This window comes from Pinus tabuliformis, chromosome 7 (assembly GCF_031772625.1).
Source record: "Pinus tabuliformis cultivar Carrire ecotype Pingquan chromosome 7, CPIR1, whole genome shotgun sequence".
NCBI classification, from domain to species: Eukaryota; Viridiplantae; Streptophyta; class Pinopsida; order Pinales; family Pinaceae; genus Pinus; species Pinus tabuliformis.
Genome location: NC_142293.1, coordinates 2,010,153,819 through 2,010,297,997, shown reverse-complemented (window position 1 = coordinate 2,010,297,997; position 144,179 = coordinate 2,010,153,819). Strand labels below are relative to the sequence as shown.

At 39.0% G+C, this 144,179-nt stretch overlaps 1 protein-coding gene and 1 long non-coding RNA gene across 7 annotated transcripts; one reads left to right on the top strand and one right to left on the bottom strand.

Moving 5' to 3' along the window:
- The first annotated feature begins 49,032 nt into the window (after positions 1 to 49,032).
- Positions 49,033 to 57,265, top strand: LOC149256549 (uncharacterized). Of its 4 annotated transcripts, none has more exons than XR_016267280.1 (4): positions 49,033 to 49,365; positions 50,588 to 50,765; positions 50,860 to 50,973; positions 57,158 to 57,265. It is a non-coding gene; the product is annotated as an uncharacterized LOC149256549 (long non-coding RNA). The 4 variants fall into 4 exon arrangements; XR_016267278.1 differs by having other exon boundaries at positions 50,843 to 50,973; XR_016267279.1 differs by adding an exon at positions 51,703 to 51,768 and having other exon boundaries at positions 50,588 to 50,973.
- A 3,201-nt stretch (positions 57,266 to 60,466) lies between these two features.
- On the bottom strand, positions 60,467 to 137,605 carry LOC149256548 (uncharacterized). Of its 3 annotated transcripts, none has more exons than XM_089460774.1 (9): positions 137,136 to 137,605; positions 127,498 to 127,661; positions 126,483 to 126,669; positions 88,992 to 89,050; positions 80,102 to 81,316; positions 62,237 to 62,368; positions 61,763 to 62,053; positions 61,574 to 61,630; positions 60,467 to 61,091 (listed from the first exon to the last, which is right to left on the bottom strand). In XM_089460774.1, exons 2-9 carry the CDS (start codon positions 127,618 to 127,620, stop codon positions 60,933 to 60,935), a joined length of 2,223 nt encoding a protein of 740 aa, XP_089316900.1. In that variant the 5' UTR covers positions 127,621 to 127,661; positions 137,136 to 137,605; the 3' UTR covers positions 60,467 to 60,932. The 3 variants fall into 3 exon arrangements, with proteins under 3 accessions (XP_089316900.1, XP_089316901.1, XP_089316902.1); XM_089460775.1 differs by having other exon boundaries at positions 127,498 to 127,658; XM_089460776.1 differs by lacking the exons at positions 127,498 to 127,661; positions 137,136 to 137,605 and having other exon boundaries at positions 126,449 to 126,561.
- Positions 137,606 to 144,179: the final 6,574 nt, after the last annotated feature.

Sequence of the window (144,179 nt, the reverse complement as noted above, 5' to 3'; positions counted from 1 at the left end):
GACCATCCATCTCATCTACGCGAATTTTTTCTCCGCTGTCGACACTACCGTATTCGACTCAATCCGCATAAGTGTGTCTTCTGCGTAGAATCTGGCCGACTACTCGGGTTCATCGTCTCCCGGGAAGGCATCCGTCTGGATCCCCTCAAAGTCGAGGCCATTTTGAATCTTCCTCCCCCTGCCTCTTTGCAGCAATTGCAGAGCTTGCAGGGTAAAGCTAATTTTCTCAGACGATTCATTCCGAATTATGCCGAGGTGGCTAAGGGTTTCACACGGTTATTAAAACGAGACACACCCTTTCGTTGGGATGCTATCGCCCAGGAATCTTTCGAGCGCCTTAAAGACCTTCTTGTCTCAGCTCCGCTCTTAAGACCTCCGAACTACCACCGTGATTACACTCTCTATCTAGCTGCCGCTGACACCACCATCGGCATGGTTCTAGTGCAAGATGATGATGCCGGCACCGAGCACGTTATCTATTATCTTAGTCGCAACCTTCTGGATACGGAAACTCGCTACGCATATGTCGAGAAGTTGGCATTGGCAGCTGTCTGCGCCGTCCAACGATTCCGGCATTATATCCTGTTGCGCACAACGACCGTGATCTCTGACTGCAACCCCATGACCTACATTTTGTCGCGTCAACTGCTGGGGGGAAAATACTCGAAGTGGATTGTAATCCTCCAAGAGTTCGACTTGGAATTCACTGCGGCCAAGTCTAAGAAATCTCTGGTCTTTGCTGAACTGCTCTGTTCCTTACCATCTCACTCTGCACCATCTCGTTCGGAGGAGCATATCCCGGATGAAACATTGTTTCTCATCAGCACCCTCGACCCGTGGTACGGGGACATTATCGTATATTTGCAGACGTCTTCCTTCCGTCCAAATGTATCGAAAGATGCTCGACGGCGAATTCGTCACCAAGCTCAACCCTATCGCATTTTGGGCGATACCCTGTACCGCCTCGGCGTTGATTCTGTTCTCCGCCGATGTTTGACTCTCGAGGAAGCTGAGCGGGTGTTAAATGACTGCCACTCTGGTGCTTGTGGCGGTCACATGTCTGGATATGCTACCGCCCAGAAAATTCTCCGTGCTGGTTACTTTTGGCCTTCTATCTTCAAAGATTGCATTCTTGCCGTTCGCGCATGCCATGAATGCCAAGTATACCACCGGAAAATGCGTGCTCCTCCTGCACCACTGCACCCTGTTGTCACCGTAGGTCCATTTGCCAAATGGGGCATCGATTATACGTCCTGTAACCCTCGTTCGGCCGGGGGGCATGGGTACATCATCGTTGCCGTGGATTATTTCACCAAGTGGGCCGAAGCGATGCCTACATTGAACGAAGACGGTTACACAGCGGCGCAGTTTTTATTTAATCATGTCATTACTCGTTTCGGAGTCCCTCAGGCTATTGTCACGGATCACGGAAAGCATTTCCGTAATCACATGATGACGGAACTAACGACCCAACTAGGCTTGCGTCAAGATAGTTCGACACCGTACTATCCACAATCTAACGGTCAAGTCGAGGCCGTGAACAAAGTTTTGATCACTATGCTTCAACGTACCGTCAATACGCACAAGTCTAATTGGCATCTGATGTTGTTCCCAGCCTTGTGGGCCTATCGGACTTCTGTGAAGGACGCCACCGGTTTCACTCCGTTTCAGTTGGTTTACGGACTGGAGGCCACCCTTCCCGTCGAGTGTGAGATTCCTTCGTTGAAATTAGCTGTCGAGTTGCTTCCCAACACCACTCCGGTGGAGGAACGGCTTCTTTACCTAGAACGGTTAGACGAGACTCGTTGTTTAGCTTCTCTGGCTATCGAAGCGCAAAAGAAGAGAGTCAAGGCTCACTTTGACCAGAACATTCATCCTCGTTCCTTCGTTGAGGGAGATCTAGTACTGCTCTATGATCAAGCTAAAGATAAGCTGGGGGCAGGAAAACTCGAGTCCATGTGGCTAGGTCCCTATATCGTGAAGAGAGTTTTACAAAAGGGCACATATGAGTTGATTGATTACGAAGGAAATCCTCTTGACAAGCCCCGCAACGGGCTGTATTTGAAGAAATATTATGCATGACTTCGTGCACTCAATTTGTACATACGCGTGTTTAGTGTGTTTTGTGTGCATGATTTCATGTTTTGCTTTGGTGTGAAGGCGTGTTTGCCTCTTATTGTGTTTTCTCCTTCTTGTGCAGATGTCTAGTGCACCTTATGTTGGTTTCGCTGATGGCGCCTGCCGTAGTACTTGCAATTTGTCCTCTGCGGCGTGGGCAATCTATGATCCTCACGGAGAGTTGCTGGATCTTCAAGGAGTCTGCCTCGGTCGTACCACTAATAATGTTGTCGAATACAGTGCCGTAATTGAGCTACTAGCCGAAGCAGTTGATCTCACCATTCATGCAATGATGGTAAACCTGGACTCCTAGCTTGTCGTTCATCAACTCAACGGGCGATATTCCGTCAGAGACCAACGTATCCTAAGGTTGTATCTACGTGTCAGATTGTTAGAAAGGAATTTTGACTATATCACGTATCAACATATTCCGAGACGATTAAACACGTTGACTGATGCATTGGCAAATCATGTGTTAGACAGACATTTGCGAAATAGATAAACATCATACAAGAAAACATAGAAAGCATAATAGAGTAAAGCATATGTAAATAGGATATTTCCCAAGCATAGTTCGCATGCGTGTTGTGTGTGCTTTTAAGCTTGCATTTAAAACATTAAAATACATGGGTCGTGTGTTGTGCAATTCATACATAAGATTACATTTGTACTGAACATTTGCGCAAAACATCATCACATGTAACAAGATCCATCCAAAAATCGGTATGTATATATATATATCATGTGGCGCACTAAGGCACTCAAAAATAAGTGTATATGTCAAAAATGGAATCACTGTCCTCAGTACATCCGAGACATATGTCTCTCAAAACATCAGTGGAAGTAAACCTAGGCGACTATTGTGCTGGGTTATGCTCTCTGTAGCATACAGCTGCTCGTGCCACCCGCCTCAAGAGGCGGTGCATCCTGGGTTCCACCCCCACTGTGTGGATCTGATGAGCTATGGCGACCTCCTCGACCCCCTGGTAATCTGGCACCCCCTCCAGTAAACCCTCAAGGTTGCGAGCTACGGTATCCGACGTGTCAACTCCTGGAGGAACTAGGGCCAGGGCTCCAGCTCCTTGCCCCTCTCTCCGAGCCTCTAGGGCTAGGTCGATGGGTCTAACAGGTCCCACATCTGCACACCGTGACGTCTATCAAGACATGTACATGAAAAATCAAAAACATTACAAAATTAAAAAGAGATCAAGTGTCATACCTCCATCATCCCAATGCTCTCCCGCGGGCAGTGGCATGTCAGGATCGTTGCGGAAGTCCATATCGGCATATGGCCAGTCCTCTACGAAAATGACCTGCTGGTCCAACCACTCTCGAAAGTACACTCCCCAAGCCACTGGGCGGCCACCACCCCCGCGCGGCATGATACGGGCCCATCGAGTGGCCCTCGTCTCCCAGGGACCCCTAGGTGGATCCACGGCCATGGTCTGTAGCCGTATGGCTGGCACCCGCTCCAGAATGAGTGGGAGTAAGAGCGACCCGTAGCCAAACTGTTTCGTCTCCCCGCGACGACAGTTGCTAAGTTGCCTCTTCATGCTATTTGTCACCGCCGTTGCCCAGTTGAACACAGTAGGCTATAAGCACTCGAGAGCTAGCAATAGATGGGTCTTCGAGGCCTCATGGTTGGCCAAGCTCCCCGCTGCCCGGGTTACCATAAAGAGTATGGTACGAAGGACCATATCAGTCACCGTGGGAATTGACACCTTTCCACTTCGCGATTTTATCGCCTCTGGACACACTCGAGCCATGAGCTGGTCAAGTGTCTCGCCGCTGGGCCGTTGCCCCTCTATGATAGGCATCATGCCCCGGCGCGACAATCTAGTCAAAAAATAAATGTCCATATGGTCAAACTCAATGTCACGGCCTCGGATGGTAAATTTGCCATCTACTGGGTTCCATGCCCTGATCAGGAATTCAAGCAGGTCAGGCTGAGCCCTCAGACATGGAGTGAGAAATAATTTCATGAATCTGCACGCCCGCATGGCATTTCGGCAATTCGCATCTGCAAAAGCAGCTATATCCTCGACATCATGGGCCCTCTCTTGCCACTGAAAGGCCATTGCGTCCTGCATGAGCATTAAAAAATATTAGAGTGCTGACTAATGAGTTTTTTACGTTCAAATCTTAAAAAACAAAATTTTACAGCGTCAGCGCGACTGTTTTTAAAACAGTCGCGCTGACCATGGCAGCCCGTTGTTTTTTCCCCAGGTCAGCGCGGAAGAACACTGGTTTTCCGCGCTGACCGGGAAGGTGGTACGTGTAATTTTAATTCGATCAGCGCGGACCCGCGCGGGAAATCCGCGCTGACCGAGAGCGCACCAACGCTCAAAGAATTTGGCCAAACGGCCAATTCCCACCGTTGAAATGCTCAAAAAGGGACTCAAAATAGAGCGCATGGCAAGGGGAACCTACCTGGAGCAAGCCGTTCGATGAATGGTGTCCGCACGGGGGAGAATTCGCTCCGTCAACTTCGCAGCTTCACAACGTTCTCAAAGGCTCAATATGGTAACAATGGTAAAAATGACTATTTACCCTTCTATTTATAGTAAAAATGGCTTAATTAACTATAGATTTTACAAATGCGGGTTTTTGTCATGCTTTTACCATGGATTTAGCGCTTCTGTCAATGTCTTATGCCTTTATACATGTTTTATTATGTTTTTAAACATATCGAACGGGTTTATGCGGGTATTTTTACTGTGCAGGTCCTCGGAAACGGTGAAGTCATAATGGTCCTAAATACACTTGGTCCCAAAAAATGTCGTCTTTGAGCTCTTTTCCGACATGAAACAAGAAAAGATGGCTGAGCTTCCTTTCAGCTCGTAAAAGGGAACGAGAGGCGGTCATTTTAAGCTCTTTTTCCGATCGTGTAACTTAAAAAGATCGCCGGGTGTTTGTCGTTTCGCACTCGTTATTGGCTATAAAACGACGTGTTTTCGACCGCTTTTTTACTTTTTCGGGTCAAAGGCACTATTTACGAAAATTACTCCTCGATCGTAATGGTCGGGCGGTTCTTTCGAGCATTGTTTTATACTTTTTCGGGCTCGAGAGACACAACTTTACGAAAAAGGACCCCCCTGGATTTTCCTTTTCCGCTGTCTTTTCAGACTCTCTAAACAAGAAAAGACGTCGAGTTTTTCCTTTGTCAGGCTCGTTAAACACTTGATGACATCGGGCATTGTCGAAATGACACTATTCAAGCATATGCTATCCCCGTCAAGCTTGTCATCCAAAAATAACCGGGGTACCTGCCAGAAATGGTGGGGAAAATGAAACTGCAATTGTCGCGTCGGCAGTATGTCGCTCTTGAACATGGCACTGGTCTGCATTCATGTCGGGTGGGAATTTCTCATTTTATTTCACAACTGACCTCCGTGGGTACGGGTTATCCTATTTGACCTCTCATTTGCTCATTGCCATCGTCATCATACCCTTTGCTCATTTGATGTCAAATACTGCCAAATCCACTGTCGTGCCGCCGATATGTTCAAGAGAAGTTGACCTCTGCAATGATACAACCTCATCTGCTATCTCACACAAATCATTTTACCTCTATCTCGTGACGATGATGTGGGAAACATTATGGCCCACCTTCGATCAAGGTCACTTCCTGTCGACTTCAGCTCATTATCCGGGAAGGTGACTTAGAGACTCCCTTCAGGTGCCTTGGAGCCTGCATGCCTTAATGGCAGGTTCTTCGTGTTCGACGCGAGGTTTACATCATTGGCCTCCGATCGAATGATTCCGTGGGTGTTCGACACCAGCTCATTGATTCACACGCCGCAGATTGTACCTATAGTACCTTGAGGACCATTGTCATTATTGGTGGTACCTCTCGCGTCTGTTAACAGTTTTCATCATTGACTGGTAATCAGACGATGTTCATGCATGTTCGACTTCAGCTCATGTATTCACATGCTTGAATTTGTACTTTGTTCGGGTCGGGACGGAGCGCAAGACCCTGGATCTCTCTCTGTTATGGTCCAGGCTGCGATTTTGTGGATGATCATTACATGACTCATTGATGGATGGCTGCGACCATACCTTATCATTATTCTGGTCTCTTTAGCTGGGTGGCTGCGTCCATTCCACAGACCTTTTCGCATGTCTTTCGGATGGCTGCGCCCATGCCTAGACTACATGTACTTGATTATCAGAGATATTCGGTCCTTCCTGGTGGTGTCCCAGTTCGGCGAGTTTTGTAAAGCATTTCACCCCTCCCACTCTCTCGGTCTTCATGCTTTAGGGGGCATCTATTACACAGTAATTTGTCACTGTCTCCCTGTCAGTCACCCTACGGTGTCAGGAATTCACAATAATCAAGTTCATGCCTTCTGAACTGGCCAAAAAACCCACTTTTCCAAAGTTTTCCTCATCAGCGCGTCTGTTTCCAAAATATCTGCGATGACTGGCGCTTCATAACAGACTGCGTGCGCTGCCAGTGCGGAAGCACACGACTTTTCCACGCTGATCGAATTTCATGACCAACGCAGCCTCTGTTTGTATTTACCCGCGCTGACATGGCCCTTTCCATTGTGTCTTTGCGACGTCAGCGCGCCAGACCAGTTATGCACCCGCGCTGATCCAGTTTAGGCAAATTTGTTCCAACAGCCAGCCTTCCAGATAACTCCAGACTTGGTTGTTGGCTTTGTGAGTATCGCCTCCCTTCTATGGCATGTCTGTTCGACCCTTTGCAACTACTTCCCTTGAAGATAAGCTCATCCTTCCACTATTCAAGGAGACTCCTTCTCCTATATAACCCTCTACCATTGCCATGAGCAGCTAGTTTGGAATAGCTTGGATTGTGTGGAGCTTATAGTGCTCAGATTGCTGCTACTATAGGTAGTTGGTGTGATAGGTGTGGAAGTGCTTGATAGCTTAGGGAAGGTTGTGTTGTGTTGCTTGTGTGAGAGAGAGAGTTTCTTGTCTTGGGAGAATCATTTCCAAAGGTGAATGCTTGAGACACTTGCTGATTGGCCCCTCCTGAGAAGGATACCGACGTCAGAGCATTTGGTTGTACTCTTCTCTGCTTGATTAATAATAGATGACTACTATTATTGTTCCATTCTCATTTGTCTATGCAATGGTTAATGTGAATTACATCCTTTCTGACTGATGTATAGTTGCTTTTATTAGATTTCACGCTTGTGTTTGTTTCCTCTTCGTGTGTGCAGGTATCTATTCGTGGAGATCGCAGAGGATTGTGATCGGCCAGGGCGAAGGAGCAAAGGTGGCATCTCTTCATCAAACAACAGCGCTGGAATCCAAGTAGGTGCTCTTTGCCTATCTTTTAATTGCAATTAGGAACTTGCATAGTAGCATTGACTGATTGTTGCTAGACCCACTCTGGGCTAGTAGGGATCACCTCTATCCGTAGAGGGGATTTGCCTCTCCAACAGTACATGATCAGGATAATCTCTATGAATATGTGTCATATTATTCAAAATTTCTACATGGTATCAGAGCTATTGATCATCAGATATATTGTTCAGGAAGTGTTTACATTCTATTTCTTCAGGCAGAGTCTGTAATCGGGCCAGGTAGCCTCTGGATTCATCCTTCCTTTGGAAGGTGAGATATCTGGTGAATGCCCATACAGTAAATCTCTGTACGAGAAATATTGTGTTCTCGCGAATCTTAGATCCGAGGCGGTTGAGTTGGTTGCTGGTGGAATTCGAATTTGCAGCAGTGTTTTCTTGGTGACAACGCAGCAATGTCTTTCAACGGATTGCGATTGGAGTATGCTCTTGAGGGCAGCTCAAACTATATTGCATGGAAGGACAAGATGGAGGCAGTATTGGATGATAACGGGCTGAAGGAGTTCATAGATACGAATATCCCAAAGCCTACTGATGCTGCTGAGGCGGAAGTTTGGCAAAATAAGACCGCAAAATGTCGAAGGATTCTGTTGGAGGGCGTGAAGGATCACATTGTGTCCAGCCTCCATGGAAAGGCTACTCCATATTTGATGTGGAAATCATTAACAGAATTATTCCAAAGCAAGAGCAATCAGAGGAAGCTGGCACTCAAAGATAACAACTCAGAAACATCAAATGCGAGAAGGGTGACAGTATTCCCAAGTATCTCACGAAGTTCACTCAGTGTCGAGATGAGCTGGGAAGTGTGGGGGTTACTGTCGATGATGAGGACTTGGTGAGCTTGGCTCTCCTTGGTCTTCCGAAGAGTTGGCATTCTTATCAGGACTCTGTCAATGGTCGGGAGAAATTGCCAGGATGGGAAAGACTATGGTCAGATCTTGTGCAAGAGGAGATCAGGCAGAGTACCAGGGACGGATCTACGTCAAAGGGAGCTGATGAAGAGAATTGTGCTTTGGTTGCTAAAGCAAAGAAAGGGAAGAGCAAGAAAGCTTCTCAGTCTGGTGCGAAAGGCAAGAAGTAGGATATGTCCAAGGTGAAGTGTTTTCACTGTCACCAGCACGGACACTATGCCACTAATTGTCCGCAGAAGAAGAAGAACAAGCAGGCTGTTGGATCTTCAGCAGGAGAGGCTCTAGCCTCACAGTTTGAGCTTGATTTTTCATTGATCGCATGCTTGGTTTCAAGTGTGATGGGATCAGTGTGGTTCTTGGACAGTGGTGCGTCTTTTCACATGACGGGAGATAGAGATTTGTTCTCTGATCTGGAGGACAAAGATCTTGGAGTGAACATCGAGATGGGCGATGATGGTAGATACAGTGCGACCGGTATCGGTACCATTTCCTTTGAGAGGGAGTCTGGTAAACCCTTCGTATTGAAGGAAGTCATGCATGTTCCAGGATTGACAAAGAATCTCATCTCAGTGGTGATCTTAGAAGACAAGGGGTATGATGTTGTTTTCAGCGAGGGGAAGGCTTTCCTGCGCAGCAAGACAACTGGTGAGACCCAGAAGATAGGGGTTCGAGTGAGGAACCTTTATCAGTTGCATGTAGATGGATGTGCAGCAATGGCGGGCAAGGCAGAAGGATTGGTGAGTCGGGATGATGGCAAGTTGTGGCACAGGAGATTGGGTCACCTTCACCATGGAACCTTGAAGATACTGGAGTTCCAAAAATTGAACATAAGGGTAAAAAATATTCCAGAGGAGCATAGGATTGATGTGTTCATAGGGACTTTAAAGGATAATATCCAACATGATGTTCGCCTTTGGGAACCTGATTCATTAGAGAAGGCATTTAGGTTAGCAAGAAAAATGGAAAACAAAATTATGGCAACCAGGAGGCATACCACTCACAACTATAAAGATGGAAGTGTTGTTGGCCCTAGTCTTCCACAACCTATAAGGTTGACATCACAACAATTGGAAGAAAAAAGAGAAAAAGGGCTTTGTTACAGTTGTGATAGCAAATACACTAAAGGTCATAAGTGTGGTGAGAAAAAATTATTCTACATAGATTGTGAAGAGGAAGAAGAAAAGGAGCAAGAAAGGTCAAAAGAAGAGGATATATTCCAGGAACAAAGCCTAGATAAAGAAGAAATGAATCTGACCATATCTTGTAATGCATTGGCTCGAATTACCACTCCTCAAACCATCAAGAGAGAAGGACAAATCAAGAAAAAAAAGGTAATAGTGTTGATTGATTCAGTAAGTACCCACAATTTTATTCATTGTAAGATAGTAAAAGAATTGAATTGCTTCCTATATCCAACACCAGAGTGTCAAGTGATGGTTGCAAATGGAGGAATGATAAATTGCTCTGGAAAATGCCATAATATCAAGCTATCCATGGGAGAATATGTATTGACTATCCCAATGCTTTCCATTCCAATGGGAGGTGCTGATGTTGTACTAGGAGTCCAATGGCTACAATCCTTGGGTACAATAGCTTTTAATTTTAAAGAATTTTTCATGAAATTTTCTGCGAAAGGAAATAAGTTGAATTAAGGGGTATTGCAGGGAAACCGAGAAAGATAATCAGCTCTAACGGTATGACAAAGCTTCTAAAAAAGGAACAAAGAGGTTTAATTCCACAATTATGTTCGCTAGATGTTTCCACATCAGAATCATCTATTTCTCCAATTCTCCAAAAAGTCTTGGACAATCACTCCAAGGCATTTGAGACTCCCAAACATCTCCCACCTATTCGTGATCATGATCATGCTATTCATCTGATTCCAAGAAGTGTTCCTCCAAACATCACGCTGTACAGATATCCCTATGCCCAAAAGATTGAAATTGAATGTATGGTTGCAGAAATGCTAGAGGTTGGTATAATTCAACCTAGTCAAAATTCTTTCTCTGCTCCAGTAGTATTGGTGCACAAGAAGGATGGATCATGGCGCATGTGTTTGAATTATAGGGAGCTCAACAAGCTCACTATTAAAGATAAGTTTCCCATTCCGGTCATTGATGAATTACTGGATGAATTGCATGGATCAATTTACTTCACCAAGTTGGATCTTCGTTCAAGATATCGTCAAATCAGAATGAAGACTGAAGACATTCCGAAAATAACATTTAGAAATCATGAGGGTCATTATGAATTTTTGGTCATGCCTTTTGGTCTTACCAATGCACCTTCTACATTTCAAGGTTTGAGGAATTCCATTTTCAAACCCTTCCTTCGAAGATTTATGTTAGTATTTTTTGATGATATACTAATCTACAGCAAGTCTTGGAAGGATCATGTTGAACATGTTGACAGGGTGTTACAACTATTGGAGGAGAAATAATTATATACAAAAAGATAAAAATGTTTCTTTGGAGTACAACAGGTAGAATATCTGGATCATATTGTATCTCATGAAGGAGTTAAGGTAGACCCTAGCAAAATTAAATCCATTAAGGAATGGAAAATCCCCTCATCCATAAAGCATCTGCGAGGATTTATTGGGTTGACAGGGTATTATCACAAGTTTGTTAAGAATTATGGGACAATAGGAGTACTTCTAAAAACATTATTGAAGAAAGATGCAATTTCATGGACTCCAGAAGCAACAAAGGCCTTCGAACATCTTAAAGAGGCAATGTGCCAAGCACCGGTCTTAGCTACACCAGACTTCACAAAAACCTTTATTGTGGAATGTGATGCTTCAGGAAATGGAATTGGTGCTTTTTTAATGTAAGATGAAAGACCCATTGCTTTTAAAAGTCGTCCAATCAAGGGAAAGTTTTTACACAAAGCTATTTATGAGAAGGAAATGTTGGCAATACTGCATGCACTTAAGAAATGGCGACCCTACCTAATGGGAAAACACTTTAAGGTAAAAACGGATCATGATAGCCTTAAATACTTTTTAGAACAAATATTATCCTCTGAAGAGCAACAAATGTGGGTCACAAAGATGTTGGGTTATGACTTTGAAATCATCTACAAAAAGGGAAGCAAAATGTGCTAGCAGATGCACTCTCAAGAAAGGATGAGGATGTGGAAGCATTTTCATGCGCCATTTCTATTATCCAACCAGATTGGATAAACGAAGCAAGGGAGGAATGGAAGAATGATGAAGGAGTGTGGGCACTTATTCAAAAGTTACAACAATATTCTAGTACATCTGATACATTTAGCTAGCAAAATGATTCATTATGGTACAAAGATCGCTTATACCTCTGTAAGAATTCCCAACTCAAACAAAAGATTCTTATGGAATTGCACACTTCTCCCTTAGGAGGGCACTCAGGATTTTTAAAAACTTACCACAGGGTTAAGAAGGAATTTTTTTGGGATGGCCTTAAATAGGATATTCAAAAGTTTGTGGCAGAATGTTTGGTTTGCCAACAAAATAAAGTTGAAACAAGAGACAGAGGAAAAAATTTAGAATTTCATTGTGAAAGATAATTGGATGTTCACCAAAGTAATAACGGGATGAAAGGGAAGAATGATGGAGAATGAGGGTTAGGGTTTGAAGTTGAGCCGCCGTGAGCAGACCGGAATCGAAGACCAGGTGCAGGGGAGGCCTGCTCCTCTAGCGCTTGATCAAAATCCCAGATTGCAGATACGGGCGAAGGACAGGAGGTAGAAAACTGAGGGATCTGACAGTGAAATGGTAGCCGAAGCAGGGAGGGGAGAGATCCCCTCCTACAAAAACATAACAGTAGGAGAGTCAAGCAGAAATGGAGCGCAAAGCGGAATGGGGAAAAACACCAGAGATACTCCGGTCATGGGAGCCCGATGGCAAGCGGGATTAAGCGGCAGGTGTCTCCCAAGAGCATCGAAAAAACCCAGGTTTGTAATCCCGAACAATAAACTTGAAGAATACAAAAGTTATATGAGAGATCATGCTTTAATCTGTAAGTTCATAGGTTTTTGGCCGTCTGAGAAGGATTTGTCCAAATGGATACAACAGAGATGGAAACCTAAGGGGCATATAGATTTAAAATTGGGGGCAAAGGGTTTTTTCACAGTTATATTCTCCAGTCTGGAAGATAAGGAAAGAATTTTTGAGGGAGGACCCTACTTTATGAATAATGTTGGTTTATTCATGCGGCACTGGGAGGACTGCTATAACCCAGACAAGGAGAAAATGTTAGCAGCACCTATCTGGATCAGACTATTCGGACTACCAATGGAGTTTTGGGACCCGGAGATCCTAGAAGGAATAGGTAATACAATAGGGACATTTGTTAAAGTAGCCGAGACCACCAAAAGAGGGAGATACACATCTTATGCCAGGATATGTGTATACATGAATATAACAGAACCGCTTCCGGAGTTTATCGAGTTAGAATATCATGATGAGGTTTGGCAGCAACCAGTGGATTATGAACACATCCCATTTCGCTGTAGAAGATGCCATGAATACGACCACCTCTTCAAACAATGCCCTTTAAATACTGCAGAGGGATCAACCGAAAAGAAAGAAGAAGAGAAGGAGGCAACAGAGGTAAACAGAGAGACTGAAGAGGGATTTAAAGAAGTGCCCATCAAAAGGAAATCTCTAAAAGGATCGCTCCCTCTGCAACCACCTGTTAAAATAACTCCATTGGAAAATCAAAACAAGTTTAAGGCCCTTCAGGAAGAGGAAATGGAGATGGAAAAGGAAGATAGTGATGAAGAACCTATGGAACTATCAAAAGAAACAAAAGAACAGGATACAATTCAAATAAATATGGAACAAGGAGGGGTAGAAGTGAACATGGACTTGCTAAAAGATCAAACTCAAATGGAGGTAGATCCACAAAAAGACAGAGGAAGCGAAGAGGAACGAGTAATGAGGAGACTGTTACAGGAATGGAGGTATCTAGATGAGAGATTTATACCTGAAGAACAAAAGCAATTATATAAAGAGATGTTCCAAAAATACAAGGAAAAGGTAGGAGTAATTATGCCAAGTCAACCAGAACAACTAGGAACGCAAGGGACACAGAGTATTGGAATGGGCAGTACTGGCAAAGGAGGAAGGAAACATGGTAGACGTCCAATGAGTGAGACTATCCAAGTGGTAGGGGAGATGCTGGTGAATTCAGGAAGAGTTATACCTCTCTCAGAGGTATTTCAACAACCACCCAAATTATTAAAATGATAATCACAAGCTGGAATATCAGAGGTCTCAATAGTAGGGGAAAACAGAGATATTTGAGAGACAGGTTGAAAAAAGATAAACCTAGTATAATGATAATTCAAGAAACCAAGATTAGTACTCAGAAAATGGAAGAAATAATGAGAAGATTTAATACTCACTATGAGATAATGGGGCAGGATGCGGCAGGCAGTGTAGGAGGTCTAGCAGTTCTGTGGAACCCAGAGGAAGTCCAATTTGGAAACTGGGTCAGCTTCCCTCGAATTCTTTCAGGAACCTTTAGAATGATAGGTTCGTTGGAATGGATAATCCTCACAGGGGTATATGGCCCACACTTATCAGGCGAGTGCAGAAGCTTTCTTCAAAATATGAGAACAATCCGAAGGTTGTTCCCAGATATGCCATGGATTGCAGGAGGGGACTTTAACATGATTACAACCCTAACGGAAAAACGAGGAGGATTGAGAAGAACAGACCAAGACATGGAAGCTTTTGGTGACATGATAACGGAGCAAAGATTGGTTGATGTTCCCACAATAAACGGGATCCACACATGGAACAACAGAAGAGGGGGAAAAAATCAAATTGCATCGAGATTGGACAGATTTTTAATATCTGAACAAATCATAAATAGAGATATATTCATAGAATCAATGATCCTTCCAGCAATGGGCTCAGACCACTGGCCAATCAAGCTAGAAATTGACATTAAAACGAGCCCAAAGAAATGCCCTTTTAGGTTTAAAGCTTTCTGGCTTAGGAATCAGCAGTTCATGCCAAAGGTGGAGGAGTGGTGGACCCAGAGCCAACAAAGAGGACGAAGTAAGATGCAAACTTTCCAACTAAAACTAAAAGAACTCAGAGAAAAAATTAAAAAATGGAACAAAGATGAATTTGGGAATATATTCAAGGAGCAGCAACGATTAGAACAAAAAATGAGAACACTGCAACAAGAAATTATAACAGAGGGCAGAAACGAGGAAAGAACCAGAGAAGAGGGCATAGTGATAAGCCAAATTGAAGAATGAAGAAAACAGGAAGAGATATTATGGAAGCAAAAGTCTCGAATAAACTGGCTCCATGAAGGAGAAAGGAATACGAAGTTCTTCCACCAAGCCATGATCCAGCACCGACAAAGGAATAGAATATTTTCTATCAAAAACGAGGAAGGGAAACGCATAACCCAGCATGAAGAAATGGAACAGGCTTTAGTCGGGCACTTTAAGGACATCCTTACAGAACCTCAAGTGAATAGAGAAGAGGCTATAGGAAGGATAAGCAATGAAATCCCAAGAATGATCACTAGGGACCAAAATTTAGCTCTTATGAGGGCAGCAACCCTGGAGGAAGTGGAGGAAATAGTGAAAGGGATGAAAAGAAATAAAGCCCCAGGACCAGACGGATTTACAGTGGAATTTTACCAAGCAGGCTGGCACTTCCTAGGGCAAGACATCCTGGAGGTGGTAGAGGAATCGCGCAGACACCAGAAGGTATGGCCTGGCCTAAACTCAACCCTTTTATCTCTTATTCCTAAATCTGCTCATTCGGAAACTGCTCAAGGTTTTCGACCCATTGCTCTTTGTAATGTAATATATAAGATTATTGCCACTCTGATGGCGAAGAGATTGAAACCAATCCTATCTAGTATTATCTCCCCGAAACAGACTGGGTTTGTGGAAGGGAGACAAATTCTAGATGGCTTGGTGGTATCTCAGGAAGTGGTACATTCTTTGAAACAAAAAAAGGAAATGGGAATGATGATAAAATTAGATCTTTCAAAGGCGTATGACCGTCTAAATTGGGATTACCTTAAAACAATTTTGATGGCATTTGGCTTTTGCAATAGATGGGTAAACTGGATCTATGATATGATTTCCACTCCCAATTTCTCCATTCTCTTGAATGGATCACCAACCTCGACTTTCAATGCCACAAGAGGATTGTGACAGGGGGATCCCTTATCCCCATTCTTGTTCATCATAGCAGCGGAAGGACTGGGACGATACCTCAAAAAAGAACTGAGGGAGAGAAAAATCAAAGGATTGAGGCCATGGGGAAGCAACTTACCAATTACTCATCAACAGTTCGTTGATGACATTATGCTTTTTTGTGTTGTCTCACTAAGAGAAGTAAAAAGGGTTAAAAGGATTCTTGATCTCTTTATGGAAGCATCAGGCACAAAAATTAACAAGGATAAATCGTGCACATTCCTCTTCAATACGCCGGATGCAGTCAAAGCCCACCTGACCAGAATTCTAGGTTTCCGCTCTGGAGAATTACCTACAAAATACTTGGGAAATCAATTAGCTTTAAATCCTTTGAAGATAGAAAACTGGCAGCAAATCATTGAGAAACTCAAGAACAGACTGGCTAATTGGTCTTTCCGATCTTTGAATATAGTGGGAAGATTAGTGCTTCTTAAATCGATTCTTCAAGCAATTCCTATCTACCCTCTCTCGGCAATGGCGGTCCCTAAAGGAGTATGCACAAGAATGACAGATATATTCAGAAAATTCATTTGGGGAGGACCAAAGCAACAAAATAAATGGGCTTTAATATCATGGAAGGGTCTAATAAAAAATAAAGAAGAAGGAGGACTGGGTCTTAGAGACCCGTATACTTTGAACCAAGTTCTAGGAGCGAAGCTATGGTGGAGATGGATGAGGGGTGGAGAGGATCTATGGAAAAAGATATGGACCCAAAAATACAATATGCCCACAACTACTGAAGGTATTCTTAGACTGGAGGAAGTTCCAAGAGGATCCACTATATGGGACCTGGCGAGTCAAAACAGAGATATTATATGCAAACATGCATTCTGGGAAATAAGGAATGGAAATGCAGCTAAATTTTGGGAGGAAGCCTGGCAGCAAAGAGAAAGAATGATAGAGGTGCAAGGCCTGCAAAATACATATCAGAAGGCTATAGCTGAGGGGCTTAATTATGTTAGTGAATATTGGAAGGAAGAAAGGCAAGATGAGACCTGGAGAACCTGGAAGAAACCGGAAGAATGGGATAGTCACATTAACCCTGAACAGAAAGATCTATTTGTAAAGGAAATGGAATCTAGAAGAATTAAAATTAGAACAGGTCCAGATATACTACGATGGGGTAGATCCACAAAGGGAACTTTTACGATCAGAGAAGCCTATCATCTAACCACCCAACAGGAGCAAGAGGAAAATACACTCATGTGGAAACAAATATGGCAGAATAATTGGTGGCCGAAGGTAACCTTGTTCATATGGTTAGTAGGAAAAGGATGAATTTTGACTTGGGATCAGATACAGAAACGAGGTTTCTATGGACCCCCTAGATGTAGCCTCTGCAAACAAGATAAAGAAATGCAAGAACACCTTTTGAACTCATGTCCTGTTGCCCAGCAGCAATGGGAGGAAATCAGGAAACTCTTTGGGAGGACAAACAGGGATCCTCATGACATTAAACAAACCATTTACCAATGGGGGAGAGGTCAATTCTCAAGTCCGGTGGTCAAGAGAGCCTGGAGTCTAGCGATGGGGTTTAACATATGGCTAATATGGAAAGAAAGAAACCAAAGAATATTTCAGGACAAAGCCAACCCTCCAGAGATGATTTGGAAGCGAACCCAAAAACTTATAAGGGAAACTATCCTAGCGGAAGCCTGGGCGCAAGAAGATTGGAAAACAACTCCAGAAGAAGGACGGATCCTAACAAGTCTAAACCTGGAACAAGGCATGGTTTATCCTCAAAAGAAAAAAAACCAGAGCACTCATAATCAGAGCTCAACCAAATTCAAATGTCCTCGTGATGGCTTCATCAAACTAAATTTTGATGGGGCCTCCAAAGGAAACCCAGGGCAAGCAGGGTTCGGAGGCATCTTTAGAGATAATCAAGGGCGGACTAGATGGGTATATGTCGATCGGGGAGGTATAATGAGCAATAACGAAGCTGAATTAATGGCAGTCTATCAAGGCATCAGAATAGCAATCCGAAATGGGTATACTAAGTTGGAAATTGAAGGAGACTCGAACCTAGCAATAGAGATGCTCAGGAAATTGAATAATGGTAAGGATTGGGAAAAAGTAGCGAAGAGTTGGAGGACGGCCGGACTAATTCAGGACCTGGCAGAAATAATGAAACGCATTGATTACAAGATCATCAACCATGTTAGAAGGGATGGCAATAAGGCCGCAGATTTCCTAGCTAACTGGGGTTGCAATGAACAAGATGGAAAGGTAGACAGTATATGGCCAATTCCCGGGGAAAAACCACGATGGGAGACCCTCAATTTAATCATTACCCAGGATAATAATGAGACTACAGATTCAAGATAAAGGTTACAGATGGCCCCCGATTGGGGAGGAAGAGTTGGCGACGTGTGAAAACATGATGAAGGTAGGAAGGTGGCAAAGCAGGCCACCATTCAACATAATAATTCCACAGGACGTCGGGGCGGCCTGCAGGCAAGGTAGAATCCCGAGGTGTGGAGGCGACAGGGAAGTGGAGGAAGAAGCAGGAAGGAATGACGGCGAAAGGATGATGGGACATCGGGTAGGTGGCAGAAAAATAATAAGGGGGGTGAAGGACAGAACCAAAGTTAGCATGCTGCAAAGGAAGGAGATGAAGGGAGCTCGATGCGACCTGGTGTTCTCTGCAACTCATCATAGGACGGGGTATGTTTTCGTAAAACCATTCTTTGCTTTCCTTTCAATCTCCAGCAATATTAGGGAAGCGGGAAGAGAGTTAGACGTTGCAGAGGGAAAGAGAAGGGAGAGAGGCGTGGAATCCTTCCCTGTAACTATTAGTCAGAAGACAGAGGGCGGGAGAATGAGAAAGGCTGGGGTAGAATCTAGCAAGGTAGGGAGCTGGGCAGGCCAAGATAAATGCATGCAGGGATTAAGGGTAGATAATGATCAGGGGCAGCTGGAGGTGGTGAAACAGGCGGTTTGGGAGGCAGAGAAGACCCCTGAGAACATTTGCAAACTTCATCCCAGGGGAGGAGGGCCGGAGAAGTTCCAAACTACTGGAAAAGAGCAACAAGGGGAGGGCAAGAATTTGGAAAAGGAAGCTAAGGAGTCTGGAAGCGATGAACTCACAGCGAACGTAACTTTCGCTGTCGGTCAGGGGAGTCAGGCGGCAGCCAAGAACAAATCAGCTCGCCCAGGTCGAGGAAGAGGGCGTAGGGGCAGAGGAAAACCTCGCCAACCAGGCAGACAGGAATTAAGGCCCCCCACTCCAGTATGTCGGAGACGAGGTCGAAAAACCATGAGACATACGGTGCAAGAGGCTGAAGAAGCCTACAAAGAAGGAACTGACGAAGACATTCGCAGGCTGATTCAAGAATTAGAAGCAAATGTAATGCAGGAAGACTCGGAACCTGAAATGGAAGACTGGGGTAACCTCATTCCTAACCCGGGCAACACTAGGGGACGCATGACCTTATACAAACAGGCTTTACATGTATATTGGGTGCTGAAGCAATTACTTGCAAAGGCAATGGAGAAGGTTGCAGAGGAAATGGCAGAGCTGGTGTTATACAGTAATTTGTCACCGTTGGTCACCGTCCCTATCGCCCCGTCTCCATACATTGGAGGACGCATTCCGGGACCTGTGAGCAGTGACATAACCCAAAAACACTTGCATTATGTTCCCCTGAGTATGTACTTCATGTTCTCTGAAGACACCTTCTGCAAATTATCCCTGGAAAGTGCTCTTTTTCCATTGGCGCAGGTCCACAGTATCTTACCCACGCCAATCACTGAGATCCTCAAAAGAGGGCGCGACCACTGGCGCTCTGTCACAGAACAACACCCGTGCCAGCCCAGTTTAGTAATGATTTTTGCCAAAAGCACGCCCATATGATTTTTCCCTTCAGATCATGAAGCCTTTTGAGGGAAAAATCCACTGGATAGAGGTCGAGAGTCATCATCTATCCTTGACAACTATCCACAGTAGCTTTTCCGAGATAATGCCAATCCACAATGGGTATCTTGGTTCATCGAATCTTTCTACCTTCTCCATCTATAAATATTTGTCCTCATGCATTAGACAAGCTAGTGCTAGTTGTTGAGTTCTTGAGTTCTTGGAGGAATGCTAGTTGTGATTATCATGAGTGATAGTGAAGCATAGAGAGGTTATGTTGCCGGAGAGGAGGTACATTGCAAGACACATATAGTTGCTCGCCCAGCCAGAGGAGAGGTTCAACGTCAGAACCTTGGTTGTAACTTTTCCTGTCTATTATTCATTAATGAACGACTGTTATTATAGTTCCAATCTCATTGTCTATTATAGTGATGTGTGATTTATTTCCTTTCTGACTGAAATATAGTTGTGCCTTGGTGGATTTTATGCTGGTATCTGTTTCTTCCTTTGCATGTGCAGGTGTCCGTTTATGATCTGCTGGAGCGAGGGAGTGGGAATATCAACTCTGCTTCGACTACAGCGTTGGATTCCAAGTTGGTCTTTTTAATTCACCTTTAATGTACAACTAGGAACTTGCGTGGTAGCGTGGTTTGATTGTGGCTAGTTCTGTTTTAGACTAGTGGGATCGCCTCTGTCCGCAGAGGGGATTTACCTATCCAACAATTTGGCGACTCCGCTGGGGACAAGCTATTTGGAGTTTGTCTTGCATGTTAATTTTCTCTTGCTTGCTTGAGTGAATGAGCTTCCTGGGTCAGTTTTGAGTTTATTCTTTACTGTTTGATCCATCTGAGCACTGTCAGCCCGACCTGGGGTCGTGCTATTTATTTTTTAGCTGGCAAGCTTAGTTGGCGTGCTTTTTACTCTGACAGTCGCGCCAGTTGGCGCATGTTGCTCAAAAGCAACTCGCGCCAATCCTTTGGTAGCGCGAGTTGCAAGCTGACAGTCGCGTCAGCCCTGTAAATTTTGCCTGTGTGTGGGTGGAAAGCTCTTTCAGCCTCTTTTTATATCTCTTACAGCCTCTGGAAGTGTGTTGAACCTCTGTTTGACTGGTTTTAGCCTTTATCCTTCAGTTGTTTGCTTATTTCTATTGATTTTCATCTCAGCCCTAGAACATCTAGTGACTTTGCATGTCTAGCCTTCTGTGGGAGGTTTCGGTCTCTTGATTATCCAGTCAACTTGTTGGTTGTGTTCCGCACCTATCCAGTGATTTGTTAAAGCTTGATCTTCTATGCTCTGAGTGATTCACTTCTAGCCTCTTTGGATTTTTACTCGACTTCATTTGAACTTAGATTACATGGTTCATTGAAAGTCTTTGTGTTTTTCCTTGCTTGCATAGTTCATTTTGGTGTTTCAGAATTGGTTCTATTTCATTGAGTAAACTTGGATTGTGTATACTTGTGCATATCTCTTAAGATTTGTTTAAATGCATCATGCCATCTTAAAGGAAAGAAAAACAAAATATCTTTTGCATCATATTAGTTAGCGTTTATTGTTATTTGTTGCTATTAAAAAGAAAAAGAAAAAATTTCATTTCTTGTTATTAGCTGCATTAGGATCTTTGTTGTTTGCTGAGTGATCGTTTCGTTTGTGTAAAGATCTCAACCCTCCTGTAGATAGAATTCATCGAATGAAATGGTATAGTTTTGGCATATAGTTTGCATTTAAGAAGTTTTTGAGATATCACATACGGTAGGACCAAAAAACTGAAACATAATTGAAGATAAACTTTAAAATATACTCAATGAACATAACAACACATTGGAACATAACGCAAATACTCTAGAGGTCTAGGTTAGAGACGTGTTCCGGCGTCTTTAAACCTGGTAGTTTATCGTCGAGTGGTTGGGTGATTCCTCCACGGTGAAACGATAGGTGCCAATACGGACTGAGCTCCCACGTACCGTCGCGTATATACGGGAGACCCCACTAGGCTATTATCCTTTATCCATAGGAAGCCGAGTCTGCCGCCTTACAAGCCGTAATGCACTGAACACAGCATTCGGGAAGATTGACTGCAGTACGGGAAGTCCTTGGTTTTCATCTGATTGCCGAGGTGTATAAGCAGTTTTACGGATTGTTTGGTAAACCTTTTACCTAGAGTCTCCAGAGTAGTCACTTTTGATCCTTTTCGGACTCCCTAAAAAAAAAGGTGCCTGTGAGCGTCTTGTCACTTTGTGCTCATTAAACATTTGAAGGAGACTAGAGTCATCTTTCATCCTTTTCTCGACTCTTAAAATATGAAAAGGTCAAGTTCAGTGTCTTAAAATTTATTGGCCACGATAACATCTACCCAATTATCTTTTGTTTGTGTTAGCTTGAGTAGGATTATTTCTCGTTCAATGGCAGCCTTCCCGGCGCCCACCGGACAAGGTGTTCCTCCTGATGGAAACCCTCGTCCATTTCCTTCTGTTGGAAATGTCGGTGTTCAGTATATCGCAACATTGTCTTTGCCTGGGTTGACCATTGGTTTGCCCGTATGGTTGTTTTCAAACTCGCTGGTCTCGAGTGTGATAACTCTTGTTCCGCCACCACCTCCTCCACCCGAACTACACCATGTTGATTCTAAGGTGGACCCCTCCCCTTCTTCGCCTATTGCTGCGTCCTCATCTTCTACTTCGCCTGGTGAAACTCTGGATTCCAGTAACCAGGTGGCTAAGAAGAAGAAGAAGAAGACCAAAAAGAAGAAGTCTCCTAAGGGAAAGGTCGCATCTACCCCGAAAATACCTGACGTAGAACCACCTTCTGCTCCTCCGCGGAAGGCTAAGTCTCCTTGTCGATTATGCAAGGAGGACCATTTTCTTTCTGATTGTCCTGGTATTCCCAGGATCCTAGATATATGGTCCCGTGACCCGACTCGCCCCTTGTCGTCACAGCTTGACGATACCTTATCAGTTGGTAAGAGAAAAGGGAAGGTTCGTTTCCCTTGTCGACTTTGTGAAGGTAATCATCTCCTTCGCCTTTGTCCACTTATGGATGAAGCCTCCCGTCTTTTGGAAAGTCTGTCAGCTCCCTTGCCCCAACTACCCACTGGATATCAGCATCTTTTTGCAACTGCATATCATCTCTCCGCTAACCAAGTGATCAAGCATGATTCCTCTTTGGTCCAGCCTTCTCTTCCCGAACCTAGCTGTGCTCAGCCTATTCCAGACCAGTCCCTGGTCGGAACGAGTGTTGATTTACATTCATCATCTATGCACCACTTTATCATCAAGGATGAACCATCCGAATCCAAACCAGACAAAAGTCCAACGGTCCAGATTACAGTTGACCCGGTCTTTCAAAAGGTCCAGATTACAAGTGACCCGGTTTTCCCTTCGGAAGTTCCATCCTTAGATGATATTACATCTGAATCCAAACCAGACGAAAGTCCAAAGGTCCAGATGACAGTTGACCCGGTCTTTCAAAAGGTCCAGATTACAAGTGACCTGGTTTTGCCTTCAGAAGTTCCATTCTCAGATGATATTATCACTGCAAAGAATGAAGACCCCACCGTCCAAATTCTATTCATCAACATAGACTCTAATGATCAAGTGAGCATCCCTCTCATTCCTTCGCAACAGGAAGAAAGTCCACCAGAATCATATCCGGCCGTCTATCCGGTCCCACCTCCAAGCAACCTAGTTGTTTCCTTCAATTGGGATCAACTAGGCAATCCTCGGTTACCAGCCTCCATACCATTTCGAATTATAGTCCAAGTCTACCGAATGGTTATGGCCGGTACAATTATTGATGAGGGATCTCCTGTGAGTATCTTTTCTTCAACAGCTTGGGAAGCACTTGGTTCGCCACTGCTTTTGCCTGAGATGAGAAACCTTACAGGTTTCCATCGAGAAACCACTCGACCTTTAGGAATTCTTCCCAATGTACCTATCACATTAGAAGGGAAGACCGTTCAAATGGGCGTCATGGTAGTCCAAGGTCCGTTATATTACAATTTACTCCTTGGACGAGACTATATTTATCGCATACGTGCAATTGTGTCCTCACTCTTCAGAGTGATGTGTTTTCTGCACGAAGGAAGGACGATCAGGATCGTAGACCAACTTTCGTTCCCCGGTTCACACTTCACATATAGTCATCTACCATTCCTCAATGGTCTTATTTCCACAGGAAATGCCTCAACGCCCACTCCGTTATTCTGATGACGGCAGCTGACCCAGGCGCGTGACTAAAGCCCGGGGGGCATGCATCCTCCTTCAAAATCAAGTCTTTCCAAGTGAACCTTCATTCGATCCACTCCGTGAATGCCATGAAGCTTGGGGGGCATGTACCTCGATTTGCATTATCATGCTGGGGGCATGCAAATTTATAGCAAGCATAGTTTTTCGTTTCAAGCTTGTGTAAACATGAAACCGAATCCAATTAGAGTTCTCCATGGTTCAAGCTTGTGTAAAAATGAACCCATACCTGATTTACATCCCGTGATTGCCTTTTATCTGCTAAATTCTGCTAGATGAGCCTTGGTCGTTTCATTCCATCGCCACCATCTCTTTGGCCGATCATATGCTTTCACTTGGTTGTTTATCCTTTCCTGAGGAACCGCAGCGATGAGTGGTTTTATTAGCCAGCCTCTTGACCATTACATGTTTTGAGCAGTTCCACCATTACCGGAACCAGTTGCTACCCTTTATACCACTCGTTCCTTCAGGACGAGTCGCCTTTACGCTCTTTTCTAACTCGTAAAATATGAAAAGACTGTCGAGTATTTTTCCTTTTTGACTCGTTAAAGAGAATAAAAATGGAGGTCTGCTTTCAGCTCTTTTCTGACCATTTAAAGATGAAAAGATTGCCGAGTTTTCCCTCTTGACTCGTTAAACGTGAATAAGGGGCGGTTGTTTTAAGTTCTTTTGTCGACCGTTAAAACATAAAAATATTACCGGGTTTTTGTCGTTTCAAACTCGTTAATGGTTACGAAACGACGTGGTTTTGACCGCTTTTTTACTTTTTCAGGTCGAAATCACTAATTATGAAAAGTACTCCTCGATCGTAATGATCGGGCGGTTCTTTCGGGCATTATTTTATACTTTTTCGGGCCCGAGAGACACAACTTTACGAAAAAGGATATCCCTGGAGTTTTCTTTTCTGCTGTCTTTTCAAACTCTCTAAACATGAAAAGACGCCGAGTTCTTCCTTTGTCAGACTCGTTAAAACCTGATGACATCGGATTTTGTCGAAATGACGCACCACAAGCATATGCTATCCCCATCAAGCTTGTTAAAAATAACTGGGGTACTCGCCAGAAATGGCAGGGGAAAAAGAAAATTTTTGAACCATAATTATTATCGTATCGGCAGTATGTCGCTCTTGAACATGGCACTTTTCTGCTTTCGTGTCCAGGGTGGGGATATCTCATCTCATATCTTTCACTTGCTTCCATGGACTTGGGTACCTTATTTGACCTCTCATCCACTCATTGCCTCGTCATCATGACCTTTGATACATTGATGTCAAATACTGCCAATTCCATTAATGTGCCGTCAATATGTTCAAGAGAAGTTGACCTCTGCAAAGAAACAACCTCCCTCTGATAGTTCGTACAATCTTGATTCACAACATTATCTCTCTATCTCGTGTCGATGATGTGGGAAACATTATGGCCCACCTTCGATCAAGGTCACTTCCTGTCGACTTCAGCTCATTATCCAGGAAGTTGATCTAGAGACTCCCTTCCGGTGCCTTGGAGCCTGCATGCCTCAATGGCAGGTTCTTCATGTTCGACGTGAGGTTTTCATCATTGGCCTCCGATCGAATGATTCTACGGGTGTTTGACTTCAGATCATTAATTTGCACGCCGTAGATTGTACCTATAGTACCTTGAGGGCCATTGTCATTATTGGTGGTACCTCTCGCGTCTGTTAACAGTTTCCACTATTGACTGGTAATCAGACGATGTTCATGCATGTTCGACTTCAGTTCATATATTCACATGCTTGAACTTGTACTCTTGTTCGGGTCGAGATGGAGCGCAAGACCCTGGATTGTGTCTGTTGTAATCCAGGCGTGATTCTTGATACTTGACTCATTCACTGGATGGCTGCGACCATACCTGAGTCAATTCATTGATCCTAACCAGATGGCTGCGTCCATACTATGGATCTAGATTATTTATGTACTCTCTTATGGATGGCTGCGACCATACCACGTACATCATGTAATTGAACTATCAGTCGCGTCTCTTAACGCAGATCCTCGGCAGCAGCTCTATATGTGTGTTCTTGTGTGTTCTTGTAAAGCATTTCACCCCTCTCTCTACCTCTCGGACTTCATGCTTTAGGGGGCATCTGTTATACAGTAATTTGTCACCGTTGGTCACTGTCCCTATCGCCCCGTCTCCATACATTGGAGGACGCATTTCGGGACCTGTGAGCAGTGACATAACCCAAAAACACTTGCATTATGTTCCCCTGAGTATGTACTTCATGTTCTCTAAAGACACCTTCTGCAAATTATCCCTGGAAAGTGCTCTTTTTCCATTGGCGCAGGTCCACAGTATCTTACCCGCGCCAATCACTGAGATCCTCAAAAGAGGGCGCGACCACTGGCGCTCTGTCACAGAACAACACCCGCGCCAGCCCAGTTTAGTAATGATTTTTGCCAAAAGCACGCCCATATGATTTTTCCCTTCAGATCACGAAGCCTTTTGAGGGAAAAATCCACTGGATAGAGGTCGAGAGTCATCATCTATCCTTGACAACTATCCACAGTAGCTTTTCCGAGATAATGCCAATCCACAATGGGTGTCCTGGTTCATCGAATCTTTCTACCTTCTCCATCTATAAATATTTGTCCTCATGCATTAGACAAGCTAGTGCTAGTTGTTGAGTTCTTGAGTTCTTGGAGGAATGCTAGTTGTGATTATCATGAGTGATAGTGAAGCATAGAGAGGTTATGATGCCGGAGAGGAGGTACATTGCAAGACACATATAGTTGCTCGCCCAGCCAGAGGAGAGGCTCAACGTCAGAACCTTGGTTGTAACTTTTCCTGTCTATTATTCATTAATGAACGACTGTTATTATAGTTCCAATCTCATTGTCTATTATAGTGATGTGTGATTTATTTCCTTTCTGAATGAAATATAGTTGTGCCTTGGTGGATTTTATGCTGGTATCTGTTTCTTCCTTTGCATGTGCAGGTGTCCGTTTATGATCTGCTGGAGCGAGGGAGCGAGAATATCAACTCTGCTTCGACTACAGCGTTGGATTCCAGGTTGGTCTTTTTAATTCACCTTTAATGTACAACTAGGAACTTGCGTGGCAGCGTGGTTTGATTGTGGCTAGTTCTGTTTTAGACTAGTGGGATCGCCTCTGTCCGCAGAGGGGATTTACCTATCCAACAGCTGGCTCAGGGCATACCAAATATGAGGTGAGAAATGAAAAATCTCCAAATTACTATGCTCATGCAGGATAGCAAGTTGGATGAAATTCAACAACAGCTGAAGAAGCTTGTTCCCGCAACGAGAAACGCAGAAACAACTCCTGAAATTATGGTAGATTAATCATTCTAGTTTGATCCAATGGTTTTCCTTGTTAGTTCTTTGAGAACAGTTTCTCCTTTTCCTGTTAATAGTTTTAATGTCGGTAGGGAATCAGATTAGTAATTTTGGTAGTGAGGTTTATTTGGCATGGATCTGCAGACTTATTCTTTTTTGTTACTGGATGGCTTATAAAAACTTAAGGTGGCCAACAGACCCGGTTTCCCTCCTGGGCAGGTTGAGGCTACCAAACGCTTGTATATGTTTCAACCTGGTTTTGATATAAATAGAAAAAGAAAGGTCCTTCTCTAGCTTACAAAAAGAAAAAGTTGAAACAATTAAGACCCTAGGTCTATTACAACCTTTATCCATTCCAATCTAACGTTGGGAGGAGGTTTCAATGGATTTTATCACAGATTTACCCAAGTCTGAGGGAAAGAGTGTCATCATGGTGGTAGTTGACAGACTTACCAAGTATGCACACTTTTATGCATTATCACATCCATTTAAAGCTAGTACAGTTTCTACTGCATTTATGGAAACAATTCAAAAGCTACATGGAAACCCAAAGATTATTGTAAGTGACAGAGATCCCATTTTCACTAGAAATTTTTGGACAGAATTATTTTCTTGTCTTGGTACTCAGCTAGCTCATAGCTCATCTTATCATCCTCAATCTGATGGCCAAACTGAGATAGTAAACAAATGTTTGGAAGGATATCTTCGTTGCTTTGTATCTAATAAACAGACACAATGGGTCAAATGACTGCCTCTGGCTGAATGGTGGTATAACCCTTCCTTCCATATAGCAACAAAAATGACCCCATTTATGGCACTTTATGAATATCAGCCACCATCCATCACATCATATTTAAAAGAAAATTCTAAGGTTCAAGCAGTGGACCATCACATCGAACATCAACAACAAGTCCTCCAAGGCTTAAAGGATAACCTTGTGTTGGCACAGAATATAATGAAACAACAGGCAGATCAACATCGCAGCGAAAGAAGTTTTGATGTAGGTGATTGGGTATTCCTACGTCTACAACCATATTAAAAAATGTCCCTCAATCAAGCTAAGAAGGATAATAAATTATCACCAAAGTATTATGGTCCGTACAAGGTGTTGCAAAAGATTAGTACTATGGCATACAAATTGGAGCTTCCTGCAGCTTCTCGAGTGCACCCAGTTTTCCATGTTTCATGTTTAAAGAAGGTTATAGGTGACAAGCTCCCAGTTTAAACAATATTTCCAGAACTTGATGAGGAAGGAAAAATTATATTGGAACCGGAAGCAGTCACAGAAACAAGAACTTGACAACTATGAAATAGATCAATTTCGGAGTATCTCATCAAGTGGAAGAATTTATCCGCTGAAGATTCCACATGGAAGGATGAGAATTTTATATAGAAGCATCCAGAACTACTCAAGCGTTGAGGACAACACTTTTTTGAAGGAGAGGGGCATGTTAGGTCCCTATAATACTAGTGATTACCCCATTACTATTGTAGTTGTATCCCTTATTAATATTGTTGTGCCCCTATTGTCCCCATATTGTTATCACTGTGCCCCATAGAATCCCTCTGTTGTTATTTTTGTGGCTTTATATTATTATTGTTAGGTCGGCTGGGTTATATTGTGACTCCTTAGACTCCTATATATAGAAAGGAGATTTTGTCATTTGAATCATCCAAGAATTGTTCATTTATGTAATGTAAAGTAGGTTGCCCCTTCGAAGAGGCTGAATTCTAAGGCGTTGATCTATCTTTTTTATCTTTTTGTGAGCTGGTTTCATAACACTGGTCGAGACACCCAATTTGTGGGGAATTTTTGGTAAAGTCTGTGGGAACTGATGGACACTAAACTAAAAAAAAGCACAGGTTTTCAACCAACTAATGGCCAGACAGAAGTAGTTAACAGGACAGTGATCCAGTTACTCAGAGGATATGTGCAGCAAACATCCTAAGCTTTGGGATGAACATTTGTATTATGTGCAGCATGCTTACAACAGGGAAAAAAATTCTTCTACACAGAGATCTCCTTTTGAGACCTGTTTTGGTTTCACCCCAAGGTCTCCTTTGGATTTTGTCTTTGGTAAAGACACTACAGTTGAGGGACACAGTGATGTGGACAGGGCAACTAGGTCCATTAAACAAATCCAAGAGATCCACCAGGTAGTACAGGAATAGTTGGAAAAGAGCCAAGCCAAATACAAGGCAAGGCATGACAAGCATCAGATGGAGCATAGTTTCCAAGTTGGTGACCAAGTCTGTTTGTACATCAGCAAGGACAGGATGCAAGGTGAAGGTAAAAAGCTAAAGCCTGTCAGGTATGGACCTTTCAGGATACTTGAGAAGATTGGTGAGAATGCTTTTCGCCTTGATCTACCAACTTACATGCACATCTACTCAAGCGTAGATACAGATTTCTTGAAATTATTTGAACCCTCACTAATTGAAGATCCCGAAGAGCAGAGTCATTTGCCTTCTATTGATGACCTGCTACCTAAATATATTAATGAATTGCAAGAAGACATAGTTTTGGACAAGAAGGTGAGGACGACGCACAAAGGAGATGTTGAGTACCTCAGAGTTGGGCTCAAGGGTTCAAAACTGAGCAGTGCAAAGTGGATAGAGATTGGACAAGTGAGACAATTGTACCCTCACTTAGTCAATGCTTGAAAACCAACTTTTGGTGGTCCAAAAGCCTTTTCAGTGGGAAGTTCGTGATCTGAATTGGATCCATGAAGATTAACAAGGTGCCATGACTGTATTCAAATAGGATAGACTTCGAATTTATGGATAAAGAGCGATCAGGAAAACCTCTGAACAGTGGCAGTTTGTAGCCAGCAAGGAATGACAAGGACCTCGGTCAAAGTGCACTGACCGAGGCCGATGGAGACCATGCAGGAGGAAAAACTAGCACTTGGGAAGCCCAGATCAGGAAACAAAGGGAATTTCTAATGCACGATTAGCACTTCGCTGGGAAAAACCTCTCAAAAAGGAAAAGCCCCGAAGCACTCGATCGCATGGAAGCTGGGAAACTGTGGGGAAGACGCTTAGGTGAAAGGCGGGACCCGCGCACCAAAATCGGCAGTATATATCAGAGTCATCCTTGGGTGGTAAGTAGATTTGGAGAAAAACAAGCAATTCCATTCAGCGTCCGATGCGTGTCCGGCGGATGAGAGAGAAAACCACCACTCATCGCGCGCTAACGGTCGAGAAAGTCAACTACGCGAAATGAGCGAATGTCGTAGGATCTGGGGGCCCCAGATCTGATGGTGGAGATTGCGTCTAATGGAGGAACTAGATTTAACAGGGGATTAAGCCACGGCATAGAGAAGTTTGACGTCCGATTTGACTGCAGGGTTGGCAGATGAGTCATTCCACAACGTAACCAGATATGTCGAACTGTCAAGGGAGAGCTGGCACAGTTCGTGAGAGGACAAGTGGCCACTCCCATGAGACGTTGGCAAAGACACAGAGGTAGGGAACTCCAAGCGAACAGCAGCAGGGGAACTGAAAGGGCGGAAGAGGAAGCGAGCAGTCATGAGACAAATTGGCTTTTAGCCATGAACAGCCAGAGAGCATAGCAATGAGAAGAACAAGGAAAGGGAGCACTGTAAGAAAGAAAAAGACAGTGAGACTGAGAGACAGAAAGGACAGTAAAGCAAGAAGCAGGAACCAGAGAGCCAAGCTGACCATAGGCAGCATCGAGTAGACAGAAGGCTTGAGAGGTTCAAGCCATCCCCGTGAGGATATCTGTTGGGAATTGAGTACCATTGGACTCATCCCATTAAAGACCAGAGAGGTCAATACTTGGTAAGGAAAAGACTTTGTGCACTCTAGTGGCTTGGGGAATCCAAAAACCACCCTACCAAACATTCTTGGTTTCAGGAGACTCAAACTGAGCTCCTTATTGTAAATCTCTGCTTTAAAGACACAATAAAAGAAGGCCACCACTGAAAGATGGACCGGAGATGTAGCCCTGGAGAATAGGGTGAACTCCTTATTAATTGTTGTGTTCTTGCATTTGCTTACTGTGTTTTCCTTACTATTTTCCATTTTCCAGTGTCTGTGTATTTTGCAATATGATCGATCTGTTGCCTAAAATAACAGACACACACTAGCACATGAGTCTATAATACCTTCATTCGTTAGTTATTTTACTGAGATCACTCACGAGTGAATTTCAGATCAATTAAATAAACGCTTCATAAGAAAAACCTTATTTGAGGCCGAGGGTTTTTCATATAGTTTGGCCAATGTCGACATTAAATCCTTTGTTTTCGTTTCTTTGAAATATTAAACGCTACCGACGCCACTAGGCATAGCCGTATTGTTCCAAGTTCCTTTCTGTCGAGAATATTCCATTCTATGTCTATCATACTCATCAACTTCTTTGTCTTTTTGCTCAATGGTAGGTACAGATCTCTCTGATACAGATAATCTTCCATCTGCATCTTCCACAACTGGTAGTTTTGGCCATTGAATTTTTCGACCCTAAACCTACCATCTTCTGCCATTGCTCCCACTCGAACCAAGAACCCTTCTCTCCTGCGAGTTTATCAGCCAAATAAACCTTCGGCTCTGATACCAGTTGTTAGAAAATTATATATTACAAAGCAATGGAACACATAAAATATTGCAGAAATATAAACACAGAAAACGCATAAAACAAGAGAGACACAAATATACATGGTTCACCCAGTTTGGGCTACATCCATGGAGAAACAGCTAGTCCTTATTTTATTATATTATCTAGCAAACTGAAGAGATACAACCTTCAGTAGATCTGCTGTAACTCCCTTTTCTCTCTCAATCTCCTCTCTTTTCCTCACTCAGAATACAGATCTATATAGACACAATACAATTCCCTCATATATAGTGAGGGGCTGCCTTCTAGGGCAAAAAACCCTAAATTAAACATAACTTCTACTATCAGATCATCCACCTAATGAACGGCCCAGATTGACTAGAAATTACTATACTTTTACAAGGAAATTTTACATCTGTTTTTAGCTTCGGGGGCGCTGCCCTCGAACCCCCGCCGGGGGACCGCTAGCCCCCAGACCCCCCTACACCCCACCACATGGAGGGGTGTACAATCTTCTTAGGGTATACATCTGGATGAAAACTTTGAATATAGAAGATAATTAGGCTCCACACCCAACAATGATCTCAATGAAGGACTTGACGCTCAAACACCCATTATCCAATAGGATCCTAAAACAAAACCCCTCTAGAATATGACTTTTGGTGGCTCATGTGGTAAAACAGGAGCATGAGCAGGATTTTGGTTGTATAATTCAAAAACTAATCAGGCTGAAGGTCATTCTTATAAACTGAATTTTATGTGTACAAACAACATAGCAAAATATGAGGCATTATTATTAGGCTTGAAGTTGCTTAAAAAAGTAGGTTCTAAAAGAATTTATGTCCAGGGAGACTCTGAACTCATCATCAAACAAATTAAAGGACAATACTCAGTAAAACACCCTAGATTGAGAGAATACCGGGATGTTGTGATTGATTTTCTTAAAACCTTTGAAGAGTATGACCTTGTTGTGATCCCTAGGCTCCAGAATGCTCTAGTAAACGGATTAGCTTTTTCAACCAACACTTGCAAATTACCTCATCCAAATAAACAATACACAGTTGAAGTGAAGCACCATCCTGTAGTGCTTGATAACATGAGATACTGGCAAGTTTTTGGAAGTGATAAACAGATTGAGAGTTTTTTGTAATCAAAGGATGAATTTGAGGATAACAACATAGATCTGGAGGATGAACTAGACCGTCAAACTGATGCACAAGTTGATATAGAGCAAGCTCTTGTTTCTAATGAAAAATTTTATGTAAATAAGACCGTGCATAAAACTGAAGTGCATAAAGATCCAGAAAAAAAAAAAAAAAAAAAATAATAATAATAATAATAATAATAATAATAATAATAATAAAAAAATAAAATAATAAATAAATAAATAAAAATAAAAAATAAATAAATAAATAAATAAAAATTAAAAAAAATTCAAAGTACTGCAACTCAAAGATAATGTTTTACCTAGAGGGCTTTCCCCTTTGGAAGAGTTGTTTGACTTTAATGATGTTGCTAGAAAGCCAAAAATGGAACCAACTGGAATAAACATTGAGGAATGCAACATAGGCAGTGAGAAAAACCCCAAAATTATAAAATTGTCAAAATCACTACCTCTCATGGCTAAAAGAAAGTATATAGCTCTGTTTAAAGAATTCATAGATGTATTTGCCTGGAGCTATGAGGATTTAAAAGCCTATGATACTAGCATTATACAACACAAAATTCCAATCAGAGAAGATCAAAAGCCATTCAAACGGAAATTGCATAGGATAAACCTTGTCCTAATGCATTTGGTGGAAAAGGAAATCAAGAAAATGTATGAGGCTAAGATCATAGTTCCAAATAGATATTCTAAATGGGTATCCAATATTGTTCCTACAAGAAAGAAAAGTGGTGAAATAAGACTGTGCATTGACTTTAGGAATCTAAACAAGGTTTCCCTTAAGGACCACTATCCCTTACCAAAGATGGATCACATATTGCATAGGGTAGTGGGTTCTAGTAGGATTTCCTTGCTAGATGGCTTTTCAGGCTACAATCAAGTTTTGGTGCACAGTGATGATCAAGATAAAACTGCTTTTACTACTCCTTAGGGAACTTTCATGTATGTTAAAATGCCTTTTGGATTAATGAATGCAAGAGCTACTTTCCGGAGAGCAATGGACATTGCTTTTTCAGAAGAGATTGTACATTTCATTGTGGTTTATCTTGATGACATCACTGTATTTTCAAAGATTGATGAAGAACATCTGGCACATCTAAGGAAAGTATTTGAAAAATGCATAAAGTTTGGTATTTCACTCAATCTTAAGAAATCATTGTTTGGTCTTGAAGAAGGAAAGCTTTTAGACCATATCATCTCCAAATATGGAATCAGAATTGACCCCAATAGGATTAAAGGCATCCTGAAAATCAGTCACCCAAGAAACATGAAAGAACTTCAGTCTTTTATTGAAAAGATCAATTTTTTAAGAAGATTCATACCAAAACTTGCTGAACTACTCAGGAATATAACAAATATGCTCAAAAAAGACACATAAATCAAATGGAATATTGAAGCCAAACAATCTTTTGACCTAGTCAAACATGCATTAACAAAAGCACCAGTTTTAATCAGCCCAGATTTCACTAAAGACTTCACTATCTTTTCTTTTTCATCTGAACATACTATTGATGTTGTGTTATTATAGAAAAACAATGAAGGACATGAACAGCCAATAGCATTCTTTAGCAAAGCTCTGAGAGATTGATCTCTTAAGTACAATATCATGGAAAAACAAGCATTTTCTCTAGTAAAAGCAATAAAAGATTTCAGGGTTTGCGTTTTACATTCTCAGTTCATTGCTTATGTGCCTAATGTAGTGGTCAAAGATATTATCACTCAAAATGGACCGAATGGGAAAAGAGGCAAATGGATAGCTGTGATATTGGAATATGATATAGAAATCAAGCCCATCAAGTTGATCAAAGGACACGGATTAGCCAAATTGATGGTTGAATCAAATTTTAATGCATTAGACATCAACATGGTCTTTGCTTTGGATGATCTTGAGGAACAGTTGATTCCACCAATAGATGAGGCATACCTGAATTCTCCCTGGTATGCAGACCTCTTATATGTTCTTTTCAATTTAAATGCTCCTCCTGGATTATCTAAAACAAAAGCTAGATTTATTAAATTGAAAGCAATCAAATTTTGCATTATTGATGGTATATTATATTGGAAAGATGTTGGAGGTGTCTTACTCAGATGTTTTTTAAAGAATGATGCTGATAAAGTTATGCAGGAATTCCATGAAGGTGACTGTGGGGGCCATATTTATTGGAAAACAACTGCTAATAAAATCCTTAGATCTGGTTATTATTGGCCTACACTTTTCCCAAACATCCATAAGATGGTGACTGCTTGCCATAAATGCCAAATCTTTGAAGGAAAGAGAAAATTACTACCTTTGCCCATGAAACCCATCTTTGTTGAAAGTCCTTTCCAACAGTGGGGATTGGATTTCATTGGTGAAATTCATCCTTCATCCTCTGCCCAGCACAAGTGGATCCTAACTGCCATAGACTGCTTTACAAAATGGATAGAAGCCAGTCCTTCAAGATCTGTCATTGATTCTGTTATAATAAAATTCCTTGAAATCAATATTCTTTCCAGATTTGGCTCTCCTATGAAACTGATCACTGATAATACTGCAGCTTTCAAATCAAAAAGATGGTGGATTTCTGTAATAAGTACCATATTTCTTTGGGTCATTCAACATCTTATTATCCTCAAGGTAATGGGTTGGTTGAATCCTCCAACAAAATTTTGGTAAGCATCATTAAGAAGATACTGGAGGACAATAAGAAATCATGGCATAACAAATTGATCTATGCATTATGGGCTGATAGATTGACTACAAAAAAAATCCATTGGCATGTCCCCATTTCAACTGGTTTATGGAATAGATGCAGTTTTCCCTTCTTCCATGGGAGTGCCAGTTATGAAGATTAATCAAGAGGTACAAGGTGAGCCAAATGATATTCAAAGAAGGAGATATCAGACAATCCAATTGTAGCAGTCTAGAGAAGAGGTATACAATAGAACTCAAGTTGTCCAGGAAAATATAAAGAAGATTTTTGACAAAATAACCAAAGCTGATGATTTCAACATGGGAGACAAAGTGTTAAAATGGGACTCAAGAAAAGAAGAAAAATGGAAACATGGTAAATTTGAAAATCTTTGGAAAGGTCCATATATCATTTCTGATTATAGAGGAAATAATGCATTTTTTCTCAAGGAGTTAGATGGAACAGAATTGTCAGGAGGTCATGTCAATGGCAGGATGCTGAAACATTACTTTTCATGAGCACACAGATTCCCTCATTCCATTGTAAATATCATAGTTTTCATATTTTTAGTTGGTTAGTTCATTAGACAAAAAGAAATTAGATTGAAGACAATGCAGATTTGAAGAACTCAAGGCTACTGGTCATGTGTTCTTGACACTTCAAGTTGAGAAGTGCCATCCCCAGCTGGAGCCACTATTAGGGTCCTATAATTTATAGGATCTCAAGGTGATTGAGTATTTCACAGTTTGCAGATTTCAACTTGTTCACAGATTCCAATATTCAATTGATTTCACAAAAAAAAAAAACAATAATAATAATAATGAAAAGAGGGTATATAAAAAGAAGAAAAAGAAAACCCCAAATGTTGTTCCAATCATACAGTCTAAGCATGATTGAACAAATTTCAATTTATGTTGATAGGTTAGAAAATAAAGATTTTCCAAACAGTTTAATCTTGGCAAATCAGTAGGTAGGAAGAAATAAAATTGGTCCAACTATTTAATCTGGACGAAGGGGAGAAATAAGTGATAGAGTAGGTTAGAATTTAAAAGAAGAAATAGATAAAAAGAGAAATGGTTTGCAAGTCCAAGTGCACCCTGCAAATTATATTAAAAAATAATAATAAATAAAATAAAATAAAAAAATTGCTAGATTAGGGGAATAAGGGTAGGTAGACTAAAGAAAATTCAAGGAAAGAGAAAGACACGAAAATTTCTTTTAAATATTGGAAGACATATCCCAATTTTCCTAAGGTTGGAAGAAATACCCCATTTTTTTCTAAAGTCGGGGGAAGAAATAAAAAAAGAGGGGTCTTATATTGTTTAATATCATTACCCCCTAACTTTACTCTATACCCATATTTGCCTATAGTCTGCACCCCTCATTTATTCCCTACCCCACCATGCGCTCACATGTCACATCCCATCTAATATACCCACCATCTATCACTACATCCCCACTCATTCCACCTGATCCAACGACCCTCATTTTTTTCCAGCACCCCCTCACCCTTCGAAAGTTAATCTCGGGGGGGGGGGGCAAAGTCAGCGATTTCCAACCACTTACGTGTCACGCCCTCATGAGTTTGCACCCCCCCAATATCGCATATCACTCTCAAGCGCCCCCCCCCCCGGAAAAGTGGTTTACCCCGATACTCAAGCCACTCCGTCATATGACCGTTGTCACTCCCGCCACCTGACAACACAAACCCGTCCCATTTGCCCTATCACCTCCATTCCCGTCATTGAGAAATCAATGGGTTGGATCGTTAGCCAACGGACCCGCGCCAAGTCAAGCCAATCCAACGGCATCATTCCAAATCCATAAAAGCGCCAGTGCACGCAATTTTTTGAATTTTAACTATTGTTTTCTACTATCATGTGCAAATTACATTCAGTCATACATAAAGAGTGCGTAGTGCAGAAAACGAATAGCAGTTGCAAGAGGACTTATTTTCTGCAGTGATAACAATTTCCCTTTCTCGAATCCTAATTCTGATTAATCCCTTTTCTTTCTCCCTCACTGAATTCCCATTTCTTCTTATCCCCTTCTATTACAAATTCATCACAGGACAACTTTCAGAGAACAGTTTTAGAGAAGAAAGCCATGGCACCAAAGAAAAAGGAACCATAAGTATTTAATCCTATTGTGCACCCACCATTGGATTTGGATCACCTACCAATTGCAGGCAGGGATTTCAAGGTCCATGAAACACTCTGAGAGTTTGATTTGTTTGAAATATATTGCTGGTGGGAGGACAAATTTGTAGAAGAGATGGATGACATAGGCCTATGGGACACTAATCTGCCTTTTTATATTTTTCCTAAAACACACAATTATGCAGAACTGATCAGGAAATGTCATTCATGTTATAATCCACAGCAAAGGGCAGTGATGGCCCCAACAGGACATATTTTGTTTACAATTGATGCCAAGTCAATTATACAAATGATGCAGGCCCTGGTTATTGAAGGAACTACTCCCTTTTCCCATGAGGTCCTCACCGAAATGTATCAAAAGCTTGATTTTTCTAAGAGAGCAAGAACATTATAATTTTCATGACTGAGAACACACCTCTGCCAAGCAAGAATCCTCCTTATTCCTCCTTTGTTTTCCCTGACAGACCTAGACACATTTTCATTGCTCTTTCCTATTTACTTGGCTATTATTCATATCAATGGCTTCATGAAGATATCATAGCTTTCTTGTCTATTTTTTCAACAGAATCCAAGCCCTCTATCCTCTTCAATCTCAGCCAATTTTTAGCAAATGCCATGCATGAGCAGCTTGTCAATTTCTTCACAAATGAAGTGTTTCATTATTCCTCAGTATTGGTATATATGTTTGTGTATTTTCAGGCAGACAAGTTCCAGTTTTCAATGAGAAAAATGAATGAAGAAGGTGAACCCCAATCAGTGATATTCTGGACAACATTGGTGATGAAAGACCAAAAAGATTTCAGCTATAAGAAATTTGTGGAGATGTTTTTTCACCTAGAAATGAGCCTCCTCAGTGGGACTACAGAACCTAAGATCAATGAGGAGATAATAAGAATCATGCAATTAACAGACCAATACAAAACAGGTGATTGGTACTTGTACGAAAATTACACTAAATAAAGAGTGTATGGCTATGAGTTGGCCCCATACAAGCTACCAAAGTTCCTCCCCATGAGGATCTTTGCACTAGAATACATTAGACAAATGATTAATGTAGATGAAGTGCATTTTGTATCAGCGAAGAAAAAATCCCAGTTCAAGATCAAATCTCAAATTGGTCCATTCATTTGTAACAGAAAAGCAGCAAGGCAGGAGGTGGATAGAAGATTGAAGGAAATGAATTTTACCCACAGTTTCAAATGGTCTTATGACCCATGGGGTATCATTTCCAAGAAGAGGATAGAAAACAAGTCAACAGCATATATCCACACTCAAAGGTTTGAGATTGAAAAATACATGAACCAGATTGAGTGGATGTCTGATACATTGCAAGAGGTCGAAGAATAAGTGATCTCTTCTTCTAGTGCACAGACTCCAAGACAACAAGAAAAACAAACTACTAAAGAAAGTACTAAGAAAGGAAAATAACAAGAACAGGGAATAACAGGGAAAATATCTAGAGAAGATCAGTCACCAGGGACTGATACTTCTATGAAGGAATTCAGGTTGAAATACAAGAAGAATCCTAAAAAACATACGGAAATAGACAAATGATCACCCCAGCAAACAGTGATCAACATAATTGATATTCCATATTCATCCCCAACTGGAGGGAAATATTTTCCTGCCACTCCAATTTCATAAAGGCAGCAGTCCCTTCAAGTGTCCTCATCTACAAATGTAACTAGAGAAAAAGAAGAGACAGTCTTTGATACATTCAGAGAGATCAAAATCAGAAATGTAATACTGAAAAAGAGCACATATGCTCGGTTTTGGAAGCAGAGTGCAACTAACAAGGTAGACTCCTCTTTGCCTTTGATTCAGAAAAGGGCAAAATGCATATGGAATTTTTGGAAGCACAAACAACAGAGCTCAAAACCCCAGTAGATTACAAGCAAACTTATTTTGAGTTTTATGCCAAAAAAGTCCATCCAATCAATCAGCTGGAAATGCACAAGTAAACATGTGAAATGATTTCATCCACTCTAACCAACACTTCTTTGAACTTGTTCAAAATACAGGTGGCTCTATCAAGCGCTCAATCCCAGTTGAAGATTGAAAGGATTTCATCACAGTCAAAGGACAATAAAATTAGGTCTTTGGAAGACTTGGTAGTTAAGATTGGGTATGATCCCTCATATATAAAAGCAGCTGAAGAAGTAATAAACAAAAAAGAGATAGATATTTCATCTTTGAAGAAGCAGCTCAAGATGCCTGCTACACATGATCCACTGACCAAGGAGATAGAGGAGACAAAAAGCCAAAAGGATGATATGATGAAATTAATAGTGGAGCAATCTCTCCAGATCAAACAAATGGAAGTAGAGATGGAAAAAAATGGTGCAAGAGAAAGAAAAGGCAGCACAGATGACCAGCACAATAATGGAGGTTATTCCTCTAACAGCCCCTCCCATAACCACTCCAGCAAGTACAGCCACAGGAGTAGGAAGCAGTACAGAACTTCTAGCGAAATAATTGGAAGGTATGAACTTGCGATCTGAGGAGATAAAAAGACTAGAAACCCAAGTCAGTGTGCTGCAAGATCAAATCAAAAGAGTTGAAAGCAATCACTTGGTGGAAATGCAAAGGGAAAAGGCACTAATTGAAGTACTATAAAAATCAAAGAAAGAATCATCTATTGGAAACACTCTAGGGAGAGTTAAGGAGATTATTTGGCACAATATAATCAATGGTATGAATGAAATTTGGCGTAACATCCAAATTATCTTTGAGCAGAAAGAATTAGTGGAGAAGGCTAGAGAATCCATTTCAGCTACCAATTGTAGAATTGGGAGACATGCCAGTAACAGCTAACAGGATAATCAAATTTTTGAATGCAAGGAACAAGTATGAGCTAGAAGAGTTGAGAGTGGCAGAAAAAACAGAAACTATACTACAAGTCAAGAAGATGTTGACAAAGAAGATCTTAAATGTGTAGCTAGAAGAAAAATGTCAAGTTTTGGAACTGACAGTAAATAGGTTCTTTAAAAAAATGCAACCTTTACATCGGCAAGGTCTCCCATCTCTGTTTCTCATAAATAAAAAACTCATGGACAAAGGGGATTATGTCAAGAAAATATAGGGCATAGCCACAGGTGTTGAAAATATTTCCAACATCAAAGGCAGCATAACAAGAAAGGCATTGTTGGAAGCTATCAGCAATTTAATTTACATTAAGCATGAACTAAAGCACGTATTTCTGGTCAAACCAACATTTGTTAAGTACATTGAGGCTGACGAAATATACAAAAGATTCACTAAAATCAAAGTTCCGAATGAGGAAGCATGGAGTGAGCTATGTGATTATCAGGAGGAACAAGACAAGGACGATTAGAATGCTAGCACAGACTTGAGTCAGCACTAGCCACATTAGCAGAACTACTACAGTCAAATTAATGTTTCAAGCAACAGCATCCCTAAAAAAGAGGACCACCTGTCCCATTTTTCTCAGCGTGGCCACTTCATGGTTACATTAGTCATTTTTCCTTTCATTGTAATAAATAATAGATTTCCAAGTGTACAAGGAAAATGATTGTAGTTTTTTGTTTAAATACTCCATGTATTGGGAGTATCAGGGGTTGGACCCAAGTCATAGAAATTATCTTTTATGTTTGGAGCATTTTAATTTTCAAGTTGGATCATCAATAAAAAGGACCGTTTGCAAGATACTTGACCTGTTTTGACCTGGTGATGTCTTTCTTTCTATGTTGAATGTATCTCTATTTATCCATTCATGCATCTTTGATTCTCATTGTAAAGCAGAAATTATAGTTTAAGATATGTTGTTGGAGCACCTTACTACTATTTGTGTTTACAATCTTAATGTTTTCCTCTGAAGTATGATTAAAAAGTACTTGAATGCTTTTTAATCCTGACTAATATCATTTTTTTGTCATTCCATTTCTCACTCTGACCCTCAGATCTAGTAAAGACAGTTAGCTTGTCTTGTAAATGCTCTGGAAAATTTATGTTACCATCTAGCCTGTGACTCCATAGCCCAAAGGAAAATATCCAAAGATGATCTTCCCCAACCAAATGAACAAACAAACAATCAATCAAACAAGCTCTTTATTTTTAATATCTAGCCTAATACATTAAACACTGAAATCAAAGTTAAATCATAAATATACAGAGAGAGCCCTCTCTGAGTCTAGGAAGGCTAGGTCCTTGACTCATAAGTGGTTTGATGTATCTTTTGTGACTTTTGTTTTGCCAATATTCAAAATCACGGAGTGATAACACCTTGTACCTGATCGCAATTCGAATCAACAACGCGAAAATCAAGAGAGTGTGAAAGACCAGCTGGAGGAGCAGATTGATCGGGTGGATCATAGTAGAAAGATTCAAGGCATGTTGATGATAGAGGATCACAGAAATCCTGATGAGATCGGAGGCTATAGTTATGAATGATAACATCATGTTGCGAAATGGGGAAATCAGTCTTCCTTATGGGCTTCATGAGCCATTCTAGGGTTTCCTCTGTTGAATCTAAATCATGAGAGATGGAAGAAGAATGAGAATATGGATTGGGAATTTGATTTGCATATTTTTCAACTTTGTTACCATCGCAGAGAGGAACCCCTATCGGAATAGGAAAAGGAGGAGGACAAAGAACAAAAGGAACAATAAATTCCTCCTTTGAAATTAGAGGTGTATCATGATTCACAAGAGTTGGGGAAGTAGAAAAACCAGGGGGTTCAGGTTCACCGCATGAAGTGATAAGAACCAAGCGCTTAAACTCTTGTTTCAAGAATTCCAAATTCAAATCTTCTTCTGGAATTTCATAGCAAAGGTGAAGGAATCGATCAGAAAAATTCTCAACTTATTCATTCGGCTTCATCCTTAAGAGATTAATTATTTTACACACATCTTAGTAATTATACCTGTCAAAGGCTTGATGGATCTCCCTGAGGAAATGATTAAGTGAATGGATAGAAGTAGGTGGCAAGGTATGGCACCACCAATTAGAACGACCTTCAATGGTGAGGAAGAAAAGCACACATGCAAAATCGTCATCATCAATTTCGTAAGATTCACAAAATTTAAGAAAATCCTAAATGTGCTTGGTTATGGTGGTTCCATCCTCACCATCAAACTTTAACTGGTACAAGTGATCAAGAGGCTCATCAAGGATTAAAATTAATAAAGGGAAAAAATGTAAAAACACCCTAGGAGTATGATTTGCGTATGAACCATTTTAGATAAGAGATTCAAACTGGATGCAATGGGCTCAGCTTGTCATCTGGCCCTCCTTCTAGCGCCATTTTGTTGACGATGCTATAAATTTGTCAACCAAGGGGTCTCCCTAATGTGAAGTCCCAATTAGACCTCACACTTTTTGGTGTAGGAGCCTCATCCGAAATATCTGCCCAGTTGACATATATCTCAAAGATATTCCTTGGCTCTAACTGTAAGCATAAGAGAGGGATGGAATGGTGTCTTCGAAAATCAAGGGAGGTGTGCCTCGTCAGTATGCAGTTGTGATTGTGTCAAGGTTCTTATACTATAAAGGGGGGGGAGTGAGCCTCTAAGTGATAGGTAATAGTACCACCCAGGAAGAGACACACATGAACCAGAAGGGTTTGTCTAAAATCCAATGAAATAGTCCACAGTGAATGCGACGGTATTTACAACCAACAAATAGGGAAAGATTTGTCTAATGTCCCATGGAATAGTCCACAAAGATGGGATAGCAATAACAAACATTACAACACATTCTCAATAAGATAAGCAATAAATAACCGAAATAGTTCAACTATCTTAGTACATGTGAAAACAAGCATGAAATACAAACATTCACATAATAGTCTTACAAACATTCATAGTCCATGCATGAAGAACGTGCTAGCATTAAATGCTTATGTTATTAAGCAAAAGTTCCAAGACACATGTTTACAATGTACATCATTATCCCTAATAATGGGACATTACAGCCACTCCTTGCTCCTCACAAAACTAGTTGATCTCTCTCTAATGCCTTGCAGGAGGAGCCAAGGTGAAAAAATCATTTTCTCATACAATGAGGGGTTATATATAACTAGGGGGTGATGCTTCCCCTTTGTGACTCTTTGACTACCCTCATGAATTTTCAACTTCCTATGACTTTTCAACTTACATGACTCTCCATATTCACGTGTCCTTTGGACCTCCACTTACAATACATTTGAATATAATATACATGGTCTACAACAGTGATGTCGCATATGCCCACTCATGACATGACATGACATGACACTGAAGACATGGACTACTTGGTGATGTGGCAATGTCAATTCATTGTTGCTACTGAATGCTGGATGTCTTCTTGGATACGATTTCTCTTCTCCTTTGCATGTCTTGGTGATGCGGAGTCTTCAATTATCTTTAGTCTTGGATGGTAGTTGCATACTTGTGTCCCTTTGCTTTGCTTTGATGGATGAGATTGCATGTTTTAGCTGCAAACATGTCTTTCTGCATGATCCCCTTATGCATATCCTTCTTCATCATCATGTCATGGTGTAAGAGAGTACACACATCTACAACCCACTCATGACGAGACAACATCAGCCTAAAAACCCCTAGCCTAAGATAGAGCATTTGGATTAATGAGTTGGGTCGAGACTGGGTGACAAGTCAGGAGAGAAGGCCTAGTGACTATGCAATTGCACAGTCCAAGCAGGTAAGGATCAAGCTTGATCATTGAGACTATGCAGTGTGTAGCTCAGGCTAGACGGAACGAAATTTTTGTGCAGTCCTCACCAAGGGGAAAATTTGTGCAGTGCCCACTGAGGGAAAATTTTGCACAGTGCCCACTAAGGGAAAAATTTAGGCGGTACCCACTGAAGGGGAAAATTGCACAGTTCAAGTAGGTAGTGGAGGCTGCAGAATGGGGCCCTGGGAATAAAAAATACACAGTTTCAGGAGGCAAGGGAGACTTGGCAACCAAGACTTTGCAATGCGCAGCTCAAGGAGGCTTGAAGGAAAAAATTGTGCAGTTTCTAGAGGTAGTGAGGTTCGGCTAAGGGAAAGGACACTAGGAGAAGCATCTGTGGAGTTTTTGGTGCCAAGGGACGTTTGGTTTCTGTGCATTGTGCAGTTCCAGCAAACAAGGGAAAATATTGAGGGTTGAAGATGCGAAGTGTGCTGTTCAAGGAAAATTGGGAGACACAACTACGCAATTTTGGAGGTCGAGATCAAGAATTGGGCTTAGGAATTGTGCAGAGAAACAACCCTGGAGGACAAGGACTACACGTTTCACAATTCCAAGTAGCAAGGTCACAAATTAGAGGGCTGAGACTGCGTAGTGTGTAGTTCAGTCGAGGCCCAATGAATCTAAGTTGCTCAGTTGGGAAGTTCTTCCAAAAATGGCTAAGTGTGGGATGGGTGATGAACTGTGATGAACCTTGAATGTGATCACACACTTAGCATACTTTGATGACACGAAAAAAATAGATCATCAGAACATGTAAACAAAGTGTTTCCCTCCGTGTGACTGCCTCATGACAAAATACAACAAGCTCAACACTTAAGATAGGCTTTAGGACAACCGTGATGACACTTGCGCAACAGTGTTCACGACTTTGTGTATGGATGCAACAGATGTTTACATGGTTAGGACAACTCATATACACAAAGAAAAACCTTCAAAACCATTAGAAAATGCTCGCAAACATTGTACGATAGTCAAACATGCCAAAAGACGATAATTAACCCAACATGCAAAAGGGACCAAAGAACTGCAAGAAAGCTCATAAAATGAGCTCTAGTGTTTGCAACAACAATTTAAAATACCAAGGCTCTGAAAATTGAGTTTAAGCCAAAATTTTGGAGGGTGTTGCAACAGCTACAAAACAGTGTGAGAGATAAGTGTGAATACATTTTATTCATATGATGCACATATAAATACAATTTTTTTGACCAATGTATTCATTTTCGAAGATCCCTTAGATTCTCAATGATGATTCTTATTCTTCACCATAACTTTAATGGATTATGTGTCTAACATTTAGCCCCTAAATCCAAAGGTATTCTTTTGAATCCAAGCAAAGATATTAGGGCAGCTATCATTGGTTAAATGTGCTCTCTAAATGTGGTGGTTTTGGAATGATCACAAACTAAATGGCTAGCATAAGCTAAATTATTTTACTAGAGGGTGGTTTAAGGCTAACCACCAACTTTGGAACTCAACTCTAAGGATCTATAGTTATTGAAACATTTCCTGATTTAGCTAGAAGGTGATTTCTTCTGCTAACTAGAAGTTCTCACAAGTTGTGATTTAAAGATGACCACAAACTTTGGAACTTGGCTTTAAGGCTTAGTAGTTCTCGAAACATTCCTAATTTTAGTTGAAAATTGATGTCTTCTACTAACTAAAAATACTCACAAATATAAATTTAAAGATGACTAAATGTATACATATCTATTTTCTAATATCTTAACTTTACCATATATAAATGGACTAAAAATATTTAAAAAAAAAAAAAAATTATGAAACTTTTCATATTTCAAAAATATGATTTGAAAAACAATCCAAAGACATATAATGTTAATATTTCCATCCCCCATGGTGGAGGCATTGATTTGGACCCTAACCTCTACATCAAAATAAATACCCCATCATGAAAGACATTTGGCAAGTGGTTGACTGACAAGTCACTTTGCAGGTGTGGATAGATACGCAATCAAGGCCTCAAGCAGAGTGCTAAGTACCGATCTATTATCCACGCATAATTGAATTATGGTAGATGGTGGAGGTGTCCAAGATTAACAACAGAATGATGGGTCTCAATAATAATTCGAATAGGGTTGTTCATTCCTCTTAGGAACCAACAATCATTGAAGTCCCTTGCTATGGGCTTCATGGCACATTGCACCATCACAGCATTATCTCCAATCACTGCATAACATTCACATATAATGATTAGAATGCTCAGACCACCAATAATGTGGAAACCCTCGGTAGTGGAAAAATTGAGCGATCCAAGACGCCTCGGCCCCTATATCAAGACCGTGCAGAGCTTCCTGAGAATTGCCTCTCTTCAAGCAAGAGAATTCATTTTATCTACTCAATTGCATTCGTGGTTGACCTAGAAACAAGCTCCTCAGTGTGGCAAGTAAGCCTCTTTTCAATTTAATTCAATTGTCTCTGTCTCATCATCTGTTTTTCTTAACTATTTTTTTGCTTTTCTGGACTGTGGGTTTCTTTTTTTCTAAGACAAACGCCAATTTTTTTGGCGTTCTAACCATCCATGATTATCGGTAGCATGCCGCCCCCGCCCTCCCCCCGCATTCACTCCCATCCCTCTTACCCACCCTCCCCTTAGAAAATTTCGTTAACCTCTAAGTCAATTCCCTTCAAACTCTTCAACTATGTTAATCATCACCAGCTTCTGCTTCACCCTAAATCCTCCCCTTACCACTCATTTGCTCATTTGTCTCTATTTATTCATCTTTACTTACCAAATCCCTTATTTGTTATCCCTCTTGTCCCTTCTCATGCCCCGTGCAGTAAATTCAGTACATGCGTCAATATGACCCATGGCTTAGTTGCAACCTCTCATAGAAGAAGGGGAAGAGGCTATCCCTAAGCCTCTTCTTCAATCCACAACCAAATGACTTCAAACACTCAATTTCAACCCCAAGCGTAGGCAAGAGAATTAATGGCACATTATGAGTAGTATATTCTTGAGCTCGTACGACAAGAAATTGCAAGAATTAAATTGGTTGTCCACCAAGAATGTCACTGCACTCCAAAGTGACCATGTCTAAGCTCAGACCATGGAATGGATTCCTAATTCAAGCACTTCCACTCTCTCCAAATATTTGGGATACGTGCAAGCAATTAATGTATATTGACATACAAAATTATGTTAGGGTGCATCCTTATAGATAGCAACGAGGCTCATTAGAAAAATACCCATAAATTGACGGATTTGGAGGATAAGTTGGATGGCATGGATCACAAAATCAGCATTATCCTCAGCAAGTGCAACAACATCCCCTTTCTAAGGGTCAGGCAAATCCCCATGTAGGATAACTTAGATTAGTAAATCCTATGCAATCTCATCTTTTGTTTTTTGTTCTTGTCAATCCATGTATGGTCAGCATATGTATCAATTTAGTCAGCCATTGTATTGTTATTTATATTTGAAATATGCTATGGTTAAGAGAGGTTTCCATAGCCAGAAGACTTTGAATCTAAACCTCTAGTCTGGTTCCCACTATACACACAATAGATCGACAATTTTTTACTATGTAAATTTTTGCAACAGTTATACAAAGTGCCTTATTTAACCAAAAAATCAAAGACACCAAACTAAATACCCAATGGCATAAAATTCCATTCATAGAGATGACTTTATCTCATTTCAACCTTTAATAATTCCATAAGCATAGAATGTCATACAAATTCATCAAATTAATGGATAATATACATTTTTGGAGTAAATTTGTTAATTATTTAGAAGTAAATCTCTACCTTCAATACTTTATTATTTTGACCTTCTTTTGCCTCTTCAAACAAATATGGCATTTTCTAGTCTCTTCTTATAGTATTGAAGTAGGGTCATTACTAATTTTTGCAATGTAAATATGATAATTTGAAATTCAAAATAAATAATTTAAGTTTTTATTTTAAATTTGGTTATGTTATTATGATAATTTGTTAAGAATTTTGATTTTTTATATGTTTTCAAAAATCTAATATTTATATTCTAGATCTTGAATTTCATCATGTCATTAAAATAATTTTTAAAAAGTTTTGATTTTTTAAAATATTTTAAAAAACAAATATTTAATTGCGATCTTATAAATACATTAGCGAAGAAATTCCATTGATTTAAATTTTATCCCTTACCTAGATAAGATAGAAACATTTTTTTTTAAATCTATATAATATTCATTTCTTTCTCAAGGGAAAAATTATTTTTTTAAATATTAAATTTTATCAATTTAATTTCAAAAGCTCAAATTTATTAACAGTAAAAAGGCAAAGAAAATCCTAAACTCAAAGAAAACGAATATATATATATATATTCACTTTGTACAAAGCAATTTACCTGGTTGTGTTCATGTTTGAATCCTACCAGACAAAAATGAAGTTCAAAAAAAAATTACCTAACCAAAATCTTTTTAATAAAATTCATCATTAAATTTAAATACACATGATCTATATGTAAATACAAATTTATATTCAAACATGAACACAACGATGTGCCTTACAAGCTAAATGGCTCACACCGGATGCAATGAGTTGCTAAATAAACTATTCAAAAATCATGAGATGAGGACCTCCCATGAAGTTCTGGTAACGGTCTGATGATTGATGGGTCACACCGGATGCAATTAATTGCTAAATAAACTATCCAAAAATCATGAAAAATTAGTGGCCTCTTCCAAAAAATATATATATATATATATATTTATTAATATATATTATTTTAACTATATATAAACATAAATTCAAGCTTTAATACATAAGTTTAAGTTACGACTACAAGTAATTGAATCTCGAGGAGAATAGAGATGCTATTTTAAGTAATTGAATCTCGAGGAGAAAAGAGATGCCAGGGTTTTGTTCTGCCACGCTTCTCCGCCCACCTGCAGGTCATGCCATGCGCCCTTTCTTTACTGCTTCCCAATCTCTCCTGCGGAGTCCATCGGCTTTTGGAGTTCGTGGTGCTTATCAGGTCACCATTCCTGAGATCGGAGTTCGTTTTCGACCTACCTGGAATCAATAATGGTGTTTCTTGGTTAGAAGCGCGACCGTAATTAGGTTATTTTTATTTGTCAGGCTTGGCCAGTGGTTTCATTTATGGTGCTGCCTGGTGAGTTTCATTTAATTTCCTATCTGGTTTTCTTCTTCCTCCAGTAGAATTTTCTTGAGATAGGTGGTTTCTCTTGTATTTGAATCTGGTTTTCCTCTTCCTCTGGTAGAATTTTATTAAGGGAGGCGGCTTCTCTTGTAGTGGAGCTATTCTTGTAGGTTGTTGAATAGGGGTTTGAATTTTTCTGCCCTCTTTTCCTCAGAGTTCTTCGTAATGTGCCTGGACATTTCGGCCCTTTTGACCTCTGTGTGCCTTTAATCTGTTGCATCCAACTGTTTTGCTGTAGTTTTGGATCCATTTAATCATGATTAGATACTCATATGCTTATAAGTAACTCAACCCCTGTATGGCTGTGGTGCAGTTGTACCATTTTGTATAGCTTTTTTTTTTGCTTTTTTGGGTGGTTATTTTTGCTCGAACTTGTGGATTTTTTTTCCATTTAGTTTGCAGATTCTGAAGATTCGGAGAGTTTTAATGGATTTTCAGCTGGTGTTTTATTGGATTTTTGGGGTTTCTCAGGTGTACAAACAATTTCTTAATTAAAATGTCAATTTTTTATAATTAAAAAATATAATTTAAATGATAGAACATTGCAATCTCACTTAAAAAATTTCCTGTTAAACCAGGTATATATATGTTTTTGGGATGTAATTTGTTTTCTATCATTTTCTGGACTTGATTTCAATGAAAATAAATTGCTAATACACAAACCCAATGTTGGATAAGAAAGCTATTATACCAATGATTTTGTATTAGTTATTAATGAGCATGGTCCAATACTAAAATGCAAACTAGCAAATCTAATTGAATTGTATTAGGCAAAAGCTGGGTTATTAAAATGCAAATTAGCAAATGTAATTGAATTGTATTAGGCAAAAGCTGGGTTATTTAATTATTATGTCGTAGGCCGTAGGGTTATATAATTATTATGTCGTAAGGCGTTCTTTTCGGAAAAGACTTTCCTAGTTGGCACTCTGTACTCTTCTCTATCCTCATAGATCATTCCATTGTTTTAACTGTCAATTGAATCTGGATTCCATTGCTGCTTTAACTGTGACTGTAAACTGCATCTTGATTCATGCAACTGGTCACCTTGTTAATCTTTACCATGAATATATTGCAAGTAATTCAATGACCTTTATTATTTGAAGAATCAAATTCAAAGTTGCAAGGCGCGAGATCGATGGAAAGCAAGTAATTCAATGACCTTTATTATTTGAAGAATCAAATTCAAAGTTGCAAGGCGCGAGATCGATAGATTTTCCACAGAAGCGTCGATGAAGCAGGCAGTCGGTGATTCAGTAGTTACAGAAGCGGCACAAGCAGCAGTTTCAGTCCCAGATGCAGATTTATAAGATCGAGATGGAGATCCAGTAGTTTCAGCCCTGTTTAAGCTGCAGGTATAGTAGCAGATCCTCTAGTTTCAGATATAGTTCCATTTCCAGATACACATCGAGTTGCTTAACCCTATATCTAGAAGCGTCGATGAAGCAGGCAGTCGGTGATTCAGTAGTTACAGAAGCGGCACAAGCAGCAGTTTCAGTCCCAGATGCAGATTTATAAGATCGAGATGGAGATCCAGTAGTTTCAGCCCTGTTTAAGCTGCAGGTATAGTAGCAGATCCTCTAGTTTCAGATATAGTTCCATTTCCAGATACACATCGAGTTGCTTAACCCTATATCTTGAAACGCCGCGTGCTATTTGTTGTTCTCATCTTGAAATAAGATCTATTTGGACTTTAGTTTAACATTACATTCACAATTTAAAAATATATATATATATATATATATATATTAAGGGCATTTGCACTTGAAAAGAATAATGAATGCAAAATACAAATAAATTGATCTTCAAAATTTGAATGGCTTGACCATGGGGAGTTGTTTATAATGTGATTTTTTGGAGATTCTGGTGATAGAATCCGGAGGAAAAAATTGAGGTTAAAAATGGTTTTTTAACTGCATTTTTGGATTCAGCACCCTGAAAAACCCCTACCACCCTGAAAAACCCCTGGCACACTTTAATTGTGCAGAAACTAGCTATCAAACTTGCGATTCCAATAAATTGCTGCAAGATTTTGACCAGAAAAACCTACCAGAAAAGCTTCCAAAAAATCGCATTATAAACAACTGCATTTCGAAATACTTATCTTATACATATTTATAATATGCATATTTATGCATATTGGTCAATTAAAACCTTGTCCTTATTTTCGATTTAGAATGCACCAGCTTCCAATGTGGTCGCCTTTTATGCATTACCATCTTTAAATATATATATGCACGCATCGATTTGTTCATTAATCAGCGACTCTCCCATTGTTACTTCTCCATGCAGATTTTCCTGAATAAAAAACCACGGGAGATATGGTGTTCTCACCGGCCCGCAGCAGCTCCAGTTCAGGTGTGACTAACTAATGTTTTTAAAAGTATATAAATTATATGAAAAATATCAAAATATTTCACGATGCATTTCATATTATTAAAATTTGAAAAAAATATCAAATAAATTATAATTTTATTTTACATTGAAATTTTGAGTGTTTATGAATCAATTCATTATAACATTGCCAGGTATTTGAAAAATTTAGCAATAGATTTTATTTTATAAATAGATTCTCTCGCAATTTAAAAAATCAATTTAGAACACATTAGATAGAAAATGAAAATTTGAATAATGTAACAAAAGATACAAGTGACCAGCATTCATCAAGTTGGAAAAAAATTAAGAGAGAATGGTTCAACCATTCTATTATTTGAATGTGTACAAATAAATTGGTGAGAGATGCAAATTAGAAAGGATGAGGATGAGCCACATTTTTCTGAAGGTCAACAATCAAAATGTTTATTTAAGTGATCTAAAAATTATTGAAGATAATTATTCTTCTGGCAAAAGCTTTTTATTTGAAAATTCTTGTTACATGTTTTGTTTTAAAAGTATGTATCTTCCTTTTATATTTTAGTTCATTTTAAAATTAATAATAATAATTTAAAATAAAGTTATAATTAAGATACTTTCTATAATCTTTTTAATTTTAGTAATGTGAAATGTATCATGAAGTAAGTGTTTTGATATTTATCATGAATTGATGTCTATTAATATTTACCAACCATTTAATTTATATAGCTGCACTAATTCATAATACATTTTTTTTCATTAATAAATTTAATTAAAAGGGAAAAAACATAACTATTTTAACATAAATCTCAATCTTTGATTTGTGATTACTACTAAGAATATTCTAAAATACTCATTGAAAGTTAAATTGTACCATCCACTTAATAGATAATTAATTTAAAATACTAAAAGTCTTATTCTAAATTAAACACACATATTTACATAAATTAAATGTTATTATAAAACATTTTGATTCTATAAAAATATTTTATAGGTATAAAAAAATTGATAGAACTTTGATTTTTAAATTAAAATTATCTTTTAATCTTGTTATAAAATGTAAAAATCCCTTCACATTAATTAAGAAAAAAATATTTCTCATGGACTATCAACAAGTTTGTAACACTTCCTCCCACCCCCTTAAAAGATCTTGGGTTGTGGAGTTTTTTACCAATATCAAATTTATCGTGATATGATTCATGGATCACAAGTTACACTCATTTCAAGTTTGGTATGTTAAAAGAGGCCACATTTTGCCCATGTGGACTCCATGTGTCCATGGCAAGTTAACATAGTGGGGCTTGCTAGTTTAAGTCCACTCCAAGTTAAGAAGAAAAAATCGATGCTATATTCGGCTTAGGATCATAGGTGAATCTCACAATAGTGGATTTGGTTCAAAAATTTGGACTAGAGGTGCATTACCATCCTATCCATATCCATGAGTGAGTTTCATAAAGAGTCTATCATCACTTGCAATGTACTTAATATCTACAGGGAAATTTCTATTCATCACATAATAAATATTGCAAACAAAATATAATCTGATAATGTATTTGCATCTGTTAGATATATTATGATAAGCCTCAACTATGGTCTCTTTAACAAGCATATATTAAGCAATGCTAACAATAGGTTTGTGCTTAAGTTATGCTCATGAGCTTCAACTATAGTAATACAACTAATGTATCCCAACTTTGAGCCTCATGAACATAGTATAGGCAGTACAAGGTCAGTCATAAGGATAATTTTAGCTATCAAGAAACTGCACCAACATAGTACTTTTCTAGAACATGTCTCTCTAATTAATACTATTATCTCAAATAGGGATCTTATAGTTTGCTTAAGTTTTGTTATTCTAAATCACCTTAGAGAATAAAGCAACTTATTATCAAAGCATGTGCGATGCATAAATAAGGGTGTTCTGACATGAATCTCAAGTCCCAAACAAGATTATTCATATATCGCTCAATCCCGACCTCCCCTTTTCTTATTCTGGCTTGCACCTTGAGACTCCTTGCATAAATTTAAACTATAAGGCACAAGGTAGTTGTTGCATATAAGAGCATTTATATTTGATAAAAAAAGTTTGATACTCTGTTGTAATTTTTTCTACAAATGTGATGGAATGTGTGCCTTGAATGTTGGAAATTTCATGGTTAATGTAGTATAAGCCAAATGCAAATTTACACTCTTCTATACAAGATCAAGAAAGTTATTCCCAACATCCAACACCACAGAACAAGACATGTTCGCCAATTCCACAGTTGCTACCAAATCTCTCTCAGTGTTGGAGTTGTTTTCTTAATATACTTGTTTTTACTACTCTTGAAGTGATGAAAGCCACCATTGTTACATATAGGATCATTTAGACACTCATAAATACAATGAACACTTACTAGATTAAACAATCTTTAATAGGTCAAGAACCCACAAAGAAAAAAGCATACTCTAGTATGAAATCAAATAAACATAAAATGGTTAACGACATCCACATAAAACCCTCATCAATATGGAAGTAGGATTTGTACAAAATCTAGGTTCATTATAGTACGATCTTAAGATTCTTCAGGTTGGAAAGAAGAGTGCCTAAAGAAAAAATAACATAGAACAACATATTCTCAAGAGAAAAAATCTTCATGCATCTTTAACTTCAACATAGGCCTCATGATTTTTAAGGCTCAGAGAAGCAATATTGCAGTGAGATTTCATTGTAGCATGGTCTTTGCCTTTTGTTGATATTTTATGTCTTTCAACAATTGTCAAAGAAGCATTAATTAGTGTTATATGCTACTGTCGTACAGTGTTTCCTTTGCAACATCTAGTGCAATTGCTAGTTTTATCTATAGAAAACTAACTAGAACATTTAGGAGAGAAACGTCCACTAAGCCCTACAAACCAACAACAAATCGCTAATAGAGACACTTGGAAAAATTATGTCAACCACTTCATGAAAATAGAAAAATAGGAGGTTCCTACACTTTCAAAACATAATAATAATCTCCTACACAAATAATAATGAGAAATGCATATGCTAAGGCAGAGATTAAGAACTAGAATCCCTAGTACTCAAGAGAAAAATTATAAAGATCCACCATCCATAAAGCTCTACATGGAATGATTTTGGACAAGGCTCACATTGAGCCACCTTGCACAAACTCCTTATGGAGATAGCTTGCACACAACTCTACATTGAGGCACCTTGATGGACTATCACCATCAATAGATGAATAAGGACCTCAAAACTTCTTCAACATTTAAGCCTCAACAGTGAGAATACCACTTCACATCATAAATGTGGAATAACATAAAAATAGACTTCTTGATCCCCTACAAGGATAAAAGTGCACATAGGAAGTCACTTGAAATGTCCTACAAATGATGGTTTTAAATTAGGTAACTACAATTATATTAGCAACAAGTACATCAACAAATTTGTCAATTTGGTATAGTTCAAGTGATCATGAGGAAAAGTTACTCTCCCCCTCTAAATTCAAATCCCACTTCCTAACATGTTTGTTCGTAGTGAATCAATTGTTGATTTATTATATATGATGTATCTACGCATTATTGACATAGTCTTTTGTCCTAAAGAATCTAGATGTATTCATGCATTGTTGACATGACCTTGTACCTAGAGAGCATGAGGTTTACCATGAGTACTATTCTTAGAAAAGGAAGTACCCATAACATTTTCCCTCAAATATACTATCTATAAAAGAAAGTGCATCAAATATGACCATGAGCACTCCACTAAAGAGCCTCCATCCTCATTTAATGATGGTTTTGAATGTTTCAACTATCATTATATGATGGCATTAAATACCTCGAAATGTGGATAAAAGAATATGGACTAAAATGATTGGCCAAATATGTCAAGAGGGATAACATCTAAAGATTTGTTAAAAGTTGGCATAGATGGAAAATACCTAGACAACCCCACAAACTCCAAGGGTTGGCTTTCATTCATTGAATGAAATTAAATACGCATAGCAAGAATTATGTTGCCCTATGCTCCCCAAAAAGTCCGTGATCGTAGGTAGCCCCTAGAAAAGCCAGACTATCAACTAAATCATGAAAATAAACTCTAAATATCTAATTATATTCTCTTGGTAAAAATGTAATTGTTCATGTTAGTATAAATTGTTTTCAATATTGAAAAGTAAGCTTTAAACCTTTGGAAGATTGAGATGAGGTGAGGATAGTTGGTAGCCTTAGTCTAGGATATAATATCTAATTTCCTTTGTATTTTACACAAGTAAACACTTCAATAACAATTGAGATAAATTAAGATGTTTAGAAGTTGCATGAGAAAATAAAACAAGAAACCTAAAATATGTATATAACAATGTTTTTTAATTTACAACTAGTAAACCTAAGCATTATTATAAGATCATATCTTTCAATTCCAATGCCTAAGCTATTAAATTTATTATTCTAGTAAAAGTATACAAAAGATGGCAAGTCTAAATTAAAATATTCTCGATTTTAAATCCCATTTCTTTATCCATACTAAAAAAGGTGGTTGGTTGGGAAGCTACGGTCTATGACCAAGTGGTGGTTAAAATTTTCTCGATTAGAAAATGTTAGAGAACATAATCCAATTCTTTATCTATACTTAAAAATACTATGATTGGATGGGAAGCATGTGGGTTTTAAAAAACACAGTGGTTGGATGGTTTTTAATCAAGTGGTTGTGAGCTTTAACATTGTGAATACCACTAAGGGCCTACCAAGGGTGTGAGCTCCTCCAAGGGCAAGACATTCAAGGTTGTAGCAATTGCTAATTACAGAGAGTTTTCAACCATGTTGTTTGAATTATAATTACTATTAAGGGCATGGTAGGTTGGATAAATCATATCTTTTATTGTTATTATGATGTTCTCCCGTAGCTTGGCCTCCCTTTGACACTTTCCATGTTCATATCCCTCTTTTAATTATCTAACAACTCTTGTTTAGTCCTGAACCTAACATATATTTCAAATGGAGAATGCTTAAATGCAGAGTTTACAAAATGTTTTCCAAAATTGTATCGATTTACTTGCTTTGGAATCTAGGAAATATTATTTTTCATAAATTATATCTAAACATCAAGGTGTTTGTGGACCTCTTCATGTTGATTTTGCCCATTTATTATGTATTTCGATAAGTATGATTTGTTTTGGCATTCAATGAAGGGCTCAAGGCCCCCAACCAAGGTATCATAGGAGAATAGAACATGCTCCATTACACTCAGAAAATTGAAATTTGGATCACAGTTTATATGGTCCTATAATATGTTAGCAACTTGTTTGATGGAAATGTATTAGTTGGCTTCAAGCATTTTCCCAATGTACTTTGGCCTTGGGTTCAATCTTATTATCCACATCATTGAGATAGTTTCTTCATTTATTTGCAGGGCTCCGGCAGATTTGGCTCGTGGGGCAAATGTAGGTTTCCACAATTTTAATTGCAAGCTGTCTCATCAAAAATCTAAAGGACCCAATACTTCCTTTCCAATCACTAAGCAAGGTCATCATGTTCATTCAACATCAACTACAACATTTATCTTGAAAACATTGTACGCCAATACTTCTGTTGTGGGAGGAATGATAGGGATCCTAGTTCCTAGTATATGATATTTTTAGAACTTCGCATATTTGTGTATGTGTGAAATAGGATATTATTTTTAAGGATTATTGTGTCAATGCCTTATTTTTATGGACCTTAGTGGATTATTGCTTTGTGTGTGAAATAGGAGATTATTTAAGGATTATTGGATTTTTACTATCGTACAGTTGAAATCATATCTACTATATATGTTATTGTACTTCAATCCTAATTCTTAAGATCTTGTTGAACATCTCTCCTAGTTGGTTGAGGTAGTTCGTGATGTAACAATATTTAAGCTTGGGTTTGTTAAATGAACAAAAAATCAAAGGGTTTTGATTTGCATGGCTTTGTGTAGAACAGTGAACCATGTAGAAGGGGCCAAAAAGAAAAAATACTGTAAAAATAGTCAAATATGAACCACCAAAACACGTTCATCCTTTTAATATCGTACAACATAAAAATGAATGCAGAACTATCATTTTGGTATCATCATTTTTTAATATTATGACGATACTGGGAAGTGTACTCATTTAGAAAAAACTAAGATAAAGATAATGGTTTGAAGATTTAATAGGCTGCAAATAATATAACAGAAAAAATAACATAGATCCTTATACTATTAATCACCAATCCGTGAGAAATTGTGGGATGTGAAAATCAATCTGATACCCTAATATCATTATTGCACAATTGGAACACAGTAGTCTCAAATGTGCATGGCGCATATGAATTAGTGAAAATCAATCTGATACCCTAATATCATTATTGCACAATTGGAACACAGTAGTCTCAAATGTGCATGGCCCATATGAATTAAGAACATGTGAATTGCGTCACCTATAATTTCACTTTTATTACAAACTCAATTTTAAAAATAAAAATAAAAAATTGATAGAAGTATTAAAAATTAAAACGTCCATGTTATAATAAATATAAATGTTTATCATGTACACCATGCTAAGCACGGTCATCATGTTCATTCAACATCAACTACAACATTTATCTTGAAAACATTGAACGCCAATACTTCTGTTGTGGGAGGAATGATAGGGATCCTAGTTCCTAGTATATGATATTTTTAGAACTTTCCATATTTGTGTCATGTGTGAAATAGGATATTATTTTTAAGGATTATTGTGTCAATGCCTTATTTTTATGGACCTTAGTGGATTATTGCTTTGTGTGTGAAATAGGAGATTATTTAAGGATTATTGGATTTTTACTATCGTGCAGTTGAAATCATATCTACTATATATGTTATTGTACTTCAATCCTAATTCTTAAGATCTTGTTGAACATCTCTCCTAGTTGGTTGAGGTAGTTCTTGATGTAACAATATTTAAGCTTGGGTTTGTTAAATGAACAAAAAATCAAAGGGTTTTGATTTGCATGGCTTTGTGTAGAACAGTGAACCATGTATCAGTGAATTTACCGGGGCAAAAAAGAAAAAATCCTGTAAAAATAGTCAAATATGAACCACCAAAACACGTTCATCCTTTTAATATCGTACAACATAAAAATGAATGCAGAACCATCATTTTGGTTAAAAAAACCAAAACATTTTTTAATATTATGACGATACTGGGAAGTGTACTCATTTAGAAAAAACTAAGATAAAGATAATGGTTTGAAGATTTAATAGGCTGCAAATAATATAACAGAAAAAATAACATAGATCCTTATACTATTAAAACACCAATCCGTGAGAAATTGTGGGATGTGAAAATCAATCTGATACCCTAATATCATTATTGCACAATTGGAACACAGTAGTCTCAAATGTACATGGCGCATATGAATTAGTGAAAATCAATCCGATACCCTAATATCATTATTGCACAATTGGAACACAGTAGTCTCAAATGTGCATGGCCCATATGAATTAAGAACATGTGAATTGCGTCACCTATAATTTCACTTTTATTACAAACTCAATTTTAAAAATAAAAATAAAAAATTGATAGAAGTACTAAAAATTAAAATGTCCATGTTATAATAATATAAATTTTTATCATGTACACCATGCAATTTCCAACTTCACTTTTATGACAAGTTAAAAACTTGAATAATGTGACACAAAATCTAAATGTTGTGAATAAGGCATCCTTTAATTTCAAATTTTCATGAAAAAATCTTTAAATCAATTGTACTCCCCTTTCCATTAAAATGGAATCTATAGAAGTATCAATTCTTTAGTGACATTGACATTCATATCATACTTCTCTTCCAGTGCAAAGGAGGTATCCAAAATTAGAGTGTCATATCTTTAAATTAATACATTGAAACAAACATATGGACAAAACCTAGAATTTATTGGGAAAAAGAGCAAATTTGTACAGATTTTATTTTCAAAATATTTCTCACATCATTAATCTTTAGTGTGTTTTCAATCTAGCAGACCTTAATTTCAAAATATTTCACACATCATATCTTTACAACGAGTTTCTAAACTATTTGAAATTAGCTCAATAGATCAAATGTTGATGTTACAAATTCATTATCATCATTTTTCCTTTTCTAATGTGAAAACACAAACTGCTCTTAATTTGGTATTCCTTTACATTAAAGTTCCAATATTTCTTCCTCTAATGTGGAGAAACAAGATCTATCTTCTAGTGTGGAGAAACAAGAGCTCCTACTATTATGGTATTCCTTTGCATGAAAAGTGTAAATATTCAATGTCCCTTTGCATTAAGTTAAAATTGCATTGCAGAAATTTCTTTGCATTAATAAGTTAGAATTGCATTAATGTATGTGAAGGGCCTTTAATGATTAACTGTTTCTAAAAGTTAGATATTTTTGCCGTGTTTGCACGATGATAACTTCACTTGGCACACTCGAAAATGGTGATTTTAAATTGACAACCCACACATTATAAATTTGTTTTATCAATTTGTCTTTCAAAAAAATTAACATAAACACTGATTTGGGGATACAGTCACTAATTGATTTATTGCATGTAATGGTTAATTATAAAGAAGCCGGCCAATGAAACAGTTAATCTTTGAGCGTTTAAAACAAAACATCAACTGAAATACAGATGAAATCTATACCAGCCCTTATTGGGTTTGCTCAACAGAAAATTGTGGGACAGAAGTCTCTGAAACTATAGATATAACTGGTAACTGGCTGACATAGATTCAAGATGGATTATGAAAAGTACTTCTTTCCTCTAACTACTATACAAACTTTATCTCCGTGTATCAAGAGTCCATCTAACGTAGAACGCGTAAGCAAACTTGCATTATATTTCCTTGCGGTTGCCAATACACCGTCTGACTTGAGGAGCATCTCACGACGCCTTGTAATGTTGTCACAACCTATCTTAAACATTCCTCCCGCCATAACTCATGCATTGATTAAATCCTTCACCAAACCCAACTCTCCCAAACAGTGTTTCCAGTAAAGGCCTATATATATAACATGGGTAGACACTTTCAAATAACAGAGCTTAGGCAAGGAATTAGAGCAATGCATGCTTCAACATCGCTTATTTTGCATGAGGGAACCTCCCAACCTGGATAAGTTTAAAGAGTCCATAGTTTATTCACATAGGTCATCTTTTCATACACAATTTACATTTACACAGGTAGCTTCTTATGTACAGTTCTCCCGCTGCGACTCACTGAACTACAATTAGGGGTGCCAAGAGATCGTGACTGCGTAGCAGCTAGTTCTCTTACACGAACTAAAATTGGGGCAGGAATAGGTACTGATGCATGCTTTCTCTGCGATCTACCCTGCATCCATTCACAACTGGTGTTAATCAACAAAGGTGAAACATCAATCAAAACACAACTCCAAAAAAACAAATTATACGAAAGCACGTGGGGATGCACCAAATATTCTCAACAGCAAATTCTACAACACAAACCAGAATCCGTCTGCCCAACACCTGAGTAAAATATTCTAATTATTCAATGATTAGAATCTTAGAAAGCAATTGTCCAGCCAAACCTTAAAAGGCTTATAGATTAAGTAAATTCGAAAACTAACGAACGAATATAAAGAAGCAATTCTAAATCGAAAATATTGCAAGCAGAATCATCCGACGATGGGAACAAAAGGGCTACTGATCTATAGTGCTAAATTCATAGAAACCCAAAACCTACCAAAATAGGTTTCAAAACCATGAAAATCAATAATATCCATCATCATGAGAAAATTCACAACAAAAAGACGAGACAGGAACAAAGGAGATCAATCAGCACAAGAGCCTTACCTCTTTGTTTGACTGCAATTGGGCATAGCTAGCTCTAAGCAAATTTCGCCACTTATCCTAATGCATATAAAACGAAGGACAAGTATTGAGAAGCAAGAATAAGTCATACCAAAACCACAGCGAAAAGAAAGTAAACAAGCCAAAAAGTAACAAACATGCAAAGAGAGACTCTAGGAAAATATTAACCACCTTAAGGTCGACTGAAGTGCGATGTCCATAAGCTGAAAATGCAAGTCTTTTAATTTCAGACCACCTTCCAGCACCACACCTTGAAACACCCTCTACCAGTTTCATCACTTCTCCCAAAGTCCAGGCACGGTGATGTTTCCTTCGAGTCCCACCTTTTGCTGTTGGAACAGTTGCAACATAGTCATCTGAATTGTCGTCTTCCATATCATAATCAAGAGGATCAGAAAAGGATTGATCCTCTGTGCTCACTGGCAGCAGCATATTTTCGTCATTTTGGCTGTTCTCATCGACCTGTCAGTGATGACAAATAAAAATATAATCTATAAACTATGTCAATCAATAAGTTTCACATTTACAGCGCACACAAATTGCATAGAGACAAAGAATTATGACTGACAACTCCTTGATATAAATCAGGCTGTTTCTGCTAAAATGCCAATAAAAAATCTAAGGATTATGTATAGTTTTACTCACAGTTTGCTCAACAGATTCAGACGGAACCCTAGTTCTCCACTTGATATCTGCACCATCCCCATCATAACGTGCAGCTCGCACTGATAAAGCTTTCTTTACAAGTTTGGCAGCCATTCCACTTGGATTATATTTCTGTTCACATAGTAAATATCAAAATCAACAAAAAAAGTTTCCGAAGATGAACAAGAAGCACTGACAAAATATGGAGGCCAAACAAGAGAACTCTATATTTACATACTGTTAAACTATGTTGTACATTAAAAAATTAAGAAAGAAATATTACAAGAGTGATCTAAATTGTAAATTTTTGTCAGCCTATCAAAGGAAACAAATGAATCACTCCTAGTTCAAGTATTACAGTAATTACAGTATTTTCTACCGTATTACAGTAAATATGCCTAATATTTATCCTAGTTCAAGTATTACAGTATTTGGTTTACAAATATGCTTCCTTCGAAATCCTGGTCAACTAAAGTCTGCATATAAAAACAAATAAGTGGAGTAACAATCAACATATATAAAAGATTAAGCAACACATAAGACAGAATTCTGAATAAGTGACTTGATAAGCTGAACAATGCACAGAGTTGTGTGAGGTGAAAGTGCGGACATTTAAGACTTGAATGAATATCAATAACGGCAGGTTGAATTGGTTGAAATGGAATTGAATCAGGCATGATGGATGGCTGAATTTTTTTTCTTTTTTCATTTTTCAGTGGTAGGAAAGAAAGGACGAGGGGTGAGAAGTAGGATGGACAGTTAGATGCATTGTTGAATGAAAAAAATTAATAGCTTTAAAATTATATAGAATCGAGTACACTTGCATGGTGATGTAGATGGCTGTACTCCCAGTTTTTCACATATATAGCATTAAAACAAGCAAGGTGTGAACTAGTCAGACTCCTACGTTAACCTGGGGTAATACACAGTGAGAAGTGAGATTCAAGCAGTAGATATAGCTGGTTTGGAATAGAATAAGCATCCAAAAGGACAAATGGTCAGTGGGATGGAGAAGTTACATCTACGGGAGGCCATACCGTTGTAGAAGAAAAACCAACAGCAAGTGCAGAAGTTAAAAAGAAGTGTGCTAAAGTGAGAGAAATAGGATGTCATGGAGGACACATCCTGTGCAAGTCTGCAAGTGGAGGTTAAATTTGGCTAAAATGAGATTGATTTTTGTTATCGACATTGTTTTCCTCTTTTATGTGGTGGGAAGGGCTTTGCTAGGAGATACAACATATTTTCATTGCACAACACTTCTTGGAGCACACTACACATTGGCATTACATGTTCATGTTGATTTAATCAATTGTGACTATTAGGAGGTTGATTATGGTTATATTAGAGCATTACCCTTTGCGTACACATGTTAAGGTTAATTTGTCCATTCAATGGATAACTCAATCTATTTTATTCAATCAAGGATAACTGCTTCAGCATGCTACTCCACTTGGCAATGTTCAAGGCTTACATGCATTATTTTATTATTGATGGAGAGGTTGGCACATTCTACCTTATAACTGGAACACTTTCTCTTTTGGCAATTAATGGTATTCAAAAATAACAGATGGTTGGCACATGTTTTGATAGAGGTCTAACTAATTTGGTCACTTCCTCCTATGACATACTTCACATGGAGATATATTATTATTTGTTGGGTGGTTGAGGTAGCTGCATAACACAATTTTCTAGGGCACCTCTTCTAGGTGTTTTGTAATCATTATTGACTGGATATTTCAACAAGTAGCATCTTTTCACCTTCCCTAAAGAACACCCTCACCCCTTTGACTTGGCACATATATTATTTTATTGGATGTGGTTATGAAGGAGTTCCAATGACAGTGTTGCATATTGGAGGCCCACATGTGTGGCTTTTGCATGCTTTTGCCTGGTCTTCTTTCATATTTGGAGCATTGTATTGGAGGGCACACTTGTGGAGAACCTACATTTGCTATTCTTGAGTTTGACCACTTCATTTCTTATGGAGCATTCCATCTAGTTGAGACTTTGCACATTCATTCATCGAGCCAATTGCCTTCAAATTCACACATATGGATTGACTTCAAGCACCTTGTGGTGCCACTTCCTATTTTGTTATGGAGAATCCTCCTAGGAAGATAATTTTATTGTTTTATCTCTCATGCATCTTGGAGGGTCCACTCACTAAGCTTTTCTAGGCGGACTTTGGAGTAAATCCTCCTATGTTGAAGTTATTTAATTATACTTTTGTGTGCATCCATCTTCGAAGGCACATTCTACGTGGACCTATGTTGTACAGGGGCCTGTCCCCCAAAAAAATCCACGTACCCTGCATTCCTGCATTTCAGGGACTTGTTGACCCTTGGGAAATTTCCCCAAACTGCTGGGGACTTCATCGGAGGACATGCTAGCCGTCCCCAAGATGTTTTGGGCATATTTCAGGGATGTTCCAGATAGATTTCAGAATGTCCTCAGCAGATTTCATGGATTTTCTGGCAGATATCAGGGATATTTTGAGCATAATATATCTTCATTTTTGACAATCATAGAAATTGACAAATGTACAATATGATCAGTTTTCCCAATCATTATTTTTGCATTGCACTGAATCTAAAACTATGGTACAAGTCGCAGCTCAAATCATGGGTTTTGTATGCTGGGTTTCTAGTGATTTTAAATATTGTATTTTTAGCAACAACATTACAACAAGCAAAGCCTTCATTTCAAGGAAAAAGGAAATGCAATTGTGGTTATTTCTCTTGTTCTTGTCATTTTTTGGATCATCTCAGCTTTTACATATTGTCCATGGATTTCCAAGAGTCATTCAAGTTCAATACTTCCATCGTCCCAACCTCAAACATTGTGAAAACAATCAAATAGTGGAAACTTGAATTGGGTACTAAATGTTTGAATAAATTCCTAGTCAATCACCTTCTTAATCTGCAATATTAACATAATCTCTTTACAAAACAGTAAAGTGTTTATAGTAGTTTTCAACGCAACTGTAAAGTCTGCAAAACCTATTAAGAAGGAAATGTCTTTCGAAGTTTTAACATAATCATCATTAATAATAAATATGAGAAAGAAAAATTGCTATAGAGAATGTTCTCCATCGCATACACAATTCTTGGACCTTATTGAAAATTGGAAATGGTTACACTTAAGTTTCCCAAAGCTAAACAGCATTTTGCTCATACACATACACATACACATACACAGTTCTTGGACCTTATTGCAAAATTAAAATAGTCACACTTAAGTTTCCCAAAGCTAAACTGCATTTTGCTCATGTCTAGTGACTGGTAATGGAACGTCACATGGCCCCTTTTTAAATTGCTCAATTGGAAAGTGTAGTAGTTGTGCATAATACTACATATTATAGCTTGTTATGGTTACAAGCTTGAAGCAACTACAAATGCTTATGGTAAATTATGAATTTTTGATATTTCTTTTAATATAGATATATTACTGTCGTAGCCCTAGGGGTTAGCTTAAGTGGTATAAAGCCAAGCGTGAAGTTCTTTGATATTGTCGCTAGTTGTTGCTGATCATGGGTTCAACTCTCATTGCTTCCCTTGGGGCGAGGCCCCGTAATAAGGGCCAATGGTTTACCCAGTTTAGCATCCACAAAATGTGGGGAAGTACTCTAGGTTTCTTGCGCTTTCATTCCAAGTAAAAAATTAAAAATTATTGTTGTGCCCAACCTGACATTCCCTGAAAAATTGAGGGGTGCACTTCCCTGCCATTCCCTCGTCTCAAAAACCAGTGCGACATTAGATATGGACATATTTCATGTTGACTTGGTTCTCAAGGCTATTTTTGGTTGTGCACCCTCTCTTAAAGGGTTTTGATGTAATTACTTCCTATTTTCAGATGAGAACAAGTTCTCTTGGAGAGGCTTGTGCTCACATATCTTGACATGGTCAACCATAGATTGAAAGGGGTCTAACAACTCCATTTTTCATATTATTTCATTGACTTGTCATGGAATTAGTTAGCAAATTAAAAATAAATAAATATATATAGAGAGAGAGATAGATAGATATTGTACGAGAGAAGAATCTCCCTATATAAAGAGGGCATTTCACTCCATTTAATGGTTGTTGAGACTTCGAGAATTGAGGAGCTCACCCCTTGGACTACATTTGTATATCTTATGCTTGGAGCCTTTTGAAATATTGGAGGTATAGCATCCATTTATTGTGAGTCATTTTTATGTGTGCAATAATGGAAAGCCACTCAACCCCTTTTTAAATTGCTCAAGTTGTGCATAAACCTACATGGTATAGTTTGTTATGTTTACAAGTTTGAAGCAACTACAAATGTTTATGGTGAATTATGAATATTTAATATTATTTTAGTATAGATATATTCTTCACGTCCCCAACATGTCATCCCCTGAAAAATATATGGGTGAGCCCTAGCCATCATAGGAACATGTCCCTTGTCCCCGCAATTCCCTTGTCTTGAAAACCTGCATGACATTAGACGTGGAAACTTGGTTTTCATGCCCATGTTTAGTTGTACACCCTATGTTGAAGAGTTTTGACGTAATTTCCTTCCTATTTCTAGGTGAAGACAAATTATCCTAGAGAAGCTAGTGCTCACACATCTTGACATGGTCAACCATAGATTGACAAGATATCTAACAAAAATTCTTATTGTAAGAGAGAGGAAACTCCTTGAATAAAGAGAAGCTTTCTCCTCCATTAAATGGTTGTTGAGACCTTAAGAATTGACGAGCTCCCTCCTTGGACTACATTTGCATATCTTATGTTGGAGCCTTTTCAAAGATTGTAGGTATAGCATCCATCTATCCGGGGGCCCTTTTATGTGTGCAATATTTCTTATATGTTGTCCATTTGTTGTATAAGATGCTTGTAGCATTTTATGAACACATTCTAATGAACAATTTGTCAATTGGGCTATGTAATGTGAGCAATCGATCCCTCCAATATTGATTGTTGTTATATTAAGTTGCATCTAGCGATGTAGGTTGATTGAAATAATATAACCTTCATAACATCATTTTATAGTAGCAGTCTTGGCTCTCCATGGTTAAGTTTCGCATTAATTTCAGCAAGCTAAGGCTGATTTGTGGCATGCATAACAGCCCTTATTCACCTTACATATTCCAAGTAGCCACCCTCTTGGCTTCATATCACTTTGACTCCAATTTTCTTATAATTGGATCAGCACTGGTCTTGGGGTTTTCTTTAACATTTTGTTCTCACACCATTCATTTAATTACTTATACTACAACAATTCATTTTGCTTATGCGTCCTCTTCAATAAATCACCTTGTGCCTCCACACTCTCTAGTCTTAGCAAATCTTATCTCTAGGAAAGCCACCCTTGAGTTGGAGAAGAGCTAACCAGAAGTGAGAGGAAGAGCTATTGTTGTGTCAGTCATTACCCTTCTTGAATTCCACAAGACTAGCTCCTTGATGCTTAAGACTTTACATCATATGATGGTGACAGATTTCGTTGTAACATTTTGACCTCACTACTGAGGATAAAGTCCATTTTTCCATGGTCTTTTTAAGATCTACTACTTTCCTTAATGAAGATGTCTATTTGAAGATCACATTCTCATCTTGGAAACTCCATTGGAAAAACAAAGACCTTCTTCCTTGCAGATTTGAGATCTTGATGTTCAAAGACATTGTGAAGGCGTTGAAAATTCATCTTGGCAACTCCATTTCCTTCTGTATGAGGTATAAAGATATTTGTTTGCATATTTCATGTTCATCTTTGAAATTTAGAAGTGACGAGAACATCTTATCTTGACCTGCTTGATTCAGTGTTGCTACTAGTGGCATCCTTGATTAAGGTTATCACAAATTTTCATATTTTTCATGAGGATGTTAAGATGATGAATTTAGGATGTGGCATTAAAATGGCAGGAAAATCTTGGTGGTAAAGAAATTTCTTTACTTGCAGATTTTATTAAGGTATTTCTTAAGCATTTGGACCCCATTATGAAGGCAAGAATGTCAAGGTTTTGAGGATCTTAGGACAGCCATAAGCAAAGAAGACCTTGTTGCTGAAGCATTCCCTTCATCCCCTATGGAAGATCAAGCACATGAAGGAGCACCTCATGTTTTCTTTGAAAATCTACATGAAAACATTGTTGGTGATGGAGCATCCACTTTATCCACTTAACAAGACAAGGGTTTAGTAAGTTTTTGTTGAATCTGGTGGTACCTTCGGGAGGTCTTCTACATAGGCTTGGTGTCTTAGCACATGGAAGACAATATTTGCCTCTTCTAGGTGCTTGCTTGGTGGAGTAAGTGATTTATGTATTCTTTCCTAAGTCTAACTAAGGAACAAACAATACGATTGAAATAAAACAAACAAACCATAAAAAAATGAAATACAATAAATATTATAGAAATAGTAGTAAAAACAAAATAATGTGTATGACTAAAAGTCATACCTTTTCATTAAGCGGCACCTTAGGCTATATTTATGGTCAAGGCCCTTTCAAATGTAACTCATCTTTTTCATTCATTCACTTTTATATATCAAATATTTTAAGAGATACTAAATAAATTTAGTGATGATGTCCTTCGAATGGGATGATTGAGACATGCCAAGTGGGAAGGTGCATGGTTGTCATCCCACCAAGCACTCACGGATGAGGACGCGGCCATGCACCCTCCCTGATGTCATTAACATGTCATTCATCCAATTGCGTAGAGGGTTGTTGGGATCACAATTGTCGTTACACCTAAACCCACAGGTGTTAATAAACAAACGCATCACTAGAGTTAACAAATCCTCGAGAGGTGGTCAAGAACATGTCGCGAAGCACAGGGAGTGTTGCCAAGACCAACAATCTCCCGTTGGGGGTGTTTCTAACTCAAGACCTTTGGCTCGAATACCAATTATTGAGATCATGAATGTCATTACACCAAAACCCACAGGGGTTAGTAAAAGACACATTGCCAGAGTTAACAAATCCTCAAGAGGCGGTCAAGCACATGTCATGAAACACATAGGGAGCACTGCGATGTCCAACAAGGGTCGTGCAATGTCACTTCAATTTGGTGTCAGATCCCTAGAACTAGCATTAGTTTAAAGGATGTGATCAAGTGGAAATCAATAATTGTTGTGATATTGGAGTGTGGTTTTATGGAGCCATTTTCTTCCCTACAGGCTACATCAAAATGCCTTGCAACCTTGGAGGTGTGAGCCTCTCCCATTAGTTGTAGTCATTCACCTTTATGAACACATAACCTGTCCAACCTATAGAGTAAACCATTCTGGAGATGGTAGTCAATTGTGCTAACTCCATTGTCAAAATGATTCTAGCTCTATAATTAATGGAACACCTCCATGAAATACTCATCTTATGTATATGCCTCTATATGCATCATGGGTAAAAGGCTCCATGTGCATCAAAGTTCCCAGAATGGCCTTAAAAGCATGTCAACCATCTTGTTTGTGCTGCCCTTCTTATACTTGATCACTAAATGGAACTATTATAAAAACTCCATCCACTTGCAATGTTTGATCTTCTATAACTTACTCTAGGCCTACAAGAATAATAATCGATATTGATCTATTTTGCTTACAGTGTCCTTTCCCATCAAATAGTGTTTCCACTTTTTCAACAACCTATACCAAGACATAGAGCTTCTGTTGTAGGTGGCGTAGTTGAGATTCGAGAACCACCCCATGAAACAGTGCAGAATGGTAGCATACAAGACTTCCTCATCAAGATCGCTCCCATAGCATACCCACTTGCATCCTTCACTCCGAAAGAGTTGTTGCAAGTTTGGTAATGCAAAAATTGGTGCTTGAATTATTTCCTTCTTCAACTCCTCAATGGCCTTTTGTTGACCCTTCCCTTGCCACTCATTGTTTTGGTGTAAGTGGTGTGGCTATTGCTAAAAATGAAGCTATAAATTTCCTTAGGTATTGTGTTGCCCCAACAAAACTCCTAAACTCGGAAACATCAGTAGGCATCTGCCACTTCATGATGGCCTCCATCTTGGCAAGATCTATCTTAAGCTCCCCTCCACCAATCACATAGCTAAATACACCAAAGATTGTTGTGCAAAATCACACTTCTTAAGATTTGCCAACAATTGGTACTTTTCAATGTCTCTATCACCTACATTAAACGTGAGTTGTGCTCCTCCCAAGTAGCACTATATACCTGTATATCATCTAAACATACAACAACAAATGAATCTAGATATAAGCACAATATATCATTCGTTGATCTCATGAATGTAGCTAGTGCACTGAATATATCAAAACGCATGACCACTCACACAAGCCTTGTCTGGTTTTCAAAGCAGTCTTTCAAGCATCTTCGTCTTTGACTTAAACATAGTGATACCCTATTTAAGTCCAAAAAGTCGTCAATCTTAGGTAGGGGGTACCTCTTCTTCACAGCAATTTTGTTTAACGCCCTGTAATTAATGCACATTCGCTAAGTCTCATCCTTCTGTCGCACAATTATGATGGGTGACCCACATGGTTCCTTAGTGCACTTCCCCAAGAATGTCTTTGTTCTCATTAACTCTTTTGATCCTTAGTTCACTTCTCCATAGACGCTTTTGCTCTCATTGATTCTTATACAAACTAAGTTTCTCTCAAAAATCGTAAAGCATACTTCTTGTTAGAACCAACTAGTTTCTTATTTAGATTTGCCCTTGTGCGTGTGGACGAAGGATTTTCCATCCTTGATGAGGCAATACTAGTCATCTCTCCTCACTAAGATTGCATCATGAATGTAAATATAGGGACAGCCAAACACAATTCCACACATGAAGTGGAACTACATCCAATTCTACTTCATGAATAAAATCATAACTGCTAGCATTTTCTATTTTACACCATTTTGTTACCTTGATTTCTACATCCTTATTTACCCATTCCAATAGATATGGGCTAGGATGATCTCAAACCTTCAATCCCAGTACCTCCACCACCTCTGCGATAATGAGATTCTCCTGTGCCACTAAGTCGAACAAGGCATCATTTTTTTTCTTCTTGACCTTTATCTCTATATTGAAGAGTTTGGTCATATCCTTCTCTTCTTGTCACTGGCGGCTACTCAGGTTCACCCCCTTTTGCACTTGTGCAAAAAATTTGCTCATCCACATCTAAGCCACCTTCCACTTGATTGCTCAAATCTATGGCTATGAGATTTTTCTTCTTCTCATCCTTTCGATTCTTTGGGTTGAGTTCATGAGATTTGCCTATGATCCTGAGTCGAACACAACATCAATTTTTGTCTTCTTGACTTGTCTTGTATATGGAAGAGTTTGGTCATATCCTTCTCTACATGTTAGTAAAGGCTACTAAGATTCACCCCCTTCTGCCTTGATGTGCAAACGATATGTTCATCCACATCTAAGTCGCCTTCCAATCGATTGCTCAAATCCATGGCTATGATTCTTTTCTTCTTCCCATCCTTTTTTCGATTCTTTGGGTTGAGTTTTGAATGTAATTTCTAGCATTTCTCCTTTGTATGACCATCAATGTTACAATGGTTGTAATTGTTGCTAGGATCTTTTCACTGGTGTGCTATCATTGTTGTCTTTTTGTCCTTCCCCTCTTCCACTTCTTCTTCCCTTCTTTGTAAGCTCATCGATGTTTCTTTTGCTTTGAACCACTCAATTTTCTTTCTTATGGCCCATGTTTTCCAGGTGTTATGCATAAACACAAGCCTCATCCACCATTATGGATTTGAAAAAAATCACTTGCTTTCGTAGATGATTGTGTAGACCTTCCAGATACTTAAGGAGTACATCTCAGTTCTTGGGAGAGACAACCAGCATTATTGCCATCTTCCTAAATTTTTTGGTGTGCTCCTATACGCTCTGCCCCTATATCTATTTGAAGTAATTCCATCGGATCAACTAATCCTCTACATACCCGATAAGATAGAACTGGGACTTTATGAGAGTTTTAAAATCCTCCCACTTATTTATTGGAGTATCCCCCTCCAACCTTAATGTTTCCATGTGGCTATCCCACCAGGTCAGGCCATGGCCTTCTAATTTCAAACAAGCAAATGAAATTTTCTATTCCTCATCTATGTGGTGAACATTAAAGTAAACTTGTAATTATTGCAACCAATGATTTAATTTCAAAGCATCAATCCCTTGATATGGCTTGAAGTCCACCTTTCCTTCCATCTTGAAGAGAGACTGTGAATGGTTCATATCAGTGTTGATAACATCGTCGAATTTTCAGTGACGTGTCAAAAAGTTTATGATTTTTCCTTAAGCGATTTTTTCAAATTTTCCCTGATTTTTGTGAACATTTTCCAATTCAAAAATAAAAAACGAATCCATATTGTATTTATTAATATTTTCCAATGTTTAGCCATCTTTTCACCAATGTTTCGAAGACTATGTTTTCTAGACTCTCATTGATTTTTTTGTCGATGTAGATCTTTTCAACACTGGTTCACAACACTTCAACACGATTACTCTATTTGGGGTTTCCTAGACTCCTTTGATTCTTCTTGATCCCCTAATTTCCCCTCCAACCTAACCTCTGCATTGGAACCTCCATATTCTCCAAACAACCCAAGCTTATTGATTATGGCCACTATGTGGAGGCTCACATTACAGTGTATTCTGCGACTAGCGTTTCCAACTGCACAAAGCTTTCCTCTATCTAATCTCGAGGGTTATCATAAAGTGATTCATCCACCATAGCTAGGGTTTTATCACTTTCTACTTAAACCAATCTAATACCCTACAACTTCCTACAAAATACCCAAAGGAACCTACTTTGATACCAATATGATCTCTAAATTATCATGGATATTCCACTAAATAGTTCATAACAACAAATCTGATAAAAATAGATTGAAATCTGAAATATGTACTATGCAAGTTACTTTTCCTTAGATTTATATATTTACTAATTACAATTATTTATGCTTATGCATGCAATAGTTAAAATAAGAAAAATAAAGAACAATGAAATAAGAACACACACAACTTCACAATGAACACCAAGATATGATCTAGGAAACCCTTTCGAGAGAAAACCAAGCTAGAAGGTGAGGCTACTCTACTCTCTTTTGTCGAAATGGAAATGATGCAAATACAAAAGAGAAGGCATTCTTAATGGAGTTACCTAAGACATGTGGCCCGTGGGCAATTACAGAACAAAAACTCCCTTTGTTTTTCTCTCTCCCCCCACTCCCAACTACTCCACTCTACCATGGACAAAATCCACTCCAATAGAATGGAACCCCTTTTCCTCCTAGTAGCCCAATTATAACAAATCTCGATAACCAACTCGAGGTTAAATTTGACCCATCCAACCCTCAACATGAGTTACAATTGACCCCTTAAAGAGTCTTCTTCATAGTCCCTGTGTGGCTAGCCCCTTTTCCATGAGTAACGAAGGTCGATATGACCTCTCAAATTATGGTGGTCAATCATGATAAGTCAACAACTCCCAAAAAGCATTACTTTTGCATTTGAACTCAAATTGACGCGATTCTTGAACCTTTGTAAAGGTCTTCAAGTGTAGAATAGCATCACGACGTGCAATACTTAAGCGATAGTTTTAACCCCAAAAACGTCGTTTAAGGCCTCACACTAGGTCCTGCCACTAGAACTACTCTATGTTGATTTCTCTAATTTTTCCACTATGAAAGCATCGAGATGAACGACAAAAATTATAATGATCCAATCCGGATCAAGTGAGCCCATACACTTCATTACAACCTAGGATTTTTTTGGAAGAAACAATTTACATTAATGTTCTTGCTCTCTAGGTGTCTAGCAACATACAAATATGCACAATTTGATGGAACCCCTTCTTTCACATAAGCAAATACTATAATAGACTATATAGCAAATAAGCATAACTTTTATATATTGTAAGTAAATATTATATACATCAAGGGAATGTTTGCAAACAAGGATAGTTCCACGACGAATGTAGATGGGGAGAATTCTACTTATGCATGCATACATACATATGTCAATTGGATGTAGCTCTGATCATTTGGAGAAATGTTGTTATCCTCCGCACCCAGTTTCAATTCCTACATGTGAGATATTGAGCTCATAAAAAGTATATCCTTGTAATGGCTTTGAGCCTGCATGTCTGGGAATCCCTTGAAGACCAAAACAAGTATAATCCACATATGCAATATAAATAAATAAATACATACATACATATATATATATATATATATAAGCAAGCACCACATCATCCAGTCCATAGTTTGGGTAAGATGTTCAAGCCATTACAAGAATATACTTGATATGAGCTCAACACATCACTTGCCCGAATTGAACTTGGGTGGGGAGGATAACGATCATTCCGCCCTGTTGAGACAATGGTTGTCATTGTTGTCAAACGCTGCCCAAATGAAGGAGATGATTGCATAGTCAAATAGTACATTCTAAGACCTTCCCTATGATGTAGGGCACAACCTCATAACTCCTCAAGTTGAGGAGATATGAATTTTTGAAGTTAAATTTATTTGTGCCTCCTTGATCAAGTCGGGCCCCACATAAGATTAATATTTAAAATATTATGACCTTACCTTAACAGGTCAACCCTCAAGCAAAAAGGCAACATTTAAACTCATACATATTGCCATGCATGTAGCTAGTTTAACAACCAATCATCTCTATGGTCTGAGGTCAAGATCTTTACGGTCAAAGGTGGAATATCTTTGCGGTTAAGGAGAGCTAGACCTGTTGTCAAAGAAGGGTTATCTGTTGTGGCCTCGGGGCCAAATTGAGGCAACGAACTAAGACAATCTGAGATCTAATTTGAAGGGAAAATTGAGAGAAAAGTGCCAAGATGTTGAAGTCGAGATTCTAAGGGCAGCTTTGTGTTTTGGTGGTCAAAATCTGAGGTAGAACTTGTGACTTTTGATGCTGCTACCGAGTCGAGCTAAGAGAAAAATCTAGGTATTTTGTTGTGTTATTTCTTGAGTCTTCTCAATATCCTCTATGGTTTTTTTGACGAAAGATTGTTGGCAATTTTACCTTTATTGGAGTAGGCCAAGCCTTCATGGTTGGTTGGTAATTTATGTTCGAATTGGTGAAGAACGTAACTAGTTTCGGTCTTCATAATTGTCATTTGACTCATGTCATGATGTAATTCTTATGTATCTATCAAAAGAAGAAACAAAAATGATGTAAAGATCAAATGATTTATGTAAAGCATGGGTTTCATACTCAAGTCATTTGTTCATTAGGTCAAGCATCCATTGAATGCTCCTAGGGTTTGTCATGAGTCAAGATTCAATGTCACTTTGTAAAAGACCCTTGGGGGCACTTGTATCAAGAAAAAGCAAATTTATTTTGTATTTGGAAGTGTCTAAAGGGCTCCCAAGAACAAATCGGCCAGCTAGCTAAAGTCGTCCTAGAGTGGGCTTAAAGTGGTACTTGGAAGGCTATACAAGGGAGGACTTCGACCTCCAATGAGACACACATAAGCACACTTCATTTTGGATAAGGCCTGTAGCTAGAGAAGGATGTGAAGAGGCTACAAGAGCCTAGCAAAGAAGCAAGTCTGCCTTAGAATGTATTGAGCTCCTCCCACGTGTGAAGTCCCTAGGTCCTTCTAGGGTTTCATCATGTCTGAATTGCGGGAGGAGATAACAGACTTTGTTTGTGAGACCGAAAGGCTAGAAGAGCCCCTTCTTGGAGAGATTATGCTTCACTATCTTTGAAGATCTTGTGTGGAAAGGCGAGTTGCTTGACTTGGCCCTGGTGGGAGCCCTGGTTTAGGGTTTGGTCTTGGAAGTCTCACTTGAAACTCATTCTATAAGAAAAGTTCTTTTGGGTTTTCCCCTTGGAGGGGTTTTTCACTGGCTTGGAGCCTATATCTTGTGTTCATGCGATCTTCATTGTTTTTTTTGGCATTTATTTGATGATGAGAACATAAGCATAAACAAAAGAAGAATACCATAATGTCATAAATAATGTCAAAGTAAGCAAAAGATGAATTAATAAGCTTCCCTACTCAATTTTATAACACGAACAAACCTCGAATCTGTTAGTAATGCTACCCACATGCAACAAAAGTTTGTAGGTCGAGTTGTAAACAGAATTCTTGGGTCTAGGACAAGCCAAAAGTGAGGAGGCCAAACTTTTAGAGAATCTATGTGATAAATGTATTGTAGACAAACCTGAATTAAGGTCTATGGGAGAAACGGAGTACTCAGTTTATTAATGGAGGGAGGGTTGAGCCCCCTTGTGGACAAGAACTTAAGTGTAGACCTATGGTATGGTCTAGAGTAGAGTACCTATAATGGTGATGGAGTGGACAGGGTCTACGACAAAACTGTGACAGCCCTAGTGCAGTGACAACAAAGTGTACAAGGGTGAGACCTAACCAGATCTTGAAGTGAAGCTACAGGCTTGAGACCGTAGATTTGGATAGGGCTAGGAAAAGAGCCCTGATAGAGATTGTATCAGAGTTGAAGTATAAACAGTGATTGTAATTACACCTGTAAATTGTAGTGTGTAATTGTAAAGCCCTAAATTTCAATAGAAATGATAGTTTGGCAGTAACAGTTGTTGCGTGTTGAGTGCTAGTTGCCAACAGATAATAAGCCCTAGGTAGCTGCATGGTGAGTTGTACCAGAGACATTGTTATAGAAGCTTAGATCAAGCTGAGTTGAGAGTACAATTTGAACATGAAGAGAAGGCTAGTGCAGGACAGGTGGCTGAGATCAGGTTTGAAGGAGCAAACCTGAGGATTGCATGGTTAGATGACTAATCACTAAAGATTTGAAGACCAAAAGTTGTTAACGACAGATCCAAGGAACAACTTGAAATTGAGTCAATGCTCAAATAGGGGATTGGTGTCCCCTGTAGCTTGGTGCCTACAAATTCTAAGTTGGTGCTCAGCTAGGGGATTGGTGTCTCTCGTAGGTTGGTGCCTACGAAAGTTGTAAGTTGGTGCTTATAGAGGATTGGTGTCCTCACCAGTTGATGTAATAAATTAAGTTGATAGCAAAAGTGTCTCTCGTAGCTTGGTGCTTACGAAAGTTTTATGTTGGTGCTTACATAGGATTGGTGTCATTGCCAGTTGATGTAATAAATTAAGTTGATGGCAAAACGTTTTAGTGGGTTTCTCTCAAATTGAGTTTCCACTTTAAACTCTTTGTGTTCATGTATTTTATCTCTAATGGTTAAAATTGTTAACTTGGCAAAATTTTGATTCAACCCCCCCCCAGTGTTTTCAACAAATTCTTTCAATCATTGGCTAACAGCTGGAAGGTAGATCCCAGGAAAACCGATGCCAAGGTCAAGAAGGCGAGCTTCCAAGACCTTAGAAGAAGTCTCCTCCAAAGTGATAAATATAAAACCTACTAAAGGTGATGAAGACAATCAAAATGGCAAAGCTTTCTTGTTTGATGACCTTGACGGAACAAAAGAAGCAGTTGCACTCTTGAGATTTCAAGTAGAGAAAGCAGAAAAGAGAGAAGAAATTGAATTCCCCAGAAATTGAAGTAAAGCCCAAAGTCTATGTGAATATTCTTCAAAGCTCCAATCTCAGTGAAAGCAAGTAAAGAAATCAGGATGAGTTTGGAAGAGCTTCTTCACCAAGAGGTTATACTGATATTCTCAAGGAGCCCTTACACAAGGCAAGCAGCTGCAAGGATCAGCAAAGGTTTGAGCCTCCTCCAAAGCAAAGAAACTTCAGAAGACCAAAGGAAGCGCACTCAGCCAGGTATCAAACAATATTCCTTGGTCATTGTTTTTAATGTACAAATTTTGGTCATCAGGCAAGGGATTGCAGAGCCTCTACCAGAAATGAGTTAAGAGGACCTTGTCAGTCATATAGAAGCAAGTTTGCAGAAGTCAGAGATGCCAATGGCTACAGCAGCAGGAATTTTAAGTTATTTGCTTGCTTTTTCAAGTACAATACAGAATGCTTCAAATGTCACGACCTTGGGCTTATTGCGTGTGACTGCAGCTTACAAATCAAGACAAGATTCTTCTACCAGCCATAAAGAAAATTTCACCAAGGTTTGGAGAAGAAAACAAGAAGTGCCAGAACAACATGAACTAGCTTTGAACAATCAAAATTCAAACTCGAACTATTAAAGCCTGCACTCTGCAGTCTCAGAGATGCCTCCACTTCTAGAATGAATGTACTCATCTGGCTGCTCTCAGGCTGACGAATGGAACATCTTGACTATGCGACAATCAAAGTAATGATAGGTGTTATTATTCAAAGTATCATGAAGATCACCACATGAATATCATCAGCCAGAGAAGGTTGTAGTTCAGACTTCAGTCCTAGAGATTTACAGTTCGAGAAGGACAACACTGTCAATGCTTTGTGAAGAACATCCTACACGAGGATCATCATACACTTTTGGCAAGGATATTCTTGCACATCCAAATAGTATGCTTATGTGTTATTGCTGTAGGAGTATGCTAAAGGCATAAACAGTTTGGAGCAGCTATTAGATATACAGTTGTTAAGTGTATCAAGGTCAATGGCACAGAACTGAAGTTGCTGTTAAAGTTTCTTTTACCAAAACATATCAGGAGATGCACTTGGAGCAGGCTTCACTATCCCAATGTTGTTCTTTTCATGGGTACAGTTCCTAAAGCACCAAATATTTCCATTGTGATGGAGTTCACCCATATCACTCATATTTAAGGAGTGGTTGGGTAAAAATTGTCACACAGCATAGACATGGTTAAACACATGTTTTGTGGCTACAGAGTTGCCAATGCCTGCTCAGATTGGATTTTATCAGTCTGGCACTCTTTTTGTTGCTACCCTTCATTGGCAAGCTATCATTCTTTAAGCATGGTTTGATGGTACTACAGACTGGGTATGCTGCTCCCTGCCATTCAGTTAAGATTGAAGATTTTATATTAGAAACAATTTTCTGTCTAAAACAGCATTTCAGCAAAAGACATAGATTGTCTGGGAACTAGAACCAAGGTGGAAAATGTTGGTTCTCCTTGGCTATATAGGGAAGGTCCCAACGTCCTAGTATAGTCTATATACTCACAGGCTGCCTCCGTGATATATGATCCTTGATGTATTCTTTATTGTTCTGTGTTGAAAAGAAAATGATTTTTGAAAAGAACAGAAGAGTTTCCTACACCACCCCCTATAAAACCTTGCTCCTGCACATATGTTCCATAACTCATGGATGCAAAAAGCTCCCAATCATCAATTTCCATAACATTATAACAGATACTAAAACCATATTAAAAGGTGAAGCAATTTTATCCTAGACTAGGCCTCGAAAGATATCTGAAGCTCAATGTCAAGCAGTTTAAACTTTACAGTCAAGTTGTTAAATCAAATCACTTAATGCTCACACCTAGGTTTAATAAAAACTGAAAACATGTTGACTGGTTCTTGTGGCTAACAGAGTTCATCTGGATGAGACTGGGTAGAAGGACAGGCAATCTTGAAGGATGATTTTATAGAAAAGATAACCCAATGCTGTAGCATTTGATAGAGGGTAGAACATTAACAAAGGGTCGTTTCCCAAGCAAAAAAATAAACAGATGCCCAAAGTTCAGCACCCAAAATTCAAATGCCTTGGCTGTCATCTGTTGTAAGTAAGTTGGGCCAAAATAGAACAGTGTTTGGAAGAATCCAGTTGGTATATATATAAAATTCCTAACAATGACTTTTGATTATATACATAACATAGAAATTTCAAAAAATTTAACCTAATGCATATGATTCCTAACAATGACTTTTGATTATATACATAACATAGAAATTTCAAAAATTTTAACCTAATGCATATGATTCCTAACAATGACTATTGATTACATACAAGAACTGGACTTACACCCATGAATAAGATTCTTCAGAATAATTACTTCAAATGTTTCAAACAAACATCAGAAAACAAGAGTGGATAAATTTTGACAAACATACCAGAAGAGATGTGCAATTTTTCCTTGGGCGTCCCCTGCGCACTCGAGAAACAAATGGAACTTGAATCCCAGACCCACCAAGAGAGTCGTGCCTCGTTACCAATGCCATTCCCTCAACTCCATTCAAGAAAGGAGGCCTGACACGAGACTTTAGTGGTGAGTGCCCATGACCTGAATCTCTGACAGCAGGAACTGTCCTTCCACTATATGCTCTCGGCTCTTCTTCTGAAAGTTCTTCAATGTATCTTCGAGTAGGTTTCCGCATCCTTTTCCCTGCTGTCTTCTCTGAACAAAAAACTTCATCATACTCTCCATACTCTACTTTTGGTTTTCGAACTCTTTTCCCTGCTATTTTCTCTGTATCAAAATCTTCATCATAGTCTATATACTCTGATTTTGGTCTTCGCACCGTCTTTCCAGCCATCCTCTCTGCATCTACAACTTCTAAATTTTCTCCATACTCTGCCTTTGGCTTCCGCAATCTCTTTCCTGCTCTCATCCCATGACCCACAAATTCATCATCAAATCCATTTGTTACTTTCTCTACTTCCATGAAAGAGGTAGTCGAAGCAATCTTCCCACGAGGCTGTTTTCTCCCAAACGACTCAAAAGCACTACCAGCTGCCACTTTAGTGTTGATGGGTTGTATGGTTGGCAATGAGTGCACAGGTTGATCAATAATATGCCTGCTTTCAAAGCTGAAATCTTTTTCTAGTTTCTTATGACCAGATAGTTTATTTTCCGATACGGCATTATTATTGGCTACATCACGAGGGCTATTCAATCCCATCGAAATACGACGTTTGAGCCATTGTTTGTCCTTAACAGAAGTTTCACGCCCAAATGTCCTCCGGAAGGCCTCATGGAGTTCTCGAATAGAAAGATTGTCCAAACAGATTTCATTATTAACAGCATTGGAATCTGGCTTTGCAATGGCATCCACTTGAGGTGGTGGAGATCCAACAAAACTCTTGTCCAAGTCTAGGACAGCATGTTCATCAACTGATCCCGAATTTACTGGAGAAGGACTCTCATGAAAAGGAGCATCTGCAGACAGCACATGTGAGACGGAATCTGGTGAGCCTCGACTATGATCCCACTTAGAATTATTGCTGGATGTATTATTTAATCTAAATCTAGAATAATGGCCAGGAATCCCTGAAGCCATCCGTAGACGTTCTTCTTCATTTATCCTCTGTAGCATCACCTCGAGAAACTGCACATCCAAAAAAATAATCAATTTATACCATGGAAAACCAATCTCTATAGTTTACAGTAGCAGAGATCATTTATTCTCAAGAGTAGTAAACACTTAAAAGTTCTTTCTACCACAAAAGTTCAATGAAAGCAATAAAGTAATATTATAAAAACCTCAAAAGGCAGAAAACATGTACGAGTTAGCCTAGAGATTTGTAACTGGTTTATTAAAAAGAAGCAAGCAACATACCATGTGAAAGACCTACCAGACAATATTCTTAATTTCTTGAAGGGAGGAAGTGTTCTATTAGAAAAAACAGCGATGAATATTGACAAAAAAAAACTCCAGTGAATGGCAACACAACTATGGAAAACATTTATAATAAATAATTTACCAAATTATAATAACTTAAATCTTAAAACAAATTTGACAGCAATAGCCAATCCCACAGTTTGCGGAGGAAGCACAATTCAGTAAAATTGTAAAACCTCAAAAAAGGCAGCAAGCATCTTGGAGTTAACCTAGAGATTGAAGCCAGTTTATTGATTAAAAAAACAAGCAGCATGCCTGTGAATAACCTATGAGACAATATTTCTTAATTTCTAACTATAAATGGAATAAACTATTTTAGTTTCAGAGAAAAAGATGAATAATGAAAAAGAAATTCCCAGTTGATGACAGCAAAAATTTGGAAAAGACATTTAAAATGAATAATTTATCAAGATTCAAATGACTATCAATTCAATCTTAACATAAATTTGACAAAGACAGTTGCACATTACTGATAGAAGATAGATAAAGAATTAAATATTTCAAAAAACTAATAAACCAAACCAATGGTCTCATGCAGAAACTGCTCATCTTGGAAGGTATCCTCCTTGCATGTGAAGAGGCACATTTCTAGTTTACCTGGAAAAAGCAATCCACAATCTCCCACCAGTCCAAATGGCACAAATTGTAGGTGTTTGATGAATACCAAACAGTTCACTATTTGGAGTGCAAAGAGAATAACACAAAGCAAATGAAGGAAAACTATTATGAACCAGTACACAGTCAACGACAAAAAGACTTAATTTCACAGGAGAAGCAATTTGCACTGTACATCCCAGTATGAGGGAGAGATGTTTAATGTCTGTGCCTAACACTGATGTGAAATGTGGCATAAGTCAGCCCAACATAATATTTTAAAAGAATAACAGCGCACTATGAATGAGATATGTGACATCTGTGCATATAGATCAAAATATATATTTAAAAAATAAAATCAGTAATGTAAAATAAAATAGAAATTTAAGAAAATAATATCAAATATTGATTAACATATATAGTTAGCTGAGAATGGTTTTGGCTTCAGACGCCTAATTGCCACCATTAATCTGTTATTGCTTCATTCAGCTTTCCTGAAATCACAAGAGTGTTTGTACTCAAAGCCCAGTGGTAGATGGGGCAGACGCCCACTCATATTGTAAAACTCCATGAGCATCCTGTTGCACAGAGGATTTTCCTTTCACTTTGGACTGGACTGTCTATAGATCACTTGATTCAAGATGCACTTTCTATTGTTTCTTCACGCCATGGTACTCTCTGCATAGATGTTTCTAATGGCTTCTGTTGGAAGACACTTGTTTCCTTCAAAATAGGAATTGATGGAACCACCTGCCATGTATAAAGGTATTTGCGGCTGATCAAACCAGATCTTGGGGTACCTCTCTGATAGTCACAAAAGGCATGTTAAAAAGGAGACAGACATGATGCACTGGCAACATTCTTCTATGCTGCAGCGGTGTTTTTCTTTGGCATCCAAGGTAAGTGTGAATGCATGCTTTGCTTGATGGAATGCTTGTTCATTAACTGATTTTGTCAAAATGCATTCTCAGATCATAGTCAAGCTCCTCTCTCGGAAATCATGTTTCATGTGGGTAACTGCATCAGATCATGTGGTAGGAATTAAGAATCAGCTAAAGCACAGGCAGGGGTTTACAGTGGATCAGTATGATGCCTTTACAGGAGTAAGCAATTGGAAGAGTTTTCTAAGTTGTCTGATTATAATATATGGAAGGATTCTGCATTTATATCCGCACTGTGTTTACATGGACGGGCGTCGTGGGGTTTGGGATGCCCTCTTCTTCGAAGGTGTCTTTCTCTGATGCGGTTAAATTCAAGCCTCCACATCTAGCAACTCAATCCCCAACAATGCCTAGTCAATATCTGGTGGAGAAATCTGATGAAGTGCCAGCCCTGGAGGTCTCCCATCCAGAAGTCAGTCATATCAGTTCTTATTATATAAACTTCACAGTTATCAATGGTTTGTGGCCTCGTTCAAACAGATCTGTATCACTGGATTTTTTCAAACTGGACCAAAATATGCAAGGTTCACTTCTCCAAAGGTGTTCTTGATGTTCAGCCTCCAAATGAGGAAGATTATCAGAAAATTCTTGAGGTTGGGGGAACTTGTTCTGGGAAAGATCAGGGCTCTTCTTTCCCGAATTTAACCCATCCACAATGGTTGTTTCTAAAATTCCAATCTGGGTCCACCTTCCTAGTGTACTGCTTCATTTTTGGCATCCTTCAGTATTAAAAGGTATCACAAACTCTCTGGGCAGATATTTAAAGATGGATAATGAGCACACAGAGTTCGGTTCTTCACTTTATACTCAAGTCCATGGAATTGACCTTAGTAAAGGTCTTCCTAGTAACATGATTTTGAAACAGTTAAAATGCTATGGACGCAGATATTGGATTACAAAAATACAACTTTCAATGCATGAGCTGCTATCAACCTGAACACCTTCAGGACTCATGTCTCCAATCAAGAGCTCAATCAAAAAAGGAATAAAGGTCATCCTCCCAAATCCAAAAGCTGGCTGGCAAATGAACCCAGGATTCAGATGATGCAGCTGAAGCTGTACTGGAAGATTTGTCCACAACAATGGTACAGAAGCGTACAAATGGTCATTCAGAAAAACAACATGCAGATTTACAGATGCACACAAAGATACATGAAGAATTAATGATCAGGTGATTCCTATAGCTACTAATGAAACTCCATCTCGAAGAAAGAAAGGAACTCATACTCATACTCATTAATTTGAATCTTCTAATTCTGATAAGGAGCAAGGCCTGATTCAGAATGCTGATATACAATTAGCTGTCGAGGATCCTCCTTTAGAAGGGACAGACAGAAATTAATTAAAAATGAAAAAAAAAAAACTGAAATGAGGAAAATGTTCCTCGTTAGTCTGTGACTTCACTTTCAGGGTGTCTTGTTTTAGGTTCAATGTTAGTGACTATGTTTCTTTTTGAGGAAATTGAAATGCCCAAGTACATATGAAGAATATAATTTTGTCTTTTCTGAATAAAATTACAATTCGTTTCCAAAAAAAATTATATATAGTTAACTTAACCACTTGTCACCAATGTCACTGGCCACTTAGCTAGTTCCTTGCTGCAAGTGCCATGTTTGAATACTCCTAGGTGAGGTGCGCTAGTATATGCCAATACGTTTCATAGGAATGCCATCAACAAATGTCAAGAAGCATCTCTTCGGTCTCCTTGTGAGGGTCTCCTCGGAAAAATAGATAGATAGACACGCTAATGTTATCAAAACTGAACCGTTGACTGCAGTGTTCCACCAAGACTCCAGGATGGAGGAACACAGGTGCAGGGAGACGCGCAAGGGGGGTGTGTGGGACTACCCTCAATAATGAAAGCTTAAATACATTGATCCATTACATAATTGAATTAAATAATGAAATACATTGATCCATACTCATCATTCTTACTGATAAATTAGATTCAATAAGGCTTTGATCCATATTCATCATTCATTATTCACCATTCTAGAATCTACATTAAAAATTAAATTCAGCATTCATCATTCTAGATTATAAATTGATTTAAAATTAAAATTCATCATTCATCATTCTATAATATAATTAGTACTGAGCAAAATAGACTACAGTAGATACTAAAATCTAAAGATTGGATTAGTAAATTGATATAACTAAAACTCAAAAATAGTAAAGAGTGACAAATCAAAGAGTCAGTCTAACGTACATAGAGGGCTCGGTGCTCTTGATTAAATACTAATTCCATACCCTCATACATGACAAAATCCAATGGAAACGTTGCAATCCCCCAATCCTGAAACCCTGAAAAACTGTCAAGTTTGCTGGATTTTGAGTGAGATCTAAAATTCTACTTTCTCCATATAAAATCCAATGAGGTTGAAACCACTATCAAACATCTTGAGGGCCCTAGAGTTGAATATTAAGTTTCCCCACTAATAAATCACTGTTTTCAAGCAAAATTAAGGGGGGTCCCGACTCCCTAGCCCTTTATGAGGGGGGAGGCCCACAAGCACCCCTATTGGGGAAACACGTTCCCCACACTGGAGAAACATTTCCCCCTACGACTCCCCACCAAAAGGGGGACGTGGGTAAGTTTTCCCAAGCATCCCCCTGTCCCAAGTGCGTGGGAAGCGTGAGGTTCATGCACCCCACCTTCGGGGATGCGTCCCAGTGGAACACTGATTGACTAAACCGATAGACCCACCAAACTGAGAGCCAGTCAGAACTAGACTAGAACCAGTATAAAAACTAGACCAAAAAGTGGGTCAAATATTTAAAATCTAGATAAACACACAAACATACACACATATATATTCATGTGGATCCATATTAATCCAAACCTAAGTCACAGGACATGTCCTCCAAGGTCTTGTGTCCCATATTTAACGTGTTGGACACGAAAAACACCCTAAACCGTGCCGAAAACGTTTTTGAACGTGTCCTGGAAAACATAAAACGTACTTTGTCGTTTTCTTCGTGTCCTAGTAACGGAAAACGAGTTTTTTAAGTCTAAAAACATTGCCTTAACATTTTTTCTCCAATTGAGTACGTACCCCATGAAATCAATAGCTTTAAAGCCCATATAATTATTTTTTTGGGGTTCTTTTGCTATTTTCCTCCGATGTCATCGCTCTCCGTCGTTGTATAATCGTCGTGTGGAGCCGAGTCATCTCCTTGGAGTTGTTTGGTTGCTGGAAAGTTTGGCAACTTGGCAGCGTGTGTGAGGTTTAGGTAAGTCATAGACCATATGGCATAGACGCAGTTAAAACTTAAGCGGCAAGCCCGTTAAAAATGTGTTTGATTCGTAACAATGACTAGCTGAGGGCCTGAGGCTATAATAAAATAAGATGTCCATTGTCACCATTCTCTACACCCAGGATTTTCCCTCTTCTTTCGTATCTAGCAAACCAATTCTAGTTAAACAATATATATACAGTTGAGGGAAACTATCTATCTGGTTCTGCCAGAAAATGTGGCTTCCCAAAGGGTTCTCCACAAGGCAAGCTTTGCCCGAGAAGGTGTCCTCAAAAATTATGTAAACATAAAAGGAAACATCCGAGATTGCATACTGTATGGCAACGTATCACGTGCTTGATTACTACACTATTTCTCTCTCTATTTAAAATACCTTAACTATTATGGTGTCTTAATACCATTCCGTGTGCAGCGTACATTGTCGAATTCTGGGGCTGGTATACAAATATAAATAAGTCTACTCAGACACACTGTCATCCAATCAAATGTTACGATAATATAATAATGATTATGTCAGACGATTTTCAACCCACTAGGTTTTCATTCGAGCTATTAATTTTCTTTGGTTTTTGAAATCAAATTTGTTCTGGTTACGATTATATCAAAAGAGCTAGCATGCAGTGTACCTACTGTTTAACAGTTTAATATCAAAGTACATATCTATAAATTTATAATCTTTGTTTCATTATTGACCCCCAAAAACACAGTTGGATCTTAATCAAGACCAAGCATATCACATTCTAATTTCTAAATTCTGATTCTATTTATTTTTTTAAAGGAACTATGAACTTTTAAGTAATTATATTTTAATTTGATTAGATAAGCTGCAGCCTGCAATTTATTATGGATCAAAAACTATATATATATATTCTATTTATTTTTTTAAAGGAACTATGAACTTTTAAGTAATTATATTTTGATTTGATTAGATAAGCTGCAGCCTGCAATTTATTATGGATCAAAAACTATATATATATATAACGTGTCCCTCGTGTCTTGTTTCCAGGTCGCTGCATTTTGTATTGAATACTCTTATTTACGTGTCCTCCGTGTCTCGTGTCATGTGACTTAGATCCACAACATTTATACAAGCATGCAAAAGTTCTCATTTCTATAGCATGTAAGGGTGCACATAAACAAAATGGCACCTAGTGCAATCCATCTCTGAACCAAAAATACACAAACAAACAGGCCTACATATCATCAAAATCATTGCCTATATTGGGATCTTCATCAGCAATATCACCCTGAGCATTAAAATAAGACAGAAAAAGCTTAGCATGTCACGTCAAGATTTTGTTGGAGTGACTGGTACATTTTTAGTAGGGTCATGATAGAGGAGTTCAACAACCAATGCCACTAAAATCAAGGTTCATAGAGGGCTTGGTGCTCTTCATTAAATGCTAGTTCCACGCCCTCGTCCATGACAAACCCCAATGGAAACATTGCAATCCCCCCAATCCTAAAATCCTAAAAAACAATTAACTCATTTGGATTTTGAGTGGGACCTAAAATTATACTTTCTCTATATGAAATCCAATGAGGTCAGAACCACTCTCAAATATCCCAAGTCAATTAATGATAATGTTAAAAATTTATGAATTTAACATTACCATTAATTGCATAGCATTAGTAGGGCAATATGCTCAAATACTAGGCTTTCTCACTCATCAAATATTGCTTTAAAAAAATCATTTGAAAGGTCCTTGGTAGCATTGTAAAAAACTAGCCAATTTGGTAAAAACCAGCCTTTCTTGGTCTGTGACACCGGTTCAGACTGGTTTTCCTTTGAAAACGGTCAGACCAGCCAGTTCAGTCCAGTCCAATCTGGTTCTCATAACACTAAGACACACACACCCACCACCCAACATAGACCCATATTACCTCTGGATCTTTTAAGCACCGACAGAATTGCATTCCAATTTCCTTCTGATCCTTCTGGGTGCTTACTAGATCCAGAGTTATCAGGGATCTATGGTTGTAGCAGAAGAAAACAAGACAATCCATGCTCTCGCAATTCCTTTTGCCAAATTTTCCTAGTCTGAGCTTTTCAGGTCCAAGTTTATACTTGCCTACATTTTCCATCAAGTTATTTTCAGATCCACGGGAATATATTCCCCAAGAAAATATTTGTAACATTGGCAATAATGATCAGATATAAAAAGGAAACACGCATGAGTTAAAATAATGTGTTCAATACAATTAAATGGAAGCAGTTCCCAAAATTTCACCAAAATAAAGAAATTTGCGTGTAGAACCAAAGACACAGATCCTCAAACATTAATGACCATGAGAGAACAGTATAAAAGAAAATATAAGACTCGAGGAATAACACTTGCAACAAATAAAGAAATGGCAGAATGAGATCTTATAAGAAGGATAAATAATGTATCACAAATGGTAAGTTATGTTGATATAGTAGATAACTAAATGCAAATACATATCAAGCTTATGCTAAGTTGGAAAGGTTTTCGCTTTGAAAGCAGGAGCCCAAATCCCATTCATGAAAACAGAAACAGAAAAACATTTACAATAAGAAAATCACTGTCCAGAAATCAGTATGGATAAACAGAAATACATGGACAGACCTGAAGTTTGGCATGCAACTTTCGCCTTTCTGCCTCAGCATCTTCTGGTTCTGAGAGACCTGTCAAGAAAGAAAAACCTCATCAAGGTTCAATCTATAAAACTGTAATGTTTAATTTCATTTGAAAGGTTCAGAACCAAAGGCTAACCAAACAATGATGAAACATAAAATGCATAAATAGTAAATACTAGAACATCTAGAACTCAGATTTCTTAGGAAAAAGCATACACAATTTTGTAATACGATAACCATTGCAAGCATGTTTAAAATAAGATACATAGCAGTGAGATGTATGGGTGTTTCAAACCAGAGAAATGTAAATCTGTAGAAAAATCATACGAATAAATTTCACAAAGGATGCAAGAAGCAAGAACAAAAAATGCTATCCATAAGAAAAGCCAATTTCTGCCAGTTGTGTAAATAAAAATCTACAAAATAGTACATCTGAAAATTACCTGTTAGCTCATTTTTCTTAGACTCACTTAAGAAAATCTGGGTTAAAAATACCAAAACGCTAATAAAAAATTAGCAGCAATTAAAAGGCAATCAAATAAGCAAAATCTTTCATAATAGTAATACCAGAACTAGATAAGTGGGAATACAAGAGATTACCATCATTCAACAGTCATCATAAAAGGAAACACTAATTACCAATTACGTCCAGGCCATGTACTGATTCGTTCATGTTAAATGATTAAAAAATTACACCTTAATATATTTGGTCACTCTTGGTGCTTGATAGATCCTTGGTTTAAAATAGATCTCCACTGGTTTGTTTTTTTTATTTGTCATGTACATATATACATACATCATTTTTTATCTTTTGTTTAATTTTTATTTTCATCGTGTATATATTGTACATAAGTAGTCATTTATTTATTTTGTTGTCACATAATGTATGTAACAACATCTCCCATTCTGAGATGTAGAGCACCTCACAGTGCAATCAACCATGAAGAGAGTCTAATCTTTTTTGTTTGTTGTAGACTAATAAAAAGCAATCGATTTACTAATTTCATTAACTCATGAACATAAATAAGTATTCATTATTTTTCTTATTACAAACTAATAAAGTAGACTTTTCTTTTTCTATTTCTATTTCCAGAACCAATGCATAATCAAAAGTAAATCTTTGTTATTATTTGTAAAAATAACAATATTTTCTAGTTCTAGTTCTAACTCAAAAACATGAATTTAAATTTATTTTAAAGCTGATTTGTATTTTTTTACTCTGCAGCCAACTTGTAGTTTTTTAAAAATAAATCTGTGTTACTATTATTATTGACATGTGGTCAAATTAACAACAAAATTTAGTTTTAGTTATATAATTCAAAAGCATAAATTTAACTTTAAAGCCAACTTGTATCCCTTTTAATTTTTTAATGCAAGTATTCTTTAATTATTTTTTAATTTAATGGTATATAACATTATGTTACAAAATCTCCCCTATACTCCCCCACGGCAGGTGCTTATTGTTGATGTTGGCGGCAGGTGTGCAGGGCTGAATTGGAGCATAAGCCATCTGGCCAAGCATTCAATTCGCCAGCACATTCAAATTAACCTTGAAATGGTGCCTGTTGTCACCTAAGATGTACACCTAAGTGCAAGAAAAGTTTCTAACCCTGCAAGGTATAATCCTTAAGGCACAACCCTCAGAGTAGGGGCTGTCACCGAATCCCTACTCACTCCATTTAAGCTCTCTCCTAGATAAGCTACGGGGGGTAATCCATAAGGATGGTTAGAAAGGGAAAACTCGTTGCAGCAACAAGTCAAGGAGACTAAGGGCAAGGCAATTATTTATCTAAACAAACTTGACAAAAAAATTATCTAGCAAGTTTGATGACCAAAAGAACAATGTAAATATTTAAGAGACAATCTCAATAAGATCAATAAGACAGTGACTAGATTAACAATGGTAAACCAGTGCCTTATAACTAAGCTCAATAGAGATTCAACACCTGCAAAATATCATAATATTTCAAGTCACAAGATAAATAAAGCTGCAATACAATGTATTAGTACAAAAAATGGCACAATATTAAAAGATGAGCAGAGAATATAACTTGCAGGAATGAAAGAAACTTTTACTTTGCTTTTAAAGAGATGCTCAAATAAATATGACAGTATCAATGGACAATGAGCAAGGAAATTAGATGACAATATAAGAGCAGTAATATAGTATCGTAAGTAAAAATAGAGTGCTCACAAAATAACAATATGCCAAGTTAGAGAAAGCCAGATAGATGAATGCAAACTAACCTAAGTGGAATGCAAGATCTTGGTTAATTTTAGTTAAAATGCCTAATCTAGATGAGATCCCTTTCCCTCAGTTGTTTTGAGGCTAATCTCTAGAGTAAGTTATGGAGAGAAAGCAAGGGGAAGCAAGTTATGGCTTAGTTAACAATCCCTCCCCTTGGGATCTAACCACCTGATGCCTCCGGCGCTGCAGAGACTGGCTCCAACGACTGCAAGGTCACCATGTTAACTACTAAAGAGGGTCTATCCTTCGCAAGCTACAAAGATAGGTGGTCCTAACTTTCTTTCAACCAAGCCTAAACCTTCGCAAGCTACAAAGATAGGTGGTCCTAACTTTCTTTCAACCAAGCTTAGGCTTGGAGGTAAATTTTAAGGATGCAATCTAACTCTAGAATGAAAATGATGATAATGAGATACAATGGTATCAATATTGCTTCAAGGAAGGTAAAATGTCAATATACTTGTAGTCACAAAGTAGATAAATACTTCAAAGCACAAGATTACTTGTTAATGACAATGATCAATGAAACAACAGAGACAATGTTGATTAGAATGTATTAGAACAAATCTCAGAATGCTTTTAAGATGTGTTAGTTAAAGATGTTCTTCACTTAGCTTAGACAATGGAACAAGTGAAAACTTATATGATGCAAACACAAGTAAAGGATGGCAGATGAGATTGCTAACAGGAAATTAAAGAAAATACTACTTAGATCTACAATTGCAACTCCAATAGAGACAGGAAATACTCCAAGCACTTAGGTCAAGTAGACAAAAATAAAATGCAAATAGTGTAGCTAGATCTAGAATGCAAAAGAGATGAGATATAGGAGCAAATTAATGGATTAAAAAACCCACCACAAGATCTCCCTTTTAAATAAGGAGAAACAAGATGTGAAGGGATCAAAGTCCCAAGCTCCCAAAAGAAAGGTTATCATTTTATTAATAGAGGCTACAAGAGAGACCCTTTGTCAAAGAGAAGGGCTCTAAAAATTTCAAAGAGAATTACAAGGGTGACTAGATCTTTACAATATAAATTTCTCCTTAAGGAAATGACTGATCTGCTTATAGTTGCAAATAAAAACACTTCAGAATAAGCAGATTACGATCATTATAGCTCACTGTCTTCAATCAGAAATGAGTTGATAATCAAATCTGTTCACTGTTTAAAAGACAACAACCTTTGAAAATATGTCCTTCAAGCTCAGAAAATGGATGGTGAATCCCTCCAAAGAACCCTTGGCCAGATCTGAAAATGCTTACAGCCAAGCCTGAAATAATATCTCAAAACCCTCACGGCCTGAGAGAAAATTTGTTTAAAATCTAGATTTAAATTTGTAAATTTTTTAGGGGTAATTTCTTTAAGTTTCAAAGGGTTAATTTCTTTCAAAATGCTTGCAAACAAATAAAAAACTAAAAATATTAAAGAAAGAAAAACAAAAAACATAAAAACATAAACAAAAACAAAAATTCTGAAGAGTCCCCTTTTAAAAGTGTTTTTTCACCAGGCGAAAGAAAGGCTCTCTAGGAGCTTTCAGTCTTGAGAAAAAGGCTCAAAATACTGTGATTTCCTCCAAATCTTGTAGTGAAGGACCACCTTCGAAACCTGAAAATTTTTGCTTCAAAAAAATCTGTGATATAACCCCTTAAAAAATTTGAATAATCTCTGCAAATAATTCAGATATGTGACAAAAATTAAAGGTTTTGAGAAGTCAAATTTGATGCCATAAATTTATGAAGAAACCTTCCAAGACAATTTGTTGGAGCACCTGTAATGACAAGGGTTAGGCTTTAGCAAACAAAAATATGGCAGTGAATAAATACTCTAAGGACCTGTAGCTTAAGGAAATAAGCCCTGGGAAGCCTACAGCCAGTCTTCCAAGTGATCTGATCCCAAGTGACTATTTTATAGCCCAAAAAAAAACATGTATTATCTCTGCGAACAAGGTGTAAGAGGGCAGATCAAACCTCAAAAGGAAACCCCAAGTTTTCAAAATGAATCTGCAAGAAATTCCGTTAGAAAACCTTATTAAATAAAGGCCTTGGCCTGCCTTGAAAATCCCTGTGAAATAGAAAGACAAAGCCTTTCAAAACTGATGTAATATCTCTGCAACAACAGCAAGGGTTAGTTGAGAATTTAAACAGGGGAAATGCAGCCTTTTAAGTCTGCGGTATTAATAAAATAAGCTCAAAGCCCTCACGGCTATATCCAAAAACAATTTACCAATGGATTAAAGCAATTTCTCATAAAAATTTGACATAAGAAAAGAGAAACCCCTTAAGAATGGCTCAGATCCTCCGCAATAGAATGACAGTAAAAATTTAGTTCAAAAAACCCCAAGTATTTCTGTCATATTTTCAATTTTGGAGTGAAATATAAGGCTTTTAAGGTTGCGGCCTTCTCAATTCCAGAATCGAAGTCAAAATCCTTGAAAAAATTGGTTTCCGTCTTAAGAGAAAGGCTTGAATTTGATTGCGGTCCTCACAAATTTAATTTGTTCCTCTTCAACCCTGCAAAAAAAAATAAAGTTTCTACACTCTCTCTAAACCTGGGAGGATGACAAAATAGACACCATGCATATACAATAATAAAAATGCCAATCAAAGACCTTCAACAGAGCCAGTTGGTTATATATTCGAATGTTGCTAACTCACTTAGGATTCCAAAATGCTTTCATTAACTGGATTATGTGATGTATGTAATATTCCTAATTAGCCATGGCTAATAGGAATATTCGATTTTGCTCAATTTTGCCTTCTATAGTTATTTATAAATAAAAATGTGAGAAAAAGGGGGACATAACTCACCTTTAGAAAAAAGTCACTTCCTAGTAGCACAACATTGTGACTTAAAGGGGAGCCAAGGGGGCCAAAGGACCACGCAGAGATGGGGCCCACGCAGACACTTGGAGGGACTGCGCAGATGGGAAGGAACACGTGGCAAGAAAGGGACTGCGTTGGAGGAGGTGGGCCTTGGGATTGAGAGAGGCCAACGCTATAAAAGAGAGGGGAGCTTCCTCATTTTTTCATTCGCTTATGTGCATTTGAGCTAGTCACTTCGACTTGGAGCACGCTGGCTGTTTAGCTGGTCTGCAGCACTGTTTAGTGCATCGAGTGTCTCCGTTCAGAGATCTCACCCTTGGCCCCGGGGAACTTCGAGTGTCTGCTCGGTCAAGGCAGTGTTCAGTAGTCTTTCGTAGGAGGATTGATCTTTGAAGCGAGGAGGAACTGAGCATTTTGGATAACTGCGCAGTCTTGAGAGAGGGACGCAGTTCATTTGGTGGCAGTTCTAGATTGAGGGTTTTGCGGAGGTTTTGAGCTGGGAGATTGAGCAAGGGATCAACTCTTGCATATTGGAGGATTTTGGCAAAGTTTCGGGCAGAGTTTTGGTGGATTCCATTCAGTGGCAGCGCAGAGCCTTGAGGGACAAACGTAGAACCCTAAGGGGGTGATTTTTGGGGGTCGGCTATTTCAGAAAAGCTTTCTGGGTTTTTCTAAGTTTCTTGAGTAGAGTCTAATTCCAGAGTTTCAGCATTTTCTGAGGAGGGGAACAGCCCCAAATCCTCATTTGATTTCCAATAGTAGCAGCAGCACAGCAATTCTCCAGCAGCTTGGACACAGTTCAGAGAGAGGCCATTCCTTTGCTATTCTGAGTGTATTTCTTCACTTGCCTTGTGCAAGTCGAGGTGCCATCTTTCTGATCACCTCCTGTACTCATTCCATTGCTCAGTATAATAAAATGGCTTAGCATTTCTCTCTGTATTTCTTGAGTATCTGCATGTATTCCGTGTTTATATTATTATATGTTGCATCGTTGTTATTTTCTTTTCCCGGTTACTGTATCATTTGCACGTATTGGGTTGGAGTTGCTTGGGTTTGAGGGATATCCCTGAAACAGGATATGCAGTGGTATCAGAGCATAGATCTGGCTCAGCCTGTGGAGCTAGCAATCTATGACACCGAGGGAAAAGCCCTACCTCTGTTACAGAGGTAGAAGATACAGAGACATTGGGCGTAGGTTGGAGAACACCTACGGAGAGGGAGACTGTGTTCGGGTGGTGGACACAGAACAGGAGGAGCCTGTGGTGAACGCTAAACAGGAGGAACCTGTGGTGAACGCAGAACAGGAGGAACCGGTGGCAGATGATGACGGAAAGAAATTTAGGGACATGCTCCTCAAATCAGTGCAGGACCTGTCGAGGCAGATCAAGGTGATGGGGCAGAGATTCACGGCAGTGGAGACTAGACAGCGTGAGAGCCCACTAGTTTTCCAAGTTGGAGAGGGATCGGGTGCATCTCACCATTTTCCAAAGCAAGGTGCCACTCAGCGTGATACTACTCAGCAGGTGGCCTCACATGCCCCTATACGCTCTACCATGCCCACTTTCCTAGGAGCAAGTACAGGGGCCAAAGCACAGCAGGAGGCAGAGCCCGGTCATATGGGCGATTACTTTGCGGAGTACCAGGCCTATGGGCAAGAGTTTAGGGATGCTCTCTCATTCAGAGACTTTGTTCAGCTCCAGCAGGATAGTAGACCCCGCGACCATCACAGAGGACACCGGCACTATCATGATGGAGACACCCACTGCACAGCTAGTAGATTCCACTTGCCTACATTTGATGGTTCATCAAACAGTTCGGCAAGGTCTTGGGTGGAGAAGTTAGACATCTATTTCCAGCTTAACCAGATGTCGGAGGCAGAGGCCATCAAGGTGGCGACATTACATTTGGATGGTTAGGCCCAAGATTGATCGTTCCATGGGATGGTTACACTCGGACATTCCACAGTGACGACATATGCCGAGTTTACCAGGAGATTGATGGAGAGGTTTGACCGGAGGGATCCAGAACAGCACTTCGTTGAGCTGACAAGGCTCAAGCAGATAGGGAGCCCAGAGACTTACATTGCAGACTTCTTGAGGATTTCAGTGATGGTGCCAGATCTATCCACGGCACGGAGGATCTACATGTATGTTGAGGGGTTAGCAGAGCCACTTCAGGGTCTAGTCAGGTCCACTAGACCAGCCACACTCCAGGATGCTATTAGCAGGACCCGGGACTTACAGGATGCCTTACCCAGGACCCGGACACCTTACCCCCAGAGACAGGCTTTCCAACCTAAGGGGAAGGATGTGAGGATTCCACCTCCAAAGGGGAATCCAGGACGAGCATAGATTGATGATGATGCCAGGATAGAGTTGAAGAAGAAGCGGTTGTGCTTCACCTGTCAAGAGCCGTGGGCACCGGGACATAGATGTGTTGCTGGCAAAGCACATTTTATTGAGGTCTTCTCCGAGAGTAGCGGGGAAAAGGATGAGGAGGATGACGTGGAGGCAGGAGGTAGTCATGCCGCGCAGGATCGTTTGCCACCTCCACCACCACCAGCGGGTGGTGCAGCTTTTGCACCTACCAGAGGGGCCCTTGCAGCATTGCGAGGAATTCCCAAGTATTTGACGCTGCGTGTACGGGGGACAGTACGTGGCTATCACGTATCAGTTTTGGTTGACAGTGGGGCAACCCACAACTTCATCGATGCACAGATGGTTGAGCGAAGAGGTATACAGACAGAGAGCTTCAATGGCTTTTCAGTTTTGGTCCCAGGAGATCAGACCATGGTGTGTGCTTGTTATGTTGCAGAGCTATCAGTGACGATGGGCACCTACAACCTGACTGACCACTTTTTCGTGGTCGATATTCCAGACACCAACATGATATTGGGTGTTCAGTGGCTTATCACTCTAGGGAAGGTCACGACAGATTAGAAGACCCTAGAGATGGAGTGGGATGATGAGAAGACAGGGAAGCATGAGAAGATACGGGGACAGCACACATATCCGCCTCAGACTGTTTCGACTCGTCGGATGGAGGCAGTCTTCCGAAAGGGAGACGTAGAGTGGGTAGTGGAGTTGTGTGCATCAGAGGCGGGGACTACAGGGCAGACAGTGCACCCAGAGATACAGTGCATCCTTGACCAGTATGCCATAGTATTTGGGGAGATTCCACCAAGATAGCCACCATTGAGCTTGAGCACACCATTGAGCTTGAGCAGGGCATACAGGGAGTGATTACTACCCCCTATAGGCATCCCAAGGCCTATCGGGGTGAGATTGAGCGGGCCATTCAGGAGTTGCTGGCCCTTGGGCACATTCGGCCGAGCACAAGTCCTTTTGCTTCTTCTGTGGTGTTGGTGAAGAAGAAGGACGGCACATTGAGGATGTGTATTGACTACAGGGCCCTGAATAAAAAGACCCTAAAAAATAGGTACCCCATACCCAGGATCGATGAGTTGATGGATGAGTTGAGAGGAGCCCAGTTCTTCTCAAAGATTGATTTGAGATCTGGGTACCATCAGATTCGCGTGAGGGAACAGGACATTCCCAAGACTGCCTTCAGGTGTCACTATGGGCACTTTGAGTTTTTGGTGATGCCCTTCGGGCTAACCAACGCCCCAGCTACATTCCAATCTTGCATGAATCACATCTTCCGTAGTCACTTGAGGAAGTTTGTGTTGGTATTCTTTGATGATATACTCATTTACAGCAGGACTTGGGAGGAGCATCTCCAGCACATTGAGACAGTGTTGTGCATCTTGGAGGAGCAGCAGTTCTATGCCAAGCTCTCCAAGTGTGAGTTTCGATTGACGGAGATGTTGTACTTGGGACACATCATAGGGGTGGACGAAGTGAGAGTCCACGAGGAGAAGATTAGGGCCATCCGAGATTGGCCAGAGCCAAGGAACGTGACGGAACTTCGGGGATTTATTGGTATTTGTACTTACTACCGGAAGTTTGTCAAGAGTTTCTCACAGCTTGTTGCACCCCTGACAGATTTGACGAGGAAGGGGGCATTCAGTTGGTCGGATACAGCGCAGCGAGCCTTTGACAGGCTCAAGGAGGTGATGAGAAACTACCCAGTGCTTGTATTGCCGGATTTTTCACAGCCATTTGTTTTAGAGTGTGATGCGTCGGGAGAGGGGATTGGCACAGTGTTGATGTAGGGCGGTCACCCTATAGCCTTTGAGAGCTGGAAGCTCCTTCCGCACGAGAGGTTGTATTCTATATACAACAAGGAGATGCTGGCCATCATGCATGCATTGGCCAAGTTCCAACAGTATTTAGTGGGTAACAGGTTCAGGGTGAGGACTGATCACAACAACCTCAGGTTCTTTTTGGAGCAGAAGCAACTACAGGAGAGGCAGCAGAAGTGGATCAGTAAGATCCAAGCATATGACTTTGATATTGAGTATGTCAAGGGTAAGAACATCGTGGTAGCAGATGCCCTTTCACGTAGACCAGCCACGTTGTCTCTTATGAGCTTGGACGCAGACTGGAGGGCTCGACTCTTAGTAGAGTACTCCAAGGACAGATTTGCATGTGAGGTTCTGGATGGGCAGGTGGCGGATGACAGGTACAGGGTGGTCAATGAGATCATCTACTACAGGGACCGGATCTTCTTGACTGAGAGATCTCAGCTCAAGAAGAAGATACTTCAGGCATCACATGATTCACCATTGGCAGGCCATCAGGGGTTTACCAAAACCTACAGGGCCATTAGAGAGAGGTTCTCATGGAAGGGCCTCAAGGAGGACGTACTCCAGCATGTCCGGAGTGCGACGTTTTCCAAAGGAACATGGGGGAGATGAGCCATCCCGTAGGATTATTGCAGCCTCTTCCCATTCTGGAGGGGAAATGGGAGTGTATTTCGATGGACTTCATCACAAGGTTGCCCATGGTACAGGGCAAGGATTGCATCTTTGTCGTCGTTGATCGACTGACGAAGTACTCACACTTTTTCGCCATATCCACACACTACACAGCAGCACAGATGGCCGAGCTATTCTTCAGAAAGATCTTCAAGTTACATGGCCTTCCCAAGACCATCACCAGTGACAGGGACAACCGTTTCATGGGCGGATCTTGGCAGGAGCTTTTCCGGTTGGTGGGGACAGAGTTGACACCGAGTACCAGTTATCACCCACAGACGGATGGGCAGACAAAAATAGTTAACAAGTGGCTGGAAGGCTACTTGCGTAACTATGTCAGTGGGCAGCAGCTTAACTATGTCAGTGGGCAGCAGCGAGCATGGCTGAAGTGGCTGCATCTGGGGGAGTACTGCTACAACACTACACATCACATGTCCATCGGTATGTCCCCATTCTATGCTTTGTATGGATATCATCCTTTATCTTTTGTTGACGTGATGTTTGGTGCTAGCAAGGCTCCGAGAGCCAAGATTTGGATCCAAGAGAGTCAAGATATTCTCCGAGCTCTCAAGGATAATATGGCTACAGCGCAGAACCAGCAGAAGTTGTATGCTGACAGGGGTCGGGTGGAGAGACAGTTTGAGGAAGGGGACTTGGTCTACCTACGATTACAGCCATACCAACAGTCATCGTTGAAGCAGAAGGGGGCTGAAAATCTCAAGCCCCGCTTTTATGGGCCATACGAGGTGATACGCAGGATTGGACAGGTTGCGTATGAGTTGGAGCTGCCCCAAGGCAGCAAGATTCATAACGTCTTTCATGTATCATGCTTGAAGAAGGCATTGGGACAACATGTGACAGTGACAGATGAGCTACCGCCCACGGATGATGAGGGGCATTTAGTGTTGCAGCCAGAGGCTATTATTGATACCAGGGAGAGGCAGCTACGAAGCATGACAGTCCGGGAATTCTTGGAGAGGTGGAAGAATTTACCGGATGAGGATGCCACTTGGGAGAGTGAGAAAATTTTGCAGCATCCATCACTTCAGTTGCTTGAGGACAAGCAACATTTTGTCGGGGGAGACTGTAATATTCCTAATTAGCCATGGCTAATTGGAATATTCGATTTTGCTCAATTTTGCCTTCTATAGTTATTTATAAATAAAAAGGTGAAAAAAAGGGGGACATAATTCACCTTTAGAATAAAGTCACTTCCTAGTAGCACAGCGTTGTGACTTAAAGGGGAGCCAAGGGGGCCAAAGGACCACGCAAAGATGGGGCCCACGCAGACACTTGGAGGGACTGTGCAGATGGAAAGGAACACATGGCAAGAAAGGGACTGCGTTGGAAGAGGTGGGCCTTGGGATTGAGAGAGGCCAACGCTATAAAAGAGAGGGGAGCTTCCTCATTTTGTCATTCGATTATGTGCATTTGAGCTAGTCACTTCGACTTGGAGCACGTTGGTTGTTTAGCTGGTCTGCAGCACTGTTTAGTGCATCAAGTGTCTTCGTTCGGAGATCTCACCCTTAGCCCCGAGGGACTTCGAGTGCCTGCTCGGGCAAGGCAGTTTTCAGCAGTCTTTTGCAGGAGGATTGATCTTTGGAGCAAGGAGGAACTGAGCATTTTGGATAACTATACAGTCTTGAGAGAGGGACATGGTTCATTTGGTGGGAGTTCCGGATTGAGGGTTTTGCGGAGGTTTTGAGCTGGGAGATTGAGCAAGGGATCAGCTCTTGCATATTGGAGGATTTTGGCAGAGTTTTGGGCCGAGTTTTGGGGGATTCCATTCAGTGGCAGTGCAGAGCCTTGAGGGACAGCGTAGAACCGCATGGGGGTGATTTTCAGGGGTCGGCTATTTCAGAAAAGCTTTCTGGGTTTTTCTGGGTTTCTTGAGTAGAGTCTAATTCCAGAGTTTCAACATTTTCTGAGGAGGGGAACATCCCCAAATCCTCAGTTGATTTCTAGTAATAGGAGCAGCACAACAGTTCTCCGGTAGCTTGGACGTAGTTCAGAGAGAGGCCATTCCTTTGCTATTCTGAGTGTATTTCTTCACTTGCCATGTGCAAGTTGAGGTGCCATCTTTCTGATCACCTCCTGTAATCATTCCCTTGCTTAGTATAATAAAACGGCTTAGCATTTCTCTCTATATTTCTTGAGTATCTGCTTGTATTCCGTGTTTATATTATTATATGTTGCATCGTTGTTATTTTCTTTTCCCGGTTGACGTATCATTTGCACGTATTGGGTTGGAGTTGCTTGGGTTTGAGGGATATCCCTGAAATGGGATATTACAATCTATAACATCTGTTTCTTTCAGCATTCTCATTAATGGATCGGCCACAAATTCCTTTCATGCTGAACGAGATCTGCATCAAGGTTTCCCATTGTCTCCACTCTTATTTCTGTTAATCATCGAAGACCTTAGCAGACTGATGGAGACCGAGAGGTCACATGGGAGATTAAAGGGTTTTAAAATTGCGGACAATATTATATTGACACATCTGTTATTTGTAGATGATGTCCTTATATTTCTAAATGGATCTATCAGTGACGCTTCTTTTAAAAACATCCTTCAGACTTTCTGTAAAGCCATGGGTATGCAGATAAATCAGGAGAAGTCTTCGATATCGGCAATAGGTTGTTCTCAAAATGAATTGATTTTTACTCAGAATCGCTTCCCTTTTCGATCTCTAGAGTTTGAAGAAGGATTAAAATATCTGGGATTCAGGCTTAAGCCCAACAATTATAAAACAACCGATTGGATGTGGCTCGTGGCGAAGATAGAAAGTCAGATCAACATATGGTATCACAGATGGCTCTCTAGAGCTGGTCGTTTGGTGCTTGTCAAATCAGTGCTGGAGGCCATTCCGATGTACTGGATGTCTTTAGCCTGGATTCCGAAAGGCATTATTCATAAAATCCAACAGGTCTGTTGCAGATTCCTTTGGAGAGGTAAGAAGGAGGGACGACTATTTGCATGGGTTAAATGGGATCACATTGCACTTCCCAAAAATGGGGGGGATGGGGGTTGAAAAATCTTCTCTGTTTTTCTAAAGCTCTGGCAGCAAAAATAAGATGGAAGTTGATTTCTTTGAACATCTTATGGACATAAGTAGTGATTAGGAAATATATAAGTCCTCTATCAATCGAGGAATGGATTCGTTTAACAGCTCAGAACAGCTCATCTACTTCTACGATTTGGAAGGTGGTCTTAAATTCTTTTGGTTATATTAGAGCTGGATTGGCTTGGAGAGTAGGATCTAGAGTAAATGTCCATATAGGTGTGGATGCATGGTCTGGAAGTGGTAGTGCACATATCCTCCCCCATAACTGGTTCAATATCTGGCGAATGAAGGGATAAGGACCCTCGACCAGATTGCTGATCGGGTCAATTCATCAATTTTTGGGCAAAAATGGTTCTCTACACAAGAGCTTCGAATACCAGAACAGTGGCATCAAGTCTGGTTCCAATTCACGAACGCCTTGCAGGCTGCGCATGTTCAAATTCTGGACTGGGAGGATGAGCTTATCTGGTCTCTGTCCCCCCATGGGAGATACACCCCAAAAATGGGCTATCCATATATATTCGCAGATCATGAGCCTGAAAATTTCTTATGGTGGTGGCGCCCATTATGGAAGCTCAAAGCCCCTGCAAAATCCAAGTTGTTCATGTGGTGCCTATTGGAAAACAAAATCCCAACAGGCAATAATCTGAGGCACAGAGCTTTTCAAGGTCCGACATGGTGTTTTTGTGCAGTAGTGAAGAAACGGTGGATCATTTATTTCTTCACTATCGTTCCGCCTCACAAGTATGGAACCTGGTATATCAATCATTGGCATTAAATATTAGATGGCACGGAATTCTCTTTATGAAGCATGGGAATCCTGGTGGGAGGCGGCTCACCCTATTAAGCTCAGAAATCTCCCTCTCCTGATATGCTGGGGAATCTGGTTAGGCTGGAACCATGTTATATTTTGGGAGTCTCACAAGACCTGGGCCACTATTGGCTCTCAATCGATAGCCATTTATCACATGATCCCGGAGGATGAACAAAGGCAGAAGACTTGAAATATTAGCTCTGAACCCATTGACAAATCTTATCCGTGGGCATACTTTGATGGTTCTGCTCAACATGATAGTTGTGTTGGAGGTGTTGTCCTATTTCTTAGTGAGGGCCACTCTTTCAAAATGAAAATGGGTCTTGGTAGGGGTACAAATAACTATGCTGAGCTTAACAACCTTAGACTTCTGCTCCTTTTTTCACTTGAGAAAGGTTGCCGACAACTTCAAATTTTTGGTGATTCCAAAATTATCATAAACTAGTTCAATCAGCAGTCAAATTGTCACGTACACACACTCAGAAATCTATTAGAAGAGGTATTATCATTAAAATCACAATTTGATTTAGTGACTTGTTGTCATATCTACAGGGAGAGAAATCAAATTTCCGATGGCTTATCCAAAGAAGCAGCGCAACAAATATTTGGTACTTGGCTGATCTCTGAGCAGAATGGACAAGACTTCTATCAATACTTCCACAGACCATTCATTGAGAATCATCCTCAGGAGGCAGTATCTTCTTCTGGCATAGCAGCATATTATGGAAGTTTTTTGTACAATTTTGTTTTATAGCTGAAACTATGACGATGTTTCGGATGTAGCTTTCATTTTTTGACTCTGTATAACCTGTTTTCGGACTGATACCAGAGACTTCATATTTATATTTTATGATGTGGTGACAATGGAGTGATCATCAATGATCACCTTTTTGATATATGCTTATTTAGAGCATATACAGTGTTGATTTTTAATGTACCTTGGACAAGTGGTTTCCCATGGGTTAGTCGTTACCTAGGGAAAAGTGTCCAAAATAATTTTTCCCTAAGTGTGACTTTATAAAGTGAAAGTGACTTTATAAGTGGTAAGTCAATGTTAAATTATAAAGTGAAAAGTGACTTTAGACATAAAGTACAATGTGGGTACTTTATTTAATGGGTGAGTTAAAAAATAAAAAGTGAGAATTAAATGCACATTTATTCTCATGCCTTGATCTAAATGAATCTGAGCCATTACATCTTAGGGTTGCCCAAAACTAATTTAGGGAAACAAAAAGGGGAAAAGAAAAGAGAGACTGCGTTCATTTTTTATGAGGAAATTGGAGAAAGGAGGCTGACCGCTGGAGAAAAGTTCTGAAGGAGAAATTTGTTGCAGCAAGCTGAAGGAGTGATTTCTAGGCAAAGCTGCACATGGAAATCAAGGCATAGAAGACAACAGAAGGTACAGTACGAACAGCATTGAATGTTGTCAGTGGCACGCCGTTCGAGAGAAGTTTTTGAAAAATTAAAGGTTTATGTTGAGCAGTTGCATATGTGTTACGAATATAAATTATATGAAAGTAAATAAATATAATTACATGTAAATAATAAATAATCAAAATAATGATTATCTTAAATAGTCATTAGTCAAGTCAAAAGGCATGTCTTCCCATTCATGAAAGGACACATGCCTAGGTATATAAGCAGGGCCTCATTGTAACATTCAACATCTTGTACATTTCATATATATTAATAAAATATTACTTACAAATACATTTGTATATTTTACATTTAAAGTCAACAAGCTATAAGTCTTGTTGCTTCAGTGGTATCAGAGCCATGCGAGTCTTCGAACGTTATCCACAGCACAATATGTCGTTAAGTTTTCGCCCTGAATTCATTGAGAAATTTAGTAAAATTCAATAAGTATTTTAGCAATTAGAAAAATCATGTGCAGAAGTTACAGCGTGTCTAAATAAAAGTATGCAAAAATCCATAATAAGGAAGATGATAGTAATGGTGGTGACAAGGACAAGCTGGAGAAGCCAAACAATGTAGCAATTGACATCTCGAAGGGCCAAACCCTATTGTTTTTATTTTTAAGAGTTGAAGGCTCTGGTAACTGCGTCTTAGATCTTGGGTTATAGATTCTCTGCACATATTTTTCCGGTAAAATAAGCACAACTCCAAGACACAAATTGTTTGGCTCGAACTTGTTTTCCTCATGGCATTTACCATACAATGCCAATCAAGTAAAAGACAGGTTCATGCATTGCATAAAAGACAGGTTGAAGGTTTCAATCCCGCCACGTCCTGTGAAACATAGGACCAAAAACAATAAAGATGTGTTGCTCCAGACTTGTGCCCCTGCGTCCAACATCGTTGTGTTTCTCTGTCCATCGTATCGTTCAAACCTTGCACTCTGGTCAACACATGTGCCCTCGCGTCCAACATCGTTGTGTTTCTTTGTCCACTATATCCACCGTATCATTCAAAACCCGCACTCTAGTCAACACTTAATTCATGGACGTAAACATGGTCAACTACCATATTTCCCCAAGTCGCAACCTTTGGCTAAAATCCACATACAATCACGTTGGTTGATTATCGATTTATAGATATATAAATTATATAATAATTATAATTATATAATAGTTATATAATTTATAATTTTAACTAAAAGGTTACAAATATGTAACTTACAAAATAATAATAATAAAATATAAAGACTTTGAAAGTGGATATTAGAAACGAAAAGATAATATACATATATATAACCCTAAGTTCAAGACAGTGTTACCAACTAATTATGGCTACCAGTGACATCGAGTTACAAAACGCAAGATGAAGAAAATTGTCAGGAATATAGCTTTGAGGACAAAGCCTTTGAAGGAATATAAATTATATAAAATTAAATAAATATAATTAAATGTAAATAAGAAATAATCAAAATAATGATTATCTTAAATAGTCATTAGTCAAGTAAAAAGGCATGTCTAAAAGACATGCCCATTCATGAAAGGACACCTGCTTAGGTATATAAGCAGGGCCTCATTGTAAACATTCAACATCTTGTACATTTCATATATATTAAATTTTAATAAAATATTACTTACAAATTCATTTGTGTATTTTACACTTAAAGTCAACAAGCTATAAGTCTTGTTGCTTCAATATGCTTCCTTATATAGAAAAAGTGAGAGCTCTGGGAGACTCTTCTAAATGAAAAACGGCTAGTTCCATGAAGGTGCACAAATTTGACTTGATCTTGGCTAATTAAATGCTTGATCCATGTCAAAATAATCTCCACCATTCACTGCTTGAGAAAAAATTTGAATTCCTTGATGATGATGCTTTTTTCCTCGGTCCAAGAAATATTTTTTCTGACCTTTTCTCCTCGAAAATTCCCCATTCACTTAACCAACTTGGACCATAAATTCAATTTTCATTAAAAAAATGACTTTTCTAGGAATTAATTCCTTCTGGAACAAAAATATTTTCTTGAATTTTTGTTTGCCTAATTTGTGGAGATTCCCTTCTTGAAAAGTGCACCTTCCCTTTTTTAATATTTTTCACTTGGAGAGAATTTATCTCTCTTGTTTTAATTTTCTGACCAATTTTCAGCTAATTATTTAGCCATTTTTTTGTCGGAAGAAGAAAATAAAAATATTTTGAGGGGATAAACATAATTTCAACCCTCAAAAGGTGTCTAAACACAAAGTTGAGGTTTAGAGGTTCTAATTATGAGTACTCTACCCCCTTCAACTTTTACAAACATTTGATATTACAATTTACATCCAAATTATTAAATTTCCGACCAGTTGGAAAATTTAATAATTAAAAGTAGACACGTAACTCAACCAAATACTGCGAGACTCAAGACATGATTTAGTATGATAATTATACATAGACTCGATACACTAGGACTCACTTAAAACATCACTATCGAATCCCACCCTAGCTTTGGGGGTATATGTGGGAGAAAAACTCTATTAATTATTTCGTGTACAAAATAATTAACGAGGTTAAAAAACTCCCTAGGATGAAACTCATTAGCAAAAATTCTTAAGCTTACCTATGTGTTTTACATGGCTTATAAACATACTAGAATCATTTTTACAATGGCCCACCGAGCTGCAGAATTTGGAATTACAACTCTGATAAACTGATGAATGGTGACAATGAATTTTGGATATCTGATTGCTTGAACATGATGGAACTCCTTTGCAAAAATGTGTATTACTATAGGGTAGTTGACACGAAGTGGTCAACAATGCCCATACCAAACGAGCCTTGGTTGTCATACTCAGCATTCAATTTGCCTTTACCTAGGTGTTTTACATGGCTTATAAACATACTAGAATCATTTTTACAATGGCCCACCGAGCTGCAGAATTTGGAATTACAACTATGATAAACTGATGAATGGTGACAGTGAATTTTGGATATCTGATTGCTTGAACATGATGGAACTCCTTTGCAAAAATGTGCATTACTATAGGGTAGTTGACACGAAGTGGTCAACAATGCCCATACCAAACGAGCCTTGGTTGTCATACTCAGCATTCAGTTTGCCTCGCAAAAACATTGTGGCTCCTCGTCGTTGTTTGCAGCAGCTCCTTGTTTGGTCGGACAAGGGTGTTGTCACAATGAGCCATCACCTTCCCTCAACCTCATTCCATTCACCAAAACCTGTCAAGGGAGACATTCGACAAGGAAATGATGAGCTATGTTATGCAATTGCAAGGGAATCATGCCTCTAGTGCTCATTTGGTCATTGCAATCAGTTATGGTGCCACTTCCGAGCCTGCTATGGTTTTCTTAGCATTGGAATGTCTGCATCGTTGTCAATTTCGCTCTCAGACACCACAAGCCTCCCTTGATCGTTGGTTGGTTCTAGCACCTCCTTTGGCCCCCCCATTTCACTATTTTGTTGCAGCCCTCTCTGCGACTTCTTTGTTTTATCACAATCTGGAGGTTCTAATTATCTGGACTCCTTTTAAGGTATGGCCAAATTCCAACTTTCATTCTCAGTATTCGGCCCAATTCATGGTGAAAGGTTTGGGTTTGAGCAGTTTTGAAGTGTCAGGCAGTCTCATGGTGGTTGAATTGGCCTCCGCCTTTGATCATTCCTCATTCTATAAGGTTAGCCATACTCCATCAAAATATCACTGAACAACAAAATTAGCCTCTGTCGCATACTATCCACTGCTCAAAAGCCATCGTGGATCACAGTCCATGGCGAGTCACTCAATTATTTTTCATCTAGCATCTGCATGGGGCCAGGCTTGCCACCAACTACATGGGGAGGCTTGACATTCAATGATATGAAGAATTTACATTTCGCAAGGTCTTGTCCACCAAGAGTCCAGGGTCTCTTCTCGTTGGACATGGTCAATGGTTAGCAACATTTCCGGGATTAATGGCTTATGGCACCTCATAGCTTCTCAATGACTTTAGTTCACAGTTCATTATATCATCGAGCAAGGTGCTTTGATAACAACCCTTCGACTAGTTGACGACTCACGGCTTCTTCATGGACCACGTCGCATGCCACTTCATTGATTGATTGCGAGCAGCGCCACGTGAGTCCAGAGTCGGTGCTCCCTCTCGAGGCTGGTACACTATCAATCCCTGGTCATTTTGTCATTTTAAATGTCTCTCCCTTTTTGCTTTCATGTTGCTAGCTCTTTGAAACAGAGCCTACAATTTTGTCATAGTTGGCATAACAGCCTGGAAATTAGGCAATCTTTTGTTTTGTTGGATATGCTTGTTAGGAAAAACATATGTAATCTAAAGCAGCTCAATTTGTGTTATCGGGTCGGTTTCCCATCCGGGCGGCCCATAACACAGAGATACTTTATGTATCACTTTGAATCAGTAATATAAAGCCAAGCCGTAAACAAAAAATATATATCTCCCCTATGCTAGGCTATAGAGCGCCTCTTGTCGCAAACAATAATTAATATAAAATGAATATAAAAATTATGCAAGCTTATAAGTACCTTACACAGTCCTAGAAAGCAATTATTGTCAAGTCATACATATTATAGGAACACCTTTTGTTATTTTGTTTCAGATTCTTAGACACAATTACCCTGTACAATGAGGTAAAAACTCATGATGACTATTTTTGTGAAGAATACACAAGATGTTCCCCTAGACACTAATCTGACACTTTACTTCTCTAAATCATGTACCATCATAGGTTGCGACAACAAAAGCCCATGCATTCTGCAAATTCCCTAAAGCTTCATATAGTAAGAAAGGTATGGTTTGGCCGATCATTTATTGCAGGGACAACTACAGATTTTGTGCCATAACCTACTTGTAAGGAGATACCTCTCCATTTTGCTTATGGTGATACTTCTCAAAAAAGTACTCTGCATTGGCAGCAATTTCTTGTAGAATCATGATAAAATGGTCTAATTTCAGAATCTTGCTTTTCATCTATAATAGTCAAACTGTTACTTTCCTCTAGGAACTCGCTTGAGCTTGTTTTGATCCCTTAATTTATTGTTGGTCATTTCTTCTTGCTTCTCTACTATAATTGTGTTTCCTCATTTCCATTAGTGATGAAATCATTCTCTGATCAATTTCTTTTGAATATTTCCTTTCACTTTACTCCACAACTTTTTCTTCAGTGATGTTTTCCTTAGCCTTCCTCTTGAATTTCAGTGGCAAACATATCCAAAGAAGATGCTTTCATGATCAACACGTAGTTGTAAAAATAAACTTCTTTTTGAATTTTATGTAAAATTTCATTAACTTCTAAATACATTTTTTCTAGGCATGATCAAACTCCTCTACATAAAAAGATAAAATTTCGTCATTTTATTTGAGGTGTTGATGCATATTTTGTTAAAATTGGCAACTAGGGCCAAACTCCATGTGGGTCATCTTATTTATGGCAGCTGAAATTTTTCCTTGATTCCTCTCGTCAAGAGGTGTAGGATTGATCTAACGATCATCCGATTCCGACATGTATTTATGGAGATATGAATTTATTTGTATATACTTCACAATTTGTCAAGGTCGGCCAGCAAGATAAAGTGCGTGGCACACCCCCAGCTTTACCTCAACGTTGCATATAAAGCAAGGAGACATTGTGCCTCATTTCATTATCATCTCAACACTCATATTCCCTCTCCTCATCTCATTGGGCCAGGGAAGGAGCAGCTTCTCTCACGCGTGCAAGAGGAAGGACGCATTTTCTATTTAGGGCAGCATTGACTCCCTGGGCAGCATTGACCAAGTGTTGGGCTGCTAAATGAAGCGTTAGCCAAGGGCTGACCTGCGCATGTTGTTTGGGTGTTGCATTGACCAAAGTGTTGACCAGCATTGACTGGTTAGGGCTAACCGCAGACTGTTGATCTTTGACTGTTGTTTTGACCGTTAACCAAGGGTTGTTTTGGGCTACCGAAGTTCGTTGTTGAAGACCGAGTTCTTCAAGGTTGACTAGAGGTCAATCCGGGGCTATTTGACTAGATTTGACTTTGCTGATTTAGGGTTTGCTTCTGCTGTGATAAAAGTACAGATTTATGAATTTGTACTATTTCTCTCTGCTGAATTATTGAAGATTAAAGAAGAATTGATCAAAGGGTTTCCCCGCATTGGGGTTTGTCCCTGGCTAGCAGCCACATCTTGTATCTCTTGTCTTGGCTTGTTTTCTGTCAATCTATTAATGTTCTATCAGCATTTTAATTTTTACTTTATGTTTATGTGATTTCTAAACAATGGCTAATAAGAAGAAATCGAAGTAAACTACACTAAGCATAAAACATACCATAGATTACATGGTATCAGAGCTGAGATGAAGACAAAGCCCAAGCAAGTGCAAGAGCAATCACTGAAGGTTGTTGAAGCAATCTCAAAGACTTCATGGGGTCCTCATCACACTTCCCTGCTAAAGACAAGCTCCATGAGAAGTCTGACTATCACGAATGGAAGATGTCTCTCGATCTGACATTAGAAGAGCAGGAAGTGTTGGACCATGTGAGAGGCAGAATCGTTGAGCCTCCATCAAATGCATCTGTTGCTGCTAGGAACAAGTGGACCAGGGGAGAAGTCAAAGCAAAGAAGATCATCTGGGACTCTATCGACAAACGCCTGGTGGCCTATGTTTCCAAGCTAACCACCTCCAAGGAAATCTACGATAGACTGGTAAGCTTATTTAAAGTTAATGATGCAAATCAAGTTTTGTTCCTTAGAAATAAGCTGAAGGAAATTAAGAAGGGCAAAGATGAGAGTATGCAAGCATACTTCTTAAGGATCACCGAGATCAAGAATGATCTCCTATCGATTGGGGAAGTCGTTCCTGACAGGGAACTGACCATCACAACTCTCGGAGGGCTCCCATCTGAATGGTATATATTCAGAACCACTCTTCTCAACAATAATGTAATCCCAGGATTTGAGGAACTGATGGCGAGATGCATTCAAGAAGAAACAAGGATGGAAGAGCAAGAAATGCCTGCACTTAGAGGCAATCCCACTGCATTCTCCTCTCATGCTAAAAGGAGAAATAATTCCGGGGCAAGATCTAAGGGAAAGGTTGGACCGAAAGGTGGAAGGAAAGGTAGATGTTACATTTGCAACAAAATTGGCCACTATGCGAGGGAGTGCCCTGATAGAAAGGACACATCTCATGACAATGATCAAAATCACTCCCGAGGCAATTCCAACAACAATCAAAGGAAGGGCAGGTTCAATGGCAAAGGAAAAAGGAATGACAGAAATCAGGGAAATGGTCAACCCTCCAAGAAGGCAAGAAACTCCAAGTATGAATCTAACGTTGTTAACAATAAGCAAGATAAATATTATCTACCAACGGCCCTCTCTACTATTGCTCCCCCAGACTCGCTAGGAAATTGGCTTATTGATAGTGGTGCCTCAAGGCACTTCACTGGTTACAAAGAAGCTCTCTCTAATCTAATAGAGAAGGAGACCAACCTGGAAATTGTTCTTGGGGACAACTCCAAATATCCTGTAAAAGGCATAGGGAATGTCTCTCTACAATTGAATCAGGGTAATACAATTCATTTGCAAGAAGTCCTATATGTACCTGATCTCAAAAAGAACCTGGTGTCCCTTTTGGCAATGGAAGACAAAGGCTACAAGGTGGCCTTCATCGATGGCAAGGTACGTGTATGGAAAAATAATTTCAAAGATGCTTTCACTCTTGGGTTTAGGGTTGACTCTTTATATCATGTCGGAGGAAGTCCGTTGGGTGTCATGACTTGTGACACATCTCTTCAGTCCGAACTATGGCACCGGAGGTTTGCCCACCTTCATTATAAAGCTCTACCAGATGTGAGACAAATGGTGACCGGGATGCCCGAGTTCAAATTAGAGCAAGAAGGTGTATGTCCTGGATGTGCCGAAGGAAAGCTCAAAAGGGGACCATTCCCCTCAAGCCATAGCAAGACCTCTGATATATTGCAATTGGTTCACTCTGACATATCTGGTATGATGCCTGTGAATTCCTTGGGAGGATATTTATATTACCTCACTTTTACTGATGATTATTCTCGCAAGACTTGGATATACTTCTTGAAAAAGAAGGATGAAGTGTTCTCCTGGTTTCGTCACTTCAAAGCCTTGATCGAGAATCAAACCGAAAAGAAGATCAAAATCTTAAGGACTAATAATGGGACTGAGTATGAATCCAATGAGTTCCATGACTTTTGCAAAGAGGTTGACATTAAGAGGGAGACTACAACACCATATAATCCTAAGCAGAATGGTGTGGCGGAAAGGAAGAATCGTACGACTATGGAAGTTGTCCGTGCTATGCTCCATGATCAAAGGCTTCCAAAGTTTCTATGGGCCGAAGCTGTGATTACTGTTGTATATGTGCAAAACCGATGCCCTCATCAAGCATTGGGTTCCAAGGCTCCCGAAGAAATGTTCACTGGTAAGAAACCTGATGTATCTCATTTTAGAATTTTTGGAAGTCATGTATATTTTCATGTGCTGAAAGAGAAAAGGAATAAATTGGGTGCACCCGAAAAGAAAGGAATCTTCGTGGGCTATAGCGGAAATACTAAGGGCTATAGAATCTATGTGGTTGATCAAAGGGATGTCGAGATTAGCCATGATGTCACCTTTGACAAAGATATGGCTCTTAGCAAATTTGACAATCTTCCTATACTGAGGAAAACTGGAGAAGTTTTCACCAGGAAACCAGAGGAAAACGAAGATGAGACGATGCTCAATGTAGAAGAACCTATGGATCCTATTGATCCCCCTCCACAAGAACCTTCCTCTTCTAGGAAGAGGCCTTCATGGCTCAGGGGGACACTAGATGATGCTGAAGGACACATTGCACCCAAAGGGACTTTCCGTGAAAGTAAGAAGCTGGCCGGGTATGAGGGATACTTAACCATCATGAGCACGATCATTCAAAATGAACCTTCATCGTTCGCAGACGTTGTCAAGCATCAAGTATGGAAGGATGCTATGACTGAGGAATATGAGTCCATCGTGAACAACGATGTCTGGGATGTGGTCCCCAGACCCCAGGACAAAGCAGTTGTCACTTCGAAATGGCTTTACAAGATAAAGCATGCAGCTGACGGAAGTACTGAACAGTACAAGGCTCGTTTTGTCGCTCGTGGCTTCTCTCAGAAGGAAGGTATAGACTATGACGAGATATTTGCTCCTGTTGCCCGATATACCACCATCTACTCGATCATAGCCCTTGCTACTTCACAAGGACGGAACCTACATCAGATGGATGTCAAGACCGCGTTCTTGCATGGTTCGATCAAAGAGGAAGTCTATGTGGAACAACCCGAAGGATTTGAGATTCATGATCGGGAATCTCACGTGTGCAGGTTGAAGAAATCCCTCTATGGGCTGAAGCAAGCACCCCGAGCGTGGTATGAGAGGATCGATAGCTACTTGATGAAGTTGGGATTCACTAGGAGTGAAGCCGACCCTAACCTTTACTTTAAGGTTGAAGATGACAAACCTCTCATACTGGTGTTGTACGTTGACAACCTCTTTCTGACAGGTGCAGACCCTCTCATTCACAAATGTAAGAGGGAGTTGGCTTCTGAGTTTGAGATGAAGGACCTGGGACTGATGCACTATTTCCTAGGACTAGAAATCTGGTAGAAGCCAAGGGAGATTTTCCTTTCTCAAGGAAAATATGTGGTGAAGATATTGGAGAGATTCGTATGGTGGACTGCAAGCCCGTGACTACCCCGATGGAGTTTGACTTCAATAAGTTAAGTGGTAGTGCTGCCGGACTTGTTCTACAAAATGCTACCGAGTATCGTCAACTCATCGGAGCATTGATGTTCTCGGTGAACTCTTGTCCGGATATATGTTTTGCAGTCAACACGTTGAGTCAATATATGGTTGAGCCTCACCACACACATTGGATTGGTGCCAAGAATCTGTTGAAATACCTTCATGGCACAATCACTCATGGGTTGAGATACACTGTCGGAGATGTCAGACTACATGGATATACTGATGTTGATTGGGCAGGCAGTGTGTTGGACCGAAAGAGCACTTCCGGGTGTTGTTTCTCTTTGGGATCTGCCTCGATATCCTGGATGAGCAGGAAGCAGAAGTCGGTAGATTTGAGCATCGCTAAGGCAGAGTACATTGCTGTGAGTATGGCCTCTTGTGAGGCGGTCGAGTTGCGAAATCTCTTCAGTGAGTTGTTTGGATTTACATTGGATACTACCGTGATCATGTGTGACAACCAGAGCAGGATTCATTTATCAGAGAATCTCGTATTTCATGATCGCTCCAAGCATATCGATATCAAGTACCACTATATCTAGGATATGGTGCGGAGGGTAGCAATAAGGTTCCAACCTCTGAAACCGGATTCATTGAAATAGGCTGACATGTCCCGAATCTAGCGAATCAGACACAATTCGTGCCAATTCGTGTCCGAAAATCGGGACACATCGTGTCTGATTGGGACACGATCGAATCTGAATCGTGTCCCAATTGGACACATCTTGTCCCGATTTCTGGACACGAATCCGGAAAAAGTGACCCGCGTGGCCTAAAAAAGGTGACTTTGGTGTTCTTATTTATCATTTTCTCTTCTCTTTTGCAATAGGCTTTGTGGGTTTGCTGTGATGGTTTTGGAGCAAGGAGCAAAGGGTATTTCTGCATCTAGTGTGCACATATTTTGTGCAACTTCCTAATGCGCCATTTAGTTAGCAATAACACTCATTTGTTCATTACAGTGTAAACTTCTTTTTTCCCATTCAACTTTATGGGTTCCTCTACCAATTTCTAACTTTTTTGGTTTGAGCTTATCCTAATCTTCATAACGAATTACTTTGTTCTCAGGGTATTGTCATTTTAAAAATGTTCTTAGGTCTTGTGTTCTTCTAATTGTTGTTTTAGCCTCAAGACCTCTGTGGTCAAGGTTTGACATGGCTTTGCCCTTCCTCTTTGGTTTTTAAGAAGGAAACACATATGTAATGTACCATTGTCAATTAAATTGCAAGAACCTAGTTTGCAGTGACTGAAATGATTTTTATTGTTAATTATTTCATTGCTTTGAACAGTTTCATGTAATGAAACATTTACTATTACAGTTGACAGTATAAGTGTCATGTTGAAGCATTCAGGTATAATTTTAGAGTTTTGCATATTAAACACTTCAGAAGTAGGTTATTTGCAATTAAGAAAACTACAGTTGTCAGTGTCTTTATCTTACTATCTTGTCTTTCTCCTATTGGATCATTGATGAATTGAATATGTATTATGAATTTAGAATTTATCATTTATCATTTATGTGACATGTCACAAATTACAATTGTATTTGAATTTTGTATGTACTATGCATGCTATAATGTTACTAACTTACTTTGTAAACAGTGAAACTTACATTTAGATAAAGATCTATGTTTTAAATCAACGAATTTGTATCATGAATGGGAATTTGTGTAAGAAATATCTAATTTTTAATATATATATATATATATATATATTTTAAAAAATAATATATAGCGTGTCCGAATGTGTCTTATTCTGAGGGGTCAACGTGTCTGAATCTAACACTCAAATCCTCGTATCCGACGAATCCTAAATCCACGTGTCAAGTTACTTAGGCTCCAACATATCGATACAGATGAGCAGGTCGCCGACATTCTAACAAAGCCTCTAGGAAAGGTCAAATTCTTGACTTTCCGAGAACAACTTGGTGTCGTTGAGAGACCCACTTATGAGGGTCGTGTATGATGCATACATTGAGCTCTGGGAGCTCCGGGGAGCTTGGGGTACTTCTTGGAGCGACACGCGACCACAGGGCGACTCACCCTCCCCTAGTGGTGCACTATGTACAGGGTGAAGGGTTCTACCTTCCCCTGTGATGTTGGAATTTCTAAGTCTAACTCGTTAGAAACCCTTCATGTACTTTCTCATTTATTCCTACCTACTTGTTCTGTTAATTAACAAGTTATTTACCATGTAAATACTGGAAATAAATACCAAGTACATGCTCAACACATTACAGATCATCAACTGAAGGAAACAAAACAAGCACACAAGTAACACCGATGTTTTTTACCAATGTCCCCGGAAAAACCCAATGTGGGAAAATTGGTGCAGCTACCTGAGGGTTTTATTATTATGCAATTTCTGAATACAATCTGGGAGCCAAAACCAGCTCACCCAACAGAGAATAATCTCCGCAATAGTAAGTCTCCTTCGAAGACAGATGCTCTGGATTCTGCCCTCTGCGTCACCTTTCCCGGCTGTTCCGACAGTTTCGATTGTTCCATGTTGTTCCGGCAGTTTCGGTTGTTCCCGGCAGTTCCAGCTTTTGCCCTCTGCGTCAGCTTTCCCGGCCGCTACGCTGATCCTCCTAACACTATCTCTACCTCTCTGCATCTGTATTCACTGCCCCTCAACTGCAACTCTTGATCACTCTCTCAACTTTCTCAGAAAACCCAACAAGTGACCCTCAAACCTCCTCTTATACTTTTCTCATTGACAGATCAACGGCCGAGATTAAGTCCCTAATCAACGGCTAAGATTAGATATGGTTTGATCCATGACTTTTGGACCATTCTAACACAATTTTATATTAATTCACATTAATATTTTATTTTCCATAAGTTTAAACTTAGGGACTCCATTATAAATATTAATTATTTTAATATCTCCAAAACCAATGTTACCAGACTCGGAATCGGCAATAAATCGGCGAGGCAAAAGAGCGAAGAGTTTTAATCGGATCGGGAAAAAATCGGCAAAAAATCGAGAATACTTATGAAAAATAGTTCCAGCAATTTTTCTGAGATCTTATGAAAAATACTTATGATAGTATTGGCCTATAGTATTGTAACAAAATATATTTACACATTAAAAATCTCTATAATAAAGTAAAACTGAAACTCCATGATTAAAAATTTTGTTGTAATTTTTTAATTTTAACCCATATAGATATATAATAAAATAAGTTAGAGTTATCCTAGATTAATGGTTATCTTTACTAACTATTTCATTTGATTTGTATGATTGACGCTAGTGATTTGACCTTAAAAACAATAAATTAAATAAAGTAAAAGCTAGTATCTTCTATGTGACAAAAGCTCACACAAGTTGCTGTTAAGACGGGACAACCTGGCCAACTTGCATTTACAAACTCTCGCTTGACCCAATTTTGAGAGGTTTACAAAGACGACACAGATAACGCTGACGAGAACCCGACAAAGCAGTGACACAATGCCTTCCGTTCAAACCTAAATAAATATACGTTAAATGTGTAACAATACAACCAGAGATATCTAGCAGAACTGGGTGTAGCTATAGCAATGCAATTTCATCATCGTCAATCAAAATATCTAGCGTGGAGCGTGATCATCGATCGAATATTTAGCGGAATCTCGCGGCTTCTACGATGGTTGATTCTATAACCTATTTCGTTAATTCTGCATCGACATTCATTGAACACAGATTCACAAACAAATCGAATCAACGAGTGAGGCAGCCATATCCCAAAAGGCTTCGAATTCTTCTGTACCATGGGTGCTAAGTGCAGTTCTAGTTGCTTCGGGTCTGCCATGGAAGCCGAGGCGAGCGAAATGGGATGTAAGTCGGAATCTGTGTGGTCGAGGTTCAAAGGGCGTTTAAAACAGAAAAACGAAAACCAGTCTTCCAAGCCAGTCGCTTTTTCAAATTACGCTGTCCAGATTTCTCCTGTTTGCCTTATCAGCGGGAAATCGAATGCTTTGGTGAATATTGTGTCGATTTCTCGAGACGGAGAATTCGTTCCTGTAATTCTGTCACCAGTTGGGAAAGCAATGTCCAATGAGAGGCAGCCCACCAAGCAGAAGACTCAATTGAGATTCGATGTAGCAGAGATTGAGGCCAAGTCACGGGATCCCAATATTTCAGTGAAGTCAAGCAATGGACCGAAGGTTTCACAAGACCGTCTCCAAAGAAGTCATACAAAAGATACCAAAATGCCGGTAATCGAGCAGACGAAAGCACAAGATCGGATCCTGCACAAAAAGGAAGTAGCAGACTCGATTCTGGAATCTCGCGGCTTCTACGATAAGTTTCCAATTTCGTTACAGTTATACAGATGATGAGAAATGGTAAAGAGCAGCCGCTAACTCAATCTGCTCCTGCTGCTTTCCACGACCATTGCAACCTGGAGAAAAAAGAAAACGCGGAATCGGCAAAATCAAAATAATCGTCGTACTCGCGAGTACGCGGATTTGACTCGCCGAGATTCGACTCGGATCTTTTCACCGCCGACCCGAGTATGACTCGCGATTAATCGCCAAAATCGGCGATTCCTGTTTCACTGTCCAAAACTGTTTAGAATCTGCCCAAACCTATCTCATGTGCCTTAGCCTCTCCACTAATTTTCGTGGCTAGAGCACATCCGATACTACCCCAAATCAACACTCCCTCTTAGCGAGGACTGTGCTCTAATAATACTCTTCACTGAGCATCACTCTGATCATCTGGCATCGGTCATTGTGTTAATGCTAGGCCTGCTGCCCAACATCCTCTGCACTGATGCACCCTATACTGCTACACATGGCCCTGCCACTGCCACTACTACATCCGTACTGCAACTCCCTCTACATCCGTGCCGCTGCCCATGGCCTTGCCACTACCACTGCTACATCTACACTGCAACCCCTCTTATCATGATGCCCATAGCACTACCACTGCTAACTGTTGCACTGCAACTCATTTACTGAGAAGTAAGTAATTGATCTCCCAACTCTGACATCTCCGTCAAGCTAGAAACACTCCTAATGCCGAAGCTCCCTCTATCACTAACAATTGCTCCCTCTCTGACCTCTGCGCTGCTGCAACAACTCCCTGCATCTCACACCATTGCCTACCGCTGCCCATGGCCTTGCCACTACCATTGCTACATCTGCACTGCAACCCCTCTTATCATGCTGCCCATAGCACTACCACTGCTAACTGTTGCACTGCAACTGAGTTACTGACAAGTAAGTAATTGATCTTCAAACTCTGACATCTTCGTCAAGCTAGAAACACTCCTGATGCTGAAGCTCCCTCTATCACTAACAATTGCTCCCTCTCTGACCTCTGCGTTGTTGCAACAACTCCCTGCATCTCACACCATTGCACACCTCTTTGTGCCATCTTGCACTAGTGCAACACTCCCGTGCCCCTCGCACTGTTGCAACCTGCTAGCCTCGCGTTGTCCTGGGAATTCTGCACTGTAGCTCTCTCTGCCGCTTCATCCGCATCCATCACTACCCACATCCACCAGTCCTGCTACTCCTCTTCGGGGTGCCCGTAACAAGGTATAATCCGAGAGGATGGGTACCTTGAGGATCCTGCCCCTGGTCGCCTGTAGTCCATCTGACTACAACTCGATGTCTCCCCACTTCCGCTCAAGTGGTGTGTGTGCACTCATGGCACATAGAACGGAAAGAATCTTGGCCTTTCAGATGACAAAGTTGGATACCTCAACCAACCTGTCCTGATCCCTCAGCCAATTCATGGCTATCTCTCTGCTCTTCTTGTCGACTCCTCCAAGTCTCTCTACTTCCCGCCTGGAAGTTCTTGGTTTGACTCCTGCTGAGTCTCTCTACTTCCCATCTGGAAGTTCTCTATTCGACTCCTTCGAGTCTCTCTACTTCATGTCTGGAAGTTCTCTTCTGGACTCCCTCTGAGTCTCGATTTCCCTCTTGGAAATCCTTCTGCCAACAGTCAAGTTGCCCCTCTCCAATTGTCTGTGCAACAGCACCACTGATCTAGATTCCTTGGCTAGAAATCTGCCTCGGCAGCAACTCCCTCCCCTTGGTCTTGCCCTATTAGGTATTGTTCTGACTACAGTACCCCACCAGCTTCACTCTACAACTTACCCACAACCTCCTATACCCCAGCAACTGAAGGATTGAGCCACTTGGCTCTGCGCAATCCCGGCACCGGCAAATCAACTCCCCCAGCCAACTGCATCAGCCCTCCTGGCCTCTGTGTGGCTCTGCGTGAGCCTGATTCTGCCTCCCTTAGCCTCTGCGTTGTCTTTCTCTGGCCCAAAATGATGACACAGTCCCTCTGCGTCACTCCTTCCTCTGTCGCCTTCTGCAAGGATCAGCTCTGTCACTCGGACAGCTGATTTCTATTATTGCTGCTCTGCTCTGCTAATGTCCTCAGTTCTCTTGTGATTTGCAACCACCCTTTGATACCATGTTGGAATTTCTAAGTCTAACTCGTTAGAAACCCTTCATGTACTTTCTGACTTATTCCTACCTACTTGTTCTATTAATTAACAAGTTATTTACCATGTAAATATTGGAAATAAATATAAGTACATGCTCAACACATTACAGATCATCCACTGAATGAAACAAAACAAGCACACAAGTGACACTGTTGTTTTTGGACCAATGTCCCCAGAAAAACCCAATGTGGGAAAATCGGTGCAACTATCTGAGGATTTTATTATTATGTAGTTTCTAAATAAAATCTGGGTGCCAAAACTAGCTCATCCAACAAAGAATAATCTCGGCAGTAGTACCTCTCCTTCAGAGACAGATGTTCCAGCTGAAACCCCGGAAGTTCCGGCTCCTGCCCTTTGCGTCAGCTTTCCCGGCTGTTGCGCTGATCCTCCCGACACTATCTTTGCCTCTCTGCTTCTGTGTTCACTGCCCCTCAGCTGCAACCCCTGATCACTCTCTCAACTTTCTCAGCAAACCCAACCCTAGAAAATCGAAATCTTGATCTCTTGGTGTGTTCTCCAAGTGACCCTCAAGCCTCCTCTTATATTTTTCTCGTTCACAGATCAACAGCGGAGATTAAGTCCCTAATCAACGACTAAGATTAGATTTGGCTTGATCCATGACTTTTGGACCATTTTAACACAGTTTTATATTTATTCACATTAATATTTTATTTTCCCCAAGTTTAGACTTAGGGACTCCGTTAAAAATATTAATTATTTTAATATCTCCCAAACTATTTAGAATCTGCCCAAACCCTTTCTAGGTATTGGAGATCTCATGTGCCTTAGCCTCTCCACCAATTTTCGTGGCTAGAGCACATCCGATGCTACCCCAAATCAACATGTGATACCCCATGGCGACTTAGGGACTGGATGATTAGTTCTCCTGTCGAGGCAACCTACCCATGCAGTCTAGGACTGATGGGAAGTACCTCTCATCTGATCAATGAGCAGGGAAATGGGGTTAGGGACCATAGTAGTACTAACGATGGATGCATCATTGCATCTATCGTACTCCCTATGCTAGGATGACCTCCATTGATCTAGGATCAGTGAGAGTGGTATGACACACACTCTAGGACTGACTTCGGGTCAATAGAGGATGGTAAGATACATCCTCGATCATTTCTTCTTCTTCATAGTTCAGCAGAGCAGAGCAATGCAGCGCAATGCATTTGATGGCAAAGATAGTACCGACGGTCAGACGGATTAGCAGATGGAGTTCTCCCTAGTTGAGAGGGAGTGTTAAAATTGGCAACTAGGCCCAAACTCCATGTGGGTCATCTTATTTATGGCAGCTAATATTTTTCCTTGATTCCTCTCGTCGAGAGGTGTAGGATTGATCTAACAATCATCCGATTTCGACATGCATTTATGGAGATATGAATTTATTTGTATATACTTGACAATTTGTCAAAGTCGGCCAGCAAGATAAAGTGTGTGGCACACCCCCAACTTTACCTCAATGTCGCATATAAAGCAAGAAGACATTGTGCCTCATTTCATCATCATCTCAACACTCATCTTCTCTCTCCTCATCTCATTTGGCCAGCGAAAGAGCAACTTCTCTCACACATGCAAGAGGAAGGACGCATTTTCTGTTTAGGGCAGTGTTGACTGATTTTAGGGCAGCGTTGACTTTTCTAGGGCTGCATTGACCAAGAGCTGGTCTGCTAAATGAAGTGTTGACCAGGGCTGACCTGTGCATGCTGTTTGGGTGCTGTGTTGACCAAAGTGTTGACCAATGTTGACTGGTTAGGGATGACCGTAGACTGCTGATCTTTGACTGCTGTTTTGACCATTGACCAAGGGCTGTTTTGGGCTGCCGAAGTTTGCTGTTGAAGACTGAGTTCTTCAAGGTTGACTAGAGGTCAATCCAGGGCTGTTTGACTAGATTTGACTTTGCTGATTTAGGGTTTGCTGCTGCTGTCATAAAATTACAGATTTCTGAATTTGTACTATTTCTCTCTGCTGAACTATTGAAGATTAAAGAAGAATTGATCAAAGGGTTTCCCCGCATTGGGGTTTGTCCCTGGCTAGCTGCCACATCTTGTGTCTCTTGTCTTGGCTTGTTTTCTGTCGATCTATTAATGTTCTATCAGCATTTTACTTTATGTTTATGTGATTGCTAAACAGTGGCTAATAAGAAGAAATCGAAGTAAACTGCACTAAGCATAGAACATACCATAAATTAACATATTTGTTTCATTATCTTCTGCTCAAAATCATCAGCATATAAATAACTTTCATTTGATTATGTATGGTAAGAATTCGCAGAAATTTGTTGCCCTTCTAAAATGATATGACTCTCAAGAAACTGCCAGTTGTAATTTCATTATGCTTACTTCCATGCTCCTCAGGCAGTTCTACAATCTTGAATCTAAAAAAATATGGCAGCAGTCAATTACAATATCAGTAACATATACAGGATCTCTCCCCCCATCAAAATGTCCTCACCCTGTAAACCCCCATAGCCTTCCAACATGCTCTCAGCTCCCCCCTTTGAATCACACATCCTCACTTCACAGTGGCCACCCGTCCTGTCTCCTCTCCCCCAGCCATACCGTAACTCTTCCACAACTCAACATCCCTATCCTCGCTTAGTCCCAACCACCCCTCCCTTCTTCATCTTCCCCACCTTCTCCTTTCTATCCATCCCACGCTTCTTCCCCCATCTCTACCTTATCCACCACACAGTACCCTTCCTGTTTTCTACCTGCCTACCACCTCCCTGTCAGCTCTTCCTTCAGCCCCAAGCTCAGCCTCCACCTCAGTGACCTCCCCATCATCTCTCACTCCCTCCTCTACCACAGTGACTCCTTCTGCCCCGTCTCCTTCCCTTCCCCTTGCCAGATACATTTCTCTCAGAACAATACACAGCAACCTACAGCACATTAGAAAATGGGTTTCACATTTTTCATTCACAAGCAGACAGAAAGGAAGAGGTACTGTACAAAGCAATCCATTGGACAAAGAAGTGGAATGCAATCCCCATTCTTCCATGGGAATCTTAGACAGGGCAATTCATCACAAGGCCATACTGGCCAGATTGGAGAAGCTGGAGACTGAAAATAGTCTACTCCATTTCTCAATCCATGAACTCACAGAGAGAATTGTGAAAGTTGAGTTGGACAACCACAATATCGAGCAGCTGGTAACAGAAATGAATTGTCTAGAAAATTTTCATCATTAAAACACACACAATACAAATGGAAAATTCTAACCTCAAAAACCTACAAGAATAAATAAGACCCCAACAGGCCATGATCAAGTAGGAAACAGAGCTTCAGCTGAAGTGGTTCAAAAGAAAGAGAAACTTCCCATGCTTGTCAAAGTTGAAAAAGCGATCCAGGCCCAAATCACTGAGGAGCATCTCTGACAAAACAAGGAACTTAACCTTATGGTGCAGGAACTCCTGGTGCTACAACTTTGGATCCGATGGCCATACACACTTCGTTTCTTAATGGTACCCTCAACCTGAAAGATAACCTAAGAAAGCATGGGTCAAGGGGGCCAAGACCAGCTCAACACTTTTCATCCAATTTGAAACTTTTAGGGAAACCACCGTAAAGCTCTCTAGTCAAACAAACGGCTCTCCTCCCCCACTACCCGAGGGTAGTCCCACCCTCGTTCCAAATGATGGATCCTTAGATGAATGGGAGCCTTGTTTGCCATTTCCATTGCCTACTAGAAATGCAATGGGGTTTTTTGGACATCTCTTGGCACACTTTATGACATGGTCAGTTACCATGACCTATTTCTAATAGACAAATGTGAGCCCACAAAAACACCAACCCAGATATATGGATATCACTGGGCTTGGTCTTACCAAAATGAGACATTCTCCACAGCATTAACATATATGTTGACATTGTGTGCCACAATTATGATTGACTCCCATGCATTGTTGGTTTGATGAGGAACACAAACTATTCCATATAAACCTCTATTTCTAGTTCACAAATGACCCTTTATCTTACCCCCACCTTCAAAAAACTTATGGCACCTCCACCTAATTAGAAAACCTTTCCTCTCCTCAAGGAGATATAAAATCCTTTTGGCACACCTTTTTCCCTCGACACAATGCCCTCCCCACAGATTTAAATCTTCTATCCATGTTTGCTCACACAACCTCCCTCCATGAAATAGCCCAGCAAACCCCCACTGGTATCAACTTCCCCCGCTATTGCCATCTCTTCTCAAAGGGAGGCATCAAGAACATAATTAGGGCTATCAGCACCAACATAAACAACTAATGGAATATCATGCTTGGGCATAATTTTTCAAAATTTGCTATGGCTTTCAAATGAGTTGGAGAGTCTAAACCTCAGAGCCAAAGGGTAGGTTGGCATCCACCCAATGTACTAGATGACCAATCACACCTTCATACTCAAGGTCATTATGGGGAAGCTCATCATCATGCTTCAAAAGTTTTTTGTTGCTCTGTAAGACTTTCAAAAAACATTCATTGTACCTACAAAGGTTTTGTTCCATAGGCTCTAAGGCATCAACATTTTAAATATGCTCCTAACATCCATCATAATATTATACGAAACAGTTCTTCATAGCCTTCATACAAAACATGAAATTTCCAACTTTAACCAAAGTACCATTCAAGTAAAGCAAGGGTGGCCCTTCCCACCAAATCCTTTTGGGATCTACATTGACGGGTTGGAATGTTTCCTATGTGAACACACATTCAAGGCAAGGATCCTATTAGCCTCCTACATCATGTGTTGACCCCTTAGTTAATGACTTAATCCTATTGGGCTCCTCATTGAAGGTCCTACAAACACAAATTGATTCCCTAACTAGCTTTTGTGACCTTCAATGATTGACAATCAACCTATGTAAAACCAAGGTTATGATCTTCAATGCATTAAAGAGTGCCTACTTCTAAGGGGAAGAGAGGTTGAAACCTCCTGTAAGTGGGTGCCTACAAAAGCTGATGTAAAAAGGGAGTGGTTGCTTGCATTTACATCACAACAACAAAAGTTGTGGTTTTTCCCTTTATGGGTTTCCACTTACATCTAGTGTCTACATGTGCTGCATTTGTGTGCTTATTCGTATGCTGTGATTTAATGTTGTTTATATGTTAAATTTGTTATTCATATGATGTACTGTTGCACGTCTAATAGTTCAGATAACTATTGAAAATAAAAGTAGAAGTTGTAAATTGATGACCATGAATGCATTATATAATTCCCCCCACCCCCCCACCCAGTACAGTCAAGTTTCCTACACGTCTCCGGAGTCCGAATAAGACTTGCATGACTCACTCAATGAAGAACACTGTATTTGATAGCTATACAGTTCCCTCACAGTTCATGGCATCATCAACACTAGTGGACTTTACATTTGTTGCTTATATGGAAATTCATACATAAATTACAACTTAAGATCATCTTTCATATGATGATCTAACCTCCGTGAGGGCCAAGAGCTTGTCTTCTCAAGTCACCCTTCACAAGCTTAACATGTAACTACTAACTACTTTGAACTGCATCAAGATATCAAAGATGAAGCCTAATTTCTACATAACAGCTCAAAATCCATTAATCAAGGTTTCATTTTTCTGATATCTACACTAGATATAGAAAACACTTGAACATGCGCTTATGCTGGGAATGCAATATCTAAATCACATATTGAGAAAAGAAACAAATACATTGAACATAAGGGGGGCTTGCTAATCTTGAGGAGGGAAAAAATCTCGGGTTACTTCTGCAAATAGCTTAAGAATGTTCAACAACAACTAAACTAGAGAAATTTTACCTATGGTGAGAAAGATCTTGACATCCTAAAGCAAGCAAGCAGAACTAAAATCACCTACCAATGAAAGCTTCATGACTGCAATCATGAATCTTAACTAGTGCATATAAACAATTGCTTCAAGTTCATGCAAACAACTTCCTCACATTAACCATAAATTAAACAACCCACAAAAGTGTAAATCCAAACAATTGCTACAGATTACATGATAGAAAGGGCAAATCTTGCAGTTTGCCAACCTGTGACATCTCCATCCTCGGTGAAACTGTCACTGCTAGGGGAATCTTCAGTAGCAGATGCTTTTGCCATGTTTTGTGAATTGAGTTGTTTCCTACGAGCCTTTGGAAATTTCTGGTCTCTCTCATTATCAAATAAGTGTTCAACCTCATCTTCTGTGGCTGGCACAAATGTTCCATCTCCTTCAACCTGACAATATACAGAATTCAAATAAATAAAACTCTACCACAATGATGAAAAAATCTAGTCATAATATAACAAAACTGAGAAGATTCCATTAGATCCTCTAGATACGTGATACACCTAGAAATAAGGCTCCATTTAAAATGTACCTGTAAAATAATGTTAAAGAAGCTTTGAAATCTAAGACTAGTAATGATACAGAAGATGGTGAAGTTTGAGCTAGCAGCAAAAGAAGACCAGAAATACATCAAGAAAGCATGGAAACCTCCCCAAAATCTTATCACCAGTGCATAGGGACACCCAAATCCATCAAACTCTCTTTATCTTAATTTTTTAGCTGGATTTTTAGGTTTTTATATCTTTGTCCATATCAAACAGTGAAACCTAACATCATAAATCTGCTTCTCACTGTCAATTAGATTTATCTTGGGTGGTTGGGAGGAATAATTGTTATCCTCCCCAACTAGGTTCAATTAACTCAAGTGACATGTGTACTCATATTGAGTATATCATTGTAATAGCTTTGAACCTTGTTATTGAACAGCCTTGAGCACTGAAGAATATCTTACCTTGCCTACAGGCTGAAGGGTGGGTGCTTTGTTAGATGGAAAAAAAAATTCCTTCTCATAAACAAATAATTAGTTAGCACCATATGAACAAGTGGCCTAATACATGCTAATAAGAGCTTCTACATACATAAATAAATGATCTTATCTTATATACATACATTACACATTAAACTGACATATTGTGGCTTCTCCAAATGTGACTACCTTGCATACAGGAATATTAGAACTCTCAAAACAGCCATTAAAGCTGAAAGATAACAATTACCCGAACAAGTTTGTATACAATGGGGTCAACACTCCCTTTTAAACTCGAGGCATCCTTTTCACCAAGTGTACCTTGAAGAAACTCAAAATCAAGTGTGTCTTGCCTGCTGTCTACCGTTGCCATGCCAAAACCAGTGTAGCTTGAAAGTCAGAGTGACAACACTGCTGGAATAGAGAACACCATCAAAATCAGTGTTACAACAAACAGCCAGTTTTTTCCAGGAATCAATAACAGTTAAAAGAAGCATGTAAAACAAACATATTTCCATGTATCTAACATTTGAAGCAATGCATGCAAAATACTAAAATTCTGCCACTATCATTTCCTTATTTAGAAGTTGTAAAAAGCCACTGATGAATATGTAAAACCTTTATCACTTTTTGTTGCATGCAATTCAATATCAGTTATGATACTTCAGAAATCAGAAACTAATCTGTTGACTTACCTGTATAATTTGAAGGGCAGAGAAATCATAAATGCAAAAACAGAAATTGAAGGACAAGAAGTCATCCTTGACAACAGGCGAAAAAAGGCCTGAAGTTGTAAATATGTCCTATGTTTTTTACATTACGTTTAATTGTAAAAGTGGACTTGACATATTCAAAGTTACAAGAACCGTGGGTGTGTGACTAGAATCAGCTGAAGAATCAGCACTCATCCAGAAATTAGGAATTTGGGAATCAGATACACACACACACGCACTTTTAAAATTTAAATTTTATCTTGAAGAAAAAATGAAATCCAAATTAACACATAAACTAATTAGTTTTAATGCATATATTTCCAATTGAGGAATGAAACAAAACCACCAAGTTTGCTGAAAATTTAATGACTGCAATTGCTAGCAGATAGCATCATCAGATATTTAGGTTATAACATCAAATTAAATATGAGCCAAGATGGCAAATGGTGGGAAGAAGAAAAATCAATCCCTCTAATTGCAAGAGTGACAAAACTTACTAGTAGGGGATACCTCTGCATTGTAAACACTTATGTATTATTGTAGTTAGGTAATCTTAATTATAAGTGGTAATGGCTAAATACAAAGAGAGGAAAATAAATACAGAACTTCAACCTTTCAGATGAAAGCTACAATTCCCTCAGAGAGACTACACTGAATACAACTCACTGTACAAAACTACTAAAATACAATATTGATAAACAATGATCAAAACTAATCTACTGCTAAATTTCAAGTGCTCAACCAGGGCACTTGGGAACAAATTGCACAAATTTTGATCAAGTTAGCAAATAATTATTATGTATATTGCATCATTGCATGCTCCCTGTGGATGGAGATAATGAAGGTAAAAATTGTTTGAAACATGCTGCTAGGAGTTAAATCTGCCGTGATTCTGTCAGTGGGATCTTGACCCAGTCATACCAGAAACAGATCCAATCCAAAATACTCAAACTAAACAACAATTTGATATGGATTCAAAATTCCAAGTAGAATCGAATGCAGGCGTGGACTGCCCTCAAAAGAATCCGGTAACTATGGTCATAGTAAAAGAAAATTATAAGTATTGCATATTCCTTATATTTGACCATTTTTAACACAAAGATTGGGACTACAGCTAATAAAAAGGATAATATATATATCGCTTTTCAACCGAACTGGAGAATTTAGTGCTAAAAAAAGGCTGTAGCAGAGCTAAACAGCGAGAATTACAAAGGGACTGTGGGCATGATTTTCAAATTTAACGATACACATAGCTATAACATTTCAAAACTTCCTACAGGTATAAAGCCTGAAGGACACCTAACATTTTTATTGATTTAATGTTTACAAAACAGAAAGAGCGACGAAAACACAAAAGCTGTCCACTACATCCTGTCCCATGTTGGAGAGATGTGAGTACTAGTTGCCTGGATCCAGATCTTCCATCATGTGATGGATAGTATCTTCCTCCTTGAGACTATCTTGAACTGAATTGACTGACATCCAGTGATTGAAGGCAGCATAGTGACAACTTTTGTTGAGATTGCTAACCATGTCTAAGCATGAAGCATTCAGCTTCCAAAACAACAATCTATTGCTTATGCTGGACCAAAGGGTTCATAATCATTGCATTCTGAGAGGTGCAACAGCGCTCATTTTCATGGACTTTAGAAGTCACAGAAAAGAGAGAGGCTCCATTGATTTAAATGGACTCCTCATGCCTCCTCAGAATCCTACAATATTCCTGAGCCTCCCTATCATCCATAGAGATTTCACCCAGGAAAGAACCACTCTACCAGACCAAAATAAGATGCTGAGGATAGCTAGTGAACACACACAGAAAGGGCCAGGGAATACCCAGCTTCCAGAGCACAAGATGGTCTAGCACACCAAACCAGAAGACCACACAGCAAGGGGGCAGAGAAAACAAAACATGAACACCAGAGCCAAAATATCAAAAATGGCAAGCATCAAAAATAAACACGAATCATGCATAAAACCAATGTACCAAACACCCAACAATTTTCCAGAACCCAAAACAATGATTAACATTGCACTCAACATTCACAACAGCTCTCAAAACCAAGCAGAGTTTCCATAACATGAACCAAAGGCTAGCAAAATCCTTAACCAGGAATAATCTCCAATCCAGAATAGCCCTTCCTCCAAGCTAGTTGTTCAAACCTCTCACACAAGATTCCATTATCCCAGCTAACCCCTGGTAAACTGCACAGGATGGTTGAAGAAGCAAACGAGGAAGTATTTTGTGCATGCGAGAAGTGAAGGGGCAGGCCCTTTCATATCTATTTCGCACATGTGAGAAGTGGAGGGGCAATGCTTTTCATATCTAAATCCCTCGCTTGAGATTGAGTGACAGTGGTGACATGACATATGTTGTTTGGTTGTCATGCAACATGTCTCTAACCAATAAACTATAGGGATTAAGATATGACTTATTATTGCATAGCCCCATTGAGTGTGGCCTCTTCATTGGCTAGTGAATCAACCCAGTGATTTTGCTCTCTAAGAGCCTGATAGAACAAGACCTTTAGCAGCCTGGAAATCTCCTTCCAGTTTCAAGCTATAATAAGATGCTAATTTGCCATCAGAAGGAATTGCTTTCGCAACCTCTTCATTGGCTAGTGAATCAACCCAGTGATTATGCTCTCTAAGAGGCTGATAGAACAAGACCTTTTGGAATCTGGAAATATCCTTCCAGATTCAAGCTATAATAAGATGCTATTTTGCCACCGGAAGGAATTGATTTTGCAACCATCAAGTTAATGATGATACTTGAGCCACCAATGAACAATCAATGTCTGCATTCCAACTTCATTGGCAGGAAGGAGACCCAAGAAAAGAGCATACGCCTTAGCTTCGTTGTCTGTGGAGTTCCCCAGATCCCAAGCAAAGAATGCTTCTCAATGTCCCTCGGGATAAATAATGAGCCCCCATTGTGCACATGGCTGCTTCATTGGCTAGTGAGTTAGTTTGGTGATTATGCTCTCTAAGAATGAGAGCTTTTGGAATGTGGAAATATCCTTCCATATTCAAGCTATAATAAACACTAATTTTCTATCCAAGGGAATTGATTTTGAGATCATCAAGTTGATGATACTTGAGTCTCCAATAATGATCAATGTCTTAGACTCTTAGTTATGGTTTCAACTGCAAGAAGACCCTGGAAAAGAGAATACACTCAATTTGATTGTTTGCAGAATTCCCAAACACCAAGCAAAAATGTTTACAAGTATTCCTCAAGATCAAGAATGATCCCCCTCTCTTGCCAACCCTAGACCATAATTTATATACTAACCGCAGGAAACAAATTGAAAATAAAAGAAGTTGTTATTATGGAAAGACTTTACCTCTCATGATACAATTAGTAACAGGTTAAATACATTATTGTGGCAACATAAACAAAACTCATTTAGCTTATTGTCTGTCAAGCCTATTCCTCGTGAATATCACTACATGATGGGACTTCATTGATCAGAGTCAAAAGTGTGCAGAATTCCTCAATTGGAAAGTGGGAATTGTAGATAGCTTTGCAGTTTTTCTTCTTTTAGGTCTTTGAATAAGTTAGTTTTTCATATAGAGAAGCCAAGCATGCAATCTATGCATGGCACTTGTGCTAATCTTCTCTGTTAGTGTGTAATATTGACTTAAGTCTTATTATACTTAATATATTGGAAATAATACTTTGAAAGATCCAGTCAAGGTAATCCCCCAAACAGTGATGATGGAGATATTATTTTCTAGATCATTCACACAGCACCATATTTAAGGCTGGATCCAGAAAAGGGACAAACAATCATGCAGAGCTTCAAAATCGACTCCACAACAAGGAATTTCAAGAACAGATTTCTGGTGACTCAATGATTGTAATTAATTGGACGAATGAAAAAAAACAGAATCATAAGCCCAGTGCTCAGGCAGGCCAATATATCAAGTTAAAGCCTCTTTATCTGTGCTTAATGCAGTTTGCTTTGATCATCTTTACAGAGAATTTAACAGGGAAGCAGACTCTATCTGAAGGGGGGGATACAGCTAATTTTAATTATATATTATTTTATCTTTTCATATAATATATTTTATTTTGTTTATTTTAAATTATATATACTAATGAGCTCCATTCAACTTATTCTCCCCTTTTTCTAAATAATATACAAAGTCTTCCCCTTAATAATATTTTATTATTTCTTTAAATCATTCCACTCCTCATTTATTTGACTATCAATGATTTTGACCAAGTCTCATTACTATTAAACATAATATTCTAAGATTATTTTCTACCAGTTAACTTAGTCATTTCCTATATCTTATGATTATTTTCTAATGGCTAATTTATTTGTTACCTGTACATTCAGACAATGGGTTTGCTCTTTCCTATATTTCAAAAGCTTCAGTCCAATTCCCTGAAGATGGGTGGAATGTCAACTATAAATGTTAAGACATTTCTTAACTTCAACACAGTTCATTTCCAGAAAATTCCGCAACAACAACAAAAATAATCAATGTTGCAAACATCAGCATCCTGAAAAAATAGGCAAGGGTCCAGAAACCAAAAAGTCGTAAAAATCAAGAAAATATCAGTAAAAAAATGACAAACATCATCGAAATTAATATACCACCAAAATATCGGGATGTTTGCAACACTGATAATAATATATTTCTATTTTCCTTTGAAAAAAATGTATTCTTCATTCAAGTTGAAATAAAAATATATTTTGCAGATGCATGCAACATTGGGAAAGAGACTGTTTTGCTCGTCTCGAGAGATAAAACATGAAAGCAAAAAATATGACCAATCCAATATTTAAAGAAGATCTGAAATTACATACTTTTTGCATAGTAAAAAAAAAATAGGTAACGCAGAAAAAACGATATGGACCAAGTCTACCTACAATTAATACAATATTTTAAGGTTATTTTCTCACAGCTTACTCAATCGTTTCCTATATTTTACAATTATTTTCTAACTCAGCCATTACCTATACATTGAGAAAATGGGTTTAGTCTTTTCTATCTTACCAAAGTTTCAGTCCAATCTCTAAACATCTGGGGTCTGGACATTTCTAACCTTCAACAAAAATTATTTCTACAAAATTTCACAATAAAAATATATTCTTATTAATATCTTTTCACTGGGAAAAAATAGTTTTTTATTTCATCCATGTTGAAAGAAAAATACATTTTATGGATGCATACAGCATTGACAGAGAGACTATGTTTTGTTCATCTTGAGAATAAAACAAGAAAGCTAAATATATGACCAGTCCAATATAAACAGTGGATATGTCATTTCATATCTTCTGCAAAGTTTAAAAAATGGGAAACAGGCAAAAAAGAAGCTCCAGCAATATCTTCTCCACTAGCTGTCCATGTATGAATACTGATAATTCTCTTTGTCCAATTAAATATAATCTGCAATGACATCGTATACACTTCCTGTAGTATTTATGTTCCTTTTTACATCGCCAAAATTGGACATAAAAACTGTCAAAACTTGTCCCAAGAATATAACCTGCAGCTTCATTATACACTTCCAACAGAAATTCTGTGCCTTTCTACATCCTCAAAATTGGACATCAAACTGTCAAAAAATATTGTAATCTGTCAATGGAGTCATCAGATGAAGGTGGTAAAGTTGTGTTCATGTAGGATATCAGCATCCTTGATCCCCCCAAAATCCATATACCAAGAGCCCACTGAACATAAAGGACTAAATAGAATAAAATAATTGATGGAGAAGATGGAGTGAAAAGAATGAGAAACTTATAACAAAGCAAAACGAATTAAAATGTACTATACTAGAAGGGAAGGAAATGACTAATAAAAATTAGACGGATGCAGATTAGAAATGATTATTGTATTATTATTACTATATACTTGTGGCATGACTGAAAGGACACGTCACACGACCCTTTGCCCTATATAATTCAGTCATCTCCCACTATATTACATATCATTGATGGAATATTGTGCTGATAGGTATAATTGTCATGTGGGCACCAGTTTAAAACCTTACATGGTATCAGATCAATCAGCAACTTTAAATTCCTGATATAATACAGATTCCTTCTACGATTCTATTCATAAAAAAAACAGTAAACTTTGGCAATTAGCAGAGAGAAGGAAATGGGCATCCACTACATAACGAGCCGGCAGGGAGATTGTGGAAAAAGTCGAAGTCGAGATTAAATCAGCAAGGGTCCAAAAGTTGAAAAACTCATTAAAGTCGGGAGTTTTTTGAAAAAGTCAGCGAAATTTTAAAAAAACACAAAAATAATCATTTATTTTTATTTTTTTTAGCATCTAGAGTGTCCACAACATCAAATAAATGCATATCCACATAAACATGTAAAGAAAGCTAATATATAATATGTATATGAAGTCTAGTGCTACATCACATACTTGAGTCTTGTCTGAGTCTCAACTCTCAAGATGGCAGACTTTTTCGGTCGACTCCCGATAAAATCAGGATTAATTCAATTAAATCGCAATTTTTTCGGCAGTGAAAAAGTCTGCAAAAAGTCGGCCGATTTAATCGTTTTGCTGAAAAAATCGGGTTTTTGGGATTTAATCCCAACTTTTTGCGGATTTTTTCCACACTGGAAAAAACAAAGAGCCCATGAGTAACATAACAATCAGTCTTAAAGGATTGAATTTTTTGAATGTCTAAAAAGAATAGCCTTAACTATCTTTTCCTTCCAGTAACCATTGTTTCTTTGACAATGACTGGTTATTCAGATATTTTCTGTATGTCGTTTCTTCATATTTAGGGAAATCATGTTTATCTAAATTTAGGCAGAACCGGGCAAAATAAGGAATAATAAATTAAGAATGGATCCCTGGTGAATGCTTCTCCCAAATCCCTCCAACAATGTCCATGATGCAATTCCTTATAAAGCTTGTCCATAGCTTCCACATCTATGCTACATTTGTCAGGGACTGTATTGGTCTTTATGTACCAGCTTCCAAATTATGCTCAATGGAACTTTTCATGATTGCTTTGGGAAGACCACAAGACACTACATTTCTTCCCATCTCTGCACCATTCATAAAAACAGGGGAATGCACATGTCCCATAAGCAGACTCTCAAGCATCGAATGGAAGAACACAACATCAAAATAGGGATTGATTGTCTACTCCCTTTTACTGATATCCTTGTCATATGAACCCACATAAAATGATATCTAGTTTAGGTGCTATGCGCTTCAAAACAGCACTCAAACATATGGAATGACATGCAGATGAGATAAATCACCTTGATCATGACATTTAAGAAACCCATTGGGACAAGAAATAAGAATAAGATTCAATTTCTTGGGTACCCTACCCGCCTCACTCTCAGAGATAAATTACCTTGATCATGACACTTAAGAAATCCATTAAGACAAAGAATAAGAATAAGATTCAATTTCTTGGGTAACCCACCCGCCTCACTTTCAGATATTGCATAATACATATATACTCCCTCTCACAAGTTTTCCAGGTGATCTCCTATCTCTCTTTAGCAAAGGTTCTCTTTCTTTCAACAATCTCTCAGTGTTGTTTACAGAAACATGTGAAGCTAGAGATATTGAATTGAATTCTAGAGATACCTTAACGGGGATCATTGTAAATTTGGCCACTTTTTTTGTACCTTGTCTTGCCCAATAATATATTATTACGGAGGGATGTTAGGGATAGCATTTACATGATCAAATTTTGACTCTTGGAAAATCCAATTTGAGACATTACTCACAAATTAAAAACATTGAAGATCTACATAACCAAAGATAACTCTGTCAATCCCTCGATAGTTGATACACCATATTGAATCCTCACTGGTAAATACGCCATAAGCTAAAATGCTTAGTGATTCCTCACAGTAGATACCAAAGCTAAAAAGCTTGACGACTTTGTTAGTGCAGTTCCCCACTGGAAGATGCACTGGAGTTCAAATTCAAATTGTCAGCTAGATTAACAGAGAACAAATGATCCTTGGTCAACAAATCAAACACTGCTAACCTCCATGACAAGAGAATAAAACTGTCACCTCAAGGCGCAGAAGACCAAGTCATCCCTAACCAGCAAATCAATCACTGCTAAACTTCATTACAAAAGCATAAAATCATTTCCAGAGGACAAAATGGTCTATATATGACAACCAAAGGCTGCTAAAGTCAGTGGAAAACAAAAAAGCTGCTAACCTCAGTGGAAAACAAAAAAGTGTTCCACAGAGATGCATCCCCGGGGTCAGTGGCATGCACCACCAAACCCCACCTAACTGCTTCCCACAGTCTAGGGACTTGGAGGGTTCTGAGGAAACGCCTCCTCACGTCTCCCTTCTGGGAAAAGCGAGGAAACACACAAGGAAATGTTTTTGCTGTGTGGAAAGCGTCTACCCCAAAAATATGGGCTTCTGAGCATCCATATAAGTTGATTTGGACATCAAAAGCTGCTAAGTAGAGTAGTTTGAAACCATAATCTCATTTGAAGAGATACAGTTTGGAATATTTTTCTATTAAGCAAACTAAAACCTACTCTTTACATAACATTAAGAGGAATAAGTAAAAAAATTACTTGTACAATTTTTTCCGTTATAACTGACTCTGGAAATCAATATGGAAATTAGAAGCTGCTAAGTATAGTAGTTTATAACCATCATCCGATTTGCAGGCATTCAGATAAGAAGATTTTTCTGTTGTACATACTGAAACTTCCCCTTTGCATGATATTACGCAGAATAAGTAAAATTTTCCCATGCAGAAATATTTTTCTCTGTTAAGTGCCTCCAGAAATTAATTTGGATATCAGAATCTGCTACATATAGTAGTTTGTAAATATCATCTGATTTGCAGTCATACAGTTTAAAAGATTTTTCTCTTAAGCAAACTGAAGCCTTTTCTTAGCAGGATATTTGGCAGAATAAAGAAAACTCACTTATAAAAAGCATTTTTCCTGTAAAAAGTATCTCTGGAAGTTAATTTGAACATCAGAAGCTGCTAAGTATACCAATTTGTAAGTATCATCTGATTTGCAGGCATACAGTTTGAAAAAAAAACTACAATTGCTAAAAACAGAATAATCCACAAGTAAAATCTAGAAAATATGCAACAGAACAAAAATCATTCTGCTAAATCAAAAGGAGCAATTATAAAGCATAGTCAACAGAATGAAACAAAGTGATGGCAAACGTCTACATACCATGAGACAGAGCCGATTAAAGCTGAGAGCCAAGCAAAATTCTCAAACGCATTGCCTCAGAAAGCAAAAGATTTTACTAATGCCTCAAATATCTCTTACAAAAGGATCAAGAAATGCACTCTAATCGTTCTCTCAACTGTCAGATTCTTACGATCCTCCGCAAATTTTGAAAAATGCGTCGAGCTTGAAATCTTGAATACAAAATCAAAATTCCTGCAACTCTGGCCAAGACGGAGCCCGAGATGCTCAGCCGAATCCCAATAAAACAGAAAAATACATCAGTTTGAAGCCTCCGAAACACATTTTTGAGCTTCCGCGACAGATCAGTGCATGATCTAATATATAATAACCACAAATTTTGGTAAAAATTTCCTCCCACTACACCCAAGAACCTGCAACTCTTTCCTCTTCTTCTTCCCCTCTGCCCTTGACCAAGATACGGCCGCCGGATCTCAAACACTGCTTTAGGTTGAATTGCAATGCGCCGTAAGGTCCACCAAACCACGAAAACGGGTTGAAATGTTCGTCCGCGCCTAGAACCCGTTTGTTTTAACGGCGGTGGGTTTGCCTGCCGTGCGCCGATACGTCGAACGGGAAACCACTATCAAACGCCGTTACTTTACAAGGCACTGGCACGTGTCAAGAATAAAAAGACTTGAGGGCCAAAGCTACATGAAAAAATGCAATGATGGTTAACCCCTGTCCGTGCTGGAAAGATGATGAGTTGGATATAGACGGTGACTTGGACACTGACACGTGTCTGGCTCAAAGGGAAATTAGATATCTTTGCTGACCCTTTGTTTCGGTTATGGGGGGCATTGCTACCTCGCTAACTAATACTTTGGTAGGATCCTGTCGGTAAATATTGTGAGAAATCCTTCCCTAATTTTTAAATATTCTCTAATTTTGTTCTTTAAATGTGGAGGATTGTAAGGCAATTCATAATTTTTATAATTAATAGAATTTGGTTATCAACCTGTCTCGTTGCCATTTTGGGTTCTCTTAAAACTATTTAAAAACAAAAAAAAATAATGAAATTAAAAAATTATTTTAAAAAATAATAATTTTATTTAATAATTAATTTATAAAAAAATAATGAAATTAAAAAATATTTATCTATTTATTAGTTTATTTTTATAATAGGTAAAGATAAATTTATTAAAAAAATCAATCAAAATTTAGAAAATAGTTTTGAATAATAATTTGATGAAAAATTATCATTGCTAATTAAATGTTAAGCTATATAAATAAATAAATTAAATTAAATAGTTGAGTCATTTAAATTAGATATTTATGTATATTTTTTTGCTAGTTGAGTTTATGGTTTTAATTTTTTTAAAAGCTTTTTCCAATTTCAATCTTTTTCTATGAAATTTGACCCTGTGACTTAGTTGGACTAAATCTCACACAAACCAACTAGTATACACCTCATCAATTTACACCCTAGTATTTTTGTGTTTATTACTTTATATATTGAACCATCTTTACTTTTAATTGACTAATTAGATATGTTTAATCTAGTCATATCTTAGTTTGATACACTTCCAAAATTAGAGACACACTTGTAATCAAAAAGTTTGGAGTGAAAATAATAGTTCTTCTTCTTAACCTTTTTTCCTTGTATTTCAATTATTTTTGTTCAAACCAAACCAAAGTGTTGACTACAAGAGTATTTATTACATTTTATTTATTTGAATAACTTAATTCATGACTCCATTTTTCAATTTTGGAGGGTCTTTCATTCTTCGAGATCAAACAAAGGTGTGTTACATACTAAGCTACCATTATAACGACGATTATTTCACTTCTCTTAGCATTGCAATAATAGTGGCCTAAGGAGTAGGTTAAGTCTTTTGGGGCCTTTTTTGGGATCTACTTAATAAATATCCATTTTGAAGTCTTTCCACTAAGGAGTCTCCTTGTTTTTTTTTCCTCTCTTTCAAACCCTATGAAGGCTTGACCTTTGACAAGAAGCACCTGCGACATCAACATGGTGAAACTGTAATGAAGTGCAATACTTTTGTAATTCAAGTGTTGAGTCCAACATGAATGTCCATCGTCCAACATAAGTTGGATAATGAGATATACAATTATGCAAAGCATTATTAATCATTGTTGATCTCTCATAACACTAATATTCTGAAATGAGACTAGCATAACACATATCAATGTCTTTGTTTGGGTTTCGAGTTGAAGCAATGCTACTACAGTTTCATATATAACTAATGTCTTCCATAAACCACGACCCTTCATAGGCAACTTGTGCTTTGTATGAAACAAGAACAAACTCCATAATGAAAAGACCTTTTGCATGTAGATGTATAACAAATATATTCTCCCCAAAATACCCTTCATCATTTATATTCATGGACGCATCGTCTCTAAAAAAGGCTAAGGCAATGACCCGAATAATTATGCAAACCAATTAGAAAATACTCCTCCTTATTTACCCATGTTGAGTCTCACTTAAGTATTGACACTAAATTTTCTCCACATAGAGAATGGGGATAAGGCCCTTCTCTAACATAAAGGAGGAGTTGGATCGAGTGAAGATGGATTAGATTTGGAATTACCTTGAGCTTTCCCAAAATGAAGGAAGATACTTTGTAAAATTAAATTGTCTTTCATTGCCCCATCTAGTATAAAAACTTTTGAAACACTAGTGGAGAAGCTAGACACTTTTTATTGGTGCCTTTCACACAAGAAAAATGTCATGTGAGGTGGAATCTATTTTAATAATGTAGGATTTACACAATAATTGAATAAGTTGGTGAACTATAAGGGTTCAATGCTTTAAGTTTATTAGACATAACATAGTAGTTTGGAAGGTTAACCATTTTTTTATTATGTAATTTTGAGTACAAGTTTTTTTAATTGATGTGATAACATCTTTCACTTTTACACTGACATCATGTGTTGTGGACCCCTTATTTACATATGTTATCTATGTGTTATCTATAGTAGTTTGGAAGGTTAACCATTTTTTTATTATGCAATTTTGAGTACAAGTTTTTTCAATTGATGTGATAACATCTTTCACTTTTACACTGACATCATGTTGTGGACCCCTTATTAGACTAACATGTCATATGGTTGGTTTTCCCTCTACATTAATACTTACCTAATAATTGATGGCAATATATTCTCCAAATTATTAATAAGAAAACTCATTTGTTCACCTTTTGATCTTAACCAACTTTGAATAAAAGTAAACCCTATCTATGTATACGTCATCTTTAAATAAAAACTTGTTAACTTTGTGTGTCAATGCCCCTCAAACATAACACTTTAAAATTGTTATGAATCTTGAAATAGGCTTTGGTGTGCAAAGCCTCACACCAATGATGCATCATATATTCCTCCACTTTAAAATAATAAACGTGATAGAAGATTTGTCTTAACCCCATATTTATTAAGCATCAAGTGGCATTAAAAATAAATAGAAGCATCAACTTATTGGTGCTTAAAAATTCGAAGTTGAGATGGATTTATGTTTGTTTTAATATGTTGTGAACTTGGTAGGGGTGGCAGGAGGGATTCTAATCAATCTTGAGGGAACTATTGAAACCATATATGCTTAGGGACTAGGGAAAAGATCAAATAATCAAGTTGAAATGTACAAACTTCTTCGGGGTCTTGTTATTGTCAAAAGTAAAGGTGTGATGGACCTAATTATTCTTGTTGACTCCATACTTTTGATTTAGTATCTCATCAATGGAAAGAACCCAAAAGACAACGCTTTGAACATGATTCTCCAAAGAATTATAAGTATATTGATTATGCTCCACTCAAAGAATAATTTTCACATCCTCATATCCTTCAATATGGAGGTTGACGAGAAGGTAAATTAGGCATGCTCTATGTTAGAGTCAGAGCTCGAAATTAATGGGTTGAATTTCATGTGTTCAATTCCTTAATGGATCAGACACATATGAAGGAGAACATATATAGGCCTTCGTGTATTGTGGTTCTATCCTTTTATATTAAGATCTATACATGTTGATATGTGTACATCCTCTCTGCGAGAAACGTGTCACATAACCTCACCCAACGCCATGCAAAGTCCTTGAATCTGAATTTACATGATTGAGCTTTCATCACTCACCCTCAGAAGTATTGGAATTTCACATCACTTAATTCAATGATGCATCTCTCTGATCTATTTGCAGGAAAACTAAATGTTTGGGAGGTTGAATTCATGTGGAAAGACAGGTTGGGAAGAATTAAATCGGATAGATGCCCTTACTGATTCATTCAGATTGGTTTCCATTTCCTCAAAGGTTCTCCTTTCTCATCTGGCTCTCAATTTGGCTTTGATTTTGCTCTTTGTCCCAAGTGTGACGATTAGACAAATTCCTCCTTGGAAGCTCTGCAAAGAGCTTCATCTAAGGCTCTCTTATTTCTCAAGTTTGAATTCAGGGTGGCCCAAGCATCCTTGTTCATTGATAAATTGGCATTCAAGGCTTGTTGGTTCAAAATTAAATTAAATGAGATTGAGAAGCTAAAGTTTGAAGCATGCCAACTTGACTATCTTGGGAGGTACTATAAATTTCCACTCATTTTGTTATGAGGCTTTGTGTTTGGTGGGTTTTTCCTCAAAGATAGGCCTTTCTCCAAGTTGCAATTCAGTGAAAGGAAAGGTTTTTAAGGGGTTTCTAAGTAGTTGGGTTTCTCGAATTGGAAATTGGTTATTGCAAAAGACAGAGGCTAGTTTCTTAAAGTCCTGCTTCATTTTTGGAGATTGCTCAGACTTTTGTCTATGGTCATCTCTCCCCGACTCTGGTTTAAGCCTTCCTTGGGTTCAAAATGACAATATGAATTTTGATTCAGACTCGGACTCTCCAAACCATTCGTGCTCTCATTGTTTAGCAACACATGACTCTCTTCACAAGGTCGATTATAACCTGCAAGTGAGATTTTCTCATATGTCACATTCACATATTAATTTTTCAGACATGGTTATGTTCCTTCAATTCTAATTCTCGCATATGATGGATGAGGTGAATGCCATCACCAGTATTGTAGCGGATCTCCAACTAAACAAAGATGATGCAGGGGTATTGAGCATGCTAGAGGATGTAAAGGAAGCTCTAGACATTGACCTGAACAAGTCAGCTCTCCATTGGGTAGTTTGTTTTGTCTTTTTGTACTGCATTATAATCCTTCGCCAGTATTCAGTTATGGTCATATCTCCATTATGTTTGTGTATATTCTTATTTTAGTTATGCACAAATTACCATATGTAACTATGCCTTTTGGATCTGAGACAATCTCGGTGGTCTTAGTGAGTCTATCAGTCTGTATAGTGGGTCTATGATGTTTTTGATACTTGGTCAGATGAGAGTTTTGTAGATGTATCCCTCATTTACCTTGTTGTGACCGGGCGTAAATTTTATCTAATAATACTCATTTTTGTTTAAAAAAATGGTGTGGACTTGGTGCACATAAACCCATAGTGAACAAACTTGGGGCTTAAATAGCATGCCAAATTACCAACAAAGTTCTAGGATCATTAGCACCAATTAATTAAGTTAACTCTCGTGACCAATGTTGCATAATATATGTGAAAAATATTTTACACTTGTGAAATCTCTCTTTAACAAGCATTGCATGCAACTCAATGGCTGCCACACTTTTTTAGCCCTTTAGTTTCTTTGTGCAATTTTTAATCTACTTAATTTGGTTTAGAGGTAAACATTGTTAGGATATTCCGACACATAGGAAATAGTTAAGTATAACTTGGTCTAGTATAGAGTTAGGTAAAGTGTGTTTCTTTACTATGTACATTTTGTAACTTACAATCCGACGGTCACGATATGTAGTGATCCGACGGTTCATTCTCTCCTCGGTATTATCGACACTTGATCCGTGGCTTAACACCCGATTGGTCCATGATCTCTATTTAAAGAGCATGGAGGGTCATTTGTAGGTTAACCGTTCATGAGAGAAGCTTATGTAAATTTTCATTCTTTTATTAATAATTTGCCTGAAGTGGCCGCGTTGGCTCAGGTCGTGGACTGTTTCCCTCTTTGAGGGTTTTAACCACGTCAAAAGTACTGGTGTATTGATCTGCGATCTGTTTGTGAGCGATGTCCTTTGGTGTTCTGTCTGAGGAACTTACCCTGTAAATTCCTACATGGTATCAGAGCTATTTGAGGGCCGCGTCCGTTGGTGATCCAAATCTGAAGCCAGTAGAACTACATCCGACTACCGTTTCCTAGATCTACTGTTTCTGACTGCTTTCGGGCCGAGAGGACTGCTCTGTTGTGTTGGGAGCATCTGTTCCAGTGAGGAACCCCTTTCGTTTCACGCGAAAAGGTTTCCGGTAGCCCTAGCTGCGTCATTTTTAAGATCTGGAGGTATACAGTGTTTATTTGCAGTTTACAGTTATTTTCTCTTTGTTTATTTCGGTTTCGGTTTATTTAGATTTTTTTATTACCGGATCTATACCTTTCATTTCTGCGTATGCTCTTTGCCCCGCGACTCTGTGCGATCTGGGCAAATCAGAAACAGAAAGGAAGGATTTTTCTCATGCGTATGCTCTTTTCTGCTGCGCCTTAGTGTGATCTCGGAAAATCAGAAACATTGAGGAAAATATTTAGTTTCCGGCTAAAGCTAACTTCGAGCCGCAAGGTTCGTTTTTGAAAATATTTAGTTTCAGGATAAAGCTAACTTCGAGCCGCAAGGTTCGTTTTTTTGTATGTCCGTGTTGGGTTTTGTGTTTTTTGTTTTGTAGGGAAAAAGAGCTTTCTCAAAGCAAGCACGCAACCCAAAGCTTCAACCCCCCCCCCCCTCTCTCTCTCTCAAACTTTTTGTATAGCTCACTTGGTCCAAAGCTAATTTATGAGAGTAGAGGTCTTGAGTTCAAATCTCCTTTTTGTGGGGGCGGATTTTTCATTTCCGCACATTCCCGCACTTCGTCGGCGACTTCATCAAATTTTCTTCAAAAAGCCATAACTTCTTCATCCGGAAGCCGTTTTCAGAACCGTTTTTTTTAAACAGCCTAATTTTTCGAGATCTTTCCATTGAAACACTTAGTTTCAG

Excerpts from the sequence above, each read along its gene's own strand:
- LOC149256548 (XM_089460774.1), bottom strand. The coding sequence starts at position 127,620 with ATGGCAACGGTAGACAGCAGGCAAGACACACTTGATTTTGAGTTTCTT. Across the intron at positions 126,670-127,497 it reads TTGTATACAAACTTGTTCGG|GTTGAAGGAGATGGAACATT; the intron begins GTAATTGTTATC and ends GTATATTGTCAG. Across the intron at positions 81,317-88,991 it reads AGTTGCATGCCAAACTTCAG|TTTCTCGAGGTGATGCTACA; the intron begins GTCTGTCCATGT and ends TTGGATGTGCAG.